The 142,286-nt window shown below is 46.4% G+C and overlaps 3 protein-coding genes across 9 annotated transcripts; 2 read left to right on the forward strand and 1 right to left on the reverse strand.

The window, feature by feature from the left end:
• Nucleotides 1-717: 717 nt before the first annotated feature.
• On the forward strand, nucleotides 718-50,366 carry PRDM11 (PR/SET domain 11). Of its 5 annotated transcripts, XM_075427522.1 has the most exons (9): nucleotides 1,131-1,215; nucleotides 6,934-7,038; nucleotides 17,359-17,477; nucleotides 18,031-18,134; nucleotides 19,040-19,302; nucleotides 20,273-20,340; nucleotides 36,632-36,819; nucleotides 39,885-40,535; nucleotides 41,372-50,366. In XM_075427522.1, the coding sequence occupies exons 2-9, from the start codon at nucleotides 6,982-6,984 to the stop codon at nucleotides 43,534-43,536; spliced, it is 3,615 nt and encodes a 1,204-aa protein (XP_075283637.1). In that variant the 5' UTR covers nucleotides 1,131-1,215; nucleotides 6,934-6,981; the 3' UTR covers nucleotides 43,537-50,366. The 5 variants fall into 5 exon arrangements, with proteins under 5 accessions (XP_075283639.1, XP_075283636.1, XP_075283641.1 ...); XM_075427524.1 differs by lacking the exons at nucleotides 1,131-1,215; nucleotides 6,934-7,038 and adding an exon at nucleotides 718-751; XM_075427521.1 differs by lacking the exon at nucleotides 6,934-7,038 and having other exon boundaries at nucleotides 859-1,215.
• Nucleotides 50,367-54,517: 4,151 nt separating this feature from the next.
• SYT13 (synaptotagmin 13) lies at nucleotides 54,518-74,842 on the reverse strand. 3 transcript variants are annotated; one of them, XM_009935350.2, is made up of 6 exons: nucleotides 74,322-74,842; nucleotides 68,997-69,219; nucleotides 66,966-67,100; nucleotides 65,049-65,362; nucleotides 60,554-60,683; nucleotides 54,518-60,279 (listed from the first exon to the last, which is right to left on the reverse strand). In XM_009935350.2, the coding sequence occupies exons 1-6, from the start codon at nucleotides 74,502-74,504 to the stop codon at nucleotides 59,975-59,977; spliced, it is 1,290 nt and encodes a 429-aa protein (XP_009933652.1). In that variant the 5' UTR covers nucleotides 74,505-74,842; the 3' UTR covers nucleotides 54,518-59,974. The 3 variants fall into 3 exon arrangements, with proteins under 3 accessions (XP_009933652.1, XP_075282777.1, XP_075282779.1); XM_075426662.1 differs by having other exon boundaries at nucleotides 66,966-67,106; XM_075426664.1 differs by lacking the exon at nucleotides 74,322-74,842 and adding an exon at nucleotides 71,607-71,678 and having other exon boundaries at nucleotides 66,966-67,106.
• Nucleotides 74,843-94,438: 19,596 nt separating this feature from the next.
• LOC104330175 (astacin-like metalloendopeptidase) lies at nucleotides 94,439-104,170 on the forward strand. The gene is made up of 12 exons (XM_009935351.2): nucleotides 94,439-94,516; nucleotides 94,746-94,770; nucleotides 96,946-96,962; nucleotides 97,672-97,696; nucleotides 98,674-98,745; nucleotides 99,740-99,874; nucleotides 100,509-100,626; nucleotides 101,387-101,565; nucleotides 101,692-101,776; nucleotides 102,162-102,289; nucleotides 103,306-103,421; nucleotides 103,859-104,170. The coding sequence occupies exons 1-12, from the start codon at nucleotides 94,439-94,441 to the stop codon at nucleotides 104,168-104,170; spliced, it is 1,290 nt and encodes a 429-aa protein (XP_009933653.2).
• The last annotated feature ends 38,116 nt before the right edge of the window (nucleotides 104,171-142,286 follow it).

Consider the following 142,286-nt stretch of genomic DNA (forward strand, 5'->3'; position numbering starts at 1 on the left):
GGTGGCAGTTCCAAGTGCCCAAGCGTGCGCGTTGTCACCCCAGCGCCGTCCGCACACCAGCCCGCTGTCAGCCAAAGGAACTGGAGAATTATGGATCCTTACCCACCCCTCTCCCGACCCCCCCGTGCCTCTTTCGGCAAAGCGGCGAAGCAGTTCGCATTGTTTCAAACCCAGCGCTGGCAGATGGTTTTATTTAGGATTCGGTTTATTGGTGAGACGCGCTTCCTCTCTTTATTCGATGACGCCCGCTTCTTGCCACCCGTCATGCTGCCCGCAGTTTCTGCACGGAGCCCGAGGGCAGGGGACGCCGCTGTCGGGTGGGCGGGGGTGATTCGAAACCCGGCCGCTCGGTGAGCGCCGGGACAGCCCCGCACCGCCCCCGGGCAGCAGGCTCCGGGGGGCCGGGCAGGGGCCAGCCCCGGGGCCGCTCGCTCAGCCTCTTCCCCCGGCCGCTGGAGGAGCCCGGGGCGCGTCCCCGGGCCGGGGGTGTGTGTGTGTGTGTGTGTGTGTGAAGTGCCGCCGCCGGTCCCCAGCCAGAGGCGGGCGGCCCGGTCCCGCTCCGCGGCGGCTGGCGGGCGGCCGCAGGTGGTGGCCGCGGCAGCGCCCCGGGGGGAGCCCAGCGGCTCGGCCGGGGCTCCCCCCGAGCTGTGCCCGGGCCGTTTTTGTCCTTCAGAGCCCCCCCGCCCGAGCTCCCGGCCGGCCGCGGATCGCCGGCAGCTGGGCGCGGAACTGGCCGGCTCCGGAGCAGGAGGTGGGAACCGGGGGCGGTTTGGGTTCGCTCGGCTTTTTCTTCCCCTGCTTTGTGCGGCTTTTTGAGTTTGCTTTTTATTATTCCCCCCTCCCTCGTTCCACCTCGGGTATCTGGAGGGAAGGCGGGAGCCCTGGGAGAGCCCTGGCGGGCCGGGCCGGGCCGGGCGGGCCGGCGGCGCCTCCCCCCGGTTCGGGGGGTCCCCGGGCTCGGCCCCCGAACGCCCCTCTCTTCCGTTCTCCATGTCATTTCCTGTGCTAATAAGATGGTGGTCACGGCCGGGAGGGAGGGAGCCGCCGCCGCCGCCTCCGCCGAGCCCGGCCCGGCCCCGGGACCCGTCCTCGCCTGGGACTAGCCAGCGGGGCCGGCGGGGAGGGAGGGCGCAGCCAACCGGGCTCTTCCCCCCCTCCCCGGGCGGAGCGGGCCCCCCGACGCCGAGGCGGGCCCCCCGCGCCCGCAGCGCCGAGGTGAGTCAGCCCCGCTGGTAGCCAAGGTGGCCACGAAAATGGCTGCGGAGCGCGGGGGCGGGGGGGACCCGGCCCAGCCCCCGGGGTTGGGGGGGGAAGGGGGAGGTCCGGCTGAGGGGTGCCCACAGCGGGCGGGGCGGCAGCGGCGACCCGCGGGCACAGATAGCGACCGCCAACCCCCCCACCGCTTTCCCCTACGGGGCGGGCGGTGCTGGGGCCGGCCCCGCCGCTCCCCGCCGCGCCGCTGCTGCGCCCGCCCTTCCCCTCGTCGTTCGTCGTCCTCTTCCCCCCCCCCCCATCAGAAGCGGCCGTTAGCGGGGCCGGCGAGTGACGCGGCCGGCGGCCAATCGGCGGCGGGGGCGGGCGGGCGCGCGCCACATTGGAACGCGGGGGCGGGGCGGCGAGGGGCGCTCCCCGGGGGCGGCTGAGGCGGGATCCCGCGGAGGGGCCGGGCGGCCTCGTTGCGGGGTTCCCGGGGCGGCTGTGGGAACCCCCAGGTAGCCGCACCCAGGAGGTCCTGTGCTCCCGGCGCGGTGCCGGCTTTGCTGGTTTCGGGAGAGGGGCCGGTTGCCCCTCCGGCATCTTCGTGGAGCGCAACGGCTTTCTGGGCCGGTTGATGGGGGGACCGGCTCGCTGTGAGCCTGGCTGGTCGCTGGTGGCAATTCCTTACGCTTTGTTGACGCGTTAATGGGGAGGATTGTTGTGAGGGTCGCGCCTGGTTTTAAATAAGAAGGAGAAAAGCAAGGGCTTGTCTGAAATGTGATTTTTTTGACATAAGGTCGGTCTCACTGGGCTGGGGCTGGTGGTTTGCTGGCGTTGCCAGCGGGGAAGCGCTGGCCCCGCTCGGCGCCGCGCTGGGTGGGAGCTGCCGCCCGGAGTCGGGAATCAGAGTGAAGCGTGTACGTGGAGGAGAAGAGCAACAAGCCTGGGCAAGAGAGGTCTTTGGTCGTGTTGTGAAGAGTGACATGTACACTTTATCCGTCTGGGGTTTTTTCCAACATTCTTTTTTTCCCTTTGTAACTTCTGTCTCGTGTGGGTTAATTCACAAGCAAAGCTGCGGTGTTTGGAGTTTTCCCTCCCCATGTCCATTTACGCAAGAGAAGCGTGTGCTTCTATCTACTTACTTATTCTTAAAGTTGCTATTAGCAGGGCCTCTCTCTTGCTATAAATGCTACTTACCATTTCCAAAACACCTAAAATACTGCCTTGACCAACACAAAAAGCCTAATATTCATGACATTTCAGAGTAGCATATTTAAAATTGTTATTGCCAATCCAATGTTGTTGGCATGCGTGTGAAGATTTGCGTGGAGAAACTAAACATAGTCCCAAAACCAAAACATTTTGGTTTGGTATTTTCGTTTGACAGTTAAGTAGTATGCCGCAGACTAGCTGGGGGACCTCCTGAAGGAAGAAGTAAGCTGCTAGAACTTGGCCTGAAGATACGAGGCTGGGTAGCTGTAAGAAGTAATGACTCTTGTTCCCGCTGGGTGAGTGCATGAGATAACTTGTGATGCTGCTTTGTGTTGGGAACGTGTAGTTGAGACCTGTGAACAACCAGTTTTCCTAAGAAAGCCCAAACAGGCAAACATTGCTTTTTTTTCTTCAGTGTGGATTGCAGCTTTTTGGCATTTTATGAAATCTAGAGTCAGCTGGTTGTGCATCAGGGTGGGATTGATGTGTCTCCTTGCGTTGGCGCTGAGTTCTCTGGTGTGGGCTCTCGCCAGAGCACAGGGCAGCTCAAGGCCCAGGCGCAGCCAGTGAAGGGGGGTCGGTGCGTGCGGCATCCGCTGGCGTTGGGCGAGGGGCAGAATTCCTCCGGTCCTGCTGCTGCGCAGCCCCGCCGCGGTGTGGGGTGCTGGCTTCTCTGCTCCCCGTCTCACTTCATGTTGTCATGCTTGTGGTGTATTCTATCGCGAGTGCAGCCGGCGTACAGCGGTGAGGTTTCCTGGACCAGAGCTCCTGGGCAGCTGCAGGCAGTGTTGGTGCCTCCTCTTGCACTGGCCTCTCTGCAGCAGTGGAGTGAAGAAGGCTTTTGTTTCACAGGCTCTTCCGTTCTCCCTGTGACATCTTCTCTTCTACAGAAGGCTCTTTTAAGTAAAGCCTCTAGAGCAGTGGTCCTCCTAAAGCTGCGTGGTGAAATGTTGCTTTTCAGGAATCCCTGTTAGTTAACTTTGCCCGTGCAAGCAGATTCCAGTAGGAAGTCCAGCCTCCTGAAGAAAAAGCAGAAAGGACAAGGTGAGAGACAGGTTCGCATTGCCTGGCATGGCACCTTCAGAAAGAAGGTGAGGGAAAAGTGCTTCAGAAAGGGAGGAAGTTTGCAGGTGGAAGAGGCCAGACAAAGAGCAGTGGAAAACAGAGCAGTCCGGTGGCTTCTTTGGAAAGTGGGATCAGCCAAGGTGGATGGAGAAGCCGCCTGGTGAGGAGGGCAACACAAGCATCCTGTGTTAGAGAATGTTCTCCTTAAAATGCCCACCACATTATAGGCACTACATTACCGGTAGAAAAGACGAGGAGGATTGAGAGCAAGGAAGGGAAAAAAGCAGAGGTGGAGGAGTTAAATTTTGACTTGGTGGCTAGAATCATGTTTACAGTGTGGGTTTTTAGAGGTGTGGTCACTGTCCTCGTGATGTAGGCTTCGGACTTCAGCTAGAGTCTGTGAAGGTGGTACTAGCACTGGCATTTTTCCTCCTTCCATCGCGGGCTCTGCACGTAATTGCAAGAACCTGTGTTTCTGCTGAGAGACAGTCGAGCAATTAAAAATATTGACACTTAAAGCTTTTCTGTTGTGCTTCCTGGTCGTGGGTCTGTTTGTGTGAGCCTCATAGCTCCTCTGCTTGAGAGCTGCTGTTCAAAGGCGGCCCCTCTCTGCGAGGCAGGGAGGCAGCACTCTGGCGTCTCAGACTCAGAACAGTTTCTCTGCAGTCAGAAGGTAAAACCATTATACATATAATTTAAGGTTTAAGCTGCAGAAACTGGCAGCCTCCAGAGAGAGGTTGGTAATGTGTACTGCAGAAGACTGTTTCAGTGCAGTCCCTCGGGCACGGACAGCCATCACTAAGGGGCCCGTCAGAAGGGTATCGTAGGCAAAGCCGTCCAATTTGAGCACACTCTGATAAATGGCTTCGTTTCTCTTCCCACTTTCTTCTCTCCTTCGCCTTTGGCTTTTCAGCAAATGTAGTTTCACTTTGACCATAGGGACTCATCCCAGAGGAGGGACTGCGGGTCCGAAATAAGCATGAGTGTTGGGCCCTGGTGGGGCTGGCACTGCTGGTGGCTCAGTTGGGGCCTGGGCTTCACCCAGAGAAGCTTGGCCATGGGCACCGCGGCTGTGGGAAGCATGCGGGAGGTGTCCTGGGGGATCACCCGGCCTCGCATGGTGGCCTGGGAGTCGCTTTGTTTGGCTGCCCTGGGAGGCAGTGGTGCTCCCGCCATGTGGCAGGGAGCTGGTCCGTGGAGCATCCGTCACCAGTCCCCGAACCAGGTCACCCCTGCGTGCCGGGGAGCTGGTCTGCAGGGCATTCATTGCCAGTCCCCGAACCTGGTCACCTCTGTGTGCTGGGGAGCTGGTCTGCAGACATCCATTGCTGGTCCCCAAGCTGGGTCACGCCTGCATGCTGGGGAGCGCTGCCCTGGGTCGCCTCGGGCATGCGTCTGCCCTGGCTCCCTGCGAACACCCGTGCAGGGTCCCTTGTGCTGAAGGCCGGTAATTGGAGCTGGCGTGGGTCAGGGACATCAGCTGCTTCCAGGCTGATAAGCGATAGGAAATACTGCCCAGTACATTCCTTTTCAGTACAATGAAGCTTTATTTTGAAAATGTATCATATAAGCTGTGTCGCAATATGCCGAGTGGAGTTAAATGTGGTCCTTCCACTGCAGGCTCAAACAGCTGAGCAGACCAAGTGTACGTAGCATCTTCCTTGAAAGGCGTCGTAAGTTTGGCTGGGATTACCTTTTGGCTCCTAGCATGGTCCTCTTTACACCTTTCATTTGGATAAACCTTGGCTTCCTCGTGTTTGTGCACATCAGGGTATTTTTGCTGGTTAGTTTGGGGGCTTTTCTTTCTTGCATTCATTTGTTCCAACGCTGCTGGAGTATTTCGTGTAGTCTGCTGCTTTCTTTAAATTTCAGACTGATTGGTTGGAAAGGCTAATGCGAATGTTAAATATGCCATGGTTTGCAGAGTCTGGTCCTTTCATCCCTGCAGAGGAAATTAATGAACACACTTGGAAACTGACCGAAGGAAAAATCAGTATTGATGACACACGAACGTACTTTTGTGAACAATAAAATATATTCTAGAGTTGTCATGTGTACTCACCTAGGCATGCAGATTTTTTTTTTTTTTGAGCTAAACGAGATCAATTGGCTTTTGAAGAATAGAAGCTTTTTAAATGCTGAATTTCTCTTCCCTTTCTAATTGGAAAGAGAACTTTTGTATGTACAGTATGTGTGTAAGTTGCTTTGGTCCTTGAAATTTTTCCTAGATCATGTAGTGAAGGACCGCTGGATTGGTGCAGTGGTACTTTTTCCAAGGGCATTGGTGCAAAGTCCCACCAGCTAACACTGCACTGCTACTGCAAAGGCAGCACGTCCAGAAAGGTGGAGCTACTTACTGCATCTCCTGGACGTGTTGAGAGCTCGCACCAACTAAATCAGATGCTAATATATCCTCTTTGGGTCTGATGGACTTAGCTGGTGGTTGGTTGGGTTTTTTTTAGCTGAGTCTCATTCTGTAGTCAGGTGTTGAAATGTTGCTTTACAGTTCTCTTGGGGTAGCTGACGAACTTTTGTCGTCTCTCGGTGGCTTTCATATGTGAAGTCACTGTGACATGCTCCTCTTTTTTTTGGACTGGAATTGAATGAGTTCTTGGGATCTTTTCATGCTTCTGCTAATCAGGGTTTGAAAAACGTCCATAGTGTAGAAGACTAGCTATGTCTGTGCAACCCAATGCCTTCATGTAGAAGATGGATTTGAGGAGCGGGAGTTGAAGTAATGGATGAGAGGTGCTTGGCTGCCGCTGGAAATTTCTTTGCAGTTAGCTCCATTAGGGTATACAGGGTCCAAACATCCCTCTCTGTATGGAAGGGAATGTACAGATCGAATGATGGTGGTGGTGAATTCAGCACACGGATATCTGATTTCTTGGCAGATCTGACACTGGGAGTATCTGGACTTCGGCCTGCCCCAAGGAAAAGGGGGTCGGTGTGGCCCATGCTCAGCCAGTACTCGTCCAAGTGGCGTAACATGAGTCCCTAACCTGTGGACAGATTTACCAGCACTGAATAATGCCTGTTGTACTGTGAGATCTTATCTCCCTAATGGCCTGCAAGAGGGTACAGATGAGGAGAAAGAAGTATGGCTCTTGCTTTTGCTTCCTCTGCATTTTGTGGAACAGTTGGTTTGTTCTCATTCTTCCTGGTGTATTTGTTAGTGCTTTTAAAAGACTGAGCTAGCTGGTTAGGATTTCAGGAACAAATTAAAAGAAGATTTGCTCATACCTTCTCATTTTCCCCCAAAATATTCTTTCGTTTTTTGCTGAACAAGTGAAAAGAAAGGAGCTGCTTGCTGTGTCCTGAAGCCCAAGTAGAGTGAAACCGCTGAAACAAACGTATCGGGACCATCATGTAACACCCTTCAAAAGAAATGAACAGGCACCAACTGGACAAATGGTACAAAAGCAGGATTTAATCTTTATTTTGCTTATGTACCCATAGGTCCGAACTGAATGGGGATCCACCTGCAAGCTGAGACCGCTTGCCTAGATGTGTCAGTGCTGCAGAGGCTTTACAGTTTGGCTGTTGATTCCTGAAGCTTTTGAGGTGGGTGGTAGGAAGGGGCATTGCTCAATAACCAGCTGCCTAGTTGAGGTCCAGAGGCCTCTTGGAGGGCTGGGGGCTTCTCATCTGCTTTTGGGGTAAAGAGCTTTGGGTTGCAATTTGTAGGCAATACCATGTGCTCAAGAAACTTGCTGCCATGTGGCTGTATCAAGGGTAAAACGGTTTTGTGGTTTGTGCTTTTTACATGACAGAATTTAAGAGCGGTCTTACAAAAACCACCAGTGTGTATAAAGGCAGACCAGTGCCCGGCTGTCACTGTTGAACACGTTGTTGGCTTTGTGCAGAAAAGGCTGCTCTGGTGAAATGCACTGAGCTTTCTGACTTGGTTGGGCAGTTTGAATTCTGTGCGTAGCTTGGCGATGTGTGTGCAAGCCTGTCTGTCCGATCAGTCCGTCCCCTCTAACACCACTGAACATCCACCAGTGGAAGAAAAAGATGAAGTACTGCATTTTTGTTAAAAAGAAGAAAAAACCCCTGGAACTTCTAGAAAAGTGTTGAGTTAAAGGCCCTCTTGTTAAAAGATTGATGTGCTCTCCAGAGGGGCTAATTTAGACACGAAGGAAATATATGTGGAGCTGATTGCTGGCCGGTTGCCAGTCACTGAAGGGCACCGGAGGCTGAAATGTCAGGCAGTGCTGGTAGCGCTGGCACTTCAGCCCATGACGGTTAGGTTGCATGAATTATCTCTCTGCCTTCCAGCTAATTTTATCCTGTTGATTTTTCATGAATCATTTCCCATCTCCGTGGGTTAGAAATTAAAGTGGAAGTTTGCTCGCCAGAATAGCCACATCTGCTATTTAGAAAGTAGTGTCTGGGGCTTGCTTCCTGCCTACCCCCACGCCTTCCCTTCCCTTTCCCTTTTTACCTCCATCTGCATTCAAATACTTGAATTGCTGGTGTTGCTCACCCAGGGGATTTTTTAGCTGGCCAGCCTGCGCAGCAGCGCAGGGGTCCTCTGGATGCGGGCGGCAGGCGATGCTGAGGGCGATGTGACTGGGTCCCAGGCGTGCGGCAAGGCTGGCAGGACCCGATCGGGGCATCGTGAATTTCCTGCACCTGCCTTGTAAAATGTTAAAGTCACTCCAGCACCTTTTCCCTCTCCCAGAAAAGCCAGAGTGCTCCTGTGACCCAGCCTGCTGCATTCCCACCAGGCGCTTCCCTCCTTCACCCCAGCCTTTTTGTTTGTCCATGGATGACAGCGGAAGGTCATTTGGGCACTAAAGTCGCATCTCTGCTTTCTATAAAAGCATTCGTGTGATGAAAAACTTAACTTCTCCAGACCCAAACAGAACTTCCCTTTGAGTTGTGTGCACTTGGTTGCCATCGAGGCAGCCACCTGGGCCAGCAGCAAGGAGATGAAAAGCTGATTATCCAGAAGTTGAGCCCTGTAAGTAGGGATCCAGGGACCAGCACAGGAGTCACGTAACACGGGTCCTGCGGGTAAGCAAAGTTTAGCTGGCAGCTGCAGTTAGGAAATAACACGTTCCCTTGAAACAAAGTGAGCACTAGATAAACGAGAGGAGGTCTCTAGCTTGCTGATGTTCATTTTTAATCAGTCTTGGTGGATCACAGGAAATCCAGGAGGCAGGAGGAGTGGTCGCGTTGGGACAGTTCTGAAAATGGCCGAGGAAATGACAGGCTGGGTAGCATGACACCAATCCTGGGTAAATGTAAAGCAATTCATGCCTGAAGCTTGCTGTTATAAAAAGTGTCTTGTGCGGCTCAACCAGGTCTGATTTTGTTCTTTGAGAAGCTCACTGCTGATTTGAAGAAAGATCCATAGATGGACCGTACTTAGGTATATAAGGCAGTTGGTGCGTGAGAACCCAGTTAATATCTAATGCCAAAGAATATCAATAAAGGTGGCTTAGGAAATGAAGGCAGTGATTGATAGAGAGATTCAGCATCCAATAAACAAACTGAAGTGGCAGTATAAACAGTAAGGATGAGGAAGGATACTCTAAGCTAAAGGACAGTATTAGTACACTAATAAATCAACTGTTTGTGGATTAACTTTAAGACAAACGTAGAAAATGGGTTTTCGTCATCAAAAGACCAAGGCTCTGGCATTGCCGCCTTAGACGAGGGGAGCAAATAATCCAGCTATTTTAAGATAGAGCTTAATCCTTTTATAGAAGAGTCTCTGCAACATGATATGTGGAGACTGCGTTTTCAAAGAAGTAGACTCGATGACCCTTCCCTTCAAACGAGGAGAAGGGAGAAGCCAGTGCTGCCTGACACTTACTCAACGATGCAGAAGAAAGCATGACTCACCACTGGCAAAAGGTGTAGATGAAACAAGTTTGGTGAATTATAGCTATTGATAGGGGCAGGAAGGGGTAATGCAGTTTGTTTGGTAAATGGACCCACTGAAGCAAAATCATTTTCATGCAGACAAGTGGAGAATTATGAACCTGGAAAGGCATGTCCTGAACGTGATCTGCGAAGGGGGGGCTGTGTCCAGAGCAGTCCCGTGTGAGAACATGGGGCTTGGAATGGGCAGGCGGCTCCAGGGAGCTTTCTGTGCCAGGTCTTCGCTGGAAGAGACGACTGTGATTTTTGGACACACAAACGAGGAGGTAATGAATCTGAGTAATGAGGTCGTTTTATGTCTGTAACCCATATATTTACTTCAGACACTGTCTTGTATCATCGTGGCTTTCTGGTCCCAGCATCTTAAAATAATGTAGAGAAAATTGGAAGAGTTACACAGGACGCTGAAAATTGTTGGGAAGCTGAGAAGATACTGCATGGGTACATATCCAGCGCTTTGCTATGGGTGTATTTTTATTCAGTGCTCATCATTATTGCTATCCAGACACCTTTCAGTAGTGCCCTAAGGAACAAGGCTCACATCTCCCACTTGGTTGTACTCTTACTCTGTCCTTGGGGAGAAAAATGTTGGTTGAATAGCATCTTGGTTTAGACTGGGGGTGCCTGTTTGTTTTAACTTTATAAATGTAGGTATATATTTATGTTGAAGAAGTCAAAGGCACAGAATTGCAACTGGCAGTCCTGACCAAAGATGGTGAAGTTTGTTAGAGCTGTTAACCTGGGAAGCAATTCTTTCCGTTTGCTCAAAGCAGCGTCCCAGCGCGCCAGGTATTTCGGCCTTTCCCACCGACTTGCAGGGCCCTTTCAAAGAACTGGCAACCGGTGCCCAGCACTAGAGAGATTCACATCTGGCTTATCCGCGGTGGGGATTAATAACTGAAATGAACTTCTGGTGAAGCATTGGCTTCTCTTGCCCTGGCTAGACTCGGATGGAGATTTTGTCCCGTTTGTAGGCTAAAGGTGAGGGCATGTGATGTACAGGGGATCAGGTTGACCTAATTCTCCCTTAAGTTATGAATCTGTGAGATCAATGCAGAGCCAAATACAGCAAAAATGAGAAATTTCTGGTTCAAGAGAATTATTTTCAATGTATTTTAAAAACGCAAGTCACTTGCTTATTCTTTCAGCTGCAAGTAAGTAGCTGCCTTGGCTCTGTGGTGTGCCGCGCTGTTTCAGAGGCTTGGGCTGCATGGGACCTCCACTTGGTCAGCATCCCACTGTGCATCCTTACTTAACACTTAACGTAGAGAAGTTGCACCAAATAATACCCAGTTTGCAGAGGCTTGTGCTGATCCGTGATGCTACCTTCCTACCCTTAGATCAACAAAGGGCAACTGCTCTGGACTGACCATAATACAGAATTTTGTGTCAAATCCTCTAAAGTCAGCAGCATTTTCTACCTTGACTGGAGGCCCCCGTAAGACAAACGTGAGACTAGTTCAGGGGTTATTTCAGAGGTTCTTTTCCTTCTTCCCCCTTGGAAATGTGTCCATCCTGAAGTAGGTCATGGCAGGTTTTGATGACGTGTTGTGCCAGTGAACCATGTAAGAGTGACAGTGAACGCATCTTGCCTCCACTTGAAATGACAGGAGGAGTTCAAGGTTGGCCTGCGGGAGTTTCCCTGTCCCCAGCCTGTCTGCAGTCAGGATGGCACCGGGAGCTTGGTGTCATGGCACCCCAGTGCTGTTTGTTGTGGCAGTTGCTGGTCTTGAACAAGTCACTGAAACCACTGGGAGTTCTCAGCCCTCCCTGCTATAAAATGGGTTTAAGTCTCATGGTTTCCAAGCTTTTCCAGAAAGCTGCAGCAAAACTGGTGGTGCTTACAGATATCTTTGTTGTAGTCCTGACCTTCTTCAGTGTTGTGAGAATTCAGAACTCAAAGAAAATGTTTCATGCTTCTCTTCTGGTGAGTTTATGGCTACTGACTGTAGTAGAGTAATTGGCAATGATTTAAACAAGTCTTAGTCGCAGGAGTCGCAGGCCGTGCTGCTCAAATCCTGCATCGTCCATGCCCTGTGATTTTTACTAATTAAGTTTGAATTTGTGATTGCCCCAGCTTGTCTCCAGCTGTGCAGGGTGCATTCGGCCTCGCTCAGTGGCTGTCGGGGAAGAGCCCTGGCCTTGTGTCAAGGTAGGCGGGAGGTCATTGGGTCTTGCCCTGCCACCAGCCTCCACTGTGCTGGGACGCTGCTCTGCTGCACTGACGAGTGGGGGGCAGCTTTGCCCAAACACCATACTTCGGGGGGGGATGTTAAGCCAGCGCTGTGGCAGCTGTCAAGGCAAAAGCAATATTCCCGGTGGAGTGTGGGGTTAGTGTCCGTCTGCGGACAGTGGTCCTTCTCTGAGCAAACTGGTTCCCCCTCTTACTTTGTGGCACCACTCGGTGTTTGCACTGGCTGCGAGTGGGAGCTGTGTAGCTGGCTGGTGCTTCAAAAAGTGGCCTGAAATGGTTGGCGTGGCCGAGGACCTTGGTAAGTGAATTCACCTCGGGGGGAACGGTCAGCCTGGGTCTTTCGTGGCTGTTCGGGGGGGAGCTCTGAGCCTTGAATGCTGCGCTTTATTCCCCCTCTTCGGCTCGTCAGTAGCTGACTGTTCTGGATTACCATTTCTGGTAATAATATGCTACTTGTAGAAAAAGCATATGAATTCAAGTCCATCTTTCACCATGGGCTTGCACTTTAAAACTAAAATGTGGTACAAGCTACGCAAGGTCTTTGGTAAAGGAAGAGGGGATGACCTCCAGAAGGCTGACGGTGAGAAACTGAGTGAAGGAGCTGTGTGCTGAGGAGGGGATGGATTCCTATATGGCTGTTTCACATGCAAGAATGTCCCAATCTGGGAAACGTGCCAGTGAAATGTAAAATTAAAGCTCTGTTTTGGAGGCTGATCCACGCAGATAAGAGTCTGTGGCTGTTAACTAATAACTACAAGAGGGGCAGTGATAAAGGCGGCATGCTGGAGGACAGGAATTCACAGGTTTGTTCATGCTTAACCCCATTTGGACGTTTTTTTCCCCACATCAGAGATTAACAGCTCAGATGTTCTTGTGTTTTCTACTTCCCTGACTGTGAGCAACATGGTAAAGCCACTGGAGATCTTAACATGTGTCGTGCAGAAATGTGACAAGTCCTTCCCTGCTTTGTAAAGAAAACAGGAGAGGTTATGTGGTGCTGCCTGTGAACCCGGGGATGCCTCTTGGGACTTGTAGCTGTAACGCTGGTGCCCTGGGCCTGCTGGGGGACCTTGTGCCTCATACCACAACCGCCTGGGCTGTCCAAAGGACTTGGCGGTGCGTGCAAGCAGCACCTGGATCTTCACAGCATCCCTCTCACCTAGGGGTTGTCCTCTCTGCCACGCCACTGGGACTTTGTGGTAGGCTGTGCTCACACTGGTTTTGGGAGGGCTGACTGTCCTGATGGACACAGGGACACGCATGTGGGAGGTCGAGTACCCCCAGGAATACCTGCAGCAGTAACCAAGCAGCCTACTCTGCTTATGCGTACGTGGTGCTTCTTCATGTCGCCTGAAATCTTCAGAGGATCTTCATATTTAGGTGTTAAAACAAACACGACCACAAAAGCTGCCAAAAAACCCCAGGAATGAGTGGAGGGAGTGAAAAGTGCGCAATGTGAACGAGGCTCTTGTAGTTGTGGAAGATAAACAGGGAGGAAAGAGCAAGAAAGAGAAACTAATGGACAGTGAAATTAGGAAATATTGGAAGCAGCTGCAGGTGTATCAGAAGCTAAGAGAGTCTTAAAAGCACAGTCATCTGCTGATGCCTGGAACTGGAGAAATGTCGAACATTTCTTTCCTGTAGCTGGCGGGAAAGCTAGATGGTAGTACCAGCTACAGCAGCAGTGTAATGGTCTCTGTTGTAGTGGTAGCTTGGGAAATTAGCAAACAGCAGCTACTACAGCAGTGCATTTTTAAGTTTGCTGTTCTGGCTAACTTATATCCAGGCATTTTAAAAGGTCTGGCTGAGCAGTGCTCTCTGGGCCATAAATGCTAATTAAAAAAAAAAAAAGTATACATAATGAGTTAGACTGAAAAAAATGTGTGTTAGTCATAAACAACTAAGCTAATACCAAGTCTAATTTGGGCAAACTAGAATACTAGGCTACCTGTAGTCTGATGTTGGCTTCCAGTTAAATAATGTAATAGCTGGTAGGGATTGGATTGGTCATGGTCTAAGCGGGTGTTAATTGTAATAGCCTGTACAGATTTATTTTTAAATAGGCCTTTTCTTACATGGTGTGATTTTTCTGATGTTGCTATAATTTTTCTTGATAAAGGTGAAAGTGTTGGTATGTCTTGCATGTTTAAAGGGCTGAAATTGTGCCACAGGTCAGCGGAATAAGCAGCTGGAATGATTCGATGTGTCACACACTGTTGGAGCAGGTCTAGAGGAGGGCCACAAAAATGATCCAAGGGCTGGAGCACCTCTCCTGTGAGGACAGGCTGAGAGAGTTGGGGCTGTTCAGCCTGGAGAAGAGAAGGCTGCGGGGAGACCTGATTGGAGCCTTTCTGGAGTTAAAGGGGGCTTAGAAGAAAGATTGGGCAGGCTTTTTAGCAGGGCCTGTTGCAATAGGAAAAGGGGTAAAGGTTTTAAGATAAAAGAGAGAGTAGGTTCAGACTCGATGTGAGCAGGAAATTTTTTTATGATGAAGGTCGTGAAGCACTGGAAGAGGTTGCCCAGAGAGGCGGTAGCTGCCCCATCCCTGGAAACATTCAAGGTCAGGTTGGACAGGGCTCTGAGCAACCTGATCTAGTGGTAGATGTCCCTACTCAGTGCAGGGGGGTTGGACTACGATGGCCTTTAAAGGTCCCTTCCAACCCAAACTATTCTGTGATTTTTATGAATAAATGAAAACCTGACTAAATGAAAGGTCACAGTGTAATAACAAAAGGAGAGCCATGGCTGATAGAGTATTTCTAGCAGTGTCCGCTGGGAATGGTTTTTTTGGCTTGATGCTAATCAAGAGTTGGGTGTCAATCTCTTGTCCGAAGTAACAAGCTATAGGATGAAAGGAAACGGCCTGAAGTTGCACCAGGAGAGGTTTAGATTGGATATTTGGAAAAATTTCATCACTGAAAGGGTTGTCAAGCGTTGGAAGAGGCTGCCCAGGTAAGTGGTTGAGTCACCATCCCTAGAGTTATTTAAAAGATGTGTACAGGTGGCACTTAAAGATGTGGTTTAGTGGTGGACTTGGCAGTGATAGATTTACAATTGGACTTGATGGTCTTAGGGGTCTTTTCCAGCCGAAATGATTGTATGATTCTAAGTTTGTCGATATCCTAGAAGAAAAGATGAAGTTATTTTGGATCATGTATGTGGGCAACACGAAGTCTGGGCAAGTTGCAAGTAATGAAAAGAGGCAAGTTAGTGGTGGAGTTGTGATGGCATGTGTGCTGGGCGAGACAACGAGGAGTTGTGTGACTGCCTTAAAAGCAGGCACTGAGCCGCAGAGCAGGCCGGAGGGCTGGCGGGGGTCTGCGGTGGCCTGGGAGCTGCTGCAGGAGCCAGGGCTCTCATGGCAGCACGGCCGTTCGCTGAACACAGAGCCCTGGCCGGGCATGGCAGCCAGAGACTCAGTGCGGTGCTTGTATGTGGATGTGGGAACAGTGAGCAGAGGCAGGGAGGGTGTTATCTCCGTGCAAGGTGTGCGGCGGCCGGTGCTGCACAGGAATGTTGCTGATAAGCTGGAGGGAGTTCGGGGAGGACCGTGAGAGGGGAGGGCTGCAAAGCATGCTGTACAGTAGAATGAGGAGCTTCATATGTGAAATAAACACTGGATTTCTTCTTTTTTTTTTTTTTTTTTTTTTTTTTTTTTGTCCTTGTTGGAGGTACGCTGTAGTTTGACCAGGAGTTCGGTGAAGGCAGCGCGGTGGCCTGCCTTGTGCGGGATGTCAGGCTGCGGCGTCGCAGGGTCTCTCTCGCTCCATAACGGAGGAGTCTCTGTGAGGGAGGAGTGGGAGAGGAAAAGCCATTGTCTTTTCAGAGACAGATGTCTGTGTCTCTGCCTACTGGGGCCTTGGGGGCTGTGGGTGTTTTAACTTCAGGTGCCCTGTGTACCAGGCTTCCAGAATGGGTGGGTTTTCTGGCCAAGACCATCTGGCCCGCAGCCAGCACAGGCCCCACAGCTAAATAACTCTGGGGCAGCACCCATCTCTTCTTGGTTTTTAACATTTTTCCCCCTCCCCCAGCTGCTGCTTTTTCCCTCCTGAGCTGCTTTATTGCAGACTATTCAAGAAAGACCTCTCCTTCTCTGGGAAGGGCAGGTAGCCCCTGCCTGCAGCACCGGCTGGTGCGTGGGCACGGGGCTGGAGAGCTTCCCCCTCGCTGTGGAGGGTGCAGAGCAGGAACTCAGCCTGCCAAAACGGTGAGCCCCTCCCTGCCCTTAGTGCCGCTTTCCTTCTGACCGGCTGTGGTAATTCTGAAAGACCGTGTCTTCTTTTGAGCACCTTGTAAAGGCCTGGAAGCGCGTGTGTTTGCAGATACCTAGCTGTAGTTACGCTGAGGCTTTGCTTTCAGAGCACTATATGAAAATTAACTAGTGCTCCCTTGATATGGGCTCGATAAGGGTCTTTCAGGCTGCACGTTGGCATGTGAGAAGCTGGGCTGGAAAAACTAATCGTTTGTCCCCTGGCACAAAGAGGAGCCACAGAGGCTGGGAACAGCTTTCCATCTTGCTGCAAACAGCGCATCAATACAGACCAGACTTCCATGGTACTCAGTCCCTTACAAGCATGTGTGGAATAAGAAAATTCCTGTCTTCAGGGGTTTGTGACTTCAGAACGTGAATTTTGGGATGCCCAGAGCTGAGTCGCAATGGGGACGGGCTCTTCCACCAGCTCCGCTGACAGTGGGGTCTGATGAGCTGCTGTGGCCCCTCCGTCAGGTGCTGTGAGTGTGCAGCGTAACAGAGCGTGCCATCGGCAGCAGACTTGGAAAGGGGGGTCACAGGGAACTTTGGGGGGAGCAGCTGTGAAGTCTGTCCAGTCTGGTATGGTTCCTGAGAGCAGCCGGTTTGTGTGCCTTGGGGGAAGTCTTGAGATGAATGCAATGAGGAGACGAGTGGCGTTCTGCTTTATTCCCTTGCCTCAAGCTTAGTGGCCTTCCAGAAACCTTAATATTAAGTAAACCAATTCCAAATTATCACCACTTGCCTTACCAATATTTTCTCTCAAGCAGCGTTCAATGATGGAGGGAGGAGGGAAGTGTTACCGCTTTGGAGCTTGCTGTCCTGAGACATCAGTAAGTGATTCCTGGCTCTTTCATCGAGCTGAGGGAGAAGCATTTCCACTACAGCGGCTTGCGTGCCAGAAGGGTGGTGGTAGCTCAGCTCCAGTGATCGCAAGGGACAGGAAGATCGAGAGCGTGACTTGCGCAATTTTGGTGGAGTCCAGCAGGACGCTGTAGGCACTTACCTGTTTGGCAGAGGTGTGCAGAGCGCACAGAAAGCTCCATCTGCAGGGGGGTAGTACACCATGCTCTGTTCCCAGATGGAGACGGGCGTATGTTCTGTTTGTAGACGGATCCTGGTTCATGCCGTGACCTGCATTCCTTTTTCTTGTCATTTTGTCCCCAAAGACCTACACTGAGGTAGTGGTGCTCTGTGTTTCCATAACACATCCCACCCATCAGCCTTAAATTCCATGCGCAACATGTTTAATGGGCACTGTGGAGCATACTTCAGATTCCCCGTGCCTCGGGTTGCTCCGTGGTGTCTCAGACTCTTCGCCTGACCTGTGGCTGAACTACTCTTCCCTTCCCGCGCGGGAAGGGGTTTTCACCTGCTTGCACACGTAGGTGCTGTGGTGCGGGATGGCGGCTCTCGGTGCCGGGAGGGAGCCTGCTCTGCTGGCTGCCTCCTGACCTGGGGCAGGAAGGCGGTGGTTCCTGAGGCAGGAAGGTTGTGGTGTACTGGCCGCTCATTTTTCTCCCCCTATTCCTTCATTATTTTTCAGAACATGAGTGAAAACTTGAAGGACTGTTTGATCCAGACCCAGGCTTCCTTAGGGGAGATGGTGACGATAAAAACAGAGGCCTGCTCTCCGCGCCGGGACCAGGAGTATGGACAGCCTTGGTACGCGGCTGAGCTTCTGTTCAATGTACTCTAACCCTCTTCTCCCCACTTCCCCCCACACCTTAAAGTTGGTTTTGAGGGATACGTGTGAACTTCTCAGAGTTATTAGAGCCCCCCCCTTGCGAGGTCTGCCTTGAGGCACGTGATGGGGTGGTCGCACACTCCTGCACTAGGCACATGTCTGCTGCATGCAGTCGTTCACGTCGGGCCATGCGGTGCCGGCATGCAGCAAGGGTCATGCTATGCCTTTGAGCAGCCCCGCTCCCAGGCTCCCTCGCTGCTGGTGGAAGTCCCCTCTGCCACTCCTCTGCCCGGAGCGGGATGTACCAACACTGTGCCATGCTCTAACTGAAGCTACTGTCTGCTGTAGGCTTTAGCCTTAGGCCATCTAGGGTACCAGCTTTTGGCAGGTTGGGTGGCAGGTTGAAGCATTTCTCTGCTGCAGATGTGGGGACTAGGAGAGTTGTTCATACCCTGTTGCCTCTGGTCCTCTCTGTGTGCAGTCCCAGAATCTTGGTAGGTTAACATTGTCTTTCTGTTGTTCCGTCCCCAGCTCTGGAAGGCCTGACCCGCAGTCCATGGAGGTGGAGCCCAAGAAACTGAAAGGGAAACGGGATTTGATCATGACCAAGAGCTTTCAGCAGGTGGATTTCTGGTGTAAGTGTCTCGTGAGCGAGGGAAGAGCAATGCTGCCACTTGTATAGACTTTGGTCTTTCCTAGTCAGCACCTTGGCAGTTTGGGGCAGGAGGCAGGGAAGAAAAAAGCCAGGGACAAATGTACATGCTCTCCTGAGAAGACTGGCACATTTGATAGGGAAGCTGTTGCACAAAAGCAGCTTGTCCATCCTGGGGCTATGCAGCGGTAGGAGGTGGGTGGAAAGTGTGCTGGAAACATGAAAATGCACATGGGAAAACTCCCAAGAGTCAAAGACTTGAATTCTGAAACTGAGAAGGGAGCGTTAGGCAGATGACAACTCTTTCCCTTCCCCCGTACTCTGGGAAAGAGCACTGGTGCCAGTCACATTGGCATACCAACAGAATATCAAATTGTAGTCCCAAGTCCCTGTCCGGCCACAGAGCAAGTGCCTGGTGATGCCGTCTCTCTCCCAAGCACAGGATGAAGGCTGCATGACAAGGGTATTTGTTTTCAGGGATATTTTAGTTCCTTTCTGCTGTGTGAGGAATCAAACCTTTTGCCTAGAGGACATCTCTGCTAACCGGTGATGTGCAAGGAGCCCCCAGCCTCTCTCTCTGCAGATGGTGACAGAGCCCCTCCCTCTGTGTGTAGCCATCGGTGGCAGATCTGTGCAGGGCACCAGGGTTCACACAAGCACAGGTGCTGGTCAGGCAGGTGTGGGTTGGGACAGAGCCCTTGCCGAGAGATGTGTGACAGAACAAGTGAGTGGCCGATGAAGCGGCTGCATGCTCGGAGGCTTTGGGGAAGGGGCTCGGCCAGGCTGGAGGGAGGATGAGGAGCTGGGGCGCGCTGTCCTGTGAGCTGCGTTAGCCTGCACTGTCATCGCATCTGTGCCAGCTAACCCCTGCTCCCCTTGCACCCGCAGTCTGTGAGTCCTGCCAGGAGTACTTCGTGGATGAGTGCCCGAACCACGGCCCGCCGGTCTTTGTGTCTGACACCCCAGTGCCCGTTGGCATCCCTGATCGGGCAGCACTGACCATCCCGCCTGGAATGGAGGTGGTGAAAGAGCCCAACGGGGAGAACGATGTGCGCTGTATGAATGAGGTGATCCCCAAAGGTCACATCTTCGGGCCGTACGAGGGACAGATCTCTAGCCAGGACAAGTCCGCAGGATTCTTCTCATGGCTGGTGAGTGTCATGTCTCCCCAGCAAAGTGATGCCCCAGCCATGCAGCTCAGAGCTGGGGCACTCACAGGCATGTGGAGCCAGACCTTGGCCATCTTCCCCCTTCTCTGAAGATCTTCTGCTGACGCCCGTGGGCACTAGGCAGACATTGACCTGCCATGTTTATTAGCAGCTTAAGGGTATAGATGTGTGAAAGGAGACCAGGTGCCATGGCACTCGAGTTCATTTCACAGCTCTAGGAAGCAGAGCTTGCTGCTCCTCTCCACCTTGCAGTGTTGTTCCATCCCCACTCAACCTCGAGGGCTCCTCTGCTCTCATCGTCATTTTGAGGACAGAGGAAGGATTGCATCTAGAAATTGCAGAGCTCTCTCATAGGCCTGCAGCACTCTCAGCCCACCTGAGCAGAGCAGATGGCCCAAGAGACCAGGAAGGAGGAGGTCCAGTCTATCAGGAACTGATTTACATGCAGACTCCAGTACCAAAACCCGTATTTTTGTACACTAGTACTACAGGCCTTAGCCTATGAGATACAGACGTCACTAGATCGATGCATATTAATTATTATGGGAAATGAGATGTGGGACTTCAGTTATAGGTGAGGAAAAAAATTGAGAGCTGCTGCTATGAAATGCTGCTCACGCTGTTCTGTCTGTAAAATAAATGTGTGCCTCAGCCTTGTCCTGAAAGGGAAGTTAATTTTTTATATCTCAGAACTGTTAACAATTTTGTCAGCTGCATCCGTAGTTCTGTGGTGGGTATTTGTACATAGGAGTATGCCTCCTAGTCAGTTCAGAGTAGCCTCCACACTCGTGTTCAGGGCAGCAGGATGTAGTTCTAGGAGAGCTGGGATTCGTGGTGTAGAGTTTCGTGTCCTGACTAAAGGCTGGAACTGAAGCAGTGATTGGAGAATCGTAGACCTTCTCCTGTCTGGATCAGCTAGTTGACGTGCTGCATCTACTCTCTTGTCCTGCAGATTGTTGATAAGAACAACCGCTACAAATCCATCGATGGGACGGATGAAACCAAAGCAAACTGGATGAGGTGAGTCCAGTTCTCTTCTGCCTTCCCTTTTGGGGCTCTGTCTTCCAGAGAGAGGCCATCAAACACACCTTGTTGTTTTGTGTGACAGATAAACAAACCAAAATGCCACAACCCCTGCTGTAAAGGGTGTGCTTGTGCTCTTTCAGTATTTATTGTGATGAGAATCCTTTGGAGTCAGATTCGATGAAAGGGACTAAAACAAGGTTGTGTGTACGGAGGATGGCTGTTTTCTGGAATGAGGACAGATGATAAACATGATCCTATTTATCCACTCTTACAAATGCTGACAGGTCTCACTCCATTTTTTATTTTTTTTCTTTATGTTCAAATTATTGCAAAGTGCTTTGCATTGTCCTCAAGGTAACATTTTATTCTATTTGGGGTTTTTTGTCCTCTCCCACTTGACAGATGTTGAAAGAGATGCCTTTTTTTTTTTAATTTCTTTCTTTCTGGGCTTCACTTGAAACGGTTGTCTGTGGTGGCTGTCATTAGTAGTGTCAGCTTTACTGTGTTTGGAGAAACCTGGAGTGAGCTGCTGGAGGTGGGACCGCAGGAGCGATGCGTGGGCTTGCGCTCCCTCTGCCGGCCCCGGGCTCCGCAGAGCAGAACCCATATACCAGCTAGTACTGAACTGGGAGCGGGCCTGGCCCTGGTGTGATAGCTGCAGCATTAAGGGACCGTGTTTAACCATGATGTATGGTTCATCATGTATTGGCATCTATCTGCAAAATGTGGGTCAGTCTTGCAGCCTCCTGAGGCAGAGGCAAAGCACTGAAGTGCCTTATGCGTATGGTGAGTCACCAGCATGAGACATCGCTGCGTACTGTGGCCTGTCCCACATTATGACCAGTCCTGCTTTCAGGGATGAATTTTGGAAGTGGTTGTTGTCGAGAAGGCATTTCATACGAGAGTAAAGCAGTGTGGAAATTAACTGGTTCGTTGGCCTGGATGCCTGGGATTTTCAGTTATTGCTTACTGAGGGAAGAGGGAGTGTAAAGTACAGGTAGATGGCAAGACTGACCGAGCTTGTCAAAGCTGGTTGCACCGCTTCTGCTCCATTTGAGTCTTCCCATGGATAGCAGCTGTTCTGACATTTACATTCATAAAGTTCAGCAGAGGATCTCATTTTTCTGCAAGAATTCCAGCCATTAGCCGTAAAGAAGCAGTGGCACAGTGGACAGATAGGTAGTGGTACATATATCTTGAAGTAAAGACTGCAAAGTTCAAAAATCAGAGTGAGATTTTCCTGCTTAGATCTGGATCTTTATGTGATCTGGATGACAGTGAAACTGGGGTAAAACACAGTTTTGGAAAGCAAAAATCCTATGGTGAACTCTTCTTCCTAGTGCCATCAACATAAGCTTGATGTCTCGGTTTAAATGGGCACTACTCATGGTCCCAGCACCAGAGAACAGAATGTTCTTGCCTAAACTTTTATTTGCTGTGGTTAGGTCTGGACACGGGGGTGGTTTAAGCCATTCTGTACAGCCGTGAAAGGCAAGGAGGTTACGGTTCTGTGGAAAGGTGATGTCTGCAGCTCTGCTGGGGAAGGATGTGTCAAAGGACCTGTGCAGGCTATACCAGTCTTACTGATCTTTCTGTTTTCACTCTTGAAAATTGCTTCTAACAGCAGTATTAGGTAGAGTTTGACTGGCAGTTCAAGTGAAGATGATAGTCCTCAAAAAATCTTGGTTTTGTTTGTTAGCAGCTCTCAAGCAGAGGTGCACTTCATATCCTGTGCTAGGACATTACCTGTCATGGAGATTACCCGCAGAAACCATACTTCCAGGACGCTGTGGACAGCGCTCTTTTTGTTTTTCAGATGGTGCTCTTTGCCATCACTCACAGATGGAGTGCTTTGCAAAGCAGATCTACTCACCCTCTGGGTAGGTGGGTATGGCACGGGGAGGGCAGCTTGGGCTGACTGCTCTCTCTTCTTGTAGATCTGGCTATTGTTTTTGTCGTCTGACCACCACATCTGAGTCCATTTTCATGTTCCCGCTGAGGACAGTGTGTACACTGCAGCACTTGCTGGTTTAATTTCAAGTGGCTGTTTATCCAGGGCAGTGGATGACAGGGAGGAAGGAGTATGAAGCGTAGTAGATGGCATGGTAATGGTAATATCCTCTTGCCCTTTGCCCAGTCAGTCAGTCAGTCAAGACAAGCTCCTGATGCCGGGAGATGTTCTCCTAAGCCAGCCGCTGGCACAAGAAAAATGTACACTTCACCGTTGTCCAGCCCTGTTGTTTCGAATACTTCATGAAACTCCTTGGCTTTGACCTGCAGGGATGTATGCAAGCCTCTTCCTCTGTTGTTATTTTTCTGGGGGCTCAGGGTGACATATTACCATGGGTCACAGCAAACCTCAAGCAAAATTGGTGCTTTCTCAGACACAAACCATAAACCGCTGGTTCTTGGGGCTTTGGAAGGATTGCACAGAACCAGCTGTTGTTCCTAATTACCTCTGAGGAAATGCTGTTATTCAGTTGTTTGGTACCTTTAAAAAAATGGATCTGACCAAAATGGAAGTAATTCAGAAAGTTCAGAAAACGTCCCTCTGTGTATATCCCTTGACCCAGACTGAGATGCAGGATAGGAAGCACCAGCAAACTGAGTTGTTGAAGTGCCTCATGTGTGGGTTTTCCAGGCTAGTTTCGGCATTTATAGTCTGTATCCCTTCTTACCTGCGAGTACCCGAGTTCTCAGGCTTTTGGCACAGTTCAAATTTGTCCTTTCCCTCAGCCCATATGAAAAGGCTGGTGCGAGTCTTCCTGACTTCTTTCTCCTTTGCCTTTCTCCCTGCACCCTTTTCCCTCCAAACAAAGAGGTCATGGGGAGCAAGATGGTTTTGTATGTCTTCCTGTGTCTCCTGATAATGGAGATGTCTGCAATTTGATCTTCGTACAGTAATAGAGCTTGGAAGGGGGCTCTGGTCAGATGCTCCGATGGCCTGCTCAAGGCAGGACCAACTTAGATCAGCAGTAGATCTTCTAAGTACTGAGCTGCTGTTTCAACTTTACAGGACCTTCTTAAAATAAACATTTAAAAAAATTCAGGGTTAGTGTAGCTTCCCATCTCTTCAGGGGGAGTAAAAGCCACCAGCCTATGCACAAGTCGTTTTGCTGAACTTCATGAACTGGTCTCTGTTACCTTGCAGCAAGTGGAGTAGATGTTCTTATGCATTACAGACTGAAACTTAGGCAGAGCAAAGGGATCCTGAAGTACTGCAGGACTGTGATCCCTGTAAAAAAAAATTTTCACTGGGTCTCTGAAGTGGTTATATACTTGCTTCTTAGAGGCCAAGAGAAGTGGAGTCAGCTGTTATCTTTGTGGCATGATCATTAAGTGCCCACTGTTCACATAGTTCACAACGTCACGTGTTTTTAAAGAAATAGCTGTACAGTCTTGCACTTTCAGAGTAACCTGGGCTGAGGTGTGAATTTGCAGACGCACAGCTAGGGCTTCTCTGGGGCTTGCTGAAACCCACACAGCATCCCCAGAGAGGTACTTCAAGTGTCAGTGACTGCTCCTAGAGGCATTCTGCATGCTGGAGGAAGTGCATGAGGGGAAGAAGATCTCTCTGGCAGTAATACCGTCTGCATTTTTATAAGGAGGAGGTTAATGTGCCTGCTGGGAACCTAGCATTAATTGAATTCATGATTAAAACTGTCCAGAACTCATTACATTCTGTGTGGTGAGTTTGCTGTTGGAATACTGAAGTTATCTTCAATAGTTTTGACACTAGTCATGCTGGAGCAAATGGGGGGAAACCCTGAAATCTGAATATCCAGATCTACCACAGGTTGTCCTAAGTGCACTTGATGGGATACCCTGTGTGGGAAGAGCAAAAAGGGCTCTAATTCCCCATGGGTGCAGCTTTGCTGGTGTCAGCAGCCATGGGTTCAGCAGAGAAGAGGGGGCACAGGTTTCCTGACTCCACCAGCGGCTCTGAGCAGCTCCGGAGAAGCTTCTGTTCTGTACGCTCACCTCCAGCCAGGGGCACTTGGCAAAATACTGTTACTCCTCACCAGAGCAGCTTGTCAGTGGAGACTGGTTTCCACCACATGGAGGCACTGATGATGCTGTGCAGTTGTGGGTACCTGCGGAGAATATACATGGAGCCCAATTTTGCTGAATGTGATAAAAATCAAACCATAAATATTCCCTTGCTCAAAGTTCCGCATAGTCTTTTCCCTCCTTCCAGTGTTCAGCTGGGAGAACTGCTATTTCCTTTTAAGTTTGGGTTGTTTGTTTTTTCCTTGAGATCAGTGTAGCAAGTGCTTTGCTGGCTCTCCATCATTTCATTACCATCTTGTCTAAACACTTCTTCTACCCCTCCATAAATGAAGCTGCACCAAAGCAGTATCTCAAGGATGCTTTTACATTTGTCCCAGTGAAATGCGTCTGTGCACTTAGGTCCCAGCTCTCTCTGCATGTGACCTGGATTTGAGTGGCATTTCCTACTGGTTTTCCAGTTTAACCAAGGTTAGCAGCTTCTGACGCTTACCCCGACAGAGAGCAGCAGTGTTAGGGATATTCATTAAACAACAGTGTGATGGCACTAAGGAGAAACTGGGATGACATCTGACAAGGGTCCCTCTGCCTTTCCATAGGTTTTTCTTAGCCCACGAGCACCCTTCAAGTGCATGCCAAACCACCTCTCCTCTGCTGGGCCACGGCAGTGCTGAAAGGCACCCAGCTCTGAGGAGGTGACAGCAGGGCCATCGCGAACGGGGGGCAGGTGGGGAAACTGCTGAGGCCTTTGCCTGTACCAGCTTTTCAGAAAGTAGTTTGAGGTGGCTAAAGTCTGCCTGTAAGAGATAGGACATGCAGCCAAGATTTTAGGTTTAAATGTATAGATGACCCACAGAGGTCCCTTCCAACCCCTACTATTCTGTGATTCTGTGATTCTGTATGTTTTTTGAAAGAGAAGGGTCTGAGCTATCCCAGCCAGAGTTTAGTCCCCTAACATTGCAAAGATGCTAACAACAGGTCCCAAATTAAACGAAACCAAGGATGCTATTATTAGTAGATATATACTAGTAGACATCTAGAAAAGTGGAAAGAAAACTGACAGATCGGGAAGCTAATAGGTTTTCCTTCCCATAGTGTCACTTCAGAGTTACAGTTACTAGGTGTCCTAACCATAAAGATGTCTTATTATTTTTATGTTACATCATAATATCCTTTTTAAACATTAATTTTCTAGGTTTGTAGTGACAGCTCTTTGGAGTGATTTATATTAACACTGAAATCTTCTGCCTCGGATGAGTGCTGCTTTCTCCACTATAACTCCATGTTGATGTAGATTTCTGGCTGAGAACTTCCTTTTAAAATATGAAGAACTGTGTGACATGACATCTTTCAAAAAAGTCCCTAACATCCATGCTTTTAATTGTTTGAAGGCATGTGAAAGCAGTCTTTTCTAATGCGTAGCGCTAGAGTAACCATTTTGGCATTTTACTCCACTCTGCTGTAATTCAGATCAAGGTGTACACTAAGTGTTCCCAACAGGTCTGCTTCTCTGTGGCCCTGTGATCTCTTCAGTGCTGTTCTGCATGCTTGTACACAGGTGTCCGTTGCCCAGGCTGCAGATTTTTCCTGTCTGCAATCCCACCTTGTTTATGTGCAGAACAGCGTGTTCACGCGGTCTGATTTCTCCTTCCCTATTGAATAGATCTGCCACCTCCTTTTTTTTCCCCCAATAAAAAGCCTTATTTAGGACTAATGTTCTGTTTATTTTTAAAATTTCCTTCAACTGTGGCTGCAAAAATTACCCCCTCCCCCATCCCCTCTGGACAAAACTGCTTGTTCGCAGGATGGCTGCCTCTTCTTCTCAATGGGCTGAGGCTACGAGTTGTTCATTTGAAGCACCAGAAACTGGGCTCAGGCTCTTTTCAGCGGCAGTGACAGCAAAGCCTAGCCAGGAAAAGCAAGTGGGTGGCCTCATTCCTTTTGAGAACAATAGGAAACAGCGATCATTTCTGGGTAAAACGAGACTTGTAGTGAAGCAAACACTGGATGTGCAGTATCCCTGCTGCTGAAGAAAGCATTTTTCCTTAGGAAAAGCGAGTTGCAGAAATGCCTGTGAGTCTACTTGAAATTTCTCTTCCCTGAAAAAATCCAGTTTGGTGTAGCCTCTGGATGTAGCATGACATCTTGCAAGTTTTAACGGAAAGGGTGGTGTAAAAGTTTGTTGCATGTTGTGCCAGGCAGGTTTCAGGCCTCTAAATTTCCTCAAGCGCCCATTTTTGAGCAAGGTCATCTTAGAAGTTAATTTATAAGTTTGATAGTGAGTTCTCACACTTTTTTCTGTGCAAAAACTGCCACAAGTGATGTGGAGCTTTACTGAAATTCTCATACGTAGGTCAGGGCATCAGATGAAGTGTAAATTTTCATTGTAACTGTAAAGCTGAAGAAAAGGCTTCTTCACACTAGTGTTGCTTGGTTTTTTTTTCTTAAGCTTGAAAATTGCCTCTTAAAAACAAAACGGCTGGCATTTCCTGGTGCGATTGAGGAAAACTGAGAGGTTGTTGCGGGTGGGGGGAGCTGGATCCCACCGAACTCCTCTACCCCAGTGCCGCACTGGCCAAATGGTTGGATGCAGGGGGATGCTTTGCGCTGATTCCCTTTTACCCAATTGTGCTTTGTGGGATGTTCAACCCAAGGAACATGGCTGAACGAAAGAGGAAGCCCAAGTTTTCCAAGGAAGAACTGGACATTCTGGTCACTGAGGTGACCCGAAATGAAGCCATGCTGTTTGGGAGGGAGACAATGCGTCTATCCCATGCTGACAGGGACAAGATCTGGGAAGGCATAGCCAGGCAGATCACATCAGTCAGCCAGGTCCCCAGGTCTGTGAAAGACATTAAACACAGATGGGACGACATGAAGAGAAGGACCAAGGACAAACTGGCATTCATGCAGAGGTCCCTCTCCAGCCCCAGCAGCGCGGGGCGGCCCTCGGCCATCGTCCTGACCGCCCACGAGAGAGCCATCGAGTCGACGCTGCATTCGTCACGCCAGATGCACGGCTTCCGGAGAGCGGATCTGGACGTGGTTGACAGCCCGTCAACAAGCTGTAAGTATCATTGCCTTAACACCTTTTTGTCTTATGCGTGCATATCTCAGTTTGACACCAGAGGAGCGTTGTGTGTTCTGTGAGATGCGGGGTTTCCTGCCAAGCCAGGTCCTACTGCCGTGTTTTGTTTCGAGACAGCCTGCTCTGGTGATCTTGGGGTGCTGAGATGGATTGAGGGAAAGCTGTTTCCAAGTTAAGATCATCTTCTTCATCTGTTTATCTAATCCTTTTCCATACTGTCTTATAAGACATTGTTCAGGTTCCACTTTCTTAATGGGTCTTAAGTCTGAACTAATCCTACAAGCAAGGAAACATCTGTAGTTGAAGTGCAGCTACCTCCAGTCTGTGGAAAAAGCATCTGTGAAGGATTAGGAGTTCTTCAACTCGCATGCACCCAAGTAAAACAGCAATGCTGGCCAACTGAGCATCGTGTGCCAGCCACTAATGGATCACTGCATGGTGACCGTCTTCCAAGAGGGCTGTTGTGGGGGCTCAGTGGTCTCTGATATTTGTGCTTCTGAGGCCAGGCCACTAATGGTTTCTCAGTAGTGGTCCAAAGGCTCAGCACAAGTGCTCTGAAAAAGGGGGATGATAATGACTCCCTTCTTCACTGTTTCTTAAGAAACTACTGGCCCTGTTTTCTAAGTTAATCTTACACCAAAACTCTCAGATACCTTCTAGTGCTGAACTGCAAGCTGCTTTTTGCAGGTGCTTTCCCCAGCTGTGTACATATGGTTTTCTTGTGCTGAGGTGCAGCATCTTGGTCTGCGAGCTTTTAGGGATACAAAGGAGAGAAACAGGGGGCAACTTCTCGGGAAATGAGCCAACTAACACTTCATGGGTGGCACTGTCTTACCGTATTAGGTTTTATCTCGTATCTGAAGTATTGTTGTTAGCGTGAAAGCAAGGACGAAAATCTCCAAGAACGGGCAAAGTGGGACTTGGTCATTCTGTCCATCTATCTTGGAAGCCAGTTGCGCTATTTCAGAGGTGAAGTGAATACAGCTTGTGCAAGGACATAGTGAGCAGTTGCAACAAGTGAAGTATCATCTCTTCTTGCTCTTTGATGTGCCTGTACCTGTGAACTGGCACATCACTGGGTATTTATCAGACTAATGAGAAGTTTCCCATGGTGTTTTGCTTTGGGTTTGGTTTTGCATCAGTGTACTTGCCCGATTAACATAGGGTCCTGTTGCTGCTATGCCTGACTGCCTGGTTACCGTAGTGACGCCAAGCCACGTAGTGGCCTTGCAGTACAGAGTTTGTGAGCAGCAAATACTACGTCTGTGCTTTTCTCAGTGCGGAGGATGCAAGAAATGACACGGGAGCAGGATTTTGGCACAAGGAACGGAATGTGTCAGGGTGTTCTGAGACTGGACCAAAGGCCAGGAGCCTTTGTCCCTCCAAATGTTGGAGTATTCTAGCTGCTTACAGTTTTGGGGAAGGGGAGTCATTGCCACTGTCTGAAATGAATTTATACTCTCGTAATGAACAATGCTGTGTACAGGATACTATGGCAGCTTGGATTCCTCCTTGGTTGACTGGGTTCACCCGCTCTTCAGCCTCCTATGGCTAAGCTTGTCACCCAGATGCTAACGTTGCAGCATATGCATGTTGAATTATGCATCAGGAGCTACAGGCTTGTCTCAGGGGGGAGGGGAAAACCCTTTTTCCAATGTGCTTTGAGATACCATGAAACAGAAGTGAGAGTCGTGAGGGATTTCACATTAATAATTCATTCCTCCTCCTCTGTTTAAGCTGACGAAGACGAAGAGATGCCAGGCACTTCTCGGGAACACCGCTTCTCATCGCTGCAGAGGGCCGGTGCAGGAGTCAACCAGCTCTCCGGGCCCTCCTTCCTCCGCACTTCATCCTCATCAGAGCACTCAGAAGCTACCAGCCAAAGGCAGGAATTGCACCGTCCGTCCCTGCGCACCACCTCGTCCTGCAGACCTCCGCACCCTCGCACGAGGAGCCCACCCCTCTCCAGCTTCGATCGCCAGCTTCTCCATTCCCACATGCAGCAGACAGACCTGTTCAGGCAGTTCTGCCAGGAGCTGGTGGCTATTCACAGGGACATGGCAGACAGCATGCATGTCATTGGCCAGAGGATGGCTGACCTCACCAGCCAGGTTGGCCAGATGTGCCAGACCCTGTCGGAAATCCGTGATGGGGTCCAGGCTTTCCATAGGATACAGGATCCTAGTGTCATGCAGGGGTCTCTTCTGCAAGCAGCTTGCTCAAAACAGCCCCCTGAGCCCAGTGCAGAGTCTAACCAAAACCCCCCAAAAGAGACGACTCCTGCACGGACTACCAGGTCACGAAAGAGAAAACACCATTTTTAGTCTGCTTCATGTAAAGTAAAGAAGGGTGCCCCTTCCTGAGCTGCTTGCATGCTCACATGGCCTCTCCATGTGTATCAGTACTCTGTGGGGAAGGTCAGTGGCTGCCCCAGCCTGCCTATCTCCCTGCTAGCTAACAGAGCGGTGTGCATTATGGCAGCTGAATAGTAGGGCTGGCCCTCTGCAATGGCAAAGAGGAATTTCAGGTCTTAGAGAGCTTGAGATGTAGGACGTCTTTCTGTTCGTAGAGATTAGGAGTTTTCACTGGCTTACCTGTGCTTTGAACGCTCTATAAGCTGAGATGCAATAGGAATCATTATCTTGATCTCTTCTTGTGCCTGTGAAACGTTATTTACTGAGACAGTGTACTACAGAGCTCCCTTTGCAGTCAACCCACAAACTTACCCTATTACTGCCTTCCCATCATCTTCCTGCAAATGATTATATGCACTGTGCAGAGATACATCCTTATGGCTCGAAAGACTCTTATTGCTCATTATTTTTATCTTGGATTCAGCAATAATGGGCAATCCAGGGCTTACTGTGGCTTACACACAGGTTTGGGGAGAGGGATGTAAAAGCAGAGCTTGTGCAGGGAAGGGAAAAGGGCACGATGCTGAGGACAGGAGGACAGGTCTGAGCACTGCGTGGTTTTAGACTGCTGAGAAGGGCTGCTATGGCACATGCCTGGATCCTGCAGTACCGCATGCGCTTATATCTGAGTTTCATCTTTGTCTGCTCCAGTCTGAAGCCCCTACCTGCCCTTCACAATGGCAGTTAAAATACAATTATTTCATAATACGACAATGTTTAAAGATAGTTATGTCATATTATTTTCTTGCATGTTACAATCTTCATTTTTGAACCACCTTGCCTTCTTCAAAATGTGAGAGACTGCACAGAAACAAGGGAAGATACAGGGCCTGCTTCTGACCTCGGGAAGTTTGGTTTTTTATCACTAATTCGGTCAACTTCGGTACAGTTACTTTGCACTTACTCAGTGTTTCTTAGGGTGGGTTCTGTACTGTGTTCTCCTATCGTGAAGAATTTACAACCTAGGTTCACAGCTATATAGGTTAAAATCTTAGACATGTTGATTTTGTGCTGCTTTCTTTCCCCCTTACAGATGTAAGAACGAACTGTTACAACTTTTTAATTACTTTAGTGCTGCATGAGAGTTTCATGTACAACCCCGATTCTGAAACGAGGCTTTAATAATGTCACCTCAGGTGGTGATAACATGTGTGGCAGCTTTATTACAACATGTCTGTCGTCTCCTTTATTTGCACATCTGCACCTACTATGCTGCCCTCATCTCTGGAAAAACCAGGAGCGTTATCATGGTGTGCTACAGCAGGGAAAAGGGCCAGGGTGTTACCCACGCACAGTTAGCACGCTGCTGCTCTCCAGGCTGTCCCAGTGCACGTGGGTTGCAGGAAACTATTCAGGTTAATATGAATGCGCATCGTCATGCCATGTCTGGACTACAGACTTGGCTGGAAAGTTGTATGAACTTCAGCGGGAACTGAACACTGGCAGCGCAGTGTAGCAGAAGAATGGCTTGTTTTATGTGATCTTGAAGGATCTTCTTTAATCTGTCTGGCCTGTCCTTTGAAAGTGCAGTGCACTAGCTTCTCTTCTGGAAAGCTCACTGTCTGTCGGCTGTGTCAGACATTCCTGACGTGCTTTTCCTTTCTTCTTTTTAATTGTTCTGTAGTTCTAATTCAAGTAATTTATTTTTAGTGGTGCGGTAAAAGGCCCATGCTCAAGGAATTAGAGGTCTGGCAACGAGAAGAAGCTCCTTTCTTCTGAGGAATGGCCCATGCTGGTTTCATGCAGAGGACGTTCCTCGTAGTGCTGTTGCCAGACCAGGGCAGACCTCGCTCACCTTCCTCTGAGGATGTCATTTTACTTCTGTTGTAACATTTGTATTCTGCAAGTCACAGTCTCCCTTCAGTTGAAGGGAAGATAGGGAAATCTGGTAGAAGTAGATCTAATTTATGAATCACAAAGAACTGAAAAAATGGTGATATGTTTTAAAGGCTTTCTGAGTCAATACAGTGCTGCTGCTATATATTAGAAGCAGTATTTTATATTTTTATAATATTTGGTCCCTGCTGATGTTTTCCCATGGATGTACTGATAGGATTAGCTCCTCAGATGTTGTCTGGGGGGATCCCTTCAGGGAACCCTCAGGTCTGCAGAGGAGGAGACTCCCGCAGGTGCTGGGCACTGGAGGGAACTGGCGTCGTTGCTGCCATCAGTTTGCTGGCACAGATGCGTTTGCAGAGAGATCCCCGTTGTCCTGGCACAGGATGTGCAGCCTTCAGTGCAAACCCCCAAAGGCTGGGCTCTGGTCGAGAGAAAGGACCTTGCACGGTAAACTGCCTGATGCCTCCCCCATCCCATTCCTCTGTGGGTTATATTAGATTGGCCCAGACCTGGGAACGTATCTCCTGCCCTGTTTAGACCCCTCGGTGGAGTGGTTTTTCTGTAGTGGCTCGCAAAGGATACTTTCTCCTGCACCCATCATGTTAACTGGCTGTTGAAGTAAGTGCCCGTGTCAAAGCAAACTGCTGTGCTCAACCCCAGTATCTCCATGTCTTGTACATGCTGAAAAAACTCTCTTTAAAAGTATTTTTGTTAAGAATGCAATAAATAATATAACACTTTTAACACAGCTGCTGTTGAGTCGTTTGTTTCTCTCATACAGTTTTTGCCTGAACTGGTAGCAAGCCTGTCGCAGATGCTGGGTCTTCTGGAGGTCATCGGAGAGCTGTGGCAGGGTCTGCAGTTGTGCTGCCCATGCCGTCTGCCTGTGCTTGTGGCAGTGCTCTCGCCAGGGTCTCCTGCCCTGGCTCTGTGCCTGACGCAGCCTCGGGAGAGGCTGGTGCCCTGCTCCCTGCAGAGCTCTGCCCTGGCAGGGCATCAGCGGAGCCCCCAGGGGCCAGCCGGAGGGTGGGCAGTGGAGGGGCCAGTGGGCAGGGGGGCGCAGGTCAAATCCGGGACGGGGAGGGGGGCAGAAGCCTGGGCCTCCCTTCAGCTGCGGGGCTCCCCTTCCTCCTCGCTTACTCTCCTGGCTGCTCCGCTCACCTCCTGGGGAGAAATGGTCCCCTTGCAAAAAAATGCCTGATGTTTTTCTGGGCAGGCTCACTGGGACATCTCAAAACTTGGCAATTTGGTGTCCTGGGTGGGCTGTGCCTTGGTAAGAGGGGAGACAAGGACTTTTTTTAGCTGCTAGCAAGACAGGTTATGAGAAAGGTGCCCCTGTGGAGCAAGGAGCTGCACCTCCAACAGCCATGGGGTTGATCCAAGCCCCGGTATCTGCAAATGGGTCAGAAGTGGTCCCCCTTGGTGCAATGGCTGGTCCTGAGTAGCCTGGGCAGAATCTGTGGTGTTCTTGAGCCTGGTTTGTCCCAGGGACCGAGCAGGACATGAAATGTGACCTATTTGCAGCTGGTGGCCATGCCTGTCTGCAGGAGCAGCTCTGGGTGACCATTCCCAACCCTGCTCTTCCTCTGGGGATCCCAATCCCTTGGGAAGCCTGCTGTGCAAGCGGGGCCATGCCCGTCTGCACGCAGGACTTGTGTCAGCCTGTCCTGGGCATCTAAACCGAAGTAGCCTTCTCGCCTTGATTCAGGAGGGAGACTGGCTGCTCTGCAGCCTTCACTGGAGGAGTTGCTCAGGACGTGAGTGCTTCAGCCTCGGGAAGACATGTCAGTGAAGGCAGGCTGGCACAGTCCCTTTTTGACAGGCAGGATGTGCCCCTGCCTTGCCAAGCAGGCTGCCGTTTTGTGGAGCAGCTTCCCCTGTCCTCAGAAAAGTGCCTGCCTCTAGCCCATGGTGTGCAGTGGCATGAGGCGTCTTAGACCGACAGGTGGAATCTGGGTTTTATGCAGTCCTTCCTAACCTGTGCCCCTGGGGTCGCTTTTGCTGGTGCTGGGGCTGGGCAGCGCTGGTTCGAAAGCGATTCATTTATGTGGATGATCTCATCCCCATTTATGGTACCTCAGGGAAGTATCACAGATGTAAAACTTCCTCTCAGAGCATGAACCAGTTACTAACTGCCAGCAGCTGTGTAGAAATGTGTTTATGACTGGATTATTCCACAACTGTCTGTTAAGGGCTTTCTTCATACCTCCTGGTGAAATTGGCAGCGGCAGTCGCTGCCAGGTGCTGGCAGGGAGCGGGCAGCGGGGCAGCATGCTGCAGGGCTGCTGCAGGGCTGCGGCTCGCACCCCGCAGCCTGCGCTCGCCTCCCAGTCCCCGCCACACCAGGAGCAGCCGGAGCTGCAGGATGTGGGCAGCAGAGCTGAAGGACGCTCTCAGGCAGAAGCTCGGAGGGGTTCAGAGGCAGGAGGAGAGCAGACAGGATAAGAACGCTTATGCTTAATAAAATACTTTGTAATAAAAGTGAGCCCTGGTGGGAATAACCAGGCTCTCCCCACTCAAAGTTGTGTTTTAGAGAATTTTCTAAACCTCGCTGTCAGATGCAGTTTTCTGGGGATGCCCCAGACCGTCCTGCCACTGCCCCGTGAATCCCTCAGTGCCACTGGCTGTGGAGATGTGGATCCTGTATGTTGTATTAAGGAGCTGTGAGTGACTCCAGGGTGATAAATCTTTGAAGGCTTCTTCACAGGGGCAGTCTGATCTTGTCATTGCTCGGGCAGCAGGATGCAGAGCAGCTGCAGAGTCTCCTTAGCTGGCACTAGGAAGCATCCTGGCATTTTTTTGGGACTGGGGAGAGAGTCCTCTAGGATCTCCTGTACTGCAGGGCATCAGACTGACATCAGCACATTGCTACAGCTCCAGGGTTGTGTGTCTCACGGCTGGCTGAATGCTTGGTACACCTTTTGTTGAGTGATTGCTAGCACCCAGAAGTGATGGCCTGGCAGCACTAGCTGTGTGCCATTGCAGGACCTCCTTCCCACCACAATGGTCCAGGCATCCGTTCCTTCTCAAATACACAAGCTGGTTGTTGAAAAGTTCTTTTGTTCATAGGGGACCTAATAAATGTTTATAAATATCTGAAGGGTGGGTGTCAGGAGGATGGGGCCAAGCTCTTTTCAGTGGTGCCCAGTGACAGGACAAGGGGCAATGGGCACAAACTGAGGCACATGAGGAAGAACTTCTTCCCTCTGAGGGTGATGGAGCACTGGAACAGGCTGCCCAGGGAGGTTGTGGAGTCTCCTTCTCTGGAGATATTCAAGACCCGCCTGGACAAGGTCCTGTGCAGCCTGCTGTAGGTGACCCTGCTTCGGCAGGGGGGTTGGACTAGATGACCCACAGAGGTCCCTTCCAACCCCTACTATTCTGTGATTCTGTGATTCTGTGATTCATGATAAAAAGTAAAATAAGGGTTAACAAAAGCCAATATTCTGCTAATTTTGCCAGTGCCAGAGCCTGCTGTTTAAATAATTACTGAAGATTGCAGAGCGCCCTGGGTAACACACATTAGGAAAAAACCACAGCGGATTGCAGGCACATGCACAGTTGCTTAACATTAAAACCAGAATTGCTGGAGCCTCGGGCAGTCTGAGACACTGCAGGCTTGTCTTCTGTGTTTTGTGGGAAGTTTCACCAAGTTTGTGACCTTATGTGTGTGGGTTGTGGGCTTGTGTCTTTTTCTGTGCATGTACCTGGCCAGAGAAGGGGAGGAGCATTCAAGAAAAAATAGACAAATTTCTTAACCCGAAGAAACACCTGTGAACTATGAGGGAATGTTTGGGCAAGGACTAGTAGCAGCAGGTGTCAGAGCAGCCATTGCCACTCGCCTTTGTTAATCTTACTGCAGCAGGCAGTGCTGAGTAATAGAGGCGAATGGCGTAAGAGAAGAAAAAGCTTTTAGCTGTGAACTGTTCAGATCTGCTTTTGGGTCTGTACGTACCATGACAGGGCCTCCTCCTGGTCGTGGGTGGGTGTTATGAGCTCGTGTTGGTGGCAGCTGGAACTGGTATTACCAAGCCTTTTTCATGTCCCCTAGCAAGAACACGAGGACCGTGAGAGCAAATAATGTGATTGTAGCTGTAGATCTCTCTTACCAAGTTGCAGAGAGGGCCAGTTGCTTGGAGTGGGAATTAATACGTTTCTGCTGAGCTGAAATTTAGCTGGTTTAAATCAGGAAAATATGTCCCAAGCCCAGAAAGTGATTTTTCTGTCAGCACTGCCAGGAGATCCCCACAGCGTGGTGCTGGACTTCCCTGAGACTTGCAGGGCTGTTTGTATTTTTATGTCACACCCTGCTGAATGCCCAAGTGCAAAACATTCCAGTACTGGCATGACCTTGGTTTCCTTTTGGACAACCAGCAAATACCCTTGTGCACTTTAGGTGTCCATGTTTCTACTCTGTGCCGAGTATCTCAATTCCGCTTATCTGAGAGGAGAGGAGCAAGGAAATGTGGCATCTGCTAAACAGGAAGATGCTGTTTTGGGGAAAGAGACAGGCAGAGGGACCCTGCCATATTCCGGATGTTCCTGAGAGCAAGGGAAGAGGCCTTGGGATGTGAAGTGATGGTGAGGAGTCCAGAAATCCTTGTTTCCATCACCAGGCAAAGATATTTCGCCCGTGAGAGTCTTTGTCACTCTTACTGGCAGAGATACTCCTTCAGGTTGGATGTACGTTGTTGTCATCCCTTCCCCAGCAGAAATGGACCCACTGGCTTAGTGTTCCCTAGGTGTCCATGCTCGCTGTCCTGTATCTCTGGCAATTTGCGCGCCATTACTTCTAACTCCATGCTTTCCAGTCTGGCTGTGTGGATGGCTCTCTCTGAAGGTCATTCTGGCTTCATCGTGGTTGTCATTCTGGTGCAAGGGGGGGGCACAGGAGAGAGGTTTGTGCTTCACGCCTGCCTTGTCACCTCACCCTCAGGTACGTGATCATCTCCCGGGAGGAGAGGGAGCAGAACCTGATGGCCTTCCAGCACAGCGAGAGGATTTACTTCCGTGCCTGCCGTGACATCCACCCTGGCGAGAAGCTGCGGGTCTGGTACAGTGAGGACTACATGAAGCGGTTGCATAGCATGTCCCAGGAGACCATCAACAGAAACCTCACAAGCGGTAAGTCCCCTCCCTGCCCACCCTCTCCCTGATCCCCTTGGGCTGCCACGCTTGTTGGACCGAGTGCAGTGGGTGAAGAAGGTGATGCACAGGCTGTGTGAGGAGAACTGCATTTCTAGAAGCAGAGCACCTCTGGGTGAGAGCTCTGTGTGGCATGGGAGTACCAGAAGAATAATGTAACCACTGTCATGGAGATTGTGAAAGAAAGATTTGTGCTGTGTCATGTGTCATGTTGTGCCGAGTCGTGTGTGTGCTGCAAGGGCCTGATGCAAAGCCCAGGGATCACAGAGCTCCTCTGTCACAAGACTTTCTGGCCTGAAGATTGCCAAACTGGTGGTCCCACAGACAGGCATTAGGTTTTTCTTCTGAACACGCTGCTTTCTCTGGCTCCTGTGAGCAGCCTGTTTGAGGGAACTCTGGCTGGTTTTGTGTGCATATGAAAGAGAGATTTCCTTGGTGTGTTTGTATGTCCATTTTCCTTGCTTAATTTATCTCCTCTTTCTTCAGAAAGATAATTTGGGATCAGCGCGACATCAGCTAGAGACTCCTTAGTCTCACAACCTTAGAGCGTGTGTACAACATACAGGAGGCTTTGTGCTTGTCAGACTTGATTCTTCCCCAGATAAAAATTGTTATCTTATCTTAAGAATAGACATGCTGGAACGAACCCAGTGGTCCTTTAGGTCAGGGTAATGTCAGCAATATAGGAAGCTTTTTGAGGAAGGCAAAAATTCTTAATGCATCTGTTCATCTATACAATGCTGAGACCTGAAGTTAATTAAGGGCATTTCTTCCCAGGCCTACCCACAGAATGGCAGGGCCTCAAAGGGGCAGCCACACTAAATATAACTTTCTAATTAAGATTCCCATGTATGTTATTACACAGCTGCTGTTGCTGCCTTGACTTGGTAAAAGGTGTCTGCTTGTCTCCTCTTTAATCGTGGGGTGGACCAGATGTCCTGAAAAAGCTGGTTATCCTCCATCACCTTGGAGTTTTTATGCACTTGCAGTGTTACATCTTGATGGCTGTACTTGAGCAATTCCCACTTCTGAATTAACATCGGTGCAAATATGCTGTTTTATGTTAATAAACATCACTGAGTGACTAAGTACAGGCTGCAGTGATTTTGCTGCATCCCTTGCACGTGTTAGTTGTCCAGATGGCTTTGTGCTTTCTGAAAATATGGCAAGAGAAAGGCTATGCCTTTGGAGCAGCTGCTCTAGAGGGGCACCAAGGCTGCGAATGATTGCCCTGCCATACAGACATGCCTTTAATCATGGTTTGTCATGGTGCCATGGTTTGTGTGAGCTGAAATGGTAACTCCCCGCCTGCTCTGTGCTACGAGTATGGTGAAGATCTGCCTCTCGGCTCCTCAGGACCTGCCATAGCCTACCACACACTCAGGTAGAAAACCATGTGGCTGCCGAGACCACCCTAGAAACCCCCTGACCTCTTGTCCTACGGCAAGCTGGGCTCAGCCTGCATTCGTTGTTAAAAGGGAGCATCACTTGGGCTGTTGCTAGACTTACAAGACATCACAGCCTCAGCTGGGAGGGCACTGGGAGGTGATCAGGGAGCGGCACCAAAATCTGTTGAGTCACTTTCTGTTTAAAAGGTTTCAAATCCCCTGCAGGTGAGCCTGTCGAGTGAAGTGGCACGCTTTATTAACTCACAGAAAAATAACATGGTTCCTGGGTTTTGTTTCTGTTAGTACTTTCTGACTCGCCGCATAAATGGATTTGAGATCAATAATATGAAAGATCATCTTGTGATTTCTAGCTTTTCCGTAGGGCTGAACCACTCGGTTGGGGGAAAAGTCATTGAAAAAGAAGAATCCATTTTCTAAATCCCTACCTCTGCCAGTAGTCGTTGTAGTCTGTAACGGGGGAAATTCTAAGACAGTGACTCAAAAGCTTTGCCCGTAGAAATTCTCGTCAATATCTTGAAAATGAGATCTCTTGTTACAGATTCACCCAAGAAGTGGCTGGGTTTGCCAGCCAACATCAAAACCCAGTGCAAAATCCCTGCCGTTCGGGCCAGTCCTTTTTACGGTGCCTTGCTCTAACTGTTTTGAGTCTTGCATCTTTTCTGCATTCTTAGCATTGCTCTCCTTAGCAAGGGAATGGTAGCATTTGCTCCGTAACTCTTATGAAAGCATGAATACACTTTAAAAGCAAACAAAACCAAAAATCAGCATAAAGCAGCGTCTTGTTTGGGAAGCCATCAATGCTTGAAGTTATTTACAAGATAGAAGAATGATGGAAATTGAGCCAAACCTATCGTCTTTTGAATTTCCAGGTAAGGAAATCTGGCTATTCCCTTTTTTATAAGCAATTAATAATTTGTATAGGATTGCTTTTATTTTTTTTTTTTTTTAATCACTGAATGGCCACACTCTTAGACTCCACCGGGACAAGCTAGATGTCCCATCCTTGGAGGACATTCACCCATTGTAGCTCAGTTGACAATGAGTACCTTGGGGTTTAAGATTGCAAGTTATTTTTACTTGGAGCAGCCTCCAAAATGAATGAGATTAAAGGGGCCTGCAAACTTTATGCCATGGCTTGCACAGATGCTGGGGTTCTCGTGAAACGGTCCGAATCTCTCGCTGCACTGCTGTACACTTGATACCTTTTACCAAGTCAAAACAGGCACAGGTCTTCCAGCCAGCCGAAACGGCATTTGGGCTCTGGGCGTTAGCTTCCACTGCGATCAGTTGTTCAGCTCGTAGTCATTCACCTTGTAGTCCTCTTCCAGCGCAGGTTGGTCATACCTTTAGGTTAAACAAGCTGCCTGTAGTTTCTCTTCTCTGTAAAGTGTATGGGTCCTACTCTGCTGTGGCTACCAAGACTGTCTCCGTTTTTGCAGACGTGCCCATTAGTAGGGCTCCTCCTCTCGCAAGCCTCGGTTTCCACTGAGTTGTGTCAGTTCCCTGGTTTGTAACGCAACGTGCAGACCTGAAGGGGTTCAGACGGCCTTTTTGTTCTTTTTTCGTTTGAGTTTTAGATTGAGGGATGTTGCTCAGTTCCTGGTGATAATCCCCACCCCTCATCTTCCGTTCCAGGAAACAAAAAGTTGCAGAGGGAAAAGTCAGAAAAGAATGTGGAAAATCCAGAAGATGCGAGGGGGTCACTCCAGCTAGCCACCTTAAAGCAAGGGAAGAGCCCCTACAAGCGCAGCTATGACGAGGGGGAATCCCACCCCCAAACAAAGAAAAAAAAGATTGACCTCATCTTCAAAGATGTCCTAGAGGCTTCCTTGGAGTCTGCGAGATTTGAAGAGAACCAGTTAGCAACGAGTACGCCACTTTCCATCAGAAGAGCATCTAAATACCAGGCTGAAGACATCTTTGAGAGGTGTAGCAGTGCATTGCAGCATGGCTCCCTGAACCTCAGCAGAAACCGAAGTGAGGGGGAATGGAAGGTCCCCCACGGTTCCTCTTTCAGCTCAGCCAAAGAGGTGGGCATCCTTGAAGAGGAGGAAGAAGAGCCCTTGTCACTCAAAGCAGACAGCCCGACCGAGCTGTCACTGGCCTCTGCACAAGGCAATTCCCATGAAATCCCCACCACCTCCTTCTGCCCCAACTGCATCCGGTTGAAGAAGAAGATCCGGGAGCTTCAGGCTGAGTTAGACATGCTGAGATCTGGGAAGTTACCTGAGCCACCCGTGCTACCGCCCCAGGTACCCGAGCTCCAAGAGTTCTCAGACCCCACAGGTAAGCCTTGCCGAGTAACAGCGTTCTCCAAACCCTGCCCAAGGAGAGTAGTGAGATGCCCCTGTGCTGTGTACCCATCTAAAGTGTTTTGCTCTGAGTATTCAGGTGAACACGTGGTTCCGTGGAAGGTTCATTGTCAGGTTTTGTGACCGGGTGGGCCAGGAGCTGACACAGCTATGGGCACAGTGGAAAACACTGTCTGGAAAAGACTCTGTATGACAGCTTGCTCTCTTTGTTGCCATTGTAATTGATAATGCACTGCCAATAAAAAAGACATTCCATTGCAGACAGTTTGTTTGCTGTATTTTTGATGCATTCTCTTTCAGCGGATGCCCCTCCGCAGTGCCTCACATGCTACCAAAAAAGTCTGAATGACTCTGTGGTAACATTGAAATGTGCGCGCTTTGTCTATGAAATGATGTCCCACTGTGTCCCTTGTTGGAAAGCCCTCTCTGTTTCCTCCACTGCTTTAACATAACCATGTGTCCCTTTCTGAAGATACATTTCATTTCCTCCAGGAACATGCTGTTGAGCAGCCAGGAGCCTTCACCAAAGGAAATATGTGGGTCACACCGTGTATTGTGCAAGTGGCCAGGATGTAGTGTCCTTTCTTGCTGTCCATTGTGGCGTGTTGGAGACAAAGTTCATATGCAGAGACGTTGATTTATTTTCCCTTCAAAGCCATGATTCAAATTCTACCCACAGTGCACTGTGGGCAGGAGAGGACAGGTTGTGACCCACTCGTCAGGCAATGCTCTGCTGTCACCAGCAGGATGCTTCTCTAGCTCAGCAACTTTGTAAATACCATATTGTTTTCCTTTTTTTTTTCCTTACAGCTTCAGAAAGCGTCATCTCTGTTCCCACCATCTTGGAGGATGATGACCAAGAGGTGGATTCTGCTGATGAATCAGTTTCCAATGACATGATTGCTGCTACAGACGAGCCTTCCAAGATGTCTTCTGCAACGGGCCGGAGGATACGGCGGTTCAAGCAAGAGTGGCTTAAAAAGTTTTGGTTTCTGCGGTACTCCCCAACGTTGAATGAAATGTGGTGCCATGTCTGTAGGCAGTACACAGTGCAATCCTCTCGGACTTCAGCCTTCATCATTGGCTCAAAGCAGTTCAAGATACATACAATAAAGCTTCACAGCCAGAGCAACCTCCACAAGAAGTGCCTGCAGCTTTACAAGCTCAGAATGCACCCAGAGAAGACAGAAGAGATGTGCCGAAATATGACCCTGCTCTTCAATACAGCCTACCACTTGGCCCTGGAGGGCAGGCCCTACTACGACTTTCGGCCTCTGGCAGAACTACTGAGAAAGTGTGAACTCAAGGTGGTGGATCAATACATGAACGAGGGAGACTGTCAAATTTTAATCCACCATATTGCCCGGGCTCTTCGAGAGGACCTGGTTGAACGCATCCGACAGTCTCCCTTCCTCAGTATCATTCTGGATGGGCAGAGCGATGACTTGCTTGCAGACACAGTTGCGGTATATGTACAGTACACAAGCAGTGATGGGCCTCCAGCAACCGAATTCCTGTCTCTTCAGGAACTGGGCTTTTCTACAACAGACAGTTACCTCCAAGCGTTAGACAGGGCTTTTTCTAGCCTGGGCATACGTTTGCAGGATGAGAAGCCAACTGTTGGCTTGGGAGTCGATGGTGCTAACATTACCGCCAGCCTGAGAGCAAACTTGTTCATGACAATCAGAAAGACCTTGCCCTGGCTTCTCTGCCTGCCCTTTATGGTGCACAGGCCCCACCTGGAAATTTTGGATGCAATCAGTGGGAAGGAACTGCCGTGCCTGGAGGAGCTAGAAAACAATTTGAAGCAACTGCTTAGTTTCTATCGTTACTCTCCCCGACTTATGTGCGAGTTGAGGGTAACTGCTGCCACTCTGTGCGAGGAGACTGAATTCTTGGGGGACATTCGAGCAGTGAAGTGGATCATTGGGGAGCAGAATGTGCTAAATGCTCTAATAAAGGATTACCTTGAGGTTGTGGCCCATCTCAAAGACATCAGTGGCCAGACCCAAAGGGCGGACGCTTCCGCTATTGCCTTGGCCCTCCTGCAGTTCCTGATGGACTACCAGTCAATTAAACTCATCTACTTCCTGCTGGATGTGATTGCGGTGCTTTCACGCCTCGCCTATGTCTTCCAAGGGGAGTACCTTCTTGTGTCGCAGGTGGATGATAAAATAGAGGAGGCCATCCAGGAGATCAGCCGGCTAGCAGACTCGCCTGGGGAGTACTTACAGGAATTTGAGGAAAACTTCCGTGAAAGCTTTAATGGCATTGCTGTGAAAAACCTACGGGTGGCTGAAGCCAAATTCCAGTCGATCAGAGAAAAGATCTGCCAGAAGACCCAAGTGATCCTGGCCCAAAGGTTCGATTCCCGTAGCCGGACATTTGTGAAGGCCTGTCAGGTATTTGACCTTGCAGCTTGGCCCAGAAGCACTGATGAGCTCATGAGCTATGGGAAGGAGGATATGGTACAAATATTTGAACACCTGGAGACGGTCCCATTGTTTTCCAGAGAGGTTTGCAGAGAGGGGATGGACACCCGAGGGAGTCTGCTGATGGAGTGGCGAGAACTCAAGGTGGATTATTATACCAAAAACAGTTTTAAAGACTTGCTCAGTCACATTTGTAAATACAAACAGAGATTCCCCCTCCTAAATAAAATAGTTCAGATCCTCAAAGTCCTTCCCACCTCATCAGCCTGCTGTGAGAAGGGGCGCGCCGCCCTGCAGAGAGTGCGCAAAAACAACCGCTCTCGCCTCACGTTGGAGCAGCTCAGCGATCTTTTGACGATTGCTGTTAACGGGCCACCCATTGCCAACTTCGATTGCAAAAGGGCGCTAGATAGTTGGTTCGAGGAGAAGTCTGGTAATAGTTATGCGCTGTCCGCTGAAATGCTGAGCAGGATGTCGTCTCTTGATCAGAAGCCAATGTTGCAGAGCATGGACCATGGCTCTGAGTTTTACCCCGATATTTAGGAAGGAATGCCTCAGATGAGAAAGCTGTTGAATAATTTTTTAAATCTATACTCTAAACTTTGATATATTATATAAAATATATATATATTATATATATTAAGGAAAAACCCACACTGAAAATTTAAAAGTTAAGACGATGTGCGTCTGATAGAAGCTAAGCAGAATTTTAAAGATTGAGACAATGTTTAAACATTTACTGGTGTCTCCAATCATGGCAGCTGCAGTGTAGGTGGCAACATTTCATTCTATAGAAGCATGTGCTGGGGCCATACTCTACATGTTCAAACCTAATGATCCATAAGCTAGACAACGGGTCTTTGTCAACCTCATCCTCCCGGCAATTTCCTTTGTATGTGTGTTGTCGGTTTGTTGGATTGTTTTTTGTGTTGTTTTGTTTTGGGGTTGGATGTTTGGGTTTTTTCCCCTCAGTTTTATCTCTGCCTCTCTTTCCGTTGTTCAGTCCAGTTATTGAGCCATTTGAGCCTTTTGTTGACGACTGTCAGATTTCTGATTTCCAACAGAGCATCCCGTGCGTTTACGTTGCTCCCGGCTCTCCGGCTCCACCCAGTTCTCTTCTCTTGAGTGGGAGCTTTCTTCACTCACAGAGATTACTGGCAGGAGGGAAAGGCTGAGGATGTGATTTGGGGTTTTTCTTTTGGTTTAGAAACAGATGCCTCCACTAAACTGTGATGTCCCTTTCTCAGTTCTCCCTACTTTTGGGCTGTAGAGTAATACTTGGCTTTCAGGTCCTTTTATGATAACCGTAGTACCAGTCTATCATACATATATTATAACATGATGTCATGTGCAGACTATAAAATAGCAAAATAGAGAAGGCAGGGGGAAATTTTTGCATTTATATTTTTATATTGTAGGAGATAAATATATATATATATACAACTATTCATTCAAAACCAGGGCTGCTGTGGAAGCTAGACAGCCAATGAGTCAAGAGCCATCTCTGGGCGGAGATTCAAAGGCTTAAAAATTATATTCTAATTTACATTATTTATACTATGTCTTTATAATCCTAGATTGTTGTGGGTTTTTTTGTTTTGTTTTGTTTTGTTTCGTTTGGAATGACTGAAAGAAAAACCTGCTGCGGTTTGGTGGCAGGAGCTATCAATGCAAGATTATCTTGGATTATATTCATGTGATCATGTCCTACAAAGGTTCATGTATTCTCTTGTGACCAAGATAACATGTTCCACAGCACAGCAGACTGATGACAGCAGGAAGAAGGGAGGCTCTGCTTCTTGCTGCGGAGTATTTCTTCCTTTCTCGAAGGGATGCGAAGTCCAGCTGAAATGTGAATGGGGGACTTGCATCTTCCATCACAAAGAGATTGTTCTGTGGGCTTGGAGTTCTTCTTTGTTTTATTCTTTTGAAGTAAATGAGCTCCAGGCATTCACACAATATCACTTCAGGTTAGAAAAGAAAAAAAAAAAAAAAATCAACCAAACAAAAAAAAAACCATACCACACAAACAAAAAAGGTGCAAAAACTCCACAGATGCTAGTGCCTTGCCCTGCTGATGTGGCATGGACAGCACCAACCTGACCAGACCATCACGGGAGTGAGAGCCTGTTGACCAGAAGGTGTCTGAGCTGACAGGTTCTCACTTCCCAGAGGGACGAGCTTTGTGCCAAGCTGTGTTGTTTGGAAACATGATGGTGGTATCAGCAACACTGAACCTTTCCTTTCTCCTGTTACACCCCTGCCCTTGGTCTTGGTGCTAAGATATCTCTAGAACCGTTGCTGCTAGTTGATAGCTTTTCATTTATATAAATATATATATATAATATTATTTTATTTTTTAAACTTTTTTGTTTGTTTTCAATGGAGATGTAGCATGTTTGGAACCAATCTCTCTCGGAGTCACTTTCACTGCCAGGGTTCACGCACTGTCTTCCCCGGGAAAACACGCACTTCTACCTAGGTCTCGCTCCCCTGCTGCTCAGCCCTTTGCCCTCAGCAGAACCACGCAGCCAGCGCCGGGCAGAGGCCTGCAGCCAAGCCTCGGCTGTCAGACCCCACGGGAACAGCTGGACCTGTGTCGGTTGGAGGTTTGGAAGCGTTTCCCCTCCGTCCCTGTGGGACTGGGGAGGGACTGAGCCCACCCGAAGCATTTACTCCCTGTCCCCTCTGCCTTTACCTCGGATGGCATGGAAGCGTCGCAAGCTCGGTCAGGGCGTTGCGCTGCCGCAGCGCTGGGGCATCTGTGTGCAACACCTAGCAAGCGAAAAAACGGCTTCGTTTGCGTTTCTTTCTGTCTTTCCCAATAAATGGTGTGATTGAGTTGACCCGTTCATCTAGAGGAGTAAAAATTAAACTGGAAACCCTTAAACTGCAGACTTGGGCCGTTGTTTGCCAGACCGTAAATTAGGGATCCCTCGGCACGAGGTGCTCGTAGCCTGCCGGGGCTGGCGAGTCGGCTTGGCCGAGGGAGCTGCCGCCAAGCTCACAGAGCGGCTCCCCACCACGGAGGTGGCAGGCGCCCTCCCAAGTTAAAGTCTGAGGAGACATTGAAAGGAAAAAAAAAACCATAAAAAAGGCAGAAGAGTTGCTGCTCCGTTACCCTCTGACCTGAAGATGGGCACGGTGAACGCAGGTGTCGAGGAGAAGGGGACGGACGCACTCGCGGGGAATGGGTGAGAAGGGAGAGTCTGCCCTGCCGAGTGTGCACGCGGCAGCAGAAGCAAGAGCGGCAAAGATATTTGATGCAAGCTGCTGTGGCTGTTGGAGAGGCTGTAAAGACAGCTTCCCTCCTCCTCTTTCTTTCGTTTCCTCTTTCCTTTGCTCAACTACATAGCTCTTTGTGGGGGGGGGGGAAGAAAATCGCCTGCCTTTCGGCTGGCAGCAGCGAAAGCTTCTAGGGACGTGGCTCTGTCGCGGAGACCCTGGCGGTGCCCGGGCTGCGCGGAGGGAAGGGACGCTCGCGGGCAGTCTGCAGCCACCTGTGCGGGCTGAGCGGTCCCTGGGGCCGTGCTGAGCCACCCTAGAGGCCCCGTTACTGCTCCTGCTCTGAGCCGCTTTACTTCTGCCACTGGGGAGAAAATGGTGCCTTGCCTCGTCGGCGAGGTAAGAGCTGCCCAGAGGCCTGTTCAGAAATGGTTCCTCCAATTTGTCGCTCCTTTGGTTCCTGTGCAAATCCCGCTCTTGTCAGTGACATCTTTCACCGGCTGCTCTTGTTCCTGATGGCAGAGCAAAACGTGCCACAAGTGGTGTTTTTTTCTCCAGGCAGTCAGCTGGCGAAGGGAAAGTGCTTGTTTCTTCTGCGAATAACTTTGCGCGTGCCTGTGAGCGGTGCCGGTAGGAAGCGGGATTCCCTGCCACGGGATGCTGCGGATACCCGCGATGGGAAGGGCCAGAGACCCCCTGCGTTGGTGATGGGGGGCAATAGCCCGTGCCAGAGCCCAGCTCCCCCAACACAAACAATTCCCTGTCGTGCCCACGTCAGAAAATAAACCGGGCCTTTGTCCTAGGCAAACGCAGGTGCTTTGCGAGCTTTCCCCCTGGGTCTGCCCGCCTATCTGCGATCTGTAGCTGTTACTCCCATGGATAGTCTGTGGATGGAAACGTGACTGCCCGCAGGAGCAAGGCAGGGTGGGGGGGGAATACCAATGCAAAGTGCCCCTGGCTCCCCAGTGCCCCGCCGGCCCAGCCTGTCCCGGGAGCGGGCGCATGTCTGTGCCCTGTGTGCAGACCCCGGGGGCAGCGACAGGCTCGGGGAGGGCCCGGCGTGGCGCGGAGGGAGGCCGCCTTGGCTCGGAGATCACTGTCCGTCGGGTTTAATCAATGCCTTTCCTGCTGCGCCGAGTGAGCAACAGGAGGTTGTTTTCAGTGTGTTGCTCACAGTGTCTTGAACTGCTTCGGCTGCAAAGAGAGAGGGTTTAGATTTTCTCAAATGATCTCTTTATTCTCTCCTTCCCCTGGCATCTTGGCTATGGCATCTGACTGAATAATGCACACTCCTCCAGACCCTTGGGTTTGTGTTTCTAGCCTGTGGGCTTTTTGGTTGCCAGTTTCCCCTCTCCACTTTTTTCTCAGGCTCCTTGCCTCTTTTACCCTGCTATGAAGCAGAAATCCGTGAAGCACATGCAGACCTGTCCTTCTGCAGGGCTTGCCAGTGGCCGCAGGGGTCCGGGCCCTCCAGCCACGAGACCGAACTCAGCAGGGATAATCCTCACAAGAGACCAAAGCTCTTCCCCTACCAGCAAAAGCACGCAGGAGCCATCGGGGGTTGCGAGGCGACGTGGTGGGCAGGGTCCCGGCGTGTCATCTGCCTGGGGTCTCGAGCTGACCGCAGCGATGTTCCCCGTGCTGGTCGCGCTTTTGCTGATGCAACTCCTCAGATGCAATTCAGGCTCGGTCCATCTCTTTCTCACAGCACAAACTCAACCAGGTGGCCCGCAGGGTCTTCGGGGTCCCCTTTCTTTCTTATCTCATGACTATTGCTGCTTGTTTGACCAGTGGGTAAGACAACCGAGACAGCCGGCTTGCAAATAAGCAGCAACAGCCTCTGCTTTTGCAGATTCCCCTCTCAGCCCTGTTGAAAGAGGTCTTAAAAGCAGAGAAATGGTACGTTGCTCCCCCAGCCATTGTATTCAATGCAGTAATGCCTATGCAATTCCTGTCTCCCTTGGAGACACGTATGATGTGTGTGCATGTAAGCTAGTGTATGTATACAGTACATATGCGTATGGTCTATATATTGTATATACGCACATCCCAGTACATATACACACAGTACAAAAGATTAAAATCACATGCTTATATATCTATAAATAAAATCCTATATATTTATATATTTCTATGTTTTCAATAGATATAAAGATATAATATAGAGATAGACTCAACCACCCTTGTGTAAGGCCGGCCCTGTGTTCTGGCACAAGTCACGTAACACTGAAGACTTTGGACTTTGGGATAGTTTTAGCCATACACTGTGGCCTACATTTACGTGTATAGCACTCTATGGAGAGGGGCTTTGCTGTGGTTAGGGCAAGGGGTTTCCTTGCTGGCATGTTAACCAAGTGCTAAATAGGGTTTGTGTAATAGGGGAATGTCTTGGTGGGGGAAAATGCTCGAGTGTCCTTGTCTTCTCCTGAGTAAGCCTCTGGCTGAGGTCCTGTGTGTTCACACTTGGACAGATACATATACCACCCTCACATGCACTTTTCTCTCTCTGCACGGATGCGGTTGGCAACTGCGGGTACCGGTGCCGTGAAAAGGCACTTTGTCCTGCTGGGATAAAGGCAGCAGGAGAGCAAAGGTGTTACTGAATGGAGGGAGGGTCGCTGCCGCGCGGCCAGAGGTGGCAGGGACGGCGTACGGAGCTGGAGCAGCACGAAGGAGAAAGGACTGTGAATTCAGGATGATAGGATGGGAGCATGCAAGCCCCACTGGGGAGGCACATGCAGGTCTGTCGGGTCAGGCGGCCGCTGCTTGGCTGCAGGAGCCGCTCTGCTCCCTCGGGCTCGCAGCCGCCCCTCGGCCGGTGAGCAGCCGGCCTGGCTGGGGCCCGGGTGCTTGTGCTGGAGGAAAGGGAACAATGTGCTTGCATGGCAGACGTGGTTGGTTGCGCACGCATGCCTTTGGGCCCCAGCACGCAGCGTGCTGACCTTGCCAGGCTGCGGCACCAGAGGTTGCGACCCTGCCCGTGCGAGCGGACACCGGTTTTCGCGTGACCGGCATTTCCGTGTTGGGACTGGGGTGGATCCGGGCGATGGATCACCCTTCCCCGAGTGTCTGCCGATGCCGGCAGGATGGACAGCCACCCCATCCCTCTATCCGTCCCTTCCCGCAGCCGCTGGCAGGAGCCTGACCCCGCTGCAGGGCGAGGCCTTTGGCTGGCAGCTGGGGACACCGGTGTGTGACCTGGTGGCCGGGCTGGCGGTGGGCGGTGGGTCCTTGGGCTGCTTCCCACCAGGGGCGAAGGGCAGGCCTTGCAGCTCCATGGCGGGCCTGGCACCCGCTGTGCTCCTTGCCGTTTGTTTTAATAGTTGGCGTCGGTCGGTCGGAGGGTGGGTTGTAATTCCGACGGCCGAGTGACTCCTTACACTGGTATTGCCTGAGCAGCCGCTGCGCACGCTCTCCCCGAGCCCTGCCGCACACCTCAGCACCCTCTCCCCGACCCCTCTCCTCCACACAACTGGTAATCCACCTCAGCCGCAACCCAGCGCCGGCGGGGACTCCCCCGGCACGTGTTCCTCACGAACCTCAGAGACGGTTTCCTCGCCCCCGGCCCCCACCTTCGGATGCCACTGGCACTCGCGTCGGCTCAGCCCGCGGCCTGCCCGCCCGTGCCGGCGGTGCTGCCGCCCGGCGAGGGGCTCCCATGCACTGCACCTCATGTCGAATAAGCTCGCTGGGCTACGTGGGGGAACCGTGTCTCATATGCTGTAATGTCCCGAATGCTATAGGAGGGCTACGGAGTTTTCTGCCAGTCATGGCATCCTCATAGACTCACCCGACTGTTGGCAAAAATGCATTTTCTACTTCCAGAGAACGAGAGGTTTTGTCTCAAACCTCTCCATCCACATCCAAGCACAGCCCTGCTGAACTGTTTCAAGCCATCTCTCACCCACCCACCCACCACACACACCCACCCATGAAATGAGAGAAAAATATCTAGAAGTCTATTACTACATATGTATTAATATGTTAATATCACTCTTTTGGAGAACATTAAAATGTTATTACTTTACAGACTATGCTTTATAGTACCTGTGTGAAAGGACCTAGGACACTGGATACGAATAGAGCTATGTTGATATATCATAGTATGTACACGAGAACCTTCCTTTTGTCATATTATCCTTGTAATGTAAAATGATTGTTAATAAAAAAACATTTAAATTTATCGAGTTGGGCCACTAATTCTTGACATCGTTCTTGGAGATTTTCTCAGGGCAAGGGCATCTCAGCTGATGCACTCCCTCTTCCCCAGTCCACGACTGTAGGGAGCGGGTACAATGCTAAGTCACCCAGAAGGGTCAGCAGCAGCCCCCCGAGGTGCTGGTAGCTCTCCCTCCTGGGCGACTCACTCCCTCACGTGCTGGGCGTAGCTGCCACCCCTCGACATCCTCACCACCGGGAGCAGGTCCAGCATGTCCTGTGATGGAGCTGCATCGTTTCACCACGGGCTGGGTCATACCGGTGCTGTGCCAAGGCAGCCGTTCTAGGCAGGTACAGTGGTGGTATCGTTGGCTTCACTGCGGTGGGCTGTGCTTGTAACGCACGTTGGTTTGGTTTGAAGGACGGAGACTCTTCTCCTGAGCTCTATATGCTCCAAAGCCAGGGGAAGCTGGACTTTTTCTACCCATAAAAGAAAGGGCTGGTTTAACTTTGGATTCTTCTTCTTTGACGTGAAAGTTTAGGTTGAGGCTGGGTCCATGGTGGGTTAACTAAAAGTGCAACTTTTAAAACAGTTCAATGAAATAGGAGTAATTTTGTACGTGGAGGTTCTTACAGCTGCTAAATCAGCACGGGCAAGACAGCCAACCTCTGAAACAAGTGCAAGTGCCCGTGGATTAGCGCTGGGCTGTGCGTTGTGTTTTCTGACCAAACAGCTGTCAGAGCTGTGAACGTTGCCTCCTTGGGCTCAGCCTGGCTGCTGCAGGAGATGCACCCCGTGGCGAAGGCACAGCAGGGACCTGTCTGCATGGCAGTGCAAGCAGGGAGGATGTTGCAAAGCTTTAAGCCAACCCTGCTACAGGGTGCCAACGGCAGCTAGAGAGAAAAAAGGCAGAAAAAAAAAAAACCTTCCAGCTCAGTTGCTCGCTCAGCTGTAAATGTGTCTGTGGGTCAGTGGGGGGAACCAGAAGACACAGGAGGAAGCTGTGCAGCCAGCTGTATAGATCCTGCAATGTGGCACCACGTGCTGCAAGTGTTGATACTGATCGTATTGCCGAGCTTCAGCATGTTGAGGTGAAAGCTCTCCGAAACAGGGCTGGCTCTTTAATTTAACCGGGTCTTTTCCAATCAGTCCTGGGTGTGGATACTTGGGAATGGATACCAGCAGATAAGCCAGTGTTACATGAAGTGGACAAGCAGCTTAGTCCTCTAGCAAATGTTTAATGCAATGGATGTGTACGGTGTAACAAGGTTTCTGCTCCCTCTTTGAGGGTCCACTGTTATATGGATGCTCATAGTCTTGGGCTTTAACCTGATGCCCAGCTCTGTCCCCCTGGTAGCTCTTCTGGTTGCAAGGTGCCAGTGCTATGCAGCGGGCTGGTCCTCCTGAAGGAGAGCAAATTTGGGTGGAAATTCTGGCCTTGAGGGAGTTTTGGGCTGAGAGGGCTCTGGGCCCTGGGGAAGCGTGCATGCAGACACGTCACCCCGCAGGTCGTGGGCTGTGCAGAGGCTTTGGTTTCAGCGTGAATGCCCCACAATTTTAACGAGGGATGGTAGCCACTGGGGCTGGAAGTAAGAGGCAGTTTACAGACTCAGAAATTAAAATAGGCCAAAATTAGTGATCCAGTAGAAAAGGCTGCTTTTAGTGACTTCCTCGAAGTCATTGAGCAGTCCAAGTATTACAAACAATTTGCCGTTTTCTGACAGCTTTCACTGTAGTGATTTAAAACTGCTTTGTTTTGAACAGCAAGCAAGCCGAGCAAAATCCTGGTGGTTGTCAGGGCTTAGCTCCAACTGGACAGGCTCCGGGTTTGCTGGGCACCTGGCAGCCAGCGGTGGAAGCCTCATCTCTGGGTTTTGCCTCTGCTAGTCAGTTAGCAGCACACAAAGTGGGATGGTGCTCCACTTTCAGCAGCTCGACCATGTGTGAAGAGTAAGAGCAGCGTGTGAAATGCATTGCTGATTTGTAATTAATATCCTAGAAGTGGTTTTGTGCTGTGAACACTTGACCGCCGCCACCGTTGGCAGCAATCAGCCTCCTAGCTGATAACTTCAAACCAAGGACTTAAAAGCACGATCCCTTCAAGCAAAGTGAACGATCTGAGCCAGTGTCAGGAAGGGAAGCTTGCACAAATTTATCTGATCTAGGGCTAAAGGTGCCCTTCATTTTTAGGACCACTGATTCTCATGTCAATAGGAGTGAAAAGGAAACAGAAAAATTCCGCCGTGATGGTTGTCATCGCATTAAAGCCTGGCATGCTCTTCCCCAGCTCTGCTGGTGTCCTGGACATGCTCCACGGAGATGGCTGTTTTTAAAACTTGATTTAGGAAAAAACCCCAAGGTGTAGTTTCTTCCTGGAGACAGGAGGGCTGTGGTGCCTGCAATGCTGAGGGCTCACAGGCATAACAGGAGGGGGTTTGCAGTGCTTCCTGGGGGCTGTCTTCCCTGTCTGCCTCTTCTGAGGCAGGAGGCAAAGCACGGGCAGCCGAGAACATCGGAGGGTTTCAGCAGGTGTCCCCCCAAGGTGATTAAATTGGAGGGCTGGGGCAGGCATCAGGACGGGGACAGGGACAGGGACGGCTCCACGGTGGCACAGAGCAGTGGGCACAGGAGATCAGCAGCTGCTTCTCACAGAGCTGTTGCCACACAAACGGAGCCACAGCTCATTTACAAGGGGCTCTAAAAATATCTGAAGGATAATCAAAGGCTCCTGCAGAACAGCAGATGCGCTAACTAGACTTCTCGGCTCTCTGAAGTCCCCCGTTTGAAGTTGTTTGATCCAAGGGGAAAAACAAGCGTGCTGTCTGCGCTGCTGTCAGCCACCGCGTTTCTGGGGAGACGGGTGGTCCCTCTGCAGGCATGCAGGGGTGGGAGAGCAGCGTGGAGGTGCCGGGGCCAGAATGGAGAGCCATGTGCGGTGCGGGGCTGGGGTTTGCAGGGTCGCCATCCGGGCCACTGCCGCACCTCATGACAGTCAGGAGAGCTGTCCTGGAAAACTGGGTAGGTTTCAGGTCTGAGGGGCATCTTGGAGCGCCTTCCTCGCTGGGTTTATTCCACGCTCAGCAATCACTAAAGGTTCAGGGAACCAGAGGAACAGGCTGCAAATTTTGGCTGCAGGGCTAGCACTGGTAATGGCTGCGACACAGCTGCTGGATTAGGTGCCACTCTCTCCTGGCAGACAGAGGACTATGGGCCAGTCCCATTTTAATTTTTAAATACCATGGGGGAAAAAAGGCTTCTAATAAATCTGAAGTGACAATGAACAGCAAGGTTAAGAGAAGAATGGTTCCATGGCTGCTGTTGCTGCTTTTCAATACACTGGGCTGGGAACTGCTGAGTAACTGGTCACTAATCCCCTAGACGGGAGGGATTATCCCTGGCAAATGCACCACCCATGTTCAACTCCCTGCGCAGCAAAGGTGCAGCTCCTCTGCCTCCACCTCTACAGCAAATGCTTCAGCAGCATCAGCCTCGCTGTGCAGCTGGCAGGCTGGTGGCAGCCCTCCCTGCGAAGCCGGCAGCAGCCGGGGCTCCGGCAGGCTCCCTTTGTTGGTTCTCCTTGTGCCTTAACACGGACTGTGATGGGTAAGTGTCCCCATACTGTCAATGAGGTAAATACTTCCCGCTTCTGCCCCAAAAATCTGCTTTCTCTTACTTTCATGTGCAGTTTTTGATCTCTGTGTCTTGTTAGGAACCAGTGAATTCCAGTGATGGTATTAGGTAAACTAAGTAGGAATTCGTCCCAACAGATGCATGGTTTACAGACAACCATCTGCACCACCTTGAAAGTACCGAGATCGGCAAAAAGACCGAATCCAAATTCTCTTCTCAGTTTTGTTTTGGCGATGGAGCCAGTATCTGGGGGGAACCTGATTCCCAGACCCTATTCCCTAACCTCCTCACAGTGGCAGGAAAGCCTTTACAGCTTTGTTTAGCTGCCACCTTGCTGAAAAAGCCAATGGGTTTCCTACGCTTGGCCAGGATAGGACTCCATTGGTGACTGCTCCACTTCTCATCTTACACCCACGCCTCACTGACACCCTTCAGGGGACTGTCCGTTGACTCACCCCAGTGCTTGGCACCGCTGCTGTGAGCTGCAAGCAGAGGGGACTTGCCCTACAATAAACAACGCAGACACGTTGTTGATACAGTTTGGAATTATTTACTTGCGGTGATTTACATGTTGTGCTGTACCATTAGACACAATGGCCGAGCCTCATGCTCTGTTTTTGTGCTTTCAGCTGTGCAAACAATATAGTCTTGACAAACGGTGTCTGGCTCTGTACAACAAACACACTGGGACACTGAAGGACCGAGTAAGCAGAAAAGCCTTCTCATGCTGGAAGGCCACAAAGCACTATTTCACTTTGTTACTATTCTTGCACAATTTGATTATTACCAGCAGAAGAAACAATATAAAGTGTCAAGTATTAGTATTTAGTCATCATGCTTATCTTTCAACAAACGAATCAAATACACCTTAAGACTTAGTTAAATTCTGAAACACACAAAAAATGCTGCTAAATCTCTGCCCTTTATTTCAATCAAACTTCAGACTGACCTTCAAGAGAGTGCAAGAAGCATGGACCAAGCCACCTCAGCTCACAGCTCTTACTAAACGTCATTGTGCTCAACTCATCTTAGACATCAGGAGAATCTGGGCAAACCTTGGGCTGTATTTTAGAGCCCAGATTACAACCTCCTCCATTCTGGAAAACAAAATGTGTGTCTGTGGTCACTACTGCCAGATAATACTGATGATAGATGCTAGCAAAATGTAAAGTACTTTTGTTCAAGGTGTTGAAAGCACAGTAACGCCTGGGAGACTAGTTCAGCCTGAAAATTTTCCCAGCCTTGTTGAAGGGAATTTTCCATTAATTTCTGATACATTACCTCTTTGCAAAGCCAACATGGTTCCTATCACCATGCAAGGACATTTGGACAAGAAGTGAGGGGAAAACTGTGCACTGAAAGTATTACACTTACATGAGACCGGCTGCAACCACTCCCCCTTACAGCTGGGGAAGGGGGCTGAGGGCAGTAACGAGTCTAAAACATCGCAGAGATGTTTAGTGGCTATAGATGATCTGTGCTTTTTAATCTCTTCTACTGTAGCACAAACTGCCTAAAATCAAACTAGATCACATCTCTGGGAAGATCTAGCTCTGAGGGCAGGTTGAGGCAAAGCAATAGCAGGCTGCAATCTGTATTTTAACCAAGTAACTCCTCAACGTAGTCACAAGTTACCTCCTCTGGCCTCTTGGTCCCCTCCTCTGAGCAGAGGCCACAGCAGGACACCACCTCTCCCCAGCGATACTGGATGCAATATGGGAGCTGCATTTCTCATTCTGTCTTACAGTAGTCGCGTTGTTTGCTTTCTGTCACTGGATGAGGGACTGTGAATCCCTGTCCTTAAACCCACAACTCTTTGCCCCTTTGTGAAAAAGATTGTTTGTTCCAACCAGCCAGACTGCTCCCCTCCCCCCTGCCTTTGTTTTTCCCCCCTTCCTCCCTGCAGTCTCTGCTTCCAGCTTCTTCATGTTAATGGGTTAATAGTAGGAAAAATAAACAGTGCAACCACTGAATAGCCGTTGGGGAATCTAATAGTATTTTTGATCACGTGTAGCTTAAGAACATTAATTACTGTAATTGGTTTTTTTGCTTCTTCTTTTACCATGCGGTTTATAAGCAGCATCCATTAATTTACGACACGTTTGCAGCGCTCAGTGATGCTCCTGTGTGTACAGCTCCGCAGCGCTCACTGATGCTTCTGCATGTGCAGCTTCGGGAGCGGAAAACCCCGGGGTGCCTGGCTCTGCTCCCTGGCCGTATCGCGCCTAGGTGACACCTTCACAGCCCACGTTGCTGGAGCCCCTTGGCCTGACGGCACTGGACGTCTCCAAACCGTTTGGGCTGACATTCGTGGCGGTGTCACCCGCCACAGCAGCCCCCCGCAGCCCTCCCGAGACCCCCGTCCCCCGGGGTGCGGGGGCTCGGGGCCTGCCGGCGCTTCCGAGCCGGCGCTGCCAGAGCTCCCGAGGGCTGGAATGCGGTGACAGACCTCTCCCATTGACAGGTTCAAAAGGGCCCGGGCCGGGCGGCGGGGGCCGCGCCGGTGCCGCACGTAGGCAGCATTCCTGCGGCCGCGGTCCCGGCGCCGCGGCTGGGGCTGCGCCCGGTGCAGGAGCGCTCGTCCCGGGGCGCGGCAGCGGGCACCGGCGGGGGGGTGCGGGCCTGCTCAGCCCCCCGGGCCGTCCACACCCGCTGCCTCGCCCACGAGACAGACCTGTGCCTGTGTGTTTCTGCTGTGAAAGAGGACATTGCTTTGCCACAGCCACCAAGGGGTTACAAAAGGCCCGTTAAAAGAAGCAGGAGGAAGAACTAGAGAAATCTCCTGGCAGCAAGGCAAATATTTGGCCCTTCGGGCTTTCCAGTGCCAGCCAAAGAGCATCGCACCGTGAAGTTGTCTTTCTTATCAGTATCCTAAAAAGAAGGAAGAATCACAGCACCGCCAGGGACCTATATGTAGAATAGGCCAACATCACAATGAATTTTGCACTTGAATAGAAACAAGGATTCCAAACCTATAGGGATATCTACAGGCAAATCGTGAGCACAGCAACTATTACGAATTCACTATCAACTAAATCCCTGTGTCTATTTTATTCACAGTATCCTACAGCTTTTTTTTTTATAAACGAAAACCCATAGACCAAAACAAGAAGTCAATTTTCTTTTTGTTTAAATCCCCTCTAGCCAGTGGAGCAATATCAGAGATTAAAACATTGGGTATAACATTCACTGGCATATTCTTCTTTTCTGTTTTTTTTTTGGTCGGCTGGTCAAAGCTGGTTTTATCACTCCGTTCAAAATGACCCTGTAACTCCTGTCTACACCACCTAGAAACGGAATAGCAGTGTAACAAGAACAGAGTTTTCAGTGTGCATCAACCTTGTTGGTCTCTTCACAGAATCACAGCACCATTGAGGATGGAAAGGACTTTTGGAGATCATCTTGTCCAAACCCACCCCTGCTCAAAGCAGGGTAAACTAGAGTAGGTTGTCCAGCGCTGCATCCCATCAGATTTTGAGTGGCTCCAAGGATGGAGACTCCCAACAACCTCTCTTGGCAACTTATTCCGGTGTTTCACCATCCCCACAATAAAAAAGGTTTTCTAAATTTGTTTTTTCATGTGTTCAAATGAAGTTTCCTGTATTGCGATTTGTGCCCTTGTCTCTTGTCCTGTCACTGGACACCACTGAGAAGAGTCTGGCTCCATCTTCCTTTCTGCTCTCCCAGATCAGGTATTTACACATTTTGACAACTTCCCCCCCTGTTGAAGGGGAGGATCAACAAGGGGAGGATCACCCCTGACCAGGCTGAACAGTTCCAGCTCTCTCAGCCTCTTCTCCTGCAGAAGATGCTCCTGTCCCTTAATCCTCTCCATGGCCGTTTGCTGGAAGTCTCTCCAGTAAGCCCGTATCTTTCTTGCACTGAGGAGCCCAGAACTAGACACATCACTCCAGATGTGCCCTCACCTGTTCTGGGTAGAAAGGAAGGATCAACAGCCTTGACCTGCTGGCAATCCTTTTCCTAATGCAGCCCAAGAAGCTGTTGGCCGCCTTTGCTTGCAAGAGCACAATTGCTGGCTCACGTTCAACTTGGTGTCCACCAGGACACCCGGGTCCTTTACTGGAAAGCTGCTTTGCAGACGGTCAGCCCCCAGCCCTGCAATGGTGCATGGGGTTGTTCCTCTCCAGGTGCAGGACTTTGCACTTTTCCCTCTTCAACTTCAGCTGTTGTCAGCCCATTTCTCCAGTCTCTCCACATCCCTCTCAACTGCAGCACAACTGCTGGTGTATCCACCACTACTCCCAGTTTTGTGTCACCTGCAAACTTGCTGAGGGCACGCTCTGCCCCATTGTCCAGATAATTTATTAAGATGCTGAACAGTGTCAGACCCATATCAGCCCCAGTCACCACTAGTCACTGGCTTCCAGCTGAACTTCATTCCCCTGTTCATAGCCCTCTGTGCCTGGTGCTTCAGATGGTTTTCAGATACTGGCTCTGGTGGTTTCCCTTTGCCAGCAGGGTGGCAGCCTTCACTTGACAGTCTGCTAGACTTGTTTGACTAAGTCATCAAAACAGGATGGGTACTGGATAAAGCCTAGCTTAATATTTTGAATTAAGCAGAGGATCAAGCTGACCCTCCAAAAATGAAGTTCTCTCAGTTTTTCAGTGCTGCAAAATATATAGTCCTGGTTTTACATATTTGGATGCCTTGTCCCCATGCAAGTCCCTTAAAGCTGTCTCTGCTACTTGAAATAAAGTGGTAGGACAAGCAATGTTCTTATGGGATCATAACGTCATCACTGCCAATGCCAGACTTGCAGTCCACCTAGACACAAAAAAAAGGACGATAACATTTAAGCCACATCGAATCTTGAAAGTGCACACAAAAAAACAAGTCCTGGAGAGTCTGTCTGGTCAGTGAATTCCTTCTGTCTGGAAGTGACGAAATACATGGCAGTTCTTGAAGGCTGCCTTCAAGTAACGCTGGTATGAGGATTTGAGTGTGATAGTTAACTGTCAAACCAAAACCATCAATCTACTGCTAAGGTACGAAATGATCCCACTTCTTTTGTCTAGTCTTAGGTGTTGCCTGGAATATAACTGCAGTATTTGAAACTTTCTAGCTCAGTAAAACCAAAACAGAAAAGATGTCAGTAAGCAGAAAGATTTGGCCCACATTTTTGGAGGTAACATCAACAATAACTTTTTGTCCATGTTTAGGGTCTTCCTGGGTGACACTGTAGAAAGAGAGAAGATACAGGTGTTCTGCTAAAGGATCCTGAAACACTCCTGTTCTCAGCCGTTTTCATGAATCCTACATACAAGGTATCAAACACTCCAGGAAACAAAAGTGAAGGAAGGTATTTGGGTTCTTGTTCGGCAGTGTTTGCTTCAAAGGCTACACAGGATGATAGTGTTGACTGTCTGTCTCTCTCCCTCTGTTCTCTCCCTTAGTTCTGTACCTTTTCTAGATATCCATGTCCCGCACACTGGCTTCACTCTTTCCTTCATACTGGTACTTTGGGTCTGCACAGAACGTTAGTTTTGTGATCTTAATTTCTCACAGTCTTGTAAAGTATCATGACAAACAGTGACTGATAAAACATCTGCCAAGTGTTTGCGATTATGGAGCCAGCACTCATCAAGAGACTTGGGTGACAGTGCCAGATGCCAAGGAGTGGCTTACCTTTCCGCGATGCCTTTGGTCCCCTCTGCTCCTCTATGGAAACAGGGACCTCACAGAAATGACAGTGGGCAGGCTAATAAAATCCAGGCAGCCAAATCCCTTGTTTGAGAGAACCGCTTGATTAGGTGAGAGATTGTCCTTTAAATACATTTCCAGACAGTTTCCTGGGCTAGGATGAGGCAGGAAAATCAGAGAAGGTGGTGTAAGAAGAATGCCGTACCAAGTAACTTTGTGGAGGGGAAGGTGGAAGGTGCAATGCAGCTTATTCCCCCCGGCTCAGAGCCCTGGTGGAAATCTGATGGGCAGTAATAATGATGAACCTAGATGTGGAGCTGGTGCCACATGGCTATCTGTCTCCTGGGGTTCCTCAGCATTTCTTCCCAGTGGTTCCTCTCTGTGCCCGTGACGTGCAAGCCCAGGCTGCACTTGCCGAGCACGTGGCTCTGCCCAGCACCATCCTGGCTCAGCATTTCCAACTCCACGCTGGAGGCACGCAGGAGCTCGTGAGGCACCTCAAACATGATCATCTCATTCCACACAGGATTGATCTTGTGTTTTGCACGTTTGGTCTGCTTCTTCTTCAGCTTCAAGGACTGATGCCTCAGCGTCACCTTGACAGAAACATCTGTATAGGAAGTGGAGAGAAACACCAAATTAATGAGGGTGCAACAAAATGAATGCAAGATAATTTTAACTGGTGACATCAGACTGAGAGAGAGAACATAAGAAACATTGATCTTGGTGGGTTTGTTTTTCACTTTTTAGAAATCATTCAACTCTCTTTGGCTTTCCGAGCCAAACATCTATTTCTTTCTGCTAAACACCACCCCTCCCACTTTCTTTCTAGATTTACATAATAGCAGAAACAACAGTCTCTGTTTTCTTGCTATTCTACTCACCATTGCCAAGTAGATCTTTCAGCTGCTTGGAATGGAGATTTTTAGCCTTAATAATCACCACCAGCAGGCGGTTAGCTGCTGGCAGGTAGCTAATAGAGAGCAGAACTTCCCCATGGCCTGTAGATGGCTCCTGGAAATGGACACACAGGAAGGGTTAATTTTTTAAACAATCTTGGCCATAACATTAGGAAAACAAGCTGATGGTGGAAGGTTGTGGACCAATCAAGTTGTCTCTCTGTCTTTGTGCAGGAGACCTTTGCAGTTACACTGGATGAGAATAAACCTGGCAAAGATGTCTGAGAGGGCTCCCCCAATCATAAGGCCCCAATCATGTGAGTTACTGCTTTCTTCTGTTGCTGGAAAGTAACTGCTTCCTAACATCTTATTTTAGTGGAATATTCGGTCAGAAGAATAGGATGTGGGGCTGAACTACCTGCAAGTAGTCAGATACTCCTTTTTTTGAGAGATTATTTAGCTGGCCTTTATTTATGCCCTCTACTTCCATTACTGCTTTTCATAATTCACTCTTCATTTCAGCTGCTTTTTTTGTGAGGAGGCTCTGACCAGACGTGGACTCCAGTCCGTACTGCCTAGCAGGCGCGCAGGGCTCCCTGGGAAAGAGTAGGTGATGCCTGGGTCTGTGCCACACAGCCAGACCCCAGAGTCGAACCTCCTGTGACACCCTTAGTTGGTATGGGAAAAACCCAGCCAGCCTGAAATCCTCCATGAGCTTGGCACAGAACTTTGCTCTTCCTTCCCAGCCTGCCTTCCCTCGGCCGTGAGCAGCTCTCCCTGCTGCCCCTGCGGGACTTCCTCCAGGGCATCTGCACCATCAGGTGTTCACTTCAGGGGGCCACAATTTTTTTTTTTTCTCTTTTCTTTTCTTTTCTTTTCTTTTCTTTTCTTTTCTTTTCTTTTCTTTTCTTTTCTTTTCTTTTCTTTTCTTTTCTTTTCTTTTCTTTTCTTTTCTTTTCTTTTCTTTTCTTTTCTTTTCTTTTCTTTTCTTTTCTTCTCTTTTCTTTTCTTTTCTTTTCTTTTCTTTTCTTTTCTTTTCTTTTCTTTTCTTTTCTTTTCTTTTCTTTTCTTTTCTTTTCTTTTCTTTTCTTTTCTTTTCTTTTCTTTTCTTTTTTCTTTTCTTTTCTTTTCTTTTTCTCTTCTCTTCTCTTCTCTTTTTCCTTTCTTCCCATCAGTGACTGGCCTCTTAGCCTCCTGACCTTTCTCCCCTTCCTTCCTGCTTGCCCTGGACGAGCAGCTCTTGGGGGGGAAGCCGAGGGACACAACCACACCACCCATGGCTCTGCTCTCCCTGGTGCCGGTGCTGCTTCCTCCTCAGGAGCCAGCCTGGAAGGAGTGAAAGCCCACGCCGGCACACGCAGAGCTGCCAGCCTGCGCCAAGAGGCAAAATAGGAGCCGTTATTCTCTCAGTGAGTAGGAGCTTGTGACAGAAATCTGGTTTAGTGTGAGGTTAATGACCCAGAAGAGTCCCAGAAAGCCAATGCCAATTCAATAGACTCCCTTTGGACTCCTTAGCATGATTTACACACTGTAGGACAGACAGACCTTCTCCAGGCCATTTCTGTGCTCTGTTTTCTCGCTTCTAAGTGAGCCATAAATATTTCAAATTAACTTTTCACCTGGTTACTCACAACAGGCAAGGACAGGCCCCTGTATGCTCCGCGTGAGCTGATTGACTCTCCAGAAAACATGGCTGTCATCGCTGTCTTGTCTGAATGACTTATTTGTCATGCACAAATCAGGCGGGAGGCCATTAGCAAGGAAGACTGAAATTCAATCCCAAATCAGTCCAAGTAAATCTTTTTTTCATGCACTCAGGTGGCAATGAAGGGCTCATGTGCATTTCACTTACATAAATCCTGCCCTAAATCTAAGTGGATCTTAAAAAAACCCCACACATAAAAACAAAGAGGCAGTCCAAACGGCTGTATGTCCACTACAAAAGAAGAAGTGTTCCTACGTGGAGGGACAAACAGAAATACCACCTCAATACAAAACCACTGTTTAGGCAAGCCATAAGCTGCTTTTGTTTATTTATTCCCTCTGCTTCTCACCAGGTCCCCCTCTACAGCTCTTGGCTAGAATTCGGTTCCTGTAGCTCCAGGCACAGATAGATGCAGTGGAGATTGGGAGGGGGTAGGTGGTGGCAGGGCTCTGGAAACGTGCACGCACACACGCATGCACAAACACACACCCTGTACATACTTGGCACATCTTTGCTTATAGCTTTCTAGCTCCGAATATTCTGATCAAGTTTTTGCCCAGCCTGTATCCACGTGAAAGCAAAACCGACAACGGTTGGTCTCTGCTGGAGTTTTGCGTGAAGAGACCAAGCCAGAGGTACTTTTCCTTCCCCCTCCTTCTGGGTTTCGGTTTCTTTTTCTTTTTCCTACTAAATCCGTACGCTTCACTTTGTGCTGCAACCTTGCAAATTCACACGACCACCAGAGCTTCAGTCTTCCTTTCTGTGCAACAAGGACAAAAAGCATTAGCGGGTCAGCCGTGACCTACGTGTGCAGGGCACCGAGAGATCACAAAAGGGAACGTGCTGGGCAAGGAGCCACTATCATCGCTGTCATTAGCAAAGCACTAGGAGGGAAGGAAGAAAAGATAAGGCTATCGGTCTGCAGTATCTACGCTTTGCATTGCTCACAGCAGTCCATGAATTCCTGAATACCAATTACATTACCTGGTTAGCTGTAAGCTCCCTCCGAGCTCCTTCCCTTTCGTGTGGGAGAATTACTGGGAAGGTAGGAATGACATGTCTGCAGCTCGTGGCTTTTCAAGGAAATGTCAGGCTTTAAACAAAGCCCAGTAACTTTGTTCCTGGATGGATGCTGTCAAAAATAGCTCCTCTTTTTTGATCAGCTCTTCCTCTCTCCCTCCCGCTCTGGTTCTTGATGAATGATTCAGGATCTGTATATAAGCTATCTGTGCAACGGTTGGCTCGCTCAGGTCCCAGATGACGCAAATTCAGCTTTCACTGCACATCCTCAGCTCAAACTGGGGCACTGTTCAGCAGCACTGTTAGCGTTAACCTTGTGCTGTCAGCCTGGAGAAGAAATGAGCACTGCCCTGTTTCTGTGCATGGCTGCGAAGCTGGACCAAGGCAGAGTACTCACTATGTCAGGACTCCATCAAATGTACATGAGTGACAACAGACCATTGCTGTGAACAGGCCATTCCTTGGGTATTGCTTACAAAGCAGACACTACAGCAGATTAGGGGGGTGGGGAGGCTCCATCTATCTCAGTTTAGGAATTTAAATAATTGTATTCGAACTATTTCTTTTGGACATCTCTTTTAACGGCAGCAGACTGGGAACTCATTTCAATTAACAGTTATTAGGCAAATATTTGGCCTTGTGCTTGAAGTTTATTAAACAGATTCAGACCACCCATTTGTTCCTGCTGCCTCTCTCTCTGCCAGAGGTTTTATAGAGGGGCCAGCCCTATTACCATTCAAGTGGCCATCAGATAAATTAACAATATTGGAAATCAGGAATGCTAACTCGGTGGAGAGCCCTCACCCCTGATGGTGACAGGCAATAATTTATTTCAGCATGCTTAACGACAATGCTGGTGTTGTTTGGCATTGCTCTCCCCGTACCACACCAGAATACAACATGTACCTGTTTGTAGCCATGTACTAGCAGCCACAATAGCCGCGCCCTTCTGCCATGTTAAGTGTATTGCTGCTGCTAGAGGAATAAACTGGTTCACAGCAGGGAAAAGGCTCCTGAGGAAATGTGCAAGAAGTTAGTGCACATGAAGCATCCCCTGTACCTACTTCAAGTACTGTTGGACCTCCATGTCCCCTGTCTGTGCAGCTGGGAAGGTGTGGATAAGGAAGGAAAGGGAGGTTTTGACGTTGAAGAAAAGCAGCACAATGCAGTGAGGGATAATTCTAACATTTTCCAGAATGAATGGCACTGCTGGGTTGATACCCATAAGGATAAGTGGTCTTCAGTCCAATATTTCATTCCCAACAATGTATTTCATGCCTAGCTTAAGGCTCCCTGGGATGCCACTGTATGCTCTACCGGCACCCAGCTCTGCAGAGTCCCTCCATCCTGCTCTGTAGGCACTCTCTGGCGTTTCAGCTCTTGCCACCATGGTCCTGCATTGCTGATTCACAGAAACTCACATAATTTTTCTAGACATAGGCTTTGAATAACAGATATCAGTGTCAGATTGTCATGTCGTTGAGGGAGGAAGAGGGGGAGTTTTGACACAGCTGCCAGGAGCTGTAGCTGGCAGGGCTGGGTTGATGGGCCTTTGATTGCTCTCTGAAATTGTTAACTATAAACTGACACAGAGCAGTGCTGAGTGACCTCTACAGTCACTCATCACCCCTCTAAACCTGGCTCCAAACAAATAAAGCCACCCACTGGCATGCAGCCATCTTGGAAGAGAGTTTCTCTTGTCCAAACAATAAATCATTAGAGTTTCTGGACTACCAACACAGAATGAGCCCATACCTTCTCTGGAGTCTTTAGCCTCTCCCACTGGGCCATCCCAAAGGACCCCTCCATGTTAGCAAGGCTCAGTTTGAGTTCCCCCACAATGCTGTGCCTGGAGAACTTGTCGCAGTTTCTCAGGGTGAGAGTAAGTGTCCCCTCTGGCATCTCCTCCTCCATTAATGGGAATCGCAGGACCTCCTCCCAGAATGTGTGAAGCACCTTCTTCTTCAGCTCTGTTTGGGCCTCTGTAATACCGGACTTGCTCACCAGTGTTCCTAGTATGTAGCAATGGCAGCCAGCGTCTTGGTCCCCGCTCATTCTGCCATGCATAGCTGGGAAAGAAAGATCGATTGTAAGGATCTCCCTCAAAAGACAGCCCTGAAATATCCATGGCTAAATTGCTTATTTCACGAAAGCCATAAACCAGAACAGCTGTACAGACATTGACCCCTGTTCCTGCTTGCATGGGGCAGACTAAGTCCTGGGCCCATGCTGTGGTCTTTTCCTCATGCTACACAATGTCCTTGTCCTTCTGCCACTGCAGAAGGATTCTGTTAGTGTTTGAGAGAGCAACAGCTGAGTTCAAGGAAACACGCTCTGTCGAAAGGTGCAAAGCAGTAATGAGATGGGACACAGCATGGCACAGGGATGGGCAGCTCTCATTTGCTTTTACCTTGGCACATGAAGAAAGGTTCTTACAAAGGCTTTAAAAGCAGGGTGGTCAGTCACAGACATCAGAGATGGGAGAGACCTCCCTGTTGGCACACATGCATCACTGCAGGCCAGTGTGGGATAGGTCTAAGGGTTATTACATTCTGCTTGTCCAGCCTCTGGTAAATGAGTCCTTCAGAAGCCATCTCACAGCCCAGAAGATGTGTGCCAAGAGATGTTCATCCCTAATTTCATAACCCTTTTATGCTGAAATACCTAGAGTGAGAATGGCATTTCACACTCCTCTTCAGCTGCATAAACTGAATTGCGCTGCCTTCTCCACAGCAAGAGGAGCAAGCCTTCCTCCAAGGGGTCATGAAACAGTACGACTTTGCAGGCAGAACTGAAGTCCTTGCTGCAGCTAGTCCAAGGACAGATGCTCCTGAGCTTCCAGGTCCTGTGGTTCACTGGGGTCTCTTGGTTTCCTGGGGGAGTGGAGGAGCTGAGCTGTATCCTGCCTGGGCGGCAGTGGGACACCCAGGGAGGAGCACGCGTGCAGGGTGGCAGCCCGCAGACGCGGGTGTCCAGCGTGGAGGGAAGCTGTGGGCTTGCTGCTGGCAGGCGACGCACAGCAGTGGCTGCTGCTAGCACCCTTTCAGTTCTCACTTGAGAGGGTGTGATTTGATTAGGTTTCCACAGAGATCTGCACTGTGCATGAATTATTCAGTCAGCTTATTTTACTTTCCCAGAGGAACTGATGATGCTCCAGCCCTTAGCGGAGAAGCTGTTACAGTTGTCAGTTCCTACTTCCGAGAGTGGCACAGAGCCTGGCCACCTGGCCACGTGCAGCCAGAGGGACCTTTCTCAGTGGCCTGCAAGATAATTCTGGTATCTCCAGCTCAGCCTTTGACTTGACTTGAGGAAGAGGCAGTAGGGAGTGGGTCAAGCTGAAGAATGAAAGTTAGAGGAAGGTGATACCAACCCTCTTGCCCCTGCCCCCAAAAGGGAAAAATAAAAAGAAGAGGTTGCTTTGTACCATTTTTGGGACTGGAGGAGCCCATCCTAGTTCCTGGCTTCTGCTTCTGAGCTGTGCAAACAATTCTTTCCAAGCCATGCCCTGCATTGCCAGGTATTTCTATCCTGCAAGCCCAGAACCAGTGAAACATCCAGTGGTCCTGGGGACACGTGCAGATTTTAAGGTAGGAGCGGAAATCTTTATAAAATCAACAGGTGCCTTGTACTCTCCAGATGGAGAATGACCAGCGGAACATCTCCGCCCCTTACCTTCCAGAAGGGTCACGCGCAGCTCGGCTTTTTGTTGATCGTACGCAAGGGTGTAGCGCAGCTCAGGGGCCTGGTTACAGCTGGCTGCCCTCTCGGGGTTCAAGTGCTCTGTGACACACACGTCCTTTACCACACCTGGAACTGAAATAACCCCTTTAGCAAACGGGTCTTCCCCTTCCAAGGAGAACAAATCCACGTAGCCTTGACTCCACTTTTCCAAATGTCTTACTATCCCTGCACCTCGTATGCAGGAAAATAATTTATGTTCCTTTTTCCTCCACTACCACATCTGCTTTTTACTCTGTTTTCTCATACTTTCAGCTCTTTCTACAGCACTTAGACAAGCCTTCTGCTCTCTGCCACCTTGTTCGCTAAGATGGTTCACACACTTGCTCTTTCACCTTGTGCCTAGGCCAAGGTGTCTGAACTGCAGTCACTACTTGGTATATTGTTTTACACTGTTTTTAACTCTAATTGGTGAATTAAATCTGGAGTTCTTTGGAATGAGAACTTGTGTCTGCATTTGAGTTGCCATGCAACTTCCGCATTAGTTCAGACCTCTCTAAACATTTTTTAATTTTAACAATACAGTCTTTGTCATGCAGAAGACATCTATTTCTAAAGCGCTTGACCAGATTGAAGATAATGAGCTCGGGAAGAAGTTTCTCCACGTGTGATTTTGAAGATGAGTACATATTTCATGCTGAAATAAAGCAAGTTTCAAGACTAAAAGGGAAGCCACAGCTTTTTGTCATAAAAAGCTGTTGTCTGCAAGGTCAGTTCTGATTCACACAGAAAACAATAGTGGGATCAGCACATTTCCTCCTAAAAATCTCAGCCACAGTCCAGACCAGTTCAGTGTGGCACCAAAAGGAGAATACAACAATTCTTGATTTATTTCAGCAACACTTGAGCTATGAAATCAGGCACAGCAGGAAGCAAACTTGCTTGTGCCATTAGCAGTGCAGAGACTCTTACACCAACACACTTAAATAAAGCGTTAGCCTACATGCAGCAATCATCCTTCAGCCTCTCCACCCTATAATCTTTTCCCTGACACCTAAGGATGTGGCTCAGACAGTCTCTTCTTCCAATACAGCTGCTTCCCTTGTTACTTTCTTTTCCATACTTACAAGTCTCAGGGTGGAGGGGTGAATGTAGCCATCATCATCCCAGAAGGACAAAAACATAATCTCAAGCAATTTTAAAAAAGCAAATAGAGTTCTCAACAAAAATCATGACAGATGGCATTGTGTCTCTGGCAAATTTTCAGGAAGGTTTTACTAATGTGGCAAATATAAGAGCCAATTATCCTCTTAAAAGACAGCAGTGAAGGTAAAAATCAGTATGGAAGCAACCCAGACATGCTGCCAGATGTATATAATTAACATTGCATTTTCTCTCAGGCACCAGGAATCTTATGTTCTGGGCTTTGGCATGTTACCCTTTGGGCTGGCTGGAAAACAAGAATTCTGTTTGGCAAAATATCTGAAGAGCAGCCTTTGGTTTCACAGCACGTTACAACAAGTCAAGACCATCTCACCAAGTTGGTGGAATAAAAGCAGCAGAGAAAATAAAGTAGTAGCTTGAACCCCTGCTGCCGATGACCCTGACAAGGACTGTTGCTGGACAGCTAATGTTTGTTCTGGAGGAGATACTCTGCCTAGTTTTGGCCAGATATTTCACCCACACTCTGGCAACTGCTCTCAGTAAAACTACACTAAATACACACTTTTCTACAGAATGTCTGCTTCCATTCAATGCAAAAGATCTTTAGGTAAAAAAAAAATTTACAATCAGATACAACTACAGTTGTTATCTGAATGTTCTGATGAGCTCCATGACTACTTTCTATTAAACACATGCACTGAAGACAAAACTCAATTGCAATGCTCATGATAAGAAAGTGAAAAACACCCCATGTCTTCATTTTCACATTTATTTCTCTAACTACAATCACCTTATGCTCAGAAGTATTACAAATCTACACCCAGAAAAGCAATTGCTAGTCTGAAGACCAAATGCTCCTACCGTTTTGAGGGAGAACAAACAGCTCCTCATTGACTTGTATCTTCATCCTGCTCTCATCCAAGCCAGTGTGTTTTCCAGCAGCTGGTTCTTCTGTTGTCTTCAGGGAGTACTGCGTGTAGTTAACAATTTCAGGTGAAGTTACTACTGGTTTGGGGCCATAAATGTTGGGAAACTTCAGGAGTGCTCGAGGCTGGACTGGCTCTGCAGTTTTCTTAACGTTGAACTGAAAATTAAAACCTCGTTTATTACTTTGCACTAATTAGACTAATTCTTCTGGTTCGCTCAATGTTAAATGAGCTGAGACAAAGTGAGAAAAGACGGTGCCTCTGGTCATGCTACCGTCACTGTTTCTTGGGTTGTAGAAACCTCTACCTGTATGTCCAGAGATTTGCTTGCCAAAGCCACTACCCTTCTACTTGGTGTATGTCTTTTCGGATTTACTCCTCTGCAGATGTTTGGTTGCAACAAGAAAAAGGTATGTTCTTATTGTTTGATTATTCCTCTGTTCCTGTACCTGTTAATCCTTCTTTCATAAGTCTGTGTTTTCGCTTAGCAGAGAAATCAACCATAAAGTTCATTTTGCTATGATCGAGGTATGGTAATTTTTACCCTGATGTCTGAAGTCAAATCCAAGATCAAGAGGCTGCAGCCACCCACAGATTTCAGAACATTTTATGTGAGTATGTAGTAAAGCATGAGAAAGGCAAAGGCATGGATCATACAGTCACTTGGAACAAGTATGACTGTGGTGTAATAAGACAAAGGAGAACTTGTTGAACAAATGAGCCCTGCAATTGCATGCTGGGAGTAGTTGATTCAGCAGTCATCTCAGCCTCTTGGACTATCTCTTGTCTCTGTGGACCAGAGCTCCACCTGACCCTCAGACACATATTTCCCCTTTGTTATGCTGGGACTAAAATTTGGATTTATGTCTGAGTTTTTTCTTAACATTTCAATTCCCTGATGAATTGTTAGCATGGAATGAGCAGAAGAACCTGAAAGATGGTGTAATGCCCAGGCAGCCCAAGCAAAGTTTGTCACAAGGGCATTACTGTTCTCCCAAAACAATGAAACATATTTTAGTGGAATATAACAGTCGTCTTTTCCTTATGTCCTGAGAAAGAATCCTGTCTGCTCACAATTGAAATCATTCCTGATTCAATTATGTTTGGATTCACCAGTGGGAAAGAACAAAAGCTGACTAGAAAATGACCCTGACCCTTGCAACAGATTTTATTAACGTTCCCAAAACATAGAATACAAAAAGCAGAAGTAGAGCTGCCATTTTGGTTGATTATTGTGCAGTGGGATTCTCTCCAACCCCACTGCCTGCCAACCTATTCTGTGTTAAGTTTAGATCGAGGGTGAGCCAGAAAATGTTCATAATTGTAATTAAGGTTTTTCGTTAGTCTCATTGTTTCCTATTAATAATGAATGTAGATGATGCCCTGAAGCACTTGTCTGTGCTGGGACTTTGTGATCCCTGTTCACACGTCCTGAGGGAGCATACCTATTCCTCACAAAACACAGCTGAAGAAAGAGAGCAATCTCGGACTTCAGCTCTTTAGTCATACTCTGCTTATGGAGATCATAGCACTGTGGTTACACACACTTGGTAAAGAACTGATTAGGTCAGCAACTCCATCTGCTCAAGGCAGCCAGTGCATCATTGTTTAGGAAGTCCGCTATGTAACGACGTATTTTGTCTTGCCTAATTTTAAGGTGTCTGAAAGAGAAAGGGGTTGAGAAAGACAGACATCACTGTGTGCAGTCCCCACCTAGCATTCAGCTGAGTATAGATATTATGTACTTAATATGGTGCGGGTCTGTGAGATCCCTCTTTTAGAGGCGTGAGCCTCATCAGTGCTAAAATACATAGGAAATTTGAAGTTACTCATCCAAACCTTAAATGCAATTTTCCATTCTTCTAAAATTAAAGCAGACTAACTGAGAAAAATATGCTACGCATCACTAGACAATAGCTTGAAAAACCAGGTAGCTTTTGTTCTGCAAAACTTTTTTGTTCTTCTACCCCACATACAGTCCCTGCCATAGTAGTCAGTCTCTCCTGCTCTTTCTCTGCTGAAGCCGCTGTGTAAGACTGTGTCTTACCAGTCACTGCCCATCACAACAGAGCAGTATGCCTGCACTGCTCTGCGCTGCTAGCACGAAGCATTTTGGCATCCTTTGGGATGAAAAACACCATAAAAGCATGAGGTATTGTTAGTACAATCTTTTCTTCCAGTCGCTGAAAGCCAGACATTTAGTCAGGAAATCCATCGGCACACAGAAACTGAGGGCTCCACTGGGCCTAAATATTCCTCTTGTCTGTCTGCTCTGCAGAATTAGAGATGAGAGACATATGCAAGCACAGTGGGACTAGCCCACCTCCTCTTTCTATTGCATCTGCCTCTGTTTATTATTTTTGCTGCCAGCTCTGTTCCCAAGTGCTGTCTTCTAATCTAGTTACATAGCAGTGCCCTATGGAAGTTCCCTTTGCAAATCAGCAGCAGTATCTTAAATAAAGAGATGAGCAGAAGAGTTCAGATAGTTCTACATAAAATGCGTGAAAGCAAAGAAACCACAAGTAGCAAGCAGGCTATGACTGACCCTTCTGTGTCCCTGCCCGGTGTCACTCAAACGATGCACCAGATTGTTGCCATTGCTGGATGTGTTTAGGAATCTTCATTCTGTACACTTTGCTGAGACCTTGCAAATTTTCAGCAGTTTTTAATTGTTCTGTAGATGTATCTTTGTGTTCAAACTCTTCCTCCTCACATATGCAGGGCATGTCCATAGGGAGCCTCTGTCTATAGCAAATACAAGCATCACTGTCATGGGAGGCATGCCAAGTGAATAAAATGCAGTCTTGCTTCATCTTTCTTTTGTCATCTCTGTTTATCAGAATCAGTGGCCCTGACAGGCTTCAATAATTAAGTATGTCAAGCACTGACTAGGACATACAGTGTACTAATGTCATCGGAAAAAAGTCCCGACAGGACAATTTATAAACATTGACACAGATGATAAAACTTGCCAAGCTCAGAACTCAATTTGAGATTCATTCCTTCAAGGTAGATAGACTGGTTCTGAATCAGTGACAGCACAGGAGAATGCATGTTCCTGGCAAGAAAACTGTTTTAATTGGAAAGAATTGTTAAACATATGGAATAAGCAAACTAAGAACATTTTGCACTTTCTGTGACAAAATGTTCATTCGGCTGCTATAATTTGGCTAGATTTCTTTAAAAAAAAAAACCAAACAGTAGCATTAGAAATAATACTTCTAACTGGAAAGTCTACAAGGCTGAAAAAATGCCATCACTTAGGTAATCGTGATGCACTGAGGGCAGGCTGAATCATTTGATCCCCTGTTGGTCAAATACTGGATTAAGTTATGGCAAAACTTGATGAATGTAGAAATATTGTGAGGACCATAACCTAATAGCTGCTGGATACTGGAGGCTTAATTGGACTTCATGGTGATTTAGTGCTTATTTTAGTCATGCAAGCAGGATGACACCCCAGAGGACAAGCTCCAGGACAGATTAACACTTTTACAAGATGTTTCCCAAAAGGCTGTATAAAAGAAAAATGTCCAAGGATGGATTTAAAGCAAGGAGTTGAGAGATTTCTGAGCTAGAAGATTACAACAACAAAAAGTCTTTGGTAGAAATAGACTGATGGTAAAGTTATCTGTGGGCAGTGTTATTCCAGACAACAGCTAGAAAAAATGCTATGCAAAGTGATATGACTGTTGAAGTCACACATTTCTCATTCATTTTAACAGCAAATTTGTAAAACCTCAGCATTTTTGTACATCCTTCTATACAGGAGTTGGCAAATGCCCCGTGTGGGTTAGAAGAGACAAGAATGGAGCTTGGAAAGGATATGACAAAATCATCAAACAGAACAGTAGGTGAAATTCATCCTTGCAAAATGCAAACAGGTACTAGAAGGTATGCTCACGGATGAATGCTGAGAATTAGCAGCAACCTCTTGAGAAGTCCTTAAGCTCAGTGCAGATGTTCATCCATGGTCAGTGGAGCCATCCTGCCACGCGCAGCAACCAAAAGCTCTGGTAATGCGATCCTGTGTGTTTGGAACACCTCTTACAATACAATTAATAGATTTGGTCATCTTTCCTTAGAACAGACTGCAACAGGAGCCTGAGGATGCCAGGGCTCTTTTTTACTAAGAGCCTAAGAGCCATAGCCAGGGAGAGACTGAATATGTAATTACAAACATTACAGAGAAGTTCAGTTAGGACTCCCTCTTTAAGAATACTAAAATAATAGGCAGCTCAGATAATTAAAAGGCAAACAAAGGCTGTTATACAATGGATCACTGGCCTTTGGAATTGGCTGCTATGGCATAACATTTGGTTGAATGGCTAGACAAAAGTGAAAAGGACATAGCTACACACAAACAACACGAGCAACAGCCGACAGGCAATACCTTCAGAGACTGACCAGTGCTACAGCTCATGCTCAATACCATTGTCAACCAAGGAAATCAGTCAAACATTTCCCTTTGAAGGAGAGCTTCCCATTAATAAGTGTATTTGAAGGGTCCTATAATTCCCCTTGCTCTCTCCTGCACTGAGGTCAGGAGTAAATCAGGGTTTTTGGACTCTAACAAGAAGGAAAGACCACAAAGGGTTGCCTGATATTATCCATACTCCACATTGCTCTTACTGTAAGTGAAAGAGCAATTCACAGTGTGATGAGATTGTCCAGTCATCACACTCTAGATTCTCACTTGCATTTTATTATCATTTCAGTGCCTGCTTTTAACTTCACACATAGTTAATCCCCTCAGTTAGAGGGGCAGAGGGAGGAGGAGTGATGATTTTCACAAGAAACCAGATGTTGACAGGGAACTATCCTGCAGGAACTGTGAGATATCATGCACAGTGTTAGAGAAACAGCTGCTATAGGAGATCCCAGCAGGAGTCATCTCCTCGTTACAGTGCTGCATGCCACCTGGTAAAGTCCAGTCTTGTCTCCTCAGGAAATTATTTCCTATGTGATCTAGCTTGACAGCTAAGAGCATTTCCAGTCCTCTTCCCCTATTTTTGCCATTAGCAGCTTTCTCTTTGGCAATGTGACAGCTGTCTCCTGCTCCGGTAATTCTATGGGTCATCCAGCCCATCTCTGTTTTTCCCTCACTCCTCCTCCCATTAACATGTTGTTGCATCCTGAACAGAGTAAGCAGATAAACAGGCAGCATAAATCACATGCTGAGTAGCCTAACAGAGAAGTTCCATTCCCACCCTCTGCATTTAAAGAAAAATCATAGAGTAAATTAGAGACTGTGTCTTACTTGCTGGACTGGCTGAAGCACACTGGGCTTAGTATTTTCCATGTCCTCCTCTTGGTCCTTTTCTGAGAGTCCTTTCCCCGGTTGCTTGCATTTGCAGAAGCAGGTGAGACCGCAGAGGGCAAGGATGCTAGTAGCAGTCCCTAAGGTAGCCCCAAGGGCTATAACTGGGGCAGACAAAACCATTGTCCTGCGCTGTACAGGATCAAAAAGCACAGAAACCCTGTGACTCCTTCTCCTCCCTGGAAGAGCAGCTCTCGCACATCCACTCTGATTTCTAGCCTGCCTCCATTCCCCTTGGAAGTCTGTAAACAATTCTCTTGTGCAGCAAAGAAAAGGGACCAATCTAGAGACAGAGATAAATCATCCCACCTTTGCTAGGCAACAAGGCTACCTTTCTATTCAGATGATGGAGTTTCTGCTCCAGGTCAAGCACAGGAAATAGTGGTTGTGGTGCCTGCAATCTCCATATAGCTGAAAAGAGGCAGTTTTCATTGAAGCCTGTTCTCCAGCTCCGCTGGGAAAAGTCTGATGTGTGATACAGAGGAAAGACGTCAGCAGAAGGGGCTGGGCCTTGCTAGTTAACTCACAGAAAGTGCATCCAAATGTTTGATCGGCTCCCTGGCAATATTTCTGAGGGCTAGATTGCTAATTTGCTCCAGAGGGTGAATTTTTCTGTCTTAAGGCAAAGGTAGTGATTGCCAAAAGGCGTTGGCCTCAGAAGCCCCGTTACGACAGCATTGCACGATAGCACTACAGTCAGAGTAATGCCTGTGTGTAAGTCAGGCAAAACTCTGCCATCCTTCAGAGGCTGGGGAACAAACACATGCAAGAATTAGGCACTGTCCCACACCTCACCAGCTGTCCCTTAAAGCGCCGGGTCTGAGCCTTTTGGAGCTGCTTTCTGTAGCGTCAATACGGAACAGCACTTCTATTTTAAAAGACAGCAGAAAATCACATCAAACAAGATATACTAGCACATATGCTGCTTCCTCTGGAGAGGAAGAGAGAGCAAACAACATATGCTGAGTATTAGTCATACTGCTTACTACACCCGTGTCAGGCGGTGGGCTGGTGAGCACAGCAGAAGAACCTACATGAATAGACCTGAAGGACTACATGGCCATCTCGGTTTTCTCTTGAGGTGATGGAGTGATTAACTTTCTCTGACTCATTTATTTTTGCCTTATTTCTCGGACTGTGCAGCTTGGGGAAGAGAAGAATAAATGTCATCTTTTGATGTGTTTCTTGTGACATGTACAATCATTTTCTGAGTACTTCACAAGGAGTACCTAGTAGCCAGAAGATGACTATAATTCTGGGTCACTCTATACCTGGACCAGAGTGGAACTAGTAAGCAAGAGGTAAAGTATCCCTTATAAAACTTTGGAAAAAATGCCGAGTTCTACTGGGAGTTTCTTTGTCTTTCTATTTTGGAATACAGTTGATGTCTGTGGATCAGGAAAAAAAAAGAACTATGTACACAGAACTGTTTAGAAATTTGGTTTTTTTGATCTTTATGCAACTCAAGTTTTGCGATGGATTTTTCTTGCCTTTTTTTGATGTTTTACATCTTACTTATGATGATTCACTCAGCCTTTGTTCCATTATAGATGACATATTCACCTCCTTGGCACAAAGCTTCCCTCACACATCTGACTCTCACTTTAATTGTTAAAGATTCCTATTTAACACTGCAGCATCTTTATGGATGCAGCGCACATTCTGTCATCTTGCCTCCTCCTCACCCTACCAGGCTTGTCAGACAGGCGTCTTGCTCCCAACTTCCAACCCTCTCGATCCCCCATCAGGAAAAGAATCACAATAGACTCCTTGAGCAGAGACAATCCCCCCATACACTGCTGAGCCCATGGAAACTGGCCTTTCAGCTCAACCCACAGGGGGAAAACCTTGAGCTTTGTTTTCTGTCTACACAACTTCTCCGGGCGACTTGATCCAGTGCCTCACTGCCATCTCCTTATATCTAATCTAAATCTACTCTCTTTCAGTTTAAAGCTATTTCCCCCTGTCCTATCACTACATGCCCTTGTAATAAGTCCCTCTTCAGCTTTCTTGTAGGCCCCTTCAGGTACTGAAAGGCTGCTATAAGGTCTTCCCTAAGCCTTCTCTTCTTCAGGCTGAACAAGCCCAACTCTCTCAGCTTTTCTTCATAGGAGAGGTGCTCCAGCCCTCAGATCATTTCTGCGGCCCTCCTCTGGACCCACTCCAATAGGTCCATGACTCTCCTGTGCTGAGGGCTCCACAGCTGGATGCAGGACTCCAGGTGGGGTCTCACCAGAGTGGAGTAGAGGGGCAGAATCACCTCCCTCGACCTGCTGGCCATACTGCTTTTCATGCAACCCAGGATATGGTTGGCTTTCTGGGCTGCAAGCACATATTGCCGGGTCATGTTGAGCTTCTCATCCACCAGTACCCCCAACTCCTTCTTCTTAGGGATGCTCTCAATCCATTCTCTGCCCAGCCTGTATCTGTGTTTGGATTTTCCCCGACCCATGTACAGGACCTTGCATTTGGCTTTGTTGAACTTCATGAGGTTCACACAGGGCCCACCTCTCAAGCCTGTCAAGGTCCCTCTGGATGGCATCCCTTCCCTTCAGCATGTCAACTGCAGCATACAGCTAGCGGTTGTCAGCAAACTTGCTGAGGATGCACTCAGTCCCACTGTCCATGTCACCAACAAAGATGTTAAACAGCACTGGCCCCAGTACCAACCCCTGAGGCACACCACTCATCACTGGACTCTACTTGGACATCGAGCCATTGACTGCAATTCTTTGAGTGCAACTATCCAGCCAATTCCTTATCCACTGAGTGGTCCACCCTTCAAATCCATGTCTCTCCAATTTAGAGACAAAGATGTTGTGCAGGACAGTGTCAACGTTCCACCATTGACTTCCACCACCGCTCAAGAGAAGTAGAAGAGAGGAGAGTCTGAAAGAGGACAAAAGGGATGGACACACTGTTTAGATGGCTTTGGTTTCATACGCAGGATGGGTTCTCCCTCAAGGTGCTCATGAAATCTAACACAGCTAGATGAGAGGCCCCTGAGATTTGGAAACCATATGAAAAGGAAGCAGGTGCTGTTAAGGGTAGAATATATTGACAGAGATTTGGAGTGGAGAAGGCATTCAGTCCATCCATGAGATGCAATCTTCATGTGTTTCCTACAAGCTGTTCTAAGAATTACATATAAACTGCTTACAGCAGGCTGTGGAAGGATGGACACATCAAAATCTCTCTGCAAGACAATAATTTAATAGTATACTTCTCCAAGATGCTTTCCAGCTCCTCACACATGAAGATTAAGTTTTGCTTGCTAAAAATGGTATATGCTGTGAAATGTAAGATGTACAGAATCATCATCAGACATCATATTTTAATAATAGCCAGACAGCAGACTTTTGCTGCTATTGCTAGAAAAACAAAATAGCTCTTGCTAAACATTATTAGCAATATGTGAGCTTCTAGAAGCAACAGGCCAAAGATTGCAGAATATTGTGTGTGCACTGATGCATGTAACTGGTACAGATACATAATTTAAATGTAGTTTTGGCACATACCATCACTGTATGTATCTATCATGGTTACTTATTTTTAACACATTCTGTTCAAAAAAAAATTGGATCAGAAATGAAGGTCAGCTTTACATTTGCTTGTTTTAGCACCCAATAATATAATAATTTTTTTTTCTTTCTCTTTAAAGCAATAGTAGGCTGAAATGGGGCCAGGCTACTGACCTTTCGCACTGGCCATTCACACTGATAATGTCCAGAATCACACAGCTTTTTTATCTGTCACATCTACTGTTGGAAAGAGACTTGCCAAGGCAGAAAGATGAAAGCCTGTTTTTCCAAGCTAAACTTTATGGGCAGGTTCAGGCCCGACAACATATTTTACAGTCACTCTGTCCACATATTTTCTCCAGATTCTGCTGCAAGACGTGTCTAAGAATGACAAAAGAATATACATGGTTTTCAGCTCCTGATACTTCAGACATGAATATTCTGTGATGACAAAATATAAGGCACTGGACAACCTTTGGTGCTTATAAATTCTTTGTTCCTGCTTTGAGCTTTTCCACTGATATTTTGAGCCTTTCTGTGCATTGGCCGTATGAAAGCAGCTTTCTCTGAACGAAGAATCGGTAGTACATATCACATGGAGAACTACAAGAGCTTTCATATTGGCTGCCTGTCGTTCATGCTTTACCAGAAAAAAGCCCTTTAATGCAATTGCCAACCACTTGAATAAGCAGGTCAGGGATTTGCAACTTTTATTCTGGCATTAGAAGACACGAATTAAAGTTCCAGAATCCATCACGATCACAAGGAAAAGCCAACATACATCTGAATGAATGATGGTTGCAGACTACTTTCCCTGACGCAGCCCACTCCATCAGGGGCTGGTATTTGTCAGAGATACTCTGGTTCTCACTGCGGCATTTCACAGGCAGAAGTGTGAGTTAACAGGCAGAAATGGGAAAGACAGGTTTTTTGCAGGGAAATCCTTGTAACAGTCACATTCAGCCTGAAGGCATAAGCTCATGTTTTCCCTTGTATTGACTTGTTATGAGAGTCTGAGATTCTGTGCTGCAGAAGTGGCAAAGTTTGAACAGAACGATGGTGTAGAACAGCTTGCTAGATCACAGCGAGGTGTTTACAGCACCCAACTTTGGGGACCAAAACAGCCAGTTAGTGAGGAGAGACCATGTATGGCTGTCATGCATTTCTTTAACAAGAAAATGAAGCATGGCAAAAACAAAACTGAAGGTAAAAGGCTTGTGTTTACAGTGATGACATCTACCTCCTCATGCTTTTGTATGCTGTTGCCGCAGGTTGTAAATGCTTTAAAAAAGGGATTTTGTCTTCCTCCAAGTGGTGAAGTATTCCTCCACCAGATGGTGAAGTATTGTAGACCACTGAAATAATCTTTTGCAGTGCTATTAAGACAAAGCAGTTGTCTCTACATATTTATATGCAAAAAAAAAAAAAAAGAAGGAAGATTTGTGAGAGGAATGAGGGCTTGGCCCCTCCATCACTGTCGCTGAAACAGACCTGTAGATATAGATCAGGTAAATGAAGTAATTAGGAGAAGAACAAAGAATTGTTTTCTAAAAGGGAGATATACAACGATCAACCTAAAGAAAATAAGCACCCAGCTGTGGTGCTTCAGCTTGTGTTAATGGATATAGTGGTCCTGGAACCTCCAGACACACAGGCATACGTGCCAGCTGCACGTGTAGCCTTTTGCTGCTCTGTCACCCTCAGGATGATGACAAGGATTTAGCACACAAAAGGGTATAGGTAGTTGCATGCGTGCAGTGTAGAGCTCATGGTAAATGATTCTGTGCTGGGACACTACACTGTCTGGAGACCAAGATCTCTGGGATTCAGGAGATCTACGGAAAAAAATCTGGCTGTGTAGCTATTTCAGGAGGCTGCCATATACCCCCTATCACCAGCAACCACTGTAAACCTGGCTGTGATACAGCTCATGCATCTCTTGCAGCAACGTTTGATGAATACTTGCAGAGAGTGGGAGGCTCAACACTAGGAAGCAGGGAGAAGGAGCTGAAAAGCAAAGATGGTCAGGAAGGGTAGCATGATCCACAGGAGCGTAAGAGGAAAAACCCTGGGCAGGAGTAGGAAGGGTCTGTAACGTGGGAATTGGGCACTGGTGTGACTGCTGCAGAACGATGCTGTGCCCCGCTCTGCTGGGCAGAGAACCGACTTGCTGGGCAAACTAGAGGGAGTTCAGGAAAGAGCCACATGAATGAATAAAGGGCTGGAAGGCAGTGGATCGGAGTCTGACTCAAGGTCAATCTGTTTATTGATGAAAAGGCTAAGGGGTGACTTGGTCAAAATCCTCAAGTACCCAGCTGGGGAATAAATCTTTAATAATAGAGGTCCTCTTCTGTCGAGCAAACAACGCGTTACCAGGAGCTAATGGCCAGAAGCTGATGCCAGACAAACTCAGAGTAGAAACATGTTGCAAATTTTCAACAACAGGCATAATTTTGGTGGGAGCAGTTTCCGAGTGATTGTGGAGGGTTTTCCATCGTGGGTAGTTTTGAAATCAAGACTAGTGTTTCACAGCTTGTTTTTATGGGATCTATTTTCATCCAGTTACAACTTAAACTGATGTTTAACCACCTGTGACACCACATTTGTTGTTTCATGTTTACATAGGGCCCGCTCGGGATGTTAAAAGAGTATTAACTTGTGAGGCAGTTTTTCATAAAATTGCAGTTCCTCTGAGAGCGCCAAAGGACCATCTGCAAAGAGCAAAGCTGTGCTTTAGAAAGTCACATGGCACCTCAAAGCCCAGCAGAAATCCATGTCTGTGCTTCACCAGGTGGACTGCTTTATTGTGAGCTCTTAGAACATCAGCAACAGAGATCCAGAAAGAAAATGTCAGCTTCAGCTCAGGACAGACCTCGGTGGAAGAAAGAAAAATAAATCTCTGCAAATGAAACTGAAAGAAAAGTGGTGTTCAGTAAAGCAGCAAGCACATGGTTAAGTACATTCCCAATTAGCAGGCTAAGTTAAGCAAATGAGCAAACGTTTTCCTAAATGGGGGAGGATATCTTGCTGAAAGCAGATGAACTACCTAGATATTCTACTTTTCCTCGAACTCCACTAACTTGCTGTTGAAAACCCAGGAAAACAGGGCGCAAGTTGTGCTGGACTATCTCCATTTCATCTGAGAACTGGCTCTTGCTGGCTGGAGAAGCAGAGGCTGTTTTTGTACAGGTAGTTCCACTGCAAGCATATGTCTATTTCTTTTCTGCTAGATTTTTTTTTTTTATAATCACAAGAGATTTGAGAAGCCTCAAGACCTTCTGAAGTCTCAGACACCAAATTACACATTGTGTACTTGCAATAAAATGCTGCCTCCTAGAGGTGATAATGTTTTTCTTACAGTTTCTTTTAAGAGTTGGTTAACATGACAGTTTTAATTTTTTACAATGCCAATGCTGTAAAGGCTATTTTGTAGAGGAAAGTATTCGGATCTCATACTTTTAGCTGAAATTATATCTCTAGCTATGTTAAGGTTGCAAAGCCAGGAAATTAAAGCCTATAAAGCCTTAGTTCTATCCACTTCCATGTCAGCCTTGTCTTTAAATCTTTAAGTGCAGGATGACATGCCATTTTATTTCTAAATCAACTCTGAATAGTTTTCTAATAAGAAGCACTCTTTTTGTCTTTTTCGGAATGAATCAGGGTTATATACTGAAAGCAGGTGGGTTTTGTGTGTGTCCCCCTGCAATGAAGGAGTAAATAAAGAAAAATAAGATTCCAGACTGCTGACTAATCTTACAGTTTAAGCAGCTGGAAACATACACAATAGTTACATGTTTTTTTCTTATTTTCTGTACACCAAACGTGGTACCTTGTGGTCTGATTTACACAAGAGCTGAGTGCTCGCATCTGCAGCAAAATTCCATGGGAGCCATGCTGGAGCATGTACAGCACTGTGTGGTATTAAGCATTCTGAAAAAAAATAGCCTACAACAGGTCTTTAGGAGGTAGTATTGAGGGAGAAAGCCTGAGGAGGCAAGCGGTCCTGCAGCAGGGCTTGGAGGCTGTGTCTTCCACCTGTGTTCCTCATCCCACTGGCTCTTGGACCACAGATACCACTGTCACTGCAGAAGAAACATTCAGGGAAAGAAAGGGAAGACTCATAAAAGAGGCTGTCTTGTTTTTCACTGCAGTGCAAGAAGCAAACTAGCAACATAATGGCCAAAGCAGCATCTCTTTTTTGTGAGTTAATTCTCTTTTGGGAGCAGATTACCTTTCCCTTAAATGTTATGTGTAGATCTTGCTTCTCCGGTCTAAAAAAAGGATGCCACCAAACTGAAAAAAGTTCATAAATGGATCAGAAAGGATGATCAAAGGCGTGGAACAGCTTCTGCATAAGGAATGAACAAGCAAGCTACAATTCCTCAGCCTGGAAAAGAGACACTGCAAGAGGAAAAGAAAGAGGTCTCTGAAATCCTGAGTGTACTGGGGAATCTGGCTATGGATCAGCTTCCCAGTTCCAGTAGAAGAACTGCAGGGAAGATCCAAGCAGGATCCAAGTTCAAAACAAACAAAGGGGAAGTATCATATATGCTTGCCCTGTTCTTATGTGCTTTTCTAGGCAGCCAGTTTTGGCTCCTGTGAGAGAGAGGACGCAGGGTAAGGGACGCCTGTAGTCTGGTCTGGGGTGGTTAGTCCAGCAGGCATCACATGCTGTACAAATTTTGTTTCCTAAATCTTTTAGGTAAAACCCTGAGAATCAGCTTCTGGGTACCCCCATCAGCAGAATCTGCAAGTACCTCAGCAGTGGTAATTCTTAGAGTCAAAAGGTGAATCACTTTTTGCAGAGATTTTTTGTACTGTTATTAATATCAAGAACACCACAGGAACAGTTTTCCCTAAGACAACACTGCTTGGTCCCGTTCCTTGACATTGAGACAGAGAAGAGAGCAGAGGAAATCATTACAGATAAGAGAGACTCACAGTTTCTAGTTCTGGAGTTGAGAAATTACATTTTTGCTCATGTTCACCTCTAGCAATTGCTCGTGACCCACAAGATTTCATCTGGTTTTGGAACATTTTCTATAACACTGGTATTATAAAAAATTCAGCCAGCACTCCGATAAAAAGAGTTGGCACATACAATCGTGTGCCCAGACATTCTCCAGACAAGGAGACCTTACAATCACCCTCTACAAAAACAGCCTTTTCAGAAAACAGCCTCCAGCTATCAGGATAGATGCCTTCCATGGAGTTTATTGACAACGAGTTAAGTGCAAAGTGTGGCATGGGTCCACACTTATGATATCCTTACTTCTCCACTGCCATGACTCGTCTGACCTCCATGACTTCCCTTGAAATAGTTGAGACTTGGAATTGGTTTTGCTGTCTGCAGAGATATATGCTATTTTTAGCTTTTCAGATTGTGATCATAGTGAGATCTGACCTCATCCTGGTCAAGTTTGACAGGTAATTCTGACAAGCTACTCAGAATCGATGTTGTCCAGTGTGAAACAGAGCAATAGGTCTTTCACACTTCACACTCCAGCCAGCATCGTTATCAACAGCTTTGTAGTCAGGCCTAATCTAAATGATCTGGAGATAGCCACCACCTTCAGGATTTAGGCGCTTCTGTGGTAGAAAGCACAGGGACATTGCCTGTGATTGCCCCAGAGGTCTGTACTTGCTTTGTACACAACTGTCAATCTCCAAAGTAGCCAAGGCAGAACCTTGCTCTAACATGAGACTGAAAAATTTACATCCAAATTTGAAAGGAGGCCTCCCTTGTGTGCTCCTTTCAGTAGCTCTAGGGAACTGTTTCCTTTATTTTCACATTTGCCCAAATTATACTTCAGAGAGGACTGTCCTCTCCCCAGTGGGCTCCCTGACCTGAAGTCCTCTGTCCTCAGCCAGTCCCTACCCCCTCTCAAAACTCCTGCATAAATTGTCTGCCAGCTGCAAAACTGCAAAGTGGGTCAGTGCCTCTTCCCTGGGTAAAGTAAGAGGAAATCTGACAGAGTCATGGTGAAGACTAAAACCCTTATTGCAAATTCCCTTACCTGACTCGGTTGTTTCCACAGTCTCTGCTCCACTGCTGTGCTTACACTGGCCAGCTCACTCTGTCCTTTTATCCTGGACACATTAGTGACTTCTGACACTCAGTTATGTCCTCTCTCTACTTTCACAAACCTTTATCTTCTCTTTCTCCTCTTACTTCTTGTATCTGTTCACTTTGTAGGTCTTCTTCTCTTGCTGTCACCATATGAGAATCCATTATCTATTGAGAGAACAGATAATTCTTCTGCCTCTATACCTTATCTCCACCTGATCTTTTCCTGATCCATTCCCACTGTCATATTTCATAAATAGTTTACAGAGTCATACCAACACCTGATTGATCTGTCTTTTCACAATGTGAAATATCAGGCTGACACTGATGTCTTCTCTCAAGAGACTTAGTATGAACTTAAGTCTAACATAGTCATATTAAAACTCATGGTTTTCCCATCCAAGTTGCCTTCACCATCCAACGTCTTCTGTCACACCACTAGTTACCTATCAAAAGCCCTCATCGCTCATGCCCGTACATCTTGGAAATGACATACACATATCATATCAGCAGCAGTTTGCATCTTCTTGGTCAATGCCAGCTCTTCTTGCTGTCTGTATAGCCTAACTCCTCTGAGGTACCAAGTCCACTGAAGAGGTTTCATGGCATTATCAGATAAAAAAATATGATTTAGGTTAAATCACCACAAAACTATGATTTAAGAGAGAAAGACTTTTATTCCAACAAAGTTTAAATTTTGCATTTCACATAAATTGTGGCAAAATACATGTATCTTGTATCAAAATTTCTGTTCAAAGTTGAGACGCACTTGTTACCGGACAGTAGGAGGGAAAGGTCGGCTCCTGTCTCTAGAACAGGAACAGTTGTGTAATCTTCAACAGTTGCATGGCAAGGTGTGTAGGAAAGACAGCTGCCTACAACTTCTTTTCCCAGTTTGGCTAGATCTGCACAGAGCAGCACACAGAAATGATGGGGCACAGAAACCACACTACGATTAGATTCTGGGGCTACTTCTTTATTTAAAACAGCTATGTAGATGGTCTAAACATCCTGAAAAGCTTGGTGCGGTTTTTCCAGCCACAGTGGAATACACAGTGCCTTCTGGGTCATGCTAATGGACCCCAGGAGGAAGCTCCCAAACCCCTGTCTTGCCATGGCACTGGCAGAGAAAAGACAAGGCAAAAAGACACAAGTTTCTGCAAAGTGTGGTGCCACAAACACGCCTTCTAATGTTGTACTCTGCAGCAATGCCCAAGGAGTCTACTAGGTGAGAAGGAGCTCAGACGGACTCTCTTCACCTAAAGCTGCAAAATTTGTAGCTTGATCTTCTAAACTAGATTTCCGGCATGTCATGAGAAAGAAGAAAAAACTTTTGCATTTGTTACTGCAGAACAGGATCACTTCCAAACATGGCAATAATCTTTATCTCTGACAAAATCAGAAATTCAGCTACTAGAGTGACCATAAGGCCAAACGAGGCTACAGCTTCCAGGCAGCAAATATTGTCAGCCCTTTCTCATGCTGCCATTACCAGCACATGGCAGCCTGTCACCACTGTCTCTGTCCGGTGGCACTCTCCATGGGTAGGACAGGGTGCAGAGCCCAGACCTTGGTTAGGAGTAGGCCTCCTTCCCCATGCCCCGCAACACAAGGAAAGGTGAGGGGCAAGGAAGGCAGATGAGAAGAAGCTGCTCCCAAGCTGAAGGTAAAGGCATGGCAGTGTCCCATTTTCTCCCCAGCTTTTCTGTCACTCCCCTCCAGACCCGGCCAGATGAGCACATTTAGAGTAAAGGGCTGCAAACCCAGACAGTTATTCAGTCTCAGGATCAGCCTGGTGTTCCCCCCACCTCCCCAGTTTTACTTAACAGAGGGACTCACAACCAACATATGGGCTTCAAACGTATTCAGACCTTCATTCCCAGCTGTGGTTCCTGCCACAGGGAAGAAGAGCTGCAAGTCTTTGTCAGCTTTGATGGCATAGGGCCCGAGAAGCCCTGGAGAGAGGGGAGGGAGCCCCTTGGCCACCAGCAGGAACCTGGGTTGGGAGAGGAGAGTTGCCTGGGGGGAATGACCCATTCTGATGTGATCCGAGGTGAAACACACTCAGAGTGTGACAGTGCCTATCTATCACTCTGGAGAAACACCACTGCTTCCCTTTTTCTAGGCTTGGTTTGTTATCCCCAGCAAGTGGCTGATAGCAACGATGCATGTGTAAGAAGAAGAGTGTGAGGAATTTAAGTGAAAAACATACTTAATGAAGGGCTACTCTAAATCATCCTAGGATAGCAGTCAAACCATCTGCTACAGTAACCATACACTGGAGTGTGGAAAAGATATCACTGTCTCATAACACCTCATAATTTGGGCCAGCTGCCTGCACTGACAGCAAAAACCATCTCCATTAGTTTCAGTCTGTGACTGCTTTAATCAAGTACACCCATCAGCAGAGATGTATGTGGTCCTGCTCCTGTGAGGACCGGTAGGTCATCAAGGCTGCTGCCCAGCTAGTTGCATGATTAGGCAAAAAAATGACAAAGTTTTCCTGGTTAATTTGGTTAAAAGGTTGACTTGACCATTTTATATGTTTTTTTTTTTTTAATTTGCATTTTACTTTTTTTTAGTTATGCCACCACATAAACCAGCACCTTACTGCTTGATTCTTCATCAGACCTCAAGATACCAGAATTGCAATGGTCAGAGGGCAGAGCCATAATTCATCTAATGGCAGGCCACAGAGGCTGCGTCTATGGCCCTCATAAATTCTCAGAGAGACAAACTCCACATTCTCTTCTCCTTTTTTTTGATGGTCGAAAATGAGTAACACATGGGCCTCTCTCTTCTAGATCAGAAAAGATTATCAGAGTAAAGACAGTGATAAATACTCCACCCTTCTCTCCTTTGCAGAAACCAACCACTTTGAATATTCCACATCACCCACTTCTTCAATTTCCTACAAAAAGAATTTACTTATTTAAAGGAGGAACACAAATATCCTCACAGATCCTGCTTACGACATTCCTTATCAGAGATAGAAGGCAGATACATATGTAAAAGATGGGAGCAGACCTCTAAGTAGAAGCTTTCTCACAGTGCCTTGACCTTGATTTGTTGCTGAACTCACACTGTATCTTTTGCGCATCCACAACAAAACCATCCCTGTAAGAAACCAGAGCTGCAGTTCATATCTTCCAGCACAAATAAACAGTTTTCCTGCATACAAGCCTGTGAACTGAGAGCCAGAGCTGGGTCCACTGAGGAGAACTGAAACTACAGCAAAGACAAATCTGAAGCCAAAATGCTAGACTTGAAAGCCCTCAGATTAAAGTTTGGCCATGCATGTGTCTATCAGCTAATAACATAAATCTCAAATAAATGAAATATAAAAACATAGCTAGGCTTTTCTGTCCAGAGGAAGGTCTTGAGGCAGCCTCTCTAATTTATTTCGTCTACAAGTTGTATAAGGAGAGGGATGTGTTCATCAAGCAACAGAGAGAACACTGGCAAGAGCTTGATAAATGGTAACCGCAGGTAATGTGGCAATGTCCCTTTAATGTTTTCAATAACTAATGGCAGAATCATTGCAGATGAGTGGAAAAGAGAGACTCCCTTGGAAGCTTTTTCTTTAATGTTATCACAGCTGTAAGCCAAGGTTAATGTAGCCACAGCTCTGCTGGGAAGCATCATGGGTAGATTGGTCACAGTTTGGCTAGCAGCCATCGTCTGTTCCCTGTTAGGTCCTCTCTTCCCCAAGGGAATGGTGAAGGCACCAGACTGGCACCCACCTCCTCCGGGATCCCTCCAGGCCCTGTGGTGGAAGATCCTGCAATTCCTGGGTGACCCACAGCAAATCAGTAGCGGGAGGGGGATAGGGGTGCACATGCAGTCAGCTCCTCCTGCTGTGAAATTGGGAAAAAACATATTTCCTTTCCACATGGGAGTGCTGGAAGGGTAAATCCATAACAATTTATGGTGCATTTGTACGTGCTGATAGCAGGAGACGTAGCATGGCACAAAGAAAGAGGCAATCTTCTGCTCCCTGAGGAATCGTCAGCCCTCAGAAACTGAAAGAGGATGAAATCCTGTGACAGCTGATGTGGTTAAATCTTGAGTTGTAGTTGTAGATTTTTAAATGTGAATTATTTCCTTGTGAAAGCTGAACCGCGGTGGTGAGAGGCGACAGGGATGGTTAGCCCAGGCTGAGGCTGTGCTGCACAGACCTCCTCAGGGACTCTCTGCCAGGACAGGGCAGGGGAGCCTTCGGCCTCCCACCCTTCTTCCCCTGCCTACTGCAGCTCTGCCAGTGCTCCTCCAGCCTCCCTTGCAGCAAACCTGCTAGTCCAGTCCTCGCCCTGCTGTCCCCAGCTCTGCTGCAGCATCTCTGTCCAGCCCGACAGGGTGGCAGGCCCACCGGTCCAGTCCAGACTCCCTGGCCCTCCATCCAGACCGTGCCCCCCAGTCTGGCTGCCTGAGACCCTCCACGTCTTGCTAACTTGCTCACAACAGACAACGAGCAAAACAAACTTTCTGGCTGTCCTGCCATGTCCAGGAACTCCCGCTGCATCGGTTATGGCGGTCATAGCTGCCAAAGATCAATGGTTTCTTCTTTGGAGGCAAATGTTCTCTTTGGCAAAAGACTCCAGGAGCAACAGGCAGATTCTTTATTATTTAATAGTTTAAAGTTTATTATCAGACAATCTTTCCAATGTCAACATTTAGTCACTACTGTCTGCCTGGATAGCAGGTCTTTTTAAAATAGACAGGGACTGCAAGAGCTGTGCTTTAACTTTTCCTAAAGTACTTTTCTGTGGATACAGATAAAGTAAGAAGTAGCAGGGGAAGGTGTCCAAACTCACCTGCCCAGGAGGCATGAAAGGAGCTACAAATTGTCCTCCCAGCAGAGGAAGTAAAGTCTTACGCTGACCTGGTAAACAGGTGTAATTCATGGTGAGGCTCAGATTGCACATGGCATTCAGAAAAACACAGTAAGACTGATACCATCTTCTACAGACTCCCATCGAAATATTCAAAAATCCTGCAGAGAGGACAGCTGGGAAGCCAATAAGTGAATAACAGGAAAATGTATTGAGACAGGCAGTACAGACAGCCTTTCTGATGAGGCACAAAGGAAAAAAAAATAGTCAGTGAAGTGCAGCTAGCTGATGGTGATGATAGTGTATGGGAGCATATTTGTTTCAGGGCGAGAGACAACGACTAAGATTACCAGTGGACTCTATATCAGGCAGATCTCTGTACCATGAAGGCAGAGATGTGGTGCTTTCCACCTACAGCACACACAGTCAGCTCCCATGCACTCATCTGAGAAGCAGACATGAGGCGATGTTTCGAGTTCCTTAGTTAAATCGCCAGACAAGCGTTCACAAAGGCAACTCTCATGGCACAGGTAATGTGACCAAAAGCTGCCCGTTGGTAAGAGGAGACCCCTTCTCAGAGCAGGTGAAAACAGGCAGGGTAGCTGACTGGTGTTGCACAATCCGTCACAAGGAGAGGCAGACAGGAGACCTCCCTGGTGCTCTACGTGTGCAGCTGGGGCAGCACCGTGTGATGGCATGTCTTCCTTCAGAGGGCAGAGAGACCAAAGATAACCCCAGGCACCACTCCAACAGCTCGCACCTTACCCCATCACATGGATTCCTTTGCAATCAACATAACATTGTTCTGCAGGCTGGAAACATCATGTAAAACCTTTGATCCGGCCATTCTTCACCTAAGGGCAGCAGACAAATCAGATGGCTTCTCCTGATAAAAGAAAGGAATTTGTTGTTCTTTTCAAGACAATCAGAAGTTCATTACTAGAGTTGTCCAAATTAAAGTTCCAGTTTCATCACCTCCATTCCTCTCCCTCAGCCCAAATAATCATTGGATCATATGTCATTACAAATGCTAGTTTAATTGCTAAACTATCTTTTTCTAAATTTGACCTTGAAATCTGATTTTGAAATGAAAATTAATTTTGTTTCAACGTTTATTTTAGAAGTTACAATGTTTTGACTTTCCCAATTTGTTTCTTTACTAGGTTGTGCTTTTTTGTTTTGCTAACTGCGTATTTTTCTTTTTCAAGGAACAATCCATCACAAAAAAAAATGCTTTTCTTCATTGTTCCTTTTCTTCTGATGACAACTGAAGGTCAAAGTGTCTAGATTTGGTTCTTTGGATAGAAAAGTGACTAATTAATAGCAAGCCAATGTTCACTATTTAGAATTCTCTCACAGAAACACTGCCAAAGCTAGGACCACGGCTGGAGTTAGTCATTAATATCATGGAGGATGCATAAGTGTTCTGCTAAGGAATCTGCAGACTGTGCAGTTTCATTGCTACAGATGGTGTTAGCAAGAACATGGGAATCCCTTTGGAGCCTCTCAGAAACTGGAAGTGCAACAGAAAGCAGAATAAGAACCACGTTGAGCAGCTCCAGGTCTCTGGGAGGCAGGTTCCAAAGAAATGCAGAGAGGGACATGAAGGGCGAGTAAGTTTATTGATTCATCATGTATGCTCTCAGGTGTGGGAGAACAGCTTCTAACTGCACGTTGCCTTATCCGGAGTTGTCTTTTATGACACATGTCAGTCTTCTATACAGGGTCTTGAAGTCTATGCTAGTTGCCTGTGAAACCCTCAGAAGCTGCCAGGGCTTCAATACTAGTCTCAACCAGCAAAGTGCAGTACTGGCTGACATGAATTCGACTGAAATTATCCGCTCCTAACCACTGCATTACTAAAAAGGTATGGGCAGTTTGGAAGGAATTAAAATGTGGTTGTAGAACCAAGAAGAGATGAATTAGAAGAAAGACTAAAGGGCTGAAAGTCCTTTATGCCAGCATAGAAAAAGCTTGCGTGAGGACTGATTTCGATCTGAAAAGTATCTGATAATAAATACACCACAAACTCTGTGTGATAGAGTGTTACAACACCTGAAACTAGAGAGATTAAAAAGCATTGAGCTGGAAGCAGTGCACAGGAGCAGACTTCCTAGTCAGAGGACTGGAGTTCAGAATGAAGGAGCCCAGAGCCGAGCTGAAATCAGCATTCCTCTTCCAAATAACAGGGAGCAAAAATACCGAAATGCCCCACAAAGCAGATATTCCTGAGAAATTATATTGAGCAGTTCTGTCTAAAATAATATATTCCTGGTTCAGACTTGTCATTAACCCCAGACTGTAAATGTAATTGTGTGGTGTTTTTTCTGTGATGCCAATCCACAGCAATTTCAGTTATGTGTTGTGGACCACACCATTGCTTCAACGGTTGGCTTTGGTAAAGACAGATAATTTGAAACCTTCAAGATTTGTTAATATCTTACCATGAATGTGGTATGGTAGCTACCGCATAACTTCCACAAGCTCTTTAACATAAATGTGTCTATTTTCTTATTTCCTGGAGTTACTTTTTCCTGCATTTTACTACACAGCAATTAGCAGCTAGTAGTTATAAAGGTTAGTAGCTAAATGTAACAGACACTTTATTTCTTTTTTGTAACTAGGTTTTGATAGTTTACATTATAGCTTGGAAGCTGCTTACAATGAAACACTCCAAAGAGAATAATAATTATATAACACATATGACTAAATGTCATGACTGAGCAAAATCTGAAAGATGTCTACAGTAGTGTTGTCACTTTTATACATCTGCTATTTTGATTTTGGCAACGAACTTTACAGCGAACTCCCATATGCAACAGAAGAGAAAATACATTTTTTCATTGGTATGTCTGCAAAGTCTTTTCTTGGCTATGTATACAGGTCTCTGCAAATCAGCATATGTCCTCAGGCGTAACTCCAAGTTGGTCTTTCAGGAGCAGTGCTCTTATTGTTGACAGACTTCTTGCAGACTATGATGCTGTCCAAGTAATTCTTCACATTTTATTGTCGATTTTGGACACCTGCCAATCATTGTTCACATCTGCAAAATCTCTGTGGTCCCTACTGTCCACCAGAAACTGGGACACATACACAGGAGAACTCAAGTCTGACAAAATTTCCCACGTCCCTTCTATACGTACAAAGACAGCTTCTCTTTGCCAAGCCCTAGTTTGATTCCTAAAAGTTCAATACAATTTCTGTGGCACTTTTTCTGCTAGAGGTACCAACTTTACTGGTACTTTGCTGGTAAAACAATGCCCTATTTTTGCAATATCTTAGAAAAATAGGTAATTTTTGGACTAGTGACAACAGGACTGCTGACAATTCCTCCCACATGACTACCACACTTAGGAAAACAACCAAATATTGAATCTAAGTGTCAGGCACTAACCAAAGCTGATAGGATCTTCAGGATGGGCAGCAGGCATGAGTGTCAGCACTCCCCCTTGCTCTGTTATGCGTAGTTTGCCACCTGTAGCATTTACAGCCACATTCATGATCGTAACAGCAATCTCTCCATCATCACTAGTGTTAGCATACAGAAAAGGTGGCATGCAGCAATCTGTCTGATGAACATGTCAGCATATTAGCATGTCCAGCATAAAATGTTCAGCATCCTTTTTGCAAGCCCTGCTCCCTCATTCTTTTCTGAGCACAGGCACTCAGGAGGCTGTAGTATTTTCCCAATAACATGCTACAAATATGCTAAGGTTATCAACTTTCCTACCTTGCTTTTTAATTTTGTTTTATTCCCTCACTACCTCTGATACCTCCTTTTGCTCCTGGACTGGTTTTCCCTGAAAGTGGTCTAACCTTTCTTTTTTTTTCCCCTAAACTCTAATGGAAGCAGATTATACACAAGCTCCATTCTGCAGTGTTTTTGATCTGCTTTTGGCATACCAAGGCATCAAGGACATACCTTTTGCCCTTGTATCAAGTGAGGAACCTGGGAAACCATTCTAGGACTGCAGACCAGAGCTGCACAACTTTGGTTCAGCACAAGGAAGATTTTCATCCCTATTAAACACAGACACTATGAAGACAGACACTTAGCATTGCTTACTGCAAATGTTTATGCACACAGAGGACACACAAACTGCCTGTGTCAGCAGGATTAGCATGCTGACAATGCCTGCTTGATCTTTGCTCTTTTACAGTCACAAGGACCATGCGCTACCCTGCTTTTTACTGTCTGGTGCCTAGGGCATGCCTTAGCCAGAGTGCAGGGACAGAAAGGGAAAAATAGTATTCCCCTGTGCTGCCTCCCTGTGGGCATGATGAAAGTTTATCCCTGGACTTTGTCAGTCCCGACTTCCCTAAAATAGTCAGCACTGCGTGACTGTGAACTTTCATTCACTAAAATGACAAGTAATCACCACCAATGCCATTCAGATTACATTTCAATGTAACTCCTAGCCTTGACTGGGTATGATTTGGAGATAAATAGGTGGAAAGCCCTCTGCTGCTTCTTGATTTATTCATCAACATGGATAACTCCTAAAACATCTCATTCAATACAGAAAGAAGGAATAACAGTGTGAGTGGGTTTAAAACTTACTCTAAGGGTATCTGAGCATGGTCAAGAGACAGAATCTGTACATTCTATAATTCAGTGTACTTCTCCATGCATGGAAAATGTACTCTGACACAGACCAAGTGTGTACCAAAGACCGGACAATTCCCAACTGCAGCTCCTTCAGCAAATGGCTCACCAAGCAGAGCTTTGCTGTGAGAAGTGGTTGCGACAAGAGGTTGCTGTGACAAGAGGCTCAGTGGTTACTGCTTTGCCTCCTACAAGCATTTTTTGCTAGGCCTGCTTACTACTTCCTACATCCACCTCTCGACAAGTGCACTTCAGCAAGCAGCAGATCTGTTAATCAGTCTCAAAATGAGTAAGTGCTGCTTATGTCGCTGTCTTTTTTCCCCTCTCTGACTGCTGGTAACAAAGCTTGTGAGGGCACCCACAGCTGTGAGACTGCCAGAAATGATGGAACACAGGAAATGTTCCTGGTGTTATGAAAAATCGGGGAACGCAGAGGAGGAAACAAAAATTCTACTTATGGAACTGTATGCTGAGAAGATGAAGGATATCTTCTCAGGGAAGACACAGACTTGACCTCACTGAGCAGTGATGTGCTGTATGTTCCAAAGCAACATAATACCGTCACGGCCTTCTGGGCTTTCTGTGACATAAAGAAAAAAAGTCACCTACCACCTGAAATCCCAACAATAAGGTACTCTGGAAAGTTGTCCAGGAACAAGGGCTTCCCAGGTGGCATCAGTCAAATGGAACACTTAAGAAAAGATCCTCCAAGAAACAGAGGGACTGCATGGCAGCACAAGCATGAGGCTGATCCAGCTCTAAAGAGCGGCATGAAGGACAGTATGAAGATGGGGGGAGGGGGGGCAGGATGCTATAGATCGCAGCGACAGCAACAGCAGAGCACCGGGAGATGCCCAGAGGCTATACTGGCCGTGGGGGCCGCGAAAGATCTTTGCTTCCTCCTCCGTTGGCCATTGGCTGGGGCAGGATTTTCAGCCCTGGCAGGGCAGGCTCTGCGGGTATATCTAGCAGCAGCGCTCCTGCACGGGCAGAGGCAAGGACACATACCGGTGGTCTCTCAGGACTGGATAATGGAGCTGAAGATGTTCCAGACATTCGCCGTCTTCGCCGCGTTTCTGCTTCACACAGCCCTGACCTTCCCTATTCAGGTGAGAGCAGTTCCGTGCAGCCGTGCTCTGTGTTCTAATTGACCTGTTCTACCTGGGGTGAAGCTGTGGAGACACACTTTGATTAATTTCCAGCAAGAAAAATATTAGTAATATAGTATATAAGACCAAGCTAATAATTTAGTTCCTCCCTTTGGTCTGATTTTGATGCTGTTGTTGCTGCATTTATGAGGTATGGAAGAATAATGCCTTTTAACTGTTGGTTTTGCAGGAGGACTATGGAAACAGCACAGCAAGTAAGTGGGATTTATACTGTATTTTAAAGACAACTGTTAATTCTTGACTGTGCATCACACACTGTTGGTGTGTGACTGACTTGGCTTTAGAGCATGTGAAAGCACTGATTCTCGGACTTCTTGGATAAGGCCACGTTTCCTAATCTGTTATTGGGCTGAGTGCAGATGTGTTTTCACAGAGATGTGCTTTACACGGACTTTTGGGGTATGGTTTGTTAGGTTAACTTAGATGTGCTTTCACAGGCTTGAAAATAAAATTTTAATATGACGTTTTGATACCTTTCCGTAAAGTTGAGTGTTACAAAAAAAGAGACTGCTATTCGTTTTCCTTCTTGCCTAACTTGGTGCATCAGTAAAGGAGAGGGATGTCAAGCATCAAAGAAAGCTTAGCTTTGTGCTGGGATATAAGACAAATAGTTCAGGCTTAACCAAACAGCTTTTGTCGACTCACAAAACAGGAGGAGGTAATTGCAGATCTCCAGAGAAGGTCAATGGAAATAAATCTCTAGGTAGACTTTAACTACAGCAAGAAACTGCCAGGTCAAGGGTGATGTATTGTGAGATGAAGAGGCCTTGGAAAAATTTGCTTGACATACAGCAAGTAAGGGGCTAATGAAAACTGACCAATTCTTCTTTAAAGCTGTCATTTATGGCATGGAAGCAATGAGATGTTGTAAAATAACTGCTCAGTATATTTGGAGCTGGCCAACAGACACCCTCACTTAAGTTCAAAGTAGTCAGTTGCTGGAACTCAAAGTTGCAGCGTTACTGGGACAAATGTGTACAATGAGTTTTAATTTACCATTATTACTGGTTTTTGTGCCTTTTGAGACACCTTTCAGTATTTACAGTGTGGAGAAAATGTGAGCAGTATAATTTTGAAAGCTGTATCACATCAAATGTTTGATCAAGGACATTGCAGATGCCTTCTGTGTTGTCTCCTTTGGGTTTTAAAAAGGGGTTGCAGGCTTTATGTGCCTAGGAATCTAGTCAATTAATCTAGCGCCTCTTGGGTGTGTGAATTCTGAATTCGGTCAACCCATCTCAAAAATGTGCTTCCCTGCTGAATTTTTTTAGTTGCCATGGGTCTCTCTGATGCAGCTGGTGGGGACTGAACTTTGCTATAACAAACCACCACCATTACAGTGGACTTCTGTTGCCATGTAACCGAAGTAACAGTCTGGAAAGACAGACTGAAGCCTTTTTGGCTCAGTACAAGGAATTCTATTGAAGGTTCTAGACACATTCTGAATAGGAGAAAGTCCCCTCACTACAATAACCACTGTGAAAAGGGAGCAGTGCTGCAAGGTGTGACAGAGCTTGACACATGCATAAATGTTTTCTGTGTCGTTGCTGGATAGGAAAAAAAAAATGGCTTTATATTTTGACAAGGAAGAGTGCAATTACTGGCAAACTGAAAAAGACTGCCAGAAAGGCTTGTGGCATATCCGTCATACTTAAGAACAGGTCAAGCAAACTTTGGTCAGGAATGACAGGACAAAACTGTTTCTGCCTTAGGGAAAGCAAACAAACTGGCTGACCTCTGGAGGTACTTTCAATTTCTAAACTTTTATGATATTGTAACAATGAAGTTTCTGCTCAGAAATTTATATATCAGATGAGATTTTCACTCCCATGTTTGTATCTACAAACTGACATTTGGTAGAAATTAAGAGATGTCACACTAGAAAGACTGCTTAGGACTCAGAATGGTTCCAAGCTGCTCTCAGGTACACACTGAAGCTAAGACTATTTGCCCCATGCTAAATTATAGCCTTCATCCTATTTTATAACTTTACTCTTTGACACTGAAACCAGAGAGGATTGTTGAGCTGGTTAGCCTGCACCTGTTGCAGTGAAATCTAGGGACAAAGCATATTTTTGTCTCTAGTTTCCTTTGTCATTTTCCACACTGAAGCTCATAAAATGCTTTGCTGATTCTTAACTGGTAAATGACCAGGATTCTGTCCCTCAGCACGATCTATTAGCTGTTTGAACATCAATTTGATTTCTGTGACAATGCATCAGTTAGTGCACCCCGTTCCCCTCCAAGCAAAGGGACCTGCCAGCGGCATTCCCATGGCTGAGGAGGTCTGTGCTATTGAACACTGTGAAGTTGCATTCAGAATCTAATTTTTCCATTTTTCTTGTCTTTTTCTTCCTTGCTTTTTGCAGCAACAGAACCTACTGAGGTAAGGACCTTTTAATCACTTTGGGGTTCAGCATTGTGGAAAGTGAGATCAAGACTCATGTGCTGCACCCATATCTCCACCTGTGCAGGAAAGTGTTCTCAGATCAGCAGTGTAACAGAGTCAGCAGTTTCCATTCCTATTCCATTTATTGCCCTACAATGCCCAGATACATCCAACGTCCCAGGAAGCTTATGCCTTCTCTGGGGTCTTCAAGAAAACTCAAACTTGCTTTTTATTTGTACAAGGCAAGGGAAGTGTGGCAATCTGTTTTGCTCTAGACAGGGCCCCCGCAGCTGACTACCATCCCCAGCTCCCTAGAAGCAGTACGCACCGTGGCCTTTCACCACTGTGTTGTGAGGTGATACTGGGAGGACTTCACTGGCAATTTCATCAACCCTGCACCCCTACTAGCAGGGCGATAAATAAAGCTGGAAGGTCTGAAACTTACTCCACACTTCAGATTGCACTTCCCGAGTCTCCTATGCTGATTCGCTTTATGATCTGCACATTTGCCAAGATATCAAAGAAGAATATCTGCCACAGAATGGTACTTCTTTACACATGGCGCAATACATAAAAGCTCAAGGCTGCAGTGGTGAAAGATACTTTCAGTGCTGGCCTGGACACTTTTGATCCTTTGCATGTTATATTATTTAATATTTATGTTTAATATAAAGTGTGAGATAATACTAATGCATCATTCTTGCAGGTTACTACACAAGACGATATATACGGTATGTATTATTCCACCTAAATGTACGTATTTGGTAGGATATACTGATTGTTAGCTACTCAGTTACTCCAGAAGATAATACGTTTAACCCACATTAATCTTGAGGAAGACATTTTAAATGAATGCACTCACCATAATATCTCATTCGAAGCAGAGTATCTTGGTTTTGGCGGATTGTTTGGTCTTGCTAAAAAACTCAGCTGTTACTTTTGCTAAAAATACCTCTTCTTAGATAATGTCCTCTGACTTTAATCATTTCCAAAGGTTACAGAAAGTGCAGAGGCCATGAACTTCTGCTTTTTATCAATGTCAAGACTCACTGCATAATGTTCAAGAGTTGGCTAATTCTACTTGCAAGGCCTATGAGTACTTGAACCTGGGGTTAGCTGAGGACATCAGTCTGACCCATGTAGTAGGAACGCAGTTCCAATTTCAGGGCAGGATGTCCAGCAGCAAGCAGCAGGACTGCTCTCCGTCTGCTTTTGTTTCTGGTTTTTCTCTTGTGTTGGGGGTCTGAGTGTGCATGCAGAAGGAAAACTGTGCTGTCTGAGTGCACAGAGGGAGCCATGAAGCCAGCTGACCACTTGAGCGGGACAACACAGGCTTACAAGAGCCAAAGCTCCAGGCCTTAAAATGCGATGGCTAGGGAAACAAAAAAGGGGGAGGGGAGGGCAACGGGGTGGGGGTGGGGGTGGGGGGAGGGGGAGGGGGAGAGGGAGAAAGGGAAAGATTGAAAAAGAATGGCTCTGGATTAATGCCAAAATAACCACAGCAGGGAGGTTCACAAGATCATGTCACTGAGCAAAAATCTACATGACTGAACACCACCCCAGTCGCTAAATAGGCTCTGTAAGTTTTACATGCATCACTGTAATTGGGACTTGATCTAAGTGAGATCCTGGAAACTCATCAGATTAAAAATCAGGGTTCGTATTTTCCCTGGGGATGAGAAAGTGAAACTCTTGTATTTCTGCACAGCATCTCCATTGCCTACAGAGACTGACTCCGAGGATGAAATTATTTTTAACAGAATTCTGGAAGTTAACAAAGGTAATGCCACCAACGCCCTGCTTATAATGGGTCTCTTTGTTGCTTTTTGGGGCTGATGAGGGAAGTACAATGTCTTACCACAATTTGTGCAAATATTTTTCCCATCTTATACACCATCGTGTAAGAGACACCCAGAGACAGGCCACTGGGAGCACTGTGTGGTCTGCTGAAGCCCCATTGCATCTCAAATCTGTAGTATCAATACTGAAGATGATATCAGGTGTGGAGGCAACAGAACTATCTAGGCAGCTTCTTCAGCTCTCAGCGTATTTGTCATTCTTTGGACATAGAAAGAGAACTTGGATATTTGCATGCCGTATTATTTAATTGCCTTTTTCTTGAATGCAAGCAGCACTTGCATTCAGTCATCATATGATTTTGTAGTACAGACTCCTAGATAAGCTATGGTCAGTTCCATGCTCCCTGCTCCAGGCTTCCTGTTCCAAATATTCCCCATTCTATCAGCTTGTCTTTCTCACATTTTCCTCTTCACCAGTCATTCAAGAAGCTTTACTACTGTCTGTAGCAATGGACACCAAACATTCTTACAGTTTTCTCTAGACAACATTCACTTCTCTTTCTGGTTTGCTTGCCCTCTTGTTTTTCCTTATTGTCACCTCCTCCTTTGCCCAGCCCCCTTCATGGGCAGGTATTTGATGCCATTCATTCAGTGTCACAGCACAGATGAGAAAACAATATTGAAGTACAGCACCCCTCTCACTATTGCAACTCTTTTCACTCATTCCCTATCTTGCCTCAACCCCATCCAATGGAGTTGGAGCTTTGTCCTCTTAGCTAAGTACACAGCAGCAAAAGTAGGGAAGCAGATGATGTCCATCTAGCCCAATAGTCCATTTCTTATGCTAGCCAGGAGGAGATGCTCAGGGAAAAACAGAAAAGGAGGATGAGTAGAAAGCGACACTTTTCCAAGTGTGCTTAGCAAGCATCCAGCAATCTATGGCTTAGACAGTTGCACCTTTCTCTCTCATCACAGACAGCTCTCAGTACTTGCAAGAAGGTGACATAGTTCCACGAAGGACTCGCAGTGCCATCAACTGTCGTAATTGCAATTGGCCCCAGTCCAGCGATGGGATTGTTCGTGTTCCCTATGTCTTAGATCCTGCTTATGGTGAGTGTAAATTTCAAGATTTTTTTTTTTTAATGGATTTTATCCAAGAAGCTCCAGGTAGAAACCTACTTCTAGTGGCCACACAAACAGCTGATTAAATCAATTCTAAGGATTTACTTGTGCTGTGCAAGCACAGAGGAATTGTAAATTACAAAGACTTGAGCAGGAAAAAGAAAAGAGATTGAATTTCCTTGAAGTTTGCATCCATAATGTTTTGGGTCAGGTCTCTTGGGGAGAAGAATGATCCTTCTCTCGAATGGTACCTGCCAGAAGACCTGCCTTTATAAGGTTCATGCCAATTGCAGTGTGGTTTCAACAATCTACTTTACATTAGCAAAATAGCTTCCCATAGCTGTCTCCAAGTGTCCAGTCAGAAGATACATCAACAATCAGCACTACAATTTAAAACAAATAGTTGAGAAAAAAAGGCTCCCACCTGAGTCCATTCTGACAAATACCTGGATAAAGAGGCTATTAATATCTTAAATGAAATACATTACTGAGAAAGAAGCAAGGAAGAGCCTAGGCTAATGTTTCTGTCCCTCATTTGCCCTGTTTCTGAGCACATGTGAGATTTTAATGGCATCTGCCACTGTCCTTGTGTGACGCTCAAAATTAACCCTTTCTTCCCTAGAGGAGAATCATGTAAAGGCAATTCATGATGCCATGGCAGAATTTGAATCACTGACTTGTATTAATTTTGTGAAGCGCACAACAGAACGTGACTACCTCAACATTAAGTCTGCCGATGGGTGAGTTGAATGATAAATTTACAAGTTATTTCTACACTGTTTTTCAATTCTTCACTACACTCACTCTGTGTGACCTTAGAGAGGAAAGAGAAGTGGACTTAGAGAAGAAACTTTATGTTTTGTCACAGTACCAAGGTATCCTCCTTGGATACCTTGCTAGTGCAAGGACTCAGCTGTTACATCAGGGACTCACTGAAGTGATGCAGATCATGGGAAAGCACCATTAAGGTGGAAAGAATATCTAAGCCCATATATTCTGTGTGGTGTAATGCACACTTGAGCACAACATATAACAGATTACTGTAGGTCTTATTTGCACAGGCAAAACCAATTCCAGCTTATGAAACAAACAGTTCTCTGAATAACACAGCTGGCTGTAAAGGTCAGAATTAGAGCCTGTGAGAGAATTGTTCAACACCAATTAGCTTGAAAGTGCTATTCATCTTAGCTCCAGCTCTGATACAGTGTTCAGTATCTTGGAAAAAAATATTGTTATTTCTAGGGAGTTAGTCACTGTGCACAGAAAGTCAGAATGACAGAGCCTCCGTGCTAATGAAGGCCTTCCAGGAAGTTTTAGCGATGATCATACTGATTGTTGTTTTCTGCGTCATGGTCAGTTTTGCCCTTCTGTAGACTGTGACTATCACAGTGGACAGGAAGGAATCCTTCCACTCCCACAAGACGTGTGTGAAACAAGGTTCTCTGTACTGTATCTTTGCCTGACTGAATGTCTTCTGTTGGTGTCCAATGCCTCTCTCAGCTGCTGGGCCAACTATGGGAAAGTAGGAGGTGGACAGACTGTCTCTGTGATGAAGGGAGGCTGCATGTGGAAAGGAATAATTCAACACGAACTGGACCATGCTCTGGGTTTTTTGCATGAACATTCTCGAAGTGACAGGGATAAATATGTAAAGATCATGTGGGAATACATCAGTCCAGGTAAGTACCTTTGAATTCCTCAATGTAGAAAGTGGTGTAGATAAATCCTATTTTTTTCAGCTCTTCCTTCTTCCCTGGAGGGAATAAACAGGAAGCATACTCTAAGTACAATATCATATATTACAGCTGACAGAGGAGACTTCAGGAAATTTGAACACTCCAGGAACCTGGGTCTTCCATATGACTATTCCTCAGTAATGCACTATGGCCCGTAAGTAGCAGCACGGCATTGCTTTTGTTGGAACTCAAATCTTACATTAGATTTAGTTCCATAATAACTCTCTCCTAACTACCAGTTTCCCCATTTCCCCTTCTAAGAAAAACACTGTGAGTCAGTTCAGACAAGCCACTCCTTAAGATAATTTGGTTATCCTTTAGCTTTCCATTAAGGAGCCATTCACAGCTGAACTTGGGAGCAAAGGAGGGCACCTTGAGATTGACTCTACTTACTGCTGGGCTTCTTAATTAAGCCTACTCGAACAGCACTGCTAGTCACAACAACAACTTCTGTAAAATTCTTGTTCTCCTTCCAAAGCATGCCATTAAATCCTGAAAGAAGCAATTGCACTTCAAGATTTTTTCACATTTGTTTGCAGATACACGTTCACTAATACCACTGGGAAAGCAACTATTGTACCAATTCCTGATGAAACAGTACATATTGGACAGAGGCAGGGACTGAGCAACTTGGACGTGGCCAAAATCAACAAACTTTACAATTGCAGTAAGTATCTCAAAGCCATCCCTTCACCTTCTTCATCCTTCACAGAGATGTTTGGGCACACTGCAGAGGCATCAGTTTCTCATCAAGGACTGTGAGACTATTCTCCTAAATTCATGGCACCCACTAGGGTTACTCTGCGAGAGAATGCAAAGGTGAAGCTGGAGGCATATTGTGGTCAGTTAGAAAATGCTTTCTGCTTCCAGATTAAATCAAACATATCCACAATTGGCATAAGTGGCTGCTGTGCAACTGGCCTAACTGCATACCTTGTTGTATGCTTCACTGGAGTAGTTTGGTTTCTTACAGCTCAGAAGGCAACTGTAAAACCCACAAACAGCCAGACATCTCTGTTCCTCATTGCAGTTTGCATTTAAGACATGAGCCAAACCAAAAATGGTTGCAGGCTCCTCTGAAGTGGAACAGTTTCATGATGCCTTGTCCAGTTTTACAATGTCTAAATTTGTATGTTTGTATGTCTTTAAATTAATCTCTGCTAGAAGCAATTTTCCCATGCAGTCAGAGAAATTTATTCCATCAAAGGGAAAAAACATGATGAATAAAGTATTACCCCTTGCACAGAGGAAAGCCCAAGTCCTCCTCCTAAGCTTAGAATTTAAGCATTGCAGAGACATCGTATTTGTGCTTTACTTTTCTAACGTCACTTGATTTCCCCATCTCAGTAGAAAACAATGTCACCCATTGCAGTGAACTGAAACCTCTCACACTCTTTACAAGAGGTGCAGAAAGAGATCCCTTGCTAAACTATGGAGTTAATCAATAAAAGATAATGCTTTTTCCAAGCACTACTTTACTTCCCATTTTGATGTGGAAACATGTGCATTATGTGAAAATTAGGACAACATGATTCTGCATTTTAATAGAGACGTACCAGTACTCTGAAATTAATGCTGGGAGATCAGAAAATTGAGACCAGTCAATTCTGAAGAGATTGTCATTGTAAATGAGTGGAAGCTTCTGCAAGCCTGGTGCTGAAGCAAATATTGTTTCTTTCTCAGGTCGCTGCAGCACCATTCTCGATACAGCATCCGGCTCACTGAGATCTGCCAACCACCCAAGAAATTATTCAGATAACACCAACTGTGTCTGGCTCATCCGAACCCCATCTAGAAAGGTAATCACAGGTTAATAGTGGTCTTGGAATATGGCTGGACTTAGTTCTTTCTGCGTTAAGCATTTTGTGCTTTGTCTGCATAACAGCTGTCAGATAGAATCTTTTCCATTAGAGAGATTTCAGACTAGTATCTACTTCTTCTTCATGTCCTTAAGCCAGGTATGGGCAAAGACAACTGCAGAGTTGTGATTTTGAAAAACCTCCATACATTGGGCTTCAGGTTTGCAAAATTGAGACAAAGCATTCTGAACATGGGACCGTGCAAGCACAGGCGCATTAGATCTGAACCCTGCAGCTTCAAGGGGTGAGAGGCAAGGCTGGGGAAGCAGTTTCAGTTAGGGCTTGGCTACAACTTAGATTCTGTCTGTTTTAAAGGACACTCCATGAAACAAGTCACATACGTGTATATTAAACACTAGTTTTCTCTTCCCTTCCAGATTACCCTGCACTTTCAAGCCTTTGAGCTGCAGACAACCAGAGGCTGTCAGGGTGATTATGTTAAAGTTTATGATGGATCCAGCAAGTCTTCTGCAGTTCTTATGGACAAGACTTGTGGATCAAAGATACCCATTGACGTAGTTTCTTCTAGTAGTCTTATGCTCATAGAGTTCGTCACAGATCGTGCTGGTACAGCTTCTGGTTTCCAAGCCACCTTTACTTCTGGTAGGTCTGAGAACAAGGAGAATGGCAAAGAAAAACAATCTGTGTCAAATCAACCTTCCTCTTCACAGAGGAGAAATACTGTTTGAGGAACTGCTCTCTACAAGACCCATCACTTCCTACCTTGCTTTTGACATAATGGATCAGTCCTACACTGACACGATTTATTTATTCAGGCAGATGGAGCCATGCTCAGGACAAGTGATGTTAGCCAGGTGATTCACGGTTTGCCGTGCCTCTCAGATATATGCCATTCCAAAGCATATGCCATTAAGTGTAACATCAATTTGATGTTACTGCTAGTGTTACTAGCACAGTAGAAAGAGAATAAATTGTAATGCAGTATTTCAATATATTGCTCCTCTGAAAAAGAAGCAGTTTTTAATCACACAGTTCAGAGTGTGAGGCAGGTCTATGGTGAACGAAGTCACCCAGCCCCATGGCAAGAAGAGAGGCAGTATTTCCATGGTCAGGATTCCTGGAACGTACCCACCTAAAACACATTTCTTTCAGTCCCATTTAATAAGAGCTAAGGTCACAACTATATAATTAAGTTACCTCAGGCTTCCAAGTTAGCGTGTATCAGCTGGAATAAAGAAATGCCTGTGTGCATATCTGTAGCCTACAGCAACTGTACAGTAGTGCAGCTTGCCTTAGTTAGTATGAAAGAAAGCTCAGCTATGGCGTGACCTTGTATTTGCCATGAGATAAGAATAAGCATACAGAGTTTGCATAAATTCACTGAAATTCAGTAACTTGACTGTATACCCAAACCAAAACAGCAATTTTGCATTGTCTGTATGTAGTATCTATTTCTGTCCCTTGTCACTATGGAAGGAAAGAAGAATAAGAAGGCTCCCCGTGTCACTTTGATGTGTCAACAACTACAAAACAATCCTAGTCGTCAGATAAAATGTGATTTAATATTTATACATTTTAGAGATACTACACTTTGTTCAGAGAGCTCTGAAAGCTAAATATTGTTTCATTTCGCTTACAGTGAGGATCCAAAGAAAACCTGGTGTCCGGAACTGACTTAATGAAGATCTTATTCTGTGAATATTGAAATTATGTATTTCCTACTTTGCTCCTTTCCTGGCTTGGATCAGTATGAAATTTAATTCTATTAAGAATCAAATTTTTCATGTTCCTGAGAAAGTTTATTCCCCAAGCCGTATAAACGTATGAATTCTATACATTTGACGTGCTACTCCATTTGTCTGCACAGTTAAGTTATTACCTCTTTCTATTTAACAATTGAATAAAAAGCTTCCTAAAAACAAAAAAGTTTCCATTTCTGTTTTTCAGTAGTCCCTTCCAGCCATACACGCTTCAATCTGGCCATGCTCCTTAGCCCCCTTTATTCAGCCACAGGGATATCTCTTGAGTATACCATTGACATCATAGGTTTAGTTAACTTGGCTGAAGAGACCAGCTCCAATGTACAAATTCATTTTATGGTCTTCACAGTCTTGAGCATGAAAAGGTCTCAGATATGGACTCTTTTCCCAGCTTAACATTCAAGCTTCCAAAAGATGACATTTCCCTTAACAATCCTGTTATATCCTGAAATCCCAAGAAAGATGGACAAGACAAAACCACTGCCGGTGAAGGACTGGTGCTTCGTATTGCAGTTTTCCTTGGACAGTTCTGGTAGGCAGGGACAGCTAAGGGTGCTTGTTTATCCACAAGCCATTTTTAGGCCACAGATATGGTTAAGCCTGTGACAGGACAAGAGGTGGACTAGATAATGCTGCCAGAGTTCACGCACACTTCACACTTTCACTTCGTCAGTGAAGAAATTTTTGTCAGTTGAGAAGCTAAACTCCTCTCCTTATCTCGTAAAGGAGGACAGAGAGTTGTAAGAGGGTTTTGTAGCCTTTGCCTGCAGTCACACTTTTAAAATGACACCCTTTTGACAGAGACAAGCCTGTAACAGATCTGAGAACAAAATAAGGTGCTATTATACTCTTGTAGCATAGACAGATAGTTAAACATATATTTAACCTGGGTCTTTAATATTTGCATATTTAGGCCAGAAAAAAGAAAATACTTTTCCTGTTCTTACTCTGTAACACTAGGAACCTTGGAATTTTTCTACATTTCTAGAAAATAACAGTGGGAAATTAATTTGAATCTCAGACTAAAATTTATACAGCAAATGACAAATTATTAATTTCTTTATTTTAACAACAGGCACCAAAAAGACTTAATTTGCAAGAATTTTCTCAAAGCCCTGTCTGCGTTTATACTGTTTGATGAAGAATCAGTCACTTCTTGATGGTAGAGAAACTTTAATTCAATTGAAGATTGCTTCTTTATCCACACTGACTGTACAAATGCCTCTGTACACAGCAATTTTGAGTCTGCTAGAGAAGAGACATTTCTTCAGTTCTTCAGACACTATAAGAAGGGTTCAGCTTCTGATACATTGTTCTAATTACTCTCAGCAGTCAAGTGTTGTTATCAACACATCATAAAAGGAGCAGTCCTTCTGAAATACTGTTAAAAATGAAGTTGTAGAGGAATATTTGACAGTTGTGATTCCTGAGCCCCTACAAAACAAAATAGACGAAATAGTACCACAAAGCCAGAATCTGCTGGTGGGTTGGTGAGGACAAACATTCTAGCCCTTTTTTGTGGGAGAAGACTTTCAGGTGTGATTAACATGTTTCACAGGATGATGAAAAGCAGTTTCAAGTGATTTAGGTTCTTATGCTTCAAAGAGGGATAGTGATTTCAGTAGATGAGCTTTGTGGGAAAAAGCTCTGAAATACTGTTGGCAATGACTGAGAATTTAATAAAGCTGCAATCATCTGTGGATTACTAAAATAATTAAAAGGTTTTCTATTTAAGGGAAATTAAAGTCATCTGTAGTAAATAAAAACAAACCCAGTGGATGTTAAGACCCTGGGGTTTCCACTTCTAATTGCACTGGAAAAGGAGCATCCAGCAGAACCCAGGTCCCCATGGGGTTGGTCTGATCCCTGTTGCACAGGGCAGGGGTAAAGCTGGTCACAAAGAGTGAGCCAAGGTTCAGCCTGCACATGTGATGACTCGCCTGTCCCAGGCAACTCTCCACAGATACCAGCAGCTCTGGATGTTGTGAGCAGCCCAGCACAGGCACCGATTCCACCCAGCCTGGGTTCCTCACCATCAGCTGGAGTGTACAGGGACAGCAGCACTAGGCAGTCTGTCTGTCTGTGTCTGGAAACGCTCTCTAGCCTTTGGAGTTTCTCATCCACTTGCTGTGACCATAGATGTTCCCCACCCTAGCTTCAACCTGAGAGTAGAAGCCACCATGTTCAGAGGGATCATATCTCCACCTATTGCCCTATAGCACAAGTGTAACCTTTCTCTCACGTAGGTGGGGGTTTCTCTCCAGCTCTAGGGACATGCACTAGGCTACAGATAGGGCAGCAGGACTGCCAGTGGGTGTCTCAACCTAAGAATGGCTTCATGAGGCTATTACTGAGTGCGTCCAGCTGTGGTTCCAAACACTTGTCAGACACACACACACACGGCCATGTCTGCGTTCTCTACCTCATCCTTGATTATCTCCAGAAGAAACATCAGATAATGCAGGAACATCATCTTCAGAGACATCATCTTGCTGGAGAAAATGCCTGCTGGGCAAGGGAGTACTTCAGCAGGGTCAGCAGCATCATAAATTGCCGCTGGGATTGTCCCAGACCCGTATCCAGGCGCGTGTACTGTCTCCTCTGGGACAGTAGTGGGCATCTCCCTCACACAGTCCTAGTCTGGAAGCTATTTCAGCAGGACAGAGCACCAGGCATATTGTGAGGCTCCCCTGCAGGTTTCTATTTCTGGGGTGTTTCCCCAGAGGGCTGAAGCTGGGACTTCTGCTTCTGGTACTGGATCAAATCCACTTTGGGCATATGGAAACCTTCACATATACAAAGCCTCCCAGGGATGTGGTAGAACATCTCTTTTAGGACACCAGCTCTTCCCCCAGACTACATCCATAGCAATCCAGCCAGGCCAGTCCTTGTGGAGAGATTCTTAACAGAAATACAAAGATTGGCAGGAATGCTGTAGGGATAGAAATCTGCACGTGTGAGAAAGCACTGGAAGAAGCAGCTGAACAAGGGTTACAAGAACAGCCTGTATTGATAACAAGGGACATCATTCCCATGACACTGCACCCAGGAGGATCATGGAGGAATGCATTGTTTATGGCATGACCACAGGGTCTATAGTGCATTCAGGCAACAGCACAGATGACTTGTAAGTGGAAGACGCTGCACTCACACACCAGCAAGGTCGCAGCTACTATATGTACCGGTCCTTTTTCCTGGTACCCCAGCAGGAAAACAGACATAATCCTTCCAGCATTGACAAACAGGTTGTTTGAACACGAGAGGCTCTTCTACAGGGAGGCACAGGGCTGTAATTCCCACGCTTATTTCAGCAGTGGTTCCCCCTCACCATCTGAACTCTTCTTCACTAGGCACTAAGCAGACATGGGACAACTACATCGTCACCTTGAAGCCCAGACCCACCACTGAGGTCTTTGTGTTCAGAGTCCTGAGGCAGAATGCCTGGGCTGTGCCCATGATGCCACACTGCCCACACTGGCAGTGACAATGCAGAGAGTGTGGGATCCCTTACCTACACCCTCTACTCCTTTCCATCCCGGAGCTCTTTGCCCACCCCGCTGCCTGCCCCTGTTCACCCCCCCCCATCCCCTCTCCCACTCTCCACAAAGCGGGAGATGGATGCAGAGCAGGTCTGGCTCCCCAGTGCTCCCCTTCAGGCAGGGGAGCTGATGCCCCAGGGGAGCACGCAGGTGCAGGTGGTGCCAGCCAAGATCCCGGCTGGCCTGGGTGCAAGGCGGGACAGAGCAGCGATGGTTCCCTTGAGCCCCCCTGGCCACGGGAGACAGAGCTGTGCTTGTGTCAGGCCTTGAGCACACGCAGGGCTCCGCAGAGCAGAGGCACCAGCCTCCGCCAGATTGCCCCTGCCCTCGCCCCAGGCACAAACATGCCCAGCCCTCTCTGCAACAGCACTAGGAGAGCACCAGCAGCACTATTTGCAATTTTACTTTCCATTCAGCGAAGCTGATATCTTCACTAAATGATTAAGCTTTCTTTTTTTTCTTTTTCCAGGCAACTATTTTCTGTGCAAAGTGTTACCGGATTGCAAGCCAGCCTTTCTTAACCAGGAGCCACTTGGGTTCAGACACTGTGCCTGAAAGAAGGGATTGAAACTGCCATGTGGAAAGGTACTGCAGTGCTCTGTAGCTTAGCATCAATATGCCGACTATTTCTACTAAAAAAAATGAAGTTCTGTATTGTAGATCCAATGCTAACCTTTCAATAAACCTTTTAAGCCTAACTGAACTAGAAAAGAACAAACTCTATTCTAAATCTATCCAAGCGATACAAAAATTCTGTAAACAGCTCTGGTATGGAGCACTAAAAAAAACAGAACCGGGGAACAATCTGGTTTTCATAGCAATCATGAAAATCCGTTCTATGTATATAGATTATATTTTATTTGAGATTATACTCCACTTTCTCTGTAATCTTCCCCTTGAATTTTTCTCATTGATACTTACTGATGCATGCTCTGGTGATAAATCTTAAAAAATTTTAGTTTGGTCATTAAGGGGAAGTTCTTCTACTGACACACAGGCTTCCTCTGTTGAGAAGGAAAATTTCTTTACAAATAGCTTTCACATTATTATTTTATGTGAAGGATAACTTTTTTTTATTTGCTTTACAGAGAGGTGGTAACAGTTAGTCTGCCTTTTCCATCACTTTGAATACTCAAAAGAAAAAAAAATGTGCAAACAAGCACAACCTTCCCCTTCCCCCTCCAATCCTAGTGCACACAGTCATTCATAGCAACTATTCTGTATCTCATTCTAGCTTCAAAGCAATTGGCATCGTCCTTTACCAGGAGAATCTAGGAAAATAGTTACAGCTCAAAGCACATTCAGAAGTTCATTAAACAATAATGTTACTCTGTATCTTTAATGAGTACCTGTCCTTTTAAATGAACTGATGGGACATAAAAGTGATACACCTGACAATGGAAAAGAAAATAAAACATTTTTATTTGGCATTAATGGGCAAAATAGATGTTGCCTGAATTTACCTGTTTTATACCTCTTTCAGGAAAATGGTAAAGCGAGTACCAGAAGAATTTTTTTTTTTTAATTTTAATTACCGTGGGTTTTTTGCTTATACTTAAAGAAATACCAAACATTTTATTCTACTTATTCTCAATTCATTTCAGCTTTAATAATGTGAGACAGAACCATTTAATTTGGTGTAACATGTTGCAGAGAATGTATTAGTCCCAATTTTTGAGTTACCATTGTTCCTGAATTCTCATGTAGTAAGGAAGCTTTGTCTGTATGCTTAGCATCTGGAAACATTGACAACTATGTGACCAGCAAGTGTTCTAATCCACAAGCAATCCATGAATTACAGCTCAGAAGTATTATATTAGGATAAACTTCATATTTATTTATAAAACCCTGGAGAAAGCATGTGGAAAATCATACATTTTAAAGGTACTGACATAATTTCATTATATTTATCATACATTACATTTACTATTTAGGCAAGATAGTGTAATTGTACAGTATCTTGACTAAACAGTGGCCCAGTACTCAAAAGGCAATTACAGTGAAACGAACAATGACAATAATAAGAATCCTTTTCCTTCAAATGGGTTCTCAAAAAGCTGTAAATATGAAATAGCCATTCTGCATAGAAAATATTCTGGAGACATGTTGATTCTTTTTTAGTAACTTGAAAATATGGCTTCCTGGATATTAGCAGACCAGTTGATAAAACGTAAAATCCCTTTTCTGTATTTTTAGGGGCATATGCAGAGATGATAACAGGAGGAATATGGACCAAGGCACACAATCAGGATGTCACCTGAAACAATAAAATTGTATAAAGTGTTAGAGAGAGAGAAACACTATAAATAGATAGCTATTTGCCTAAAAAGTCAGAAGGAAAAATTGACCAACTATAGGCATGCCTATCAACAAGCAAACAAGACTTCCATGCTGACGGCCACTTGTGCAAAAAGCCAAACCCCATTTAGCTGGGTTTTAGGATAGATCTGAGAATAGGCATCATCTTCGTCAGCTTTTCCCATTTACACCAGCCTGATGATACACTGGATGCCACCTATCCCTCTGCAAGTTTATGTTCTTTACAAAGAAGACTTTCCTCTGTAGCAGCCTGCTTTTTCTAGCCAATGCTCCTGTGCCTGAGTAGCTAACAGCTTCTCTCTCCCCCCACATGCTGCAGTTGCAAGGTAAAACGTATCTGGAGATCAACATAATTTCAATTGTGACACAAGTTTCTGATTCATAACTGCTGTAACATTAACCATATGGTATCCAATTTTAACCCGATATCTAAAGAAGCCTAAAAAAATTACATAAGCTTATGAAAACATTAACTGAGGGGTTTTCTAGGCAGATTTACAGCCTTTGTCGTGAGGGGTATCTCAGTCTCCCAAGGCTCCTGCCCCGACGCTGTGGGTGCTGCCGAACCTACCTGCGCTTGCTGCCCTCACACAACTCTTCCCCCATCAGTCCCAAACCAAAATCTTCCCATCCTAACCCAAAATCTTCCAGCCCGTTTCACTCCCTCCTCCTTTTCTTCTTCCTTCACATCTCCCAAGCCCATCGCTGCAGACTTCGTACCACTGTTCCCGCGGCTGTCTCCTCACAAGCCAGGATGCTGCACACCGGCCATTCCCTCACGGGCAGTGCTGCCGGCTGCTGCCCGCCTCAGGTGGTCCCGCTCACAAGCCCAAACCCTCGGCCGAGCCACGGGAGGAGGCAGCCGGGCCTCCCAGATGTTGTCCCGGCTGCCTCCTCCCGTGGCTCGGCCCCTGCACTCAACCCGCCGCCGTCACCCGCTGTTAACCACTTTTGCTGCCCGGGAAGCTGAAATTGCGAGGTAAACCGATGGATTTTATTTTTTAAAAAGTGAGAGTTTCACTCTCAGAGGAAGGTGCTTGAAGAGTCGTTTACCCTCTCTCAGCTGAATTGCCTAACGTGTGCTGCAGGTCTCCAAGTGAGGTGGTGGTACGTCGCAGCAGTACCCCGTTCTGGAGTTACTACTCCTAGTTCTGGGCAAACCTTCATTTCCATTTATGGGATTCAGACTTGGAAATACAAATGTGAATCACTTTGATGGCTGTTACCAGAGCCGGCAGCCTTGGTCATTCCCTCTCTCTCCAAGTATGTCTGTTTTGCACAGGTCGGAGTTTTCATATTCAAAGAGGTAGAAAAAGCAGTATCAAGTGAGAACTCTTAAAGCCGCTTTGGAAATCCTAGCTGAAAATTGTCTGTCCTGGTTAGTGCCATAGAAACAATGCTCCTCCTGTCTTGCAAGAAATGTCCAGCTCCCACACTGGAAAATCCTCTTGTGGTTTTCCAACTGTCTTGTCCAAGGTTATACACTATGAAGATAAACTTAAGTGTATACATGCCAGTAAGTGTTAACTCCAGCCTTTCACATTTAACTACTAAATGTGTTTACTTGAGTCTATAGTGTCTGAGATGATGCTTAAGGCTCATTTTTGCTCTATCCTTTTTTTTTTTTAATTAAATGGAACTTGTGCATTCCTTAAGGTTCTGATTCAGCATCTACACAGAGGTTGAAACCTTTGGGCTGGATTAGCTCCCTGAGCTGGCTGTGATGCAGCAGTGTGCAGCCCTGCGCTGTGGAAAGGCAGAGACAGGCATCAGGCAGTGGCAAGGGGCTGGCAGCCTGGACAGGGGCGTCACCTGGCAGGGTCCAGACCCACAGTACCTGGGTGAGACGAGCAGGATGGACCCAGGAATCATGGCCAAGCTCAACCAAGAGCCCATGGCATCAGGCAGTGTCATGCTGATAAGGCAGGTCCGTGATCAATGCAGGTCAATGATCCAGCCAGGAATGCAAGCCAGCTAATCAGGATTGAGTATGGTAGCCATAACCATAGTCATACACGGCCCAGTGATTGCCAGGCAAGTTCATGGTGACAAGGTAGGTCCAAAGTCAAGCCAGGAAGTCAGTCCACAGGTCAGGATAAATAGGGTCCGTGGCCCAGGAGAGGCACAGTTGTGACAGCACTGGAGACGGATACACCTACCACACAGCTTAACCAGAGACTGAAGGTGTTGGTCTGAGCTTAAATGAAGCTCCAGGCCTCATGAGCAGAAGGTTTGGAAGGAGGTCCCAGGTCAGGCTGATCAGGACAATAAATGCTTATTAGTGCACTCAGGGACCTGAGAGCGGGAAATAAGTGGGCTTGGGGATGTTGTTGTTCCTTACATAGCAGCATGGTTTAGGACAGGCTTAGGATGGTTCTACAGCTGGGTCCCAAGGTAACCAGACAGCGAGTACCACAAGGATTCATGAACATGGAACTGCTAAACCATCTGCAAAATAAGAGCCCTTAAAACTTAGGAGAGTGCTTAGGTAGCTGTTTGTTTAATTATAATGCTTTCCATTTCTCTCAAACCTCAGCCTGAATTACAGGCCAGAGCTGTGAGGTTTTGTTTTAGGCAGTAACTGTATGATAGGAGTTATTTTTTGTGACAGCTGAGTGCTACTCCTGTGTTGAGATTTAACGTGCAAATATCAACAGGCCATGCCTGTTTCTTCCATGATTTTGCTGCCTACGTGTCCAGCTGGCATTTGGTACACCTGTCAATCTTTTTTGTTTTGACTCTTATATGTCAAGCCACTTGATACAAGAAGCTTTTTACTTTTATTTCCAGTCCTTTGCCTTGATGTATCTGCATGATGTCTATTATACAGCTGTCTTCTAGAGCATTTTTTCTGATGCTTTTAATCTATAGCTATTTCCTTTTATATTATTGTGTTATGGGATTGTAATGATTGAATCCAGTCATACCTGCCTGTGCATAATCTATTTAAATTGAAAGGAATATAATTGGAGAGAACATACACACAGGGAGATTCATGTTTATAATTATTTTCTGTTGACTTTTAACCTTCCATTTGCAATATACTTAACTGTTCTTCCTGTATATAGCAATCTTGGAGAAGCTTCTCTACTGGGTTTAGTCAAAAGGAGTTATGAATCTTATGCATTGTAGGAAGATGAATGATTATCTTATTATGGAAGTTCAGAAACAATTTTCTAGCATAAAACAGTGCAAAACAGGCTCAAAGTCCTCAGCTTCTAAATCTCAGCAGTTCTTCATTGCCTTATACTTTGCCTTCACTGGCTGGCGAAGCTCCACTTGTCAAATGTATGTATGAATGTTACTAATTAGATTTCCTAACATATTTAGATGTAATTTATCACATTTGTCAATTGCTATTTAAGGTAAAATGGGATGAGGACGTAGGCCTGTGGAGTAGAAGTATTAAGTTGGGGGTAGCTGATGGACTTGGCTTGTGGAAACCCACATTCAGCACTGCGTTTTGACTGCAAACTCAGGATTACACTATGAAAGAGGAATAAAAGGAGAAGTTGTTTACATGAACACGCAAAGCTGCATGAGACCCCAAGCTTTGAATCATGTAAGGTGTTGCAGGTTAGGCTTGAGATATTATATTAAAATCTGAAATATGACTCAATCACAGGAAGTGCAATGTAGAATGCCCTAAAGAGAGAAAGGATGGATGCTGTGGTTACATTTAAACTTCCAAATGTAATCCTTTTAAGCTCTTGGAACTAAAATAGCTGTTGGTAGGAATGCAGATGTGCAAGAGAGCTTAAAATACTCCTGTTTGAATGAAACCTAGTTTTAGTCTTCACCGACAGGCAAATCACCGATTTATTTTAAAAGCAAAATAAGTAACCCATTAAATTTGATCTGTTTTTAATCCTGCTTCTTTTCACAGTAGTTGACAAGATATTTTGACAGATGTAACACTAAGTGTGTTAGATACAGTAAGATTCAGGCTCCTCTTTGACTTGATTTCAGAAGAAGACATTATTATTTTTAGCCAAAGTACGTTTAATTTTTAACACAAATCTGGAATGTTTTTTTGTATCTAAGCAATACACAGATCTCAGCTGATGGGCAACACTCCAGTTCATAGTGTTCCAGAGACTGTAACTGCTAGTAATGTTACTTTCTAGCATCTGTGTGTGTTGGATATGTGCATGATACACTAGATATCCTTGCGAAATGGATACATAGCATTGTTTGGTTTGAGGGGAAAGGTTTATAAAATATAATATAAATGAAAGAGAAGTAACAGTCTATTTAAACTCAACCCACAATCTTTTATGTTATACTCTGCATTTTAAAGTATAACTACTAATAAATACCTTTGCAAAACTAAACATATTCTTAGTCTGCTTAGGTATGAAGTCTGTACCTCATTCTGTTTCTACCAGTTTCTATTAGGGTGCCCTACACCTAGATTTCACACCGTAGAGACTCTTACCCCAACTATCCTGTGAGAAAATCTATTTCAAAAGTGATAATAGTGTTCAAGTGGTTCTCAAAACAGAAAAAAACTGCCCCTCCCTTGCCGGATATATAATTCTTCTCTCCCTAGAACAGTATTTAGGACAGGGCTATCCCAGTGTGGTAGTAATGGGTTGTAGTCAACTGTGTAAAATGAGACAAGTTAAAGCAGTTTTAAAATCCACACGTTTCCATGTACATTAGTTATACAATGAAATGTTGATATTCAGTTCCACAAAATTTTTTGTTACTCTTGCTAATCTAGTCAGTAATCACAAAATAAGAGGCTAATTCTGATGGATAATTTATTCAGTACATTATTTTCTTTCTTCTGTTCACAAAATGCTCAGAAGATTCTCACATAACTTTATTGAGTGCGTTTGTAAATTTGTTTAGAAAATGTTTTCCCAGTATGAATATTTTATGAACAATTTGTTGTGGGTATTCATGATTCAAATTATAGCACTGATTTAGTGCCTAAATAGTACAGTGCCTAAGTAGTACGGTTTCTGCATTGTAATTGTGACTTGTGCAGCTTACCCGCGCATTTCCCATTTAGAATATAAAGTGTGAATAATCACATTGAAGCACATATTTTAGGACTATTTAAGTTTTCACTTTTAAGTTTCTTTTTGCAGGTTAAAGTAACACTTGTTTTTTTAATTCTAATGAATATTAGTGGATTTTTTCCATTGCTTACTCAGCTCTAGTAATTGCATTTTGGCGACCTAGATTATCCCTGCAGTTTCAGCAGCTTCAGTAGAGTACAGCCTTCTCCCTTCACTTCACCTTCTAGACTATTTTGAAAAGTTCCTATGGGCTGGGAAGGATTTGTCAGAGTACACTGCAGATATCTTCATTCCAGTGAAATATCTTTATCCAGGGAAGCCCTCTGGGATACTTTGATAAAAGGTACCCAAAGATGTGAGATTTTTTCCAATTACTTTCTAAAGATGACAGTCTGCCTCTCTTTAACTGAGGAATGTATTGCTTAAAATTAGACTTTTATGTATATATTTATATATTTGAATAGGTATACTTTTTAAAGCTCTAAATTGTGTTCTGGTTCCTTTAAAGTCAATGGCAGTTGCATACATACTTAACACTTACTAAAATACATGCAAATTCGAGTTGTGATATTTAGGCATTTAGCTCTAGCATGACTCTGTCTTTTTCTTCCTTAGCTGTAAATTCTACATTTCGTTTATTACAAGGTACCGTGAGGCTTAAGTAGTTGTTCGTAAAGTGCTTTGAGAAAATCAAGACAAAGTTAGCCACGTGAGTGCAAAGCAGATTCTATAAGAAATTGACTATGGGCAGAAGCTGTATTTTCTGCAATAATAAATTTTCAGCTTTTTTTTATAAGCTTCAGTTAAATCTGCAGGTTGCTAGTGTCTGAAAACATGTTTGTTCTTGGTGGTTATAGGTGGGAGATACAGAATATCAGGGAAGGTTTTCCACTGAAGATGTGGCTTCCTAGGTGATTGAATTCCTCATTGCTGGCTAGCATTGCTAGTTTAATGGGTTTCTGTGCAATTCAGAAACCCATCTCTTTAATGTGGGAATACAACATTAGCAATTTCTTGAAGTTCTCAAGGCAGTGGTGAAAAAATCATTAGGGAAGGCAGAGTAAAGGGTTTAGGGTTACTCAGTAACTCATGGCTTACCCAGTAATTCATTTTCTGTGAGGAGGACTGAGCACTGACACAGGTTTGCCCAAAGAGGTTGTGGAGTCACTGTTCTTGGAGATATTAAAAAACTGTCTGGACACAGTCCTGGGCAACCAGCTGTAGATGACCCTGCTTGAGCAGGTAGATTGGACCAGATGATCTCCAGAGGTCCCTTCCAACCTCAACCATTCTGTGGTTCTGTGGGTGTAGGAGAGGGAGCAGCATGCTGAAATGGGGAAAGAATCTGGTGGTTGTACTTTAAATGGAGGGTGTAGTGAAAGCATAATTGGGAAGGAGAAAGAGTTGGGGAGCTGAGGAGAGCAGAAAGTATCTCAGGACAGAGAGTAGTGTCCCGGAACTGAAAATGAATTTTCTGTCTCTATAATGTGATTTGGAGTTATTGATTACTTCACATTGGAAATTTTGGCAGTAAAAGCATCAGAGAGTATTATCAGTTAAATCAGAGTAACTAAATGCTTTTCTGTCCTTGATCAAAATCTCTCCTTCCTCTGACATTCTCAGTTGACATATTAACTGTCTCTTCTTGTCATTTGGGAGGATTCTGTCAATTTAATGAAAGAGCAGTTTATGAATCTCACGTATCTACAGGAGAGCAGGGAATGTTGCCAAGTTTTTATCTTCACACATATACATGATTTTACTTCTTCAAATTGGCTTATTATTTATTCCGTGACTGCGGGAGAAATTTTTCTCTGTGTTGTATTCTGTAAGTACAGAAGTTGTGTATTCTTCTTGTGGACATATAGGAATATGCCAGCTTTTTGCTATTCCTTTTCCAGAGGCAGAAGCAGTATGGCATTCTACAGTGTCTGAAAAGGATCAATTCTCAGAGGAAGTGAAGCTATCTCGGACTCAACTTGGGCAAAGCTGAAGTGACACTATCCAACATACCCATTTTCTCCAGGAAAAGATTTCCTTTCCGCTGAGTCCAAAAGCCTGGCCTCCAAGAATTTTTTCACACAACAGCCAGCTTTAAAGGGCAGAATACTGGCACATTGACCGAATCACAAAATTCATCATAAGTCTGCCATCTGTATCCAGAAAAGGAACTATGGAAGCCACCACAGCAAATTATGCTCTTATAGGAAGAGGGGTTTTTGATGAGGATATTCATAGCCCTTTTAAGAAGATCTTTAGGTGACTAGCTTAATTTGGTGTATACAGAATGATATGGCAGAACTTTTTACTGGCATTTTTGAGGGTTAGGATTTTCAGAATGAGTCAGTCTGTGACCCTCACAGTTATTTACACGCAGCTTCTCCTCAGATGTTTGCCAAAATCCCTAAGTCTCATGCTGTTTATAGGAGTATTATAAGGAAGTTAAAGCAATAGTCTATGAAGAACTGTCATCCAAGAACTGATTCTCCTGATACTACATATTCATCCATAATGCTCACTACATCTGTCGTCATTTCTTCAGCACTGGATACCTTCTTTTACCGTAAATTATGCAACATTTGTCCCAGGTTAGTGTTTTCCAGTACTGGCTCAGGTGTGTTTTGCACTCCGCAGTTCTAGACACTTCATTACTTTTAGGGATTCATTCCACAGTGTAGTAGCTTCAGTATTTGAGGGGGTGTGGGTGGGTTGTTGCACACTTTTGATTTCCTTTTTGTAGTATGATTTCATTTTTATGCGTACCAGACTTCTGCCTTTTTGATTCTCTATGTGCAAAACCCACAAAGGCAGAAATGAGAACTCCAGTAGTTTCCTAGGTCATTTTGTCCAGAGGCAATCTCATCCAAATATTGTTGTCACTGGGCAGCTAGGGTGTGCTAGCTGGGAGAGCAATTCTTACATTTCTTCAGGGGATGAGAAGATATTCCAGACATTTCCATCACCCTCTGTATGAGAGACAAACTGAGGTCAGAAAGAGAGAAGCTGGCCACTGTACTAGTATGTGTCATATTAATGGTTATATTGTTGGAATTGGTAAATGCTACCTGGTGAATAAAGACAAGCCACCCCATAAGTTAAATATACAAAAGGAAGCAATTAAAACGTAAGGAGGTATTTAATTACTTATGTTTAACCTCTAAACTCTGCCATTTCTTTTTTCAGTCCAGGGTATTCTGGACAAAGCTCTGCAGCTTTTTGGTTGGCTATTTTTTTATTTATGTTTTGGTGTTGATAATGTTTCCCTTGCCTGAAGAGATTATTAAGACAAGAAAAAAATCACTGAGATTAAAAGAAACAATACAAAGACCTGCAAGTAACAGAAGCAATACAAACAGTGAAAGGTGGAAGGAGAAACCTAAAAGAAAAGTGAAAATTAAAATAACAAAACAGAAAACTAAAATAACGAGATACACATTCTACTTACCTCTTTACATCTATATTGTATAACTTCCCTTGTTCCTGTGTTTTTGTGTGTAGAATACCAGTCCATCTGGCAGAGTTATGTCTTCGCTTTTAGTGACTGATGTAATGTACAAAAAGCCACTCCCAAAAAATCAGTATTTTACGGAGTTTAAGAAAGCTCTTGTTTCCACAACTTTTCCCAAAATCCATGTAGGTTATTTTACAGTGTTTTACTCCCAGTAAATCTTTTTTGAATGACAGATCATACAGTTATTGATGCTCGGCATGATCTTTAGAGAATTCGTGGGAATTTTGCATGTTCCAGGAAGAACAGTATAGAACACCAACTGTTGGCAATGAAACAAAACCAGGAAGTTCTTTTTAGGTTACTGACTTTACAGGTTGCATCCATTCACTTTCTATACCTTCATTCTATCCCCTGGGCCCGTAGCAACACATGTCCAGCAAAAGGCAAAACCACCTTCATTTCATCCTCTGGAAGTTGTAAAATTCAGTGCTCCATGGAAGCAGAAGTAAAGGCTATATATAGGTGTGCACGGGTGCCGTGCACAATGCTAATCGGCCAAATAAAGCTGCCGCATCAGTGAATATGTGAGTCAGCAAAGCATCTGCAGAGAGAAAAGCAAGCACGACTGTTGCTAAGATACCATGGTTGCAACACAAAAAGTGACAGAAATGGAGTTTCTTTATTAATAACTTACGGCAGCATATGTATGGTAATCATGGCATGTAGAAAAAATAACAAACATCCATACACAGCAGGATGTACAACACATACAGCAGGTTAAGTCACATGGTGGAGTGGAGCAGGGCCATAGAAGGGCTTCTTCAACTACATCAGCAGCAAAAGGAAGGCTAGGGACAACGTGGGGCCGCTGCTGAATGAGGCGGGTGTCCTGGTGACGGAGGATGCGGAGAAGGCAGAGCTAATGAATGCCTTCTTTGCTTCAGTCTTCAGTGCTATGACTGGCCCTCAGGAATCCCAGGCCCCGGAGGTAAGAGAAGAAGCCTACAAAGAGAACGACTTTCCCTTGGTCGAGGAGGACTGTGTGAGGGATCGCTTAAGCGATCTGGATGTCCACAAATCCATGGGCCCCGATGGAATGCACCCACGAGTGCTGAGGGAGCTGGCGGATGTCATTGCTGAGCCACTCTCCATCATCTTTGAGAGGTCCTGGAGGACAGGAGAGGTGCCCGAGGACTGGAGAAAGGCCAATGTCACTCCAATCTTCAAAAAGGGCAAGAAGGAGGACCCAGGGAACTACAGGCCGGTCAGCCTCACCTCCATCCCGGGAAAGGTGATGGAGCAGCTTATCCTGGAGGCCATCATCAAGCAAGTGGAAGAAAAGAAGGTTATCAGGAGTAGTCAGCATGGATTCACCAAGGGGAAATGATGCCTGACCAATCTGATAGCTTTCTACGATGACATGACTGGCTGGGTAGACGAAGGGAGAGCTGTGGATGTTATCTACCTTGACTTCAGCAAGGCTTTCGACACAGTCTCCCATGATATCCTCCTGGGGAAGCTGAGGAAGTGTGGGCTGGATGAGTGGTCGGTGAAGTGGATAGAGAACTGGCTGAATGGCAGAACTCAGAGGGTTGTCATCAGCGGCGCTGAGTCTAGTTGGAGGCTGGTAACAAGTGGTGTCCCCCAGGGGTCAGTACTGGGCCCAGTCTTGTTTAACTTCTTCATCAACGACCTGGATGAAGAGTTAGAATGTACCCTCAGCAAGTTTGCTGACGACACCAAACTGGGAGGTGTGGTAGATACACCAGAAGGCTGTGCTGCCATTCAGCGTGACCTGGATAGGCTGGAGAGCTGGGCAGAGAGGAACCTGATGAGGTTCAACAAGGGCAAGTGCAGGGTCCTGCACCTGGGGAGGAACAACCTCATGCACCTGTACAGGCTTGGGGTGGACCTGCTGGAGAGCAGCTCTGCGGAGAGGGACCTGGGTGTCCTGGTGGACGACAGGTTGACCATGAGCCAGCAGTGTGCCCTGGCTGCCAAGAAAGCCAATGGGATCCTGGGGTGCATCAAGAAGAGTGTGGCCAGCAGGACGAGGGAGGTTCTCCTTCCCCTCTACTCTGCCCTGGTGAGGCCTCATCTGGAGTACTGTGTCCAGTTCTGGGCTCCCCAGTTCAAGAAGGATGAAAAGCTACTGGAGAGAGTCCAGCGGAGGGCTACAAGGATGGTGAGGGGACTGGAGCATCTCCACTACGAGGAGAGGTTGAGGGAACTGGGCTTGTTCAGCCTGAAGAAGAGAAGGCTGCGAGGGGACCTTATAAATGCCTACAAATATCTGAAGGGTGGGTGTCAGGAGGATGGGGCCAAGCTCTTTTCAGTGGTGCCCAGTGACAGGACAAGGGGCAATGGGCACAAACTGAGGCACAGGAAGTTCCGTCTGAACATGAGGAGGAACTTCTTCTCTCTGAGGGTGACGGAGCACTGGAACAGGCTGCCCAGGGAGGTTGTGGAGTCTCCTTCTCTGGAGATATTCAAGACCCGCCTGGACAAGGTCCTGTGCAGCCTGCTGTAGGTGACCCTGCTTCGGCGGGGGGGTTGGACTAGATGACCCACAGAGGTCCCTTCCAACCCCTACTATTCTGTGATTCTGTGATTCTGTGATTCATAGGTGGGAGCTCTAAGGCCCATCCTGATGGGAAAAATAGGCAGCAGTCACAGATTAATAAAGAGATGTTATGTGTTCATTTTGGCTTTGCTGTGAATGTGGCTGATGGAATTGGCTTGAGTTTTGATGAATAATTACAGATTTATCAGGTACAAGTATCTGAATGGTAGTATCCACGTACTGGAAACCATCCTAAACTCATTAATCCAGGCCTAGGACTTGCACGAAGAATTGGATTTACTGAAAATCGTGCTTGTTTACATTGACTGGAAAATGGTAAATTACTTCAGAGCTGGAACCGCTTTTCAGCTGGAGACGTCATTTACTTTTGAAAATAATGTTGTAAGTAACACTGTACTTTATGAGACAATACGTGATATTGTTTCAGTAATTGAAAATCTGGTAATCTGCCTAACATCCACAAGCAAGCTACGCATGCTTAAAAGAGATAGGGGTTTTTTCCAGTTCCAGAGATTGTGGAGTGATCTATTTTCTTTGGACGGAATATGTGGATAGTAAAAATATGACTTGATTTTATAGAAGTAAATGATTATTAAATAGTCTGAGGTCTTGAAAAACAGAACTAAGATTCTCCAGGGATTTGGATTCTCTGACTTTACTTGTGTTGTTCATATTGATTTTGGTGTAAGGTTTTAATGCCAAGCAAAGAACGAGTGTTTTTATTTAAACAAGACATTTAACATTTTGAAGTTCTCCTGATTGCTGACTTGTAAAGTGGACAATGCTTAAATTGCTTTACAGTTTTTAAAAAACGCAACGGAAGCCTGAAGCAAATTCTCCAGAGCAAGAGTGAGATACCTAATCCTGAATCTTAAATTCTCGATCTTGTCGAAGACAAGTTGTGCAAGAGGTTGAGCAAGTAGCTCTTAGTTGTCAATTTATATATGGACATAGAAAATATGGAGTCAAGGTGGGGCTGGGGGGGAGGGTGGTGGTGCAGTAGAGAGCATAGAAAAACGAAGGTTCTGGGAAAAGAGACATGGATATGGGGACAAGCTGAACATCCTTGGACTAGAAGTGCAGTTATTAATTATGTATGGATGATTTATCTGGGTTGCAGATTAACCATGCTGTGGATTCAGAAACACTGCTTCAGACTCCATGAGGAGCCAGCTCAAGTCTATGGAGTTTGTTAGCTTTGATGCAGTGTGGCGCAAACAGAGCTGTGGAGCGGCCAGCTCAGCAGTGCAGGCACTTTTAGGCTGAGCTAAAAAGCCCAGATAGAGCTCAGCTAGCAATTGGTCTGAGCTCACTCTGTGTAAATCCTCTCAGGATTATACCATGTTCCTTAGTATGTCCTTTCATACCTAGAATACCTAGCTTGTTCTATGTGTCTGTTACTGTGGATAAGGAAGATCTGATTGTATACTCAGTCACTTAATTTCTTGGTTGTGAGTCACTATCTTGGAGGCAAACTATCTCCCAAGATTAGAGAACTTGGTCATCCTTGTTTGAAACAATGGCTAAGCACTGCTTAGTAACTTTATGGAAAGTTAACACAAATCATAAGACTGTCTTTTTCTTCAGCCTCCTATTTCCGGCACTGTCTGCCTGCCATTTTCTCTAACAAGTGTCGCACAGTGTCCCACACAGAGTCATCCCTCCACTGCATAACCTTGCTTCATCTTGGGAGAGAAGTATCTAAGAACAAAAAGTGTATGAGCAGATGTTATTTTCATGTCATTTATAATGTCACTTTATATCGGGTGTAAGTGGCAAGGTTTCGGAAGCAGGGTAAAGGGAGGCTCCAGGGATGGCCTCTGTAGGAAGACGTGAGGGGCTGCCCTGTGCTGGACACAACCAGTTGCAGCCAGCCCTGCAACAGAAGAACCATGGGGCACCACTGAGCCCATCAGCCAAGTTGGTGGCATCTATGTGAAAACATATTTAAGAAAGGGTGTAAACCATGAAATAGAGAGAGGAGAAGGGAACAAAAAGAATGAAGAACAACAGAGGGGACACCAAGGTCAGAGGAGGAAGAGGTTGTCCATGGCAGAGAAGGTCACTGCAGTCCGTGGAGGACCCACACTAGATCAGATATTCGCTGCAGCCTGTGGAGGACCTATACCAGAGCAGGTATTTTCTGCAGCCCAAGGAGGACCCTCATCAGAGAAGATGGATATTCCTGAAGGAACTGCACCCTGTGGAGATCGCGTGTCAGAGCACATGCTAACTTTTAACTAGCAGAAAAAAAATGGCACAGCTTTGCTTTGGTCCCAGGTAACAGTTTATGGAAAACTCCTGCATTCTTAGGGATGAGGACTTCAAAGCCTAGCAATGACGCTTTTAGTCTTCTTTCAGTCACTTAGGAGGTCTATAGCCCATATTACCAGTATAGTGGAAAGATTCTGAGGTTTGTTGTGATTCCAGTTTTTTTACAGCAGGTTCAAGGCTGCAGTGTCTAATGATTGTATCACAAAAAAGTAAAGCTGGAAATTAAGTTTCAACAGTAGTTTCTAAAGTCCAGAAGGCCAGCTGTATCCTGGGTTGCATAAAGAAAAGTGTGGCCAGCAGGTCGAGTGAGGTGATTCTGCCCCTCTACTCTGCTCACGTTGAGTCCTGCATCCAGCTGTGGAGCCCTCAGCACAGGAAAGACATGGACCTGTTGGACTGGGTCCAGAGGAGGGCCACAAAAATGATCAGAGGAATGGAGCACTTCTCCTATGAGGAAAGGCTGAGAGAGTTGGGGCTGTTCTGCCTGGAGAAAAGAAGGCTGCAGGGAGACCCTATTGTAGCATTCCAATACTTGAAGGAGGCCTACAGGAAGGACAGAGAGGGACTTTTTACAAGGATGTGTAGTTATAGGACAAGGGGAAATGGCTTTAAACTGAAAGAGGATAGATTTAGATTAGAAATAAGAAAGAAATTTTTTACGATGAGGGTGGTGAGGCACTGGAACAGGTTGCCCAGAGAAGCTGTGTCTGCCCCCTCCCTGGAAGCGTTCAAGGCCAGGTTGGATGGGGCTTTGAGCAACCTGGTCTAGTGGAAGGTGTCCTTGCCCTTGGCAGGAGAGTTGGAACTAGATTATCTATAAGGTCCCTTCCATCCCAAACCATTCTATGATTCTGTGACTAGTAGGGATGAAGAATAGGCTGAGGCATTCAATGCTTTTTTTGCTTCAGTCTTCAATAATACTGATAGGCCTTAGGCTGCCTAGTCCCCTGAGTTGGAGGACAACGAGTGTGGGAACAGTGACTTTACATTTGTGGATACTGAAATTGTAAGGGACCAGCTGTATCAGCTGAAAGTTCACAAGCCCATGGGGACTGATGGGATTCATCCCAGAGTACTGAAAGAGCTAGTGTATGTTATGGTAGGACCACTCTCAATCATCTGCCAAAGGTCTTGGGAGTCTGGGGAGGTCCCTACTGACTGAAAGCTAGCCAGTGTTATTTCAATTTGCAAGAAGGGTGTGAGGAAGACCTGTTCGTCTAACCTCAGTTCCTGGAAAAGTTATGGAGACGATTATACTGTGTACTAGCGAAAGGCATTTAAAGAATAATGGAATCATCAGGCACAGTCAACATGGCTTTGCAAAGGGAAAGTCCTGTTTAACTAATTTGATGTCCTTCTATGACAAGGTCACACACCTAGAGAATGAAGGGAAGGCAGTGGATGTAGTTTTTCTGGATTTTAGGAAGGCTTTTGGTACTGTCCCTCACAGCATCCTTCTGGACAGGTTGTCCAGCTGTGGGACGAGCAGGTTCATTGTGCGCTGGGTGAAGAACTGGCTGAAGGGAAGAACTCAGAGGGTACTAGGAAACGGGGCTACAGCTGGCTGGTGACTGGTTGTCAGCAGTGTTCCTCAGGGTTCAACTCTAGGGCCAGTTCTGTTCAGTGTCTTCATCAACAATCTGGATGCAGGAGTTGAATGCACCATTAGCAAGTTTGCTGATGATACCAAACTGGAAGGTGCTGTTGACTCTTGAGAGACAAGAGGCCTCACAGAGGGCAATCTAGACAGGTTGGAGCATTGAGCAATGGGAGCAAATTTAAAATGTTGAAATGCCAGATTGTGCACCTGGGACGGAGTAACGCTGGGCACAAGTATAAATTAGGACAGGAGTGGTTGGAGAGCAGCCCTGCAGAAAGGAATCTGGGGGCGCTGGTCGAAAGCAGACTCAGTCTGTCAGCAGTGTGCCCTGGCAGCCAAGAGGGCAAACCACATCCTGGGGTGCATCAAACACAGCATAGCCAGCTGGTCAAGAATGATTATCTTGCTGTATTCAGTACTGGTGTGGCCTCACCTGGAGTGCTGTGTGCAGTTCTGGGCCCCACAGTTTAAGAAGGATGTGAAGGTCCCTTTAATGCATCCAGGGGAGAGTAACAACGCTGGTGGCAGGGCTGGAAGGCATGACCTATGAGGAGCAGCTAAGGACTTTGGGCTTGTCTAGTTTGGAGAAAAGGAGGCCAAGGGGCTACCTCCTTGCTCTCTGCAGCTTCCTGAGGAGGGGGAGGGGAGAGGGAGGTGCTGATCTCTTCTCCTTGGGATCCAGGGATAGGACGCGTGGGAATGGCCCAAAGCTGCGCCGGGGGAAGTTTAGACTGGACATTAGGAAGCATTTCTTTACTGAGAGGGTGGTCAAACACTGGAACAGGCTTCCTAGAGAGGTGATCAATGTCCCAAGCTGGTCAGAGTTTAAGAGGCATTGGGACAATGCCCTTAATACCATGCTTTAGCTTTTGGTTAGCCCTGAATTTGTCAGGCAATTGGACTAGATGATTGTTGTAGGTCCTTTCCAACTGAAATAGTCTATTCTGTTCTGTTCTATTCTAGTTACATCTCTGACAAACAAATTGTACAGATCACTGTAGTCCTAGGTCACGAAGGACTTCATGACCCTTCATCCAGTGTCTTTGGCTCACAGTACTATATCTTATATTCCTGAGTTTACTAACTGATCAGCCCTAGTGGCCTGTATGTGTGTCAGCAGAACATTTCTTTATCTTGTTCTAGTATTCTGAGTTTACATGTAACTTCATGATTAATTTACATGTAACATCAGCACTGAATACTACTATTTTCTCCCATTTACTGCCCTACTGCTCAGTCCCATATGTCATTCTAGCTGTATCCATTTCTGTCCTTCTGTCTTCACATGATCAGATCCCTAAGTCTTTCCAGCCAACATCCCCCATTTCTTTTGGTGCAGTCTAAATTGCAGATAGTCCTATACACCACCAGTAACAGTCGGACTGAGATCAGCTCCTTTGGCCTCTGGTTGCACCAAATACAATGTTGTTTCTTCCAGGAAACTTTTTTACTTCTGTAACCTGGATTCTTCTTTTATTCGTTATTATATAAGGTGCTTGCTTTAAAATACACAGGTAGGATATAAGTACTTGAGCACATCTAAGTCTAGCATTGAGTTGAGGGCAGGATTGTTCCATGTTAGGAGGCAATCATACCTCTCTTTATAGAGCAGAAGTTCAAATAAATTCATTTTTTTATCAGGTTTGCAATATTTCATAATAGGCTAGTAGTATATTTTGTAATACTAGAAATAAGCTCACAGGAAGGGTGTAGTCTGAAAAAGGGCAATTGTAATGAAATTGCCAAGTATAGACCCAATTTACCTTTGACTTGTGTGAAGTTTAACCTTGGATGTATTTGCCCTTTTTCGGTCCAAGTAAGGGTGGTATAAACAAAAGATTAATCGTCATGGGATCTGAAATACTGACCACAGTGTGATGCTGGATGGGGAAGTTTCCACAGAGTATTTAGATTCCCACAAGCTCACAAAGTTTGAAATGACATCAAGGATAAAGTCCTGCAGGTGGCAGCAGTGCTTTAATCTTCAGCACCACAGCCCAGTGCCTGGTATAGTCTGAGCCAGAACTCCCTGCTGGAAACGCTTACTGATTCCCATAGACTATTACAGTGACATGTTTTGCGATTAGTCAGCATGTTACTGATGCTTTTTTTTTCAGTTTAAGGAGGAAAGTTTTAATACTTGTCAAGTAGCAGAAGGGTGTTTTCGAGCTTGTGGAATCCCTCCAAGTTCCCAGTGAGACATCTACCCCTCTTTTCAAAGATCGCAGGTGCGGGTTTTTTCCAAAATGTTTTGCATCCTTCAGGATTGCAGCAAGAATTTGATCTAGCTGACTTGGAATATGTTCTGATTTGGCTGTGGCCAGCAACAAAAGCGCCACGCGGCCACCCCTCCCCCCTGCCGGAGTGCGGAGGAAAATGGAAAGAAACAGGCAGGAACTGGTGGGTCTGGATAAGGGCAGTTTAAAAGAACAGCAAACAGAGGGAACAGGAACAACGACACAGATAAGGAGAAAACACAACACAAATCGCACAACCCAGAGAGCTGCTCCCACCGCTGTGCGCTCCAGAGCCGCGAGTGAGTTCCCGCCGCCCCCCCCCCACCCCACCGGAACCCAGCATGACGGCCCATGGTGCGGAATACCCGGCTCTGTTTGGCCAGGTTGGGGTTGGACCAGCCCACCCCGGCTGTGCCCCTTCCTGGATTCCGGCGAAAATTAACCCTGTCCTGGCCGAACCCAGGACATTATCCACCCCTTATTCCATACCATCTACGTCGTGCCCAGGTCCCCCATTGTCCAGTTGATCACCACCACTTCTCCTGTCTCCAGATATCATTCCCTTAGTCTATGGATCATCACTTTAAAGTGTCCGTTGAGTTCATTTAATCCATGACTTCAGCCTCCATCTGTCGTAATGGTCTTCCGTGGCAGGAGAGGTGATGTGTGGTGATGGGCAGTCACTTGCTGCATCCAGAGCTCACGGCTGATTTATCTGGTGCAGCCCGTGCCCACAGTCTGCAGGAGATGTTGATCTTGATGAAGTTGCTGGATGCCAATTGTTGAAAACCAGGTCCAGTTCCATCATTGCTGTGCTCTGCTAAGTTTTTTCATCGAAAAGTCCATCCTTCTTTAATCTGGATGATTCTTACTATGATACTACTGGTATGACATATAACAATTATAACAGTGATAACAGATAGTGACAGGGTTATTTAACAATTAACTTTATACAATTTATTTATGGACTATTCTCACCCAAAATCAAATCCCCATGAGGCACACATCGGACTTCCCCATCCTTCCGCATTACCCACCAGTTACACCCAGGTCCTTGAGCAAAAGCAATCTCGCGGACGGGCTTGCCTTTGCCCGAGGCAGGACTAACCCAGACAGTCTTCCCTAACATGTTCTGCATGTGCGCTAGAGGGATTTTATCTCCTTCTACGGGGCGCTGAGGTTTTGACTGGGCAGGACCAGCCCGGTTGGTGGATCCTCTGGTGTTAACCAACTGATAGAGGTTAGGTTTTTCCTACTGGATCTTCGAATCAATTTGGCACCCCAGATGGGACTCTCTCTGTTTGGCTGCGGGACCTGGTAAGAACAGGACCCCCTCCCCCTCGGGAGCCTTTTCCCAAAGGGGCTCCTCGCCTTATCTGGATCACCGCGGGAACAGGACCATCCGTGAGTAAAGGTATTCTTTTACTACTCTTTACTACCAACGGGGTTCGAGTCCCCTAAGTCGTAATTTAATTACGCAGGGAGAGTATACCGGGCTGCTAGCACCTTAGAAGTATACAGGGGTTCAAGTCCCCACTGTAGGGGTTTGAGTCCCCACTGGAGGCGGTCTTGACTGATATATGGATCATTATTCTGGAAATTGACTATGATTCTGGCAAATGGTTAGGATTGCAGTAACTCCAGGTTAATATTGTGTGACTGTGTGTGGGGCCTCTGTGTGAATGAGACGTATAAACAAGTGTGTGTGGAGTTTTGACTTGCGGTTCTGTTCTCCCGCGAGGGAAGCAGCCGGTGAAAAATGAAGCATAAGAAAATAATGAATGTTTATTTTAAAGTAATTATCCCATTGTTGTTATTGACGGAATACTACTAGTGATAATCATAATAGCATGTTGTATTTGTTATAAGTGTCGTACAATGTTCCAGTGTAAAATCGCGGTTCAGTAACTATTTCTTGTAGCTTAAAGTATAGAATTTTGGTTAAGTAATTAGAGCTATCTGCGTTAGAAGGATTTGTTCAGGTTGGTTTGTTAGGGTTTGCTGTACATTGATTGGGGAACAAAGAGGTGGATGTGCTGCATAATGGGAACTTCGCAGAGCAAAGAGATTCTGAAGAAGAGCCCCTGGGGCTGTATTTTGCAACATTGGAAGGAGATAGGGGGACCCCCGGGAGGTAGTGTGAATAAAACGACTTTAGTTAAGTATTGTAATCAATGGTGGCCGTTGTACAAGTTAGATGATGAAGCAAAGTGGCCTGAGAATGGGACCCTGGATTATAATACTTTGCTACAGCTAATGTTGTTCTTGAGAAGAGAAGGAAAATGGGATGAGGTCTCATATGCCGATACGTTTTTCACTTCGCGAAATCACCCCGAGTGGCAAAAAGAAAGTGGTATAAATCTAGCCCTGCAGGATACCCTTGTGTTGGCATTAGAAAGGGATAGAAAGAAAGAGTGGGGAAAACTTAAGCGGCGTTGTTCTGTGTGCAGCATAGGGCAAAGGTGTCTAAAAACAAAAGGGAATCGGAAGAAATTGGAGGAGCGTATGGAGGATTTTATGTCACACACCCCCACCCACCCCCCCACCCCCCCCCCCCGATTCTGGGTCGGCTGCGGGAACCCCCGCCCGCGCAGACGGGGACAAGTCCTCTGATGAGGGCGGAACGCCACCTAGCGGTCAAGTCCCATCACTGCTCGGACTCGTAGTGAGATGGGACCCATCATCCAAGCCCCTTTAAGACAGGCGATGGGGCCGGAGGGGCCGACCCTGACAAGAATACCCTTCCAAATGGAAGATACAGACACATGAATAGAAACAGTAAAGGAATACAGGGAAGATCCTAGCGGGGTAGGCAGGAAATTTGAATGGATAGTTAAGAATTTGGATCCGGATTGGAAAGATGTGGATTTGATGTTAGAGGCAATGACAGAGACTGAGAAAGGAATTGTGTTAAAAACAGCAAGGGATCATGTGAGGGCACAAATTAGCGCAGGTAGTTTACAAGGGACCGAGGAACAACATGTTCCACTCAGAGACCCAGGGTGGGACCCTAATGATCAAACCCAGTATCGACTGTTACAGCAATACCGTATTTGGATTCAGTATGGGCTGGAACACGGGATCCCGAAAGCAGTAAACTGCTCAGCCTTATATGAAGTAAAACAAGGTCCGACAGAGACCCCAACAGAATTCTTGGATAGATTATGAACAGCAGTGAGGAAATACACTACCATAGATCCGGCATCAGATGCAGCTAGACAGCAGCTGGTATCTCTGTTTATAGGACAGGCTCCTAATGATATCAGCAAGAAGCTGCAGAAACTTAGAGAACCAGATGTAAGGAATTTAGAGAAGCTAGTGGAAGAGGCGTGGCGAGTGTATCATAACAGGGATGAGAACATTAAGAAGAAAATGGGCCGGGTATTAGCTTCAGCTACTGTGGCTGCACTGTACCAACAGAATGAAGAAATATTAAGGGGGCAAGGAGAGAGGAATTACGATAAAAGGAGACTAAAAATCAATCAGTGCGCTCGTTGCAGGGGATTCGGACATTGGCAAAGGGAATGTCCACAGAAGAGAAAGGCACCCTGCCCCAGAATAGTTGCTGACCTACAGGATACTGAATGATGGGGACCTGGTGAATCCACCCTAGTGGATCCACTGGTTAATATAAAGCTAGGGAAACGGAAGGTGGAATTTTTGGTCGACACTGGTGTGTCGTTTTCTGTTTTAAATCAACCACTGATGCCTTTGGATAAGGATTCTATAACCATTGTGGGCACTACAGGCCAATCGGAAAAGGCATATTTTCTAAAACCATTAAAGTACAAATTAGGTAAGCACATTGGAATACACAGATTTTTGTACCTGCCTGGGGCCCCTAAGTCCCTTCTAGGACGAGACCTATTGGAACAACTGAATGCCACAATAGTTTTCAGAAAGGGACAAATAGAATTTAAAATTGAGGACACGAAATGAACCGAAATTCTGAGCCTGGCATTGATTCAAATTACAGAAAAAGGAGAAATACCTCAGGATATACTGGACCAAGTGTATCCAGGGGTATGGGCTTTGGGAACCTCAGGCAGAACCAAAAATGCTGACCCAATAGAGATAAAATTGAAGCCTGGAGCTCGACCAGTTAAGATCAAACAATACCCCCTTAAGCTAGAGGACCGAAGAGGAATTCAGAAAATAATTGATAGTTTTATAAATTTCAGGTTGTTAATAGAATGTGAATGTGAATACAACACCCCCATTTTGCCAGTGAAGAAGTCGGATGGGAAAAGTTACAGGTTAGTACAAGATTTGAGGGCAATTAATAAAATTGTGGAAGATCTCTACCCAGTAGTAGCTAATCCCTATACCTTGTTGAATAAACTGGAAGATAGCCAGGAATGGTTTACTGTACTGGATTTAAAAGATGCCTTTTTCTGTTTACCTCTGGCCTCAAACAGTCAGAACCTATTCGCTTTTGAATGGGAAAATCCAGATTATGGACGAAAAACCCAGTTAACCTGGACAGTGTTACCCCAAGGTTTCAAAAATAGCCCTACCATCTTTGGAAATCAGATAGCTCGGGACCTCGAAAAATGGAATCCTCCGACACAAAAGGGGACTTTGTTACAATATGTCGACGATCTCCTCATTGCTGCAGAAACAGAGGGGGATTGCAAAAAATGGACAGTGAGTCTTCTTAATTTTCTGGGTCTTAATGGTTATCGAATTTCTCAACAGAAAGCTCAGATGATTCTACAACAAGTGACTTACCTCTGACTCAAAATCTCAAGAGGACAATGAGAACTGGGAAGAGAGAGGAAAGGAGCAATCTGCCGGACTCCAGAACCACAAACGGTAAAAGAATTAAGAACCTTTTTAGGAATGACAGGATGGTGTAGACTATGGATATATAATTATGGACTAATGATAAAACCCTTGTATGAACTGTTGAAAAATAATGCCAGATACCTGATTTGGACTGGAGATGCAAAAAGGGCTTTTGAACAGTTAAAAAGGGAACTTATGAGAGCCCCAGCTCCTGGACTTCCAAATGTTCTAAAACCCTTTTGGCTATTTTCTCACGAGAGACAAGGCATTGCCCTGGGAGTGCTCGCTCAACAGCTGGGTCCGTACAAGAGAGCAGTGGCATATTTCTCCAAGCAATTGGATGAGGTAAGCAAAGGATAGCCTGGGTGTCTGCGAGCTGTTGCAGCAGTTGTCCTTGACATTCAAGAAGCTCATAAGTTCACTATGGGCCAGAAAATGACAGTCATAGTCTCACATACAGTTTCTGCAGTATTGAAACAAAAGGGGGGCCATTGGCTCTCACCATCCCGATTCCTAAAGTACCAGGCTATTTTAGTAGAACAAGATGATGTTAATATTGTGACAGCTAACATTATAAATCCAGCATCTTTTCTTAGTAAAGATTCCGCCACTATGGAACCTCTAACGCACGACTGCTTGGAGACTATTGAAACAGTCTATTCCAGCAGACCTGATTTAAAGGAGGAACCGTTGGAAAGCGCAGAGGACTCGTGGTTCACCGATGGAAGCAGCTTCATAAAAGACGGAGCTCATCAAGCAGGGTATGCAGTAACCACCGCACACAAGGTAATCGAGGCAGAACCTTTACCTGCAGGTACGTCTGCTCAAAAGGCAGAGATAATCATTTTAACCAGAGCCTTAGAATTGGCGAAAGGAAAGAAAATAAAAGACTCCAAATATGCCTTTGGGGTCGTCCATGCTCATGGAGCATTGTGAAAAGAACGAGGACTGCTTACAGTTCAAGGTAAACAGACCAAGCATGCAAAAGAAATCTTACAGCTTTTGGAAGCTATAAATCTAACAGAACAAGTGGCAATAACGCATTGCAGAGGGCATCAAAAAGGTAACACTGAACAGGAACTGGGAAATAAACTAGCAGATCAAGAGGCTAAAAGGGCAGCAGAAAGAAATTCTGTAAAAACCTTGGCACTGGTACCAGATGGTAAACTCGTAGATACGGAAATGGAATTTAAATATTCAAAAGAAGATAGGAAATTAGTAAAAGATTTGGGAGCAAGTGAACAAGGTAAGATGTATTTAACACCAGATAATCGTATAGTTATACCTTCAAATCTGTTATGGGAAGTAGTCAGAAAAGAACACAACAAAACTCACTGGGGAGCAGATGCACGATATAAGGATCTGAACAAGAGATTAGTAGGCAGAAACCTGTACGCTACTGTAAAACAAGCAACCCAAATGTGTGAAATTTGTCTGAGAAATAATCCAAATACAACATGCAAAGTACACTTTGGGAAAATTGGAAAGGGGAACATACCAGGACAACATTGGCAAATAGACTTTTCAGAACTTCCAGGAAAAGGGGTATATCGATACTTATTGGTTATAACAGACACGTTTTCCGGATGGCCTGAAGCATTTCCCTGTAGAACAAATAAGGCTCGGGAAGTGGTATGAATTTTGATAAATGAAATCATACCACGGTTTGGGGTGCCAGCAATCATATCCTCAGATAGAGGGTCACATTTTTGCACACAAGTAGTACAACACATCAGTAAAATTTTGGATATTGATTGGCAGCTACACACCCCCTACAGACCACAGGCAAGTGCCCAAGTAGAAAAAATGAATCATTTGATCAAACAACAACTGGCAAAAATTGGTCAGGAGGCAAATTTGTCTTGGGACAATGCTCTACCCTTAGCTTTACTGGGAATCAGAGTAAAACCCAGAAGCAAAGAGGGCATTAGTCCATTTGAAATTTTGTTTGGAAGGCCTTATCAATTGTCATATCAAGGGGACGATATGGTGCAAATTGGGGAGGGGTACTTACAAGAATATCTGATAGCTTTGGGAAAGCAGATAAATAATGTTCAAAAATTAGTTCTAGAAGCACGGGGTAGGGGCCTAGACCAACCAATACACTTGATCAAACCTGGAGGTTGCGTTTTTGTTGTTGGCGTGGGTTACGGATCCGTTGTAACGATGTCACCCCAATGTGAGTATAGATCGTTCAACCTTTATTAGTCAGCAAAACAAGGTTTATATAGCAAAGCAATTACAGCATCTGATTGGTTAGACCCCTAACCATATATAGGCAAAACTACTACAACTCGTTGCGATTGGTGCAGAGCTGCATCTCGATGCGGAAGCAGCACTGTGGCAGGAAACGACAGCGTGGCAGGAAGTGACAGTGCGGCAGGAAACGGCGACGTGACGGTCCCCCTGCTCCAGTGTCCCGAGCTCGTCGCTCTACCTTCCCAACAGGGTTCCATGTCCGCCACTCTCAAGGCTCACCTCCGGATCGGAACCTGGGTTGCTCAACAGCACCAAGCTATGTCCCCTCTCGTCCAGCCAGGACTCCACAATTCCCCCTTCTTGTTTTTGAGCAAGCCAGGTATGCTTCGTCATCTTGGAGGGAGCCTTTTTAAGACAGCTAAAGCAAATACATATTATAATTCCAACAGCAAGTAACACGATACATATGCGCAAAATTTCTACAATTAAACTGTTAAGCCAAGCAGGCAGATTACCAAAGAGCGAGGTGAGCAACCCATCAAAAAATCCCTGGTTTTGTTGTATTTGATTGGCGTGCTGTTCGAGCCATTGTAATTGCTTGTGGATGGACTTACTATGATCGGACAAATTCATACAGCACATGCCTTCGAAATCCTCACAGCCATGTCCCTGGGCCAGCAGTAAAAAATCAATTGCGGCTCTATTTTGCAATACTGCATGTTGTAGACTACTCTGATCTTCTAGCAGGGATTGCAAGACTTTTGTGGTAACATTGGCTTGCTTCTCTGCCCAGCATGCCAATTTCCCTAGCTGATTTAACGCTGCGCCACCAGCGGCACGGGGCACCAATAATGCCATAAATACTCGCTCGGTGGTACTTGGGAGAGTGATTCGATCATCGCAGTCAGGAGGAAGACCCGTAACACCTCGTTTGGGACGAGTTGTTACCTTCTTCCACCACTGTCGATCTGGAGCTAGCAATGTCAGTTGACCTAAGTAACACGGGCCGCCATAGACGTTATGAGGAATTCCTTGCTATGCCCTGTCGCCACAGATTAAAAACACATCAGGATGCAAGGCTTTAGGCGTAGCATTATTCCACAAGGGAAAACCACCTTCCATCCCGTAGGCGCCCAGACTTTGGGGGCTTCTTTTGTTCGTATCATTGGTACCACAGAAGGTGACAGCTCTAGAGTGGCCCTGATAGTTATAATGAGAAGCAATTGGAGTGACATTGGTCCACCCTGACCGGTTGAAGAAATGGAGATGGTTTGGCCTAGCAATAGCAGGTCCTGCAAATACAAAACAAGTTTGAGTCCAGTTTTTGGTCGTGTTACCAATCCTCATCGACCCTAGCAAGTTCAACTCTTGAGGATCCCAGGGCAATGTGTGATTCAGACCTTGTATGAGTTTGGCACTGCAACTACTCACCTGAATCTCCTTTGTACATCTGCATGCACTATAACTAGCAAAATGAGTAACATTGTAGCTAGGTACCCCTATTAGACAGGTGCGAAAAGGTTCTGTTGCAGAAGCAAGAGACAGACATAATGCTGATTGGCCCGTTTTGTTCGCCCAGGTAACCCATAAGTTTTGTCAGGGCTCAATGCGATAAAGGGTTTCTTCACCTACTATAATCTGACAACATTTAAAGAGTGCGGCTAACAGGGTAACCGCTCATTTTCCTTCCATTCCATTCAAAGCTGATGTAAGCATCGCACTCTCGTCTTTCCCCCTCCGCTTTGGGGACGGCCCAAACAGCAGGCACTAACTTACTTTGGCTATACTAAAAAAACTACTTACCCATACGGTTTTAGCTCTCCGGTTTGCTAACCTTACCCACTTCGAGTGGCTATAGAGATAAGCATCACTTCCTTCTGTCTTGAGCCTGTAACAATTAAAAAGCGAGCTACGCTGCGCCCTATTAAAGGCACTGATCACACCGATGCTTCGCAAGCGATATTCGCCGCCGCCGCTATTGTTGGCAAGTGTAACAACTACGTAAAACCCGAGGCTTACAGATCTTACAAAACATCACAGTTGGTATCGGTGACAAGTATCTCCTTGCAACCACTCTTATACTCTTCCCTCTATTCAGGTTATTTCTACTTGATTGCTCTGTTCGTGAGAGTCTGCTTGTTGCTCCTCAGCTAACTTGTCTTGCTGATTCAAAGCAGGCTTCACAGCTCGGCTAGGCACCCAGACTGGACCGCGATCTGTGGAAACACACATATACCCTCGACCGTTAAATATCACTGGTACGGGTCCAGCCCACTCTCCAGTAGTCGGGTCTCTATAGATCTCTTTAAACCGTGGTAAAGTCATTGCACTATTGAATTTTAAGTTCTGGTGATGCACCACAACAGGCGGTGCCTCCTGATCACCCATAAGGCACAAATAGTTGAAAGTAAAAAGAACTCAATGCAATCTCGGTTGCGCTTCTGTTTCAACCCCTCGCTGTTTATCTAAGTAGTCTTTCAGCACACGATGAGTGCGCTCTATGAGGCCTTGCCCTGTCGGAGAAAGCGCAATTCCCGTGGTGTGCTTAATTCCCCACGTCAACAAAAATGATCTCAGCTTTTGACTGACATAGGCAGGTCCACTATTGGTCTTAATTTCTTCAGGGACCTGCAGTACTGCAAAACACGAAAGCAGATGTTTGCAAACATGTTGCTCTTTCTCCCCAGGTAAAGCAGTGGCCCATATCATTTTCAAAAAGGTGTCTATTGTGACATGCACGTACTTCAGTTGCTCAAATTCGGAGAAGTGCGTGACGTCTATCTGCCATAGCGCAAGTGCCTGCAGCCCTTTTGGATTTACCCCTTAGCCTATACCTGGTCCTTGGTTTCCACACTTAGGACAGGCCCGCACAATATAACGAGCCTCATTCTCTGTCAACCCAAATTGCCTTCGCAGATCTCTTGCATTTTGGTGAAAATTCTCATGACTCTGGCCTGCTGAAACTTGTCTACTGGTGGAATAGGGCATGCGGGACTGACTAAGTTGTCAGCAATTTGATTGCCGTGCCCTAGTCCCAGATCCCATTGGTGGCTACGTACATGAATGATGCAACAAGGTACGGCCCGTTGAGACAGTACGGTCCGCAACTGGATAAACAGCTTGCCTAATCTAGGGTTGACTGCCTCCCTAAGCAAGGTATCCGGTATTCGAGGCACTATCCCGGCTACATAAAGGGAGTCAGTTACAACATTTAAAGCCTCACTTAGCCAATTAGTTAAAGCCCAGACCACGGCAGTCAGCTCTAAAGTTTGCAGCGAATCTCCATCCTGTCCTTGTATCATATGATGACACCACTGGCCCCCTTCTTGACAACACAAACTGCCTTACGCAGCCTCCTGCCTGCATCTGTATATACTGTAATTCCTTCGGCCAGCGGCTCCTTCTGAACTCTGGACTTCTCAAGCCATAGATTATGCTTCAAGAACTGCCACAATCTCCCTTTCGGCTGTTGGGAATGTATCCTCCCACCATAGCCTAACAGAGCTTCCTGTATGGGTAGAGCATGCCTCAACCACCATTCCAAATCTGCTGCTTTGACCAGTATATTGATGTCCTGCGGCTCTTCCCCTGCTATTTCCACTGTCCTCATCCTACCTTTTCTGATTAGCTCTCCCACAGCTTCTGATCGTGTCTGTGTACTATTCTTTGGCTGCACACTTAAAAACACCCATTCTAGTATGTAAAATGGATCATCAGGGCTACAAGGATGGTGAGGGGACTGGAGCATCTCCACTACGAGGAGAGGTTGAGGGAACTGGGCTTGTTCAGCCTGAAGAAGAGAAGGCTGCGAGGGGACCTTATAAATGCCTACAAATATCTGAAGGGTGGGTGTCAGGAGGATGGGGCCAAGCTCTTTTCAGTGGTGCCCAGTGACAGGACAAGGGGTAATGGGCACAAACTGAGGCACAGGAAGTTCCGTCTGAACATGAGGAGGAACTTCTTCTCTCTGAGGGTGACGGAGCACTGGAACAGGCTGCCCAGGGAGGTTGTGGAGTCTCCTTCTCTGGAGATATTCAAGACCCGACTGGACAAGGTCCTGTGCAGCCTGCTGTAGGTGACCCTGCTTCGGCGGGGGGGTTGGACTAGATGACCCACAGAGGTCCCTTCCAACCCCTACTATTCTGTGATTCTGTGATTCTGTGATCGCCCCTAATAGTCTTGTCAGTGGCAAAATCAGGACTATTCAACGATGCTGTACAGGAATGACTCTCCCCCTTCTTGTTTTGCCACTGACAAACAAGGGCATATGGTGACCCGGCAGGGTTACAAATAAGCAAGGAGACAGGTAGGGTCAGCAGTCGCCTAGAAGTCCAGGCTGTTTGAAGCTTCTGGACGATGTGTTGCAAAGCTGTTTTCTGCGTCTGTGATAGGGTGACTGCTGTGCTGGGAGCCACGTGTGCGAGCCACGTAGTAGTAACGTCAATGGTGCAATGTCAGCATTGGAAATACCAGCACAGTTGCACACCCACTGGATATCTCCAAGCAAGGTCTGTACATCAGTCAATGTGCGCAAATTTGTCTCTAGCTCCACCTTTTGTGGTTGGATCTCAGCATCAGAGATGCGCCACCCCGAATACTTCTATGGTGCGGATCACTGAACCTTTTCCGGGGCAACAACAAGGCCCTTGCTGGCTAAAACAGTACTCAGCTGCGTCAAGGAATCGTCACTGAAAGCTTCCTGTTGACAGCAGAGGATGTCATCCATATAATGATAAATGATTGTATTCGGCCATTGCTCCCTGAGTAGAGCTAAGACCCAAGCCACATAAAGTTGACATAGCGTGGGTGAGTTTCTCATGCCTTGTGGCAAGACAACCCACTCATATTGCTCTGAAGGTGCTGCTTTGTTGGTTACCGGTATCGAAAAGGCAAACTGCTGAGTGTCTCGCGGATGTAAAGGTATAGTGAAAAAGCAGTCTTTTAGGTCAACAATGATTATGTGCCAATCCGATGGAAGCATAGCAGGTGATGGCATTCCAGGTTGTATGGCTCCCATGGGCTGCATTTGCTCAGTAATCTTACGTAGGTCGTGTAAGAGGGGCCATTTGCCGCTCTTTTTCAGAATGATGAAAATGGGGGTATTCCATGGGCTGACTGAAGGCTTGATGTGGCCTGCAGCGAGTTGCTCTGCTGCTAATTGCCTTGTTATTTGCAGTCGCTCTTCTGTCATGGGCCACTGGTCAACCCACACGGGTTCGTTGGAAAGCCAGGTTAGTGGTGGGTTGGGCGACTGCTTGCCAGTGCCCATAACTAAAAAGGGGTAGTAGTTAGTACAACTCCGATTTGACTCAAAACGTCGCGCCCAGTTAGGGCTGCAAGAGTTTCAGGCAGCTGCATGACATAGACCTTTAAACTGACCTCCTGCCCTTCAGGAAAGGTTATTTGCACAGGGTATTGGCTCATCATGGGAGTGGAGCGTCCCCCCACATCTGCGATAGCCGCTGTGGGAATACTTAGTGGCCACTCCTCTGGCCAAACACCCGTACTTACGATTGTGATGTCAGCTCCGGTGTCTAGCATGGCATAGATTTGTACTGATGCATTTTTCTGACTCAACACAACGCGCATATTAGGCTGGTGGTCCATCTTCATAGTAAAACAAACTGTAGGGTCTGTGGAACCAAGACTTCGGTTTTCATGGGAAGTCTTTGCTAAAGAATGGTCGATTGAGCTGCCTATCACTAGGATCTGCGTTATCTTACTGCCTTTTGGAACAAACAAAGGAGGACAAAGGGTATGGACCATAATATGAATCTGGTCCGCATAGTCCGCATCAATAACCCTAGGAACAATTAGTAGTCCCTTAATGCCGGCAGAAGAAGGTCCCACTAAAAGTCCTTTCATTCTGCCGTTTAAATTAATCCTTGGCTTGACCGCATTGCTAGGGATCTCATGTACGGTCGTGTCGTTAAGGACAACGTCTATTGTGGTTTCTAAGTCGATTCCCAAGCTGCCTCTCGTTGCAGTTTGAGGCTGTTGTGAAAAACTCTTCCTTTGCCCGGAGGATTCATTTTTTTCCACATGCGGCCTCTGTCAGCGCTCCTCCTCTCGTTTCCCGAACATACTTTTGTCCCGCCCCTTTTGGCAGACTTGCCAGAAGTTGCTTTGTAACCTTATTGGCATTGTCAAAGGCTAACACACGAAATATTTGCTGCTTGCTTTCCTCATTTAAATCTGGATGATTCATTAACGCATCCCACAGCTGGTTGATGAAGTTGCTGTAAGTTTCAGTGGCTCCTTGCACTACGGTTCCGAAAGGTGGAGCGGACGAACCAGGCAGTGCAAGGAAAGCTTCCAGGGCAAGACGTGCTGACAATTGAAGCACATGGGCGGGGAAGGTCAACTGCCACTCCAGGTTAGCATAAACTCCTTGTCCGGTAAGTATTTCCACCATTACTCCATAGTAAGGATCTTGCTGGTCCTGATGTTGCATCGCCTCATCCATAGCCCGTCGTGCCCATGCTGCTCCCTACAACAAGAACTGAGTAGGGGTAAGTAACAATCGCATTAAATTTCGACAGTCATATGGGCACATCAGGTCAGCGGAGTAAATCCAGATAACAATTTGTCGAGTGGCCTCAGATCTCACCCCGTATTGAGATATGGTATTACAGGCCTGTTGTAAAATTTTCCAGTCATGTGGTTCCCATTTGCCTTGACCATTAACCTGTACCACAGGACAGGCTAACGCCTGAGTACCTCCCATAGTGGTGGCAACGTTCCACTGTCCATCTAGGATGGCATCCCTTATAATACCGCTCCAGCAGGCAGGTGTGATCGACGCCAGAGGCCCAACTAAACATTTCGGAGAGGAAGCCTCATTTTCCTGGTGGGGGGGGTTGGCGACGATTGACATATGCTGTAACTGTGAGCTCATGTCTTGAAGACGCTGCAAAACTGACTGCAAAAGATCGCCCGCTGCTTTTCCCTGCAATCTGCTCTGGCCGCCATTAGAGGGAGTCAGGGGTGGAGACGCCTCGCTGGAGGGCGGCAACGGAGGATAGAGAGGAGGGGCTGATGTTGTAGGCCGTGCCCCTTCTCC

This window comes from Opisthocomus hoazin, chromosome 7 (genome assembly GCF_030867145.1).
Source record: "Opisthocomus hoazin isolate bOpiHoa1 chromosome 7, bOpiHoa1.hap1, whole genome shotgun sequence".
NCBI lineage: Eukaryota > Metazoa > Chordata > Aves > Opisthocomiformes > Opisthocomidae > Opisthocomus > Opisthocomus hoazin.

What these genes read in the sequence shown, in the direction of transcription:
- PRDM11 (XM_075427521.1), top strand. Translation starts at nt 991, where the DNA reads ATGTCATTTCCTGTGCTAATAAGATGGTGGTCACGGCCGGGAGGGAGG. An exon ending in CCCGCGCCCGCAGCGCCGAG is followed by an intron (nt 1,216 to 17,358) that starts GTGAGTCAGCCC and finishes ATTATTTTTCAG; the next exon opens with AACATGAGTGAAAACTTGAA. An exon ending in AGAGTTCTCAGACCCCACAG is followed by an intron (nt 40,536 to 41,371) that starts GTAAGCCTTGCC and finishes TTTTCCTTACAG; the next exon opens with CTTCAGAAAGCGTCATCTCT.
- SYT13 (XM_075426662.1), bottom strand. Translation starts at nt 74,504, where the DNA reads ATGGTTTTGTCTGCCCCAGTTATAGCCCTTGGGGCTACCTTAGGGACT. An exon ending in TGCTTCAGCCAGTCCAGCAA is followed by an intron (nt 69,220 to 74,321) that starts GTAAGACACAGT and finishes TTTAATTTTCAG; the next exon opens with TTCAACGTTAAGAAAACTGC. An exon ending in GGCTAAAGACTCCAGAGAAG is followed by an intron (nt 60,684 to 65,048) that starts GTATGGGCTCAT and finishes GTCCATTTCCAG; the next exon opens with GAGCCATCTACAGGCCATGG.
- LOC104330175 (XM_009935351.2), top strand. Translation starts at nt 94,439, where the DNA reads ATGGAGCTGAAGATGTTCCAGACATTCGCCGTCTTCGCCGCGTTTCTG. An exon ending in TACACAAGACGATATATACG is followed by an intron (nt 97,697 to 98,673) that starts GTATGTATTATT and finishes ATTTCTGCACAG; the next exon opens with CATCTCCATTGCCTACAGAG. An exon ending in TGTCTTAGATCCTGCTTATG is followed by an intron (nt 99,875 to 100,508) that starts GTGAGTGTAAAT and finishes TTTCTTCCCTAG; the next exon opens with AGGAGAATCATGTAAAGGCA.